A 136,713-nucleotide genomic window follows, 5' to 3' on the forward strand; every position below is an offset into this window, starting at 1 on the left:
ACTGCGAATGAGAGTTGGTGGTGGAAGTTTAAATTTGTGAATCTGGAAGGGATATTTAGAAAGTAGGGGAATGAATGACAAATAGAGAGCAGAATGTTTTGAGCTGTCGAGAAGTGAAGTCGAGTAGTAGACGGTAGTGTACGGAGAGTGAGAAAGCCGGTAGTTCCGTGAGTGTGGAGTATCTATCGTGGAACGAGAAGTAGGCCAGGTCGAGAGTAAAAGAACCTCCTTGAGCCAAGAGTGTCCCGGTAGCTGATAGCAGTTTCGAAAAAGGTAGAACACAGCATCACGACAAAAGCAGGAACGAGAGCTATTCGAGCTAGTTTTTCAAAGGAGAACATTACTGGAAGCCAGGACGAGGTTTGATCGCAGCCAAGGATAGCAGGAAACGGGTCTTGTGTGAGGACATTTTCAGTTCACCAGGAAAAGGTCAGTCTCATTTGTTTGGACATGAATGTATGGGTTTTTCGTATTAAATTCCACATAAAAAATTGAATAACATAATCAATAATATCAGAAAAGCTTCATCAAAGTTAAATAGAGTTGTTCCTAATAACTCCTAATAGTTAAATGTTAATAAAAACTTTCAATTGAAAACCAAAAGGAAATAAGATTCCCATTTGTAAATGTTATGTTTAAGAATAATAAGAAATAGCAAATATTAAGCATTGATTGCCTTTTAAATAAAATAAAAAATATTTTGATTATAATTGTAACCCATATGTGTATTTTTTTTACTCTTTTCTTTTCTATCCCGATTAGGAACCATTAAGAAATATTTGAAGCCACGAAAGTAAGTAATTAATTTATAATTCGCCCTGAGATTGAAAACATATTGATATGTGATCTGGTTAATTAATTAGATTAGTATTAATACATTGATTAAATTAAGTGACATATAAGAATATTATCTCATATCAATAATAAAGATCACATCAACTGTCGTCCAACGTGGAGGGCATTGTAAAGTATTTCTAGTGGCAAATTTGAAGGATAGAAAGAGTAAAGCCGGTATTTGAAAATTTATATGCCTGTGGTAAAAAGTGAGATACTTACATTTGATAACATAAAATTTTAGATCTCTTTAGGTACAAATTTTACATAACTGATTTAATATTTTATTTTACGATATTTACATTTGATATATTTATTGACAATTTATAATATTTGGGTGAGAAAAAGTCGTCTTGGTAACATACTAGTAAAATTTCATATTTGGCGGGGACAGTACTTCTTGAAAACAAATGTCTGTGACAAGAAGCCAAAGCAAAGACAACAAAAAACAAAAAGAACATTCAAATCAAGAGAATAATTCAGACCAAGAAGATATTTTAGACAAGACAATCATGGCATCAGAACAGCAAGAATTATCAGGAATAGATAAACTATTACAACTGATGCAACTCCAGTCACAAAAACTGGATGACAATCAAAGAGAAACAAAACAAGCAATGGATGAAGCAAAAAGGACAATGGATAAAAATCAGGAGGAAACAAAACAAGCAATGGATAAAAATCAGGAAGAAACATCAAAGAAAATGGATGAATCACAACAAAAAATGGATCAAAAAATGGAGGAAACACAACGAAAAATGGATGAAACACAACAAAAATTGGATCAAAAAATGGATGAAACACAACAAAAATTGGATAAAAAAATGGATGAAACACAACAAAAAATGAAACAAGCAATAGAAGAGAACAACAAGAAAATGGAGGAACGCATAGAAAAGGAAGTAAGAGGATGTTTAACAACAATGAAAAACGAGATGAAAGAACAAGAAATAAAAATTCAAAATAAAATAAAGGAGATAACGAATTGCCAGAAAAAAGAAATAGAAAATGTGGAAAACAAGTTTGAAAACGCTATTCAAGCAATCAGAGAAGAAATGGAAAGAAAGATTGCGGAAATCAATATTCAACAAAATGTAGGAGAAAGAAGAGAAAATGTTATACATAGCACAGATGACGTGAAGATAAGGTTTGGCGGGGATGTAAGAAGATTACACCCAGTGCCGTTCATAAATAGCCTGAAAAAGAAAATACAGCACATCGGAAATTTCGAAACAGCAAAAGAAACTATCAGAAACCATCTAAAATATGAAGCAAGCCTATGGTTCGATTGCAAAGAAGAAGAATTTGACAGTTGGCAACAATTTGAACAAAAATTTTTGAATTATTTCTGGGGAAAAGTCCAACAATTGGAAATTAACAAGGAATTGCAAAATGGGAAATACAATGATAGGATGGGTATATCAGAAAGGACATATGCATTACAAATTTACTATAACGCAAAACATTTACAATATAATTACTCATCGGAACAATTAGTCGAACTGATTGCAAGACATTTCGAAGAAACGCTGGAAGACCATATCACATTGCAAAACTACAAAGACATAGATAGTTTATGCCAATTCCTACAAATAAGAGAATTGCGTTTAAGAGAAAGAAAATCAAGAAGGTCGCGAGAAGATTACAGGCCCCGAGAAACACAGGAGTACAGAGATAGAAATGAAAATAGGAGGGACTATACAAGACGAGATTTTAATCCCAGAAGGGAAAACGAAAATAGAGACAACGGAAAAGGAAATTATGAACAAAGAAATAGGCAATGGAATGAGGACAGAAATCGAGAATACCAGAACAGAAACACCACACGCGCAAATCAAGAAAACAGAAATAATGGTAGACAAAATGAACAGGGATATCGAGAAAACCGAAACAGATCCGACAGACCAAGAGAAAATAGAAGAGAGGTAAATAATACCCAGACAGAAGAATATGACGGAGAGAGACATTATGACGAAAATATAAACAACGATGAACAATCGGCGTTTTTTCACGACGGCGCTCACTAAAAACAAAAAATCAAACAGGAATCTTTTGTCAACCCAAGGAGTTTATTAAATTGGCAGGAAACAACGAAAAGAAAAATGGAGTTAATTTAAAATTTGTGGATGGATTTATCAACGAGAAACCAATTAAAATTATGATAGACACTGGATCTGAAATAACATTGGTCAACAGAAAACTAATAGAGGAAGTTAACTTAACAAATTTAATTTACAAAATACCTAGGGTAAATTTAGTGGGCGCAAACAAACGGACATTGGCAACTATAAATGAAGGCATACGAGTAATAGTACGACTGGGTAAGAAGATGTATGTACTACAATGTGTAATAATGCCAAACATGTCACATGACATGATAGTAGGAGTTGACGAATTGGCAGAAAAACATGTAGTGATAGATTTTAAAAATAATACGATGAATCTAACAGAAGAAAAAGAAGAAGAACAGGACAAGGAACAGGAGAAACAAAATACGGACGAATCAGGTAAAGAACAAACAGTGGAAATGAATTTGGCAACGAAGCAAGGACAAAGAAGAAAAGGGAGAAAAAGTCAGAAAAAGACAAAAGAAAATGAAACCTGTGGCTCCGCAAAAGAAGAGTTGAGCCCAGAAGAAGAAAAATTGAGAGTATCAAAAGCAAAAGAAAACTGGGATTCCTCAAAAGAAGAGATGAGCTCAGGAGAAGAAGAAATAAAGCTAACAAATGAAAGCGAAAAAGATATGATCGAAACAGTGGCATTTGAAGAGGAGGCATATGAAAACGAGGATGCAGAATACACGGTAAAAGTATGTGAAAAATCTGAGGAAAAAGACAGAAGATTGATATGGGAAAAAGGGAAAGACAACATAATAGCCGACACTCTAACACAGGATGAGGACATTGACAATAAGGAAACAATTACTCTACAGGTGGGACTAATTAGAGTAATACAAGAAGAAGGGGTATAAGACGTAGATTAAAGTAAGGAAATATACAGGGAGTTGATTTTGCCTCGAGAAAATTTATTTAAAAATGCAGATAAATTTTATCGAATACAAGGCGGGGATTTGTTATATTTCTATTTGATATGAAAATTAAAATTTGATAATTATAGACAAAATTCAATTTAATATAAAATATTTTCAATTTTCTCAACCACGGGCATATAAATTTAGAACAACCTGTATACAACAAATTGTTATATTTAATTTTAAGAAGTGATTAAATAAGACTCAAGTGAAATCGTTAATAGGTCATTATCGTTGTTCGCCGAAGGATCGGTCATTAGCCGATGCTAAATAAGACTAAGTGGAAATAGAGAATAGGTCATTAAAATTTGTATATAGTAGAAAGTAATTTTAGAATGGGAATTAACTATTTTCTTTGAAATCCATTAAGCATATTTAGAAAGTTTAAAAATTGGTTTTTAGGAATACTGCGAATGAGAGTTGGTGGTGGAAGTTTAAATTTGTGAATCTGGAAGGGATATTTAGAAAGTAGGGGAATGAATGACAAATAGAGAGCAGAATGTTTTGAGCTGTCGAGAAGTGAAGTCGAGTAGTAGACGGTAGTGTACGGAGAGTGAGAAAGCCGGTAGTTCCGTGAGTGTGGAGTATCTATCGTGGAACGAGAAGTAGGCCAGGTCGAGAGTAAAAGAACCTCCTTGAGCCAAGAGTGTCCCGGTAGCTGATAGCAGTTTCGAAAAAGGTAGAACACAGCATCACGACAAAAGCAGGAACGAGAGCTATTCGAGCTAGTTTTTCAAAGGAGAACATTACTGGAAGCCAGGACGAGGTTTGATCGCAGCCAAGGATAGCAGGAAACGGGTCTTGTGTGAGGACATTTTCAGTTCACCAGGAAAAGGTCAGTCTCATTTGTTTGGACATGAATGTATGGGTTTTTCGTATTAAATTCCACATAAAAAATTGAATAACATAATCAATAATATCAGAAAAGCTTCATCAAAGTTAAATAGAGTTGTTCCTAATAACTCCTAATAGTTAAATGTTAATAAAAACTTTCAATTGAAAACCAAAAGGAAATAAGATTCCCATTTGTAAATGTTATGTTTAAGAATAATAAGAAATGGCAAATATTAAGCATTGATTGCCTTTTAAATAAAATAAAAAATATTTTGATTATAATTGTAACCCATATGTGTATTTTTTTTACTCTTTTCTTTTCTATCCCGATTAGGAACCATTAAGAAATATTTGAAGCCACGAAAGTAAGTAATTAATTTATAATTCGCCCTGAGATTGAAAACATATTGATATGTGATCTGGTTAATTAATTAGATTAGTATTAATACATTGATTAAATTAAGTGACATATAAGAATATTATCTCATATCAATAATAAAGATCACATCAATATATATATATATATATATATATATATATATATATATATATATATATATATCTATATATATATATCAATCGGTTTTAAAACGTCTTACGACGTTGTACGATGCCTAGTTTCCATGACACTCTTCTATCATCCCATTGGCCCTCTCTAAGATCTCTTGCGCTCATCGCCTTCGTTACTCCCTCTCTCCAAGATTTCTTGGGTCTTGCTCTCTTTCTGCGGTTTGGTGGTACCCATTGCATAATTATTTTAGGGAGTCTTGAGTTATCCATCCTCTGGACGTGTCCGTACCATATCAGCTGTTTTCTTTCTATGTCTGTTGTTAGAGAGCCGTCAACCCCCATTCGCTGTCTTATCTCATCATTACGTATTCTCTCTCTGCGTGACACTCCTACTGATCTTCTAAAAGCGTCCATTTCTACTGCCTCCAGTTTTCTTCTGTTGTTTTCGGTTATCCGCCAAGTTTCTGCTCCGTACAATAGACTGCTTTTAATAAGAGATTCGTAGATATTGTGTTTTCTTCTTTTCCTATTTCATGACTCCACAGTACGCTGTTTAGATAACCTATTGTTTTTCTGGATTGTGTTATTCTTCTCTTTATTTCTTCATCATCTTTCCCCGTTGTGTCAAAAACGATTCCTAGGTATGTGTACCTAATGGTCGCAGGGCATGATGATTTCATTATTTTCTAATGTGATGTTCGATAGTTCGGTACCTATTGGCATGTATTTTGTTTTTTCTGTATTAATTTCTAGTCCAGCTTTGTATTCCTTACAAAAAAAAAACGCGAACACGTAGCATCTTAAGGATCTTATCCTCAGCTCCAAAGGAAGGTCTTGATTAACAAACGTTTTTTTTTATTTTAAAAATGCTTGTCTTGCAATTTCAATGCTTATCAATATCATATCACATTGAATAGGTTCCCAGATATTTGTAGTTATTCACTCTTTCTACTTGTTTTCCATCGATATCTAGCCTTCCTACTGTATGTGGCTTAGAAATAATCATGAACTTAGTTTTGTTAATATTCATTTGTATTCTATATTTTATACTGACTTAATATAATCTATTTATTAATCATTGCAGTGCTTCTAGACTCCAGACTGTCTGCAAAAATAGCGGTGTCATCTGCGAATCTTTTGTTGTTCAAGATTGTTCCGTTTATTTATATACCCTGTACTTCCTCTGATATTGCTTCCTTAAAAATAGCTTCGTGTACAGATTGAATAACAATGGGTACAACACGCAACCCTGTCTAACACCTCTTTTGTTTATATAGTTTCTGATTCGAAATTTTCAATTCATATCGTTTCTGTTTCGACATATTATATAAATTATCCCTAATACGGTACTGTAGTCTCTGATTAAAGCGAGCGACGTATTATTATCAGTTTCAGTTGTGTATACTTCTTAATCTATTGTTTATAATCGATATTTTTCTGTTTTTAATAAACAAGTTTAAAAAATATAAGCACGATCAATTATTTAATTGGTTAAACTGCTACATCCGCCTTTATCTTTAACTTGTTTTGGCATCCATTTTTTAATATATATATATAATTGCAATCTGTTTTACACAAAACAATAATAGTCCAGTCGGGTTAGACGAATAACAGGCCTAACCTTGCATTAGGAGCTGCCCCAAATTTTATTTTTCTAATCTTTAGGGAGGGTCAATATTAGTATAAATTTAAAATCTCGACTGAATTCCACCGTTGCGTTAGCCGCCATCTTGATTTTAAACGAGAACCGTTTTTGCTCAATATCTCCGCCATTTTCAATTTTTTGACAAAAAGTGTAGAAACTGAAATTGTTCAAAAGACGATTTTCTATAATTTCATTTATTATAATTTTTTTCGTGCGGTCGATATTTTCCGAGTTATGAGGGGAAAATAGTGACAGTTGGAGCATAATTATTGAATCATTGAATTATCTCGTTTATTATTAGTTTTACAACAAATATGTACCTGTACAAAAATGAAGAGAATTAAATTCTACACAGTTTTGATCTCTTTCATTTTTTGCTAAAATTAATATTTAAGGTAGTACGTATGCGGTAATGGCGCGGGCGTAAGACCGGATTGATTTTATAGCAATTGTTTTTGTTCAATATCTACGCCATTTTCAACTAAAATTTTATATAATTTCCTACAATTTCTTTTTAACAATTTTTTTCATGCGGTTGATATTTTCCGAGTTACATGGGAAAATAGTAAAAAGTGGTGGGGGGAGCATAATTATTGAATTGAATTTTGTATCCGAGCTGCCCCAAATTTTATAATTATATCCTTTACCAGAACTCAATAGTAGTGTAAATTTAAAATCTCGACTGAATTCCGCAGTTGCATTAGCCGCCATATTCATTTTAAATGAGAACTGTTGTTGCTTAATATCTCCGCCATTTTCAACTTTTCGACATAAATGGTGGGAAAGAAAATTGTTGGAAATACAATTTCCTACAATTTCTTTGGCACAATTTTTTTATACGATCAATATTCTCCGAGTTAAGGGGGAAAATAATGGAAGCGGAGGGGAAGCATAATTATTGAATTGTCTCATTTATTATTAACTTTACGACATAATTGTACATAAACAAAAATAAAGAGAATTATATTTTATACAATTTTTGAAACTTCCAATGAAACATCAACCAAACTAAGTATATAAAAGACATAAAAAGACATTATATACATTAAGTTCACTTAATTTTATTAACTAGCGGGTTTTATTGGTTGAATTTGTCTGTCGATATTTTAAGTTTTATGTCAGCTAAAATATCGTGATGTTCCAACAATTTTTTTTTAAATTTTGGACCCTGTTGGGGGGAATTTTCCCATTTCCCCCCCTTGTAGACCCGCCACTGGTTCTCTCGAAAAATTGTAGTAAATCGTAATTGCAACAAATTCAGTTGTTACACTTTTTGTCGAAAAGTTGAAAATGGCGGAGATATTGAACAAAAACAATTGCTACAAAATCAATCAGGTCTTACGCTCGCACCTTTACCACATACGTACTACCTTAAATATTGATTTTATCAAAAAAATGAACGGCATCAAAACTGTACAAAATTTAATTATCTTCATTTTTGTATAGGTAAATATTTGTTGTAAAACTAATAATAAACGAGATAATTCAATAATTCAATAATTATGCTACAACTGTCACTATTTTCCTCTCATAACTCGGAAAATATCGACCGCACGAAAAAAATTATAATAAATGAAATTATAGAAAATCGTATTTTCAACAATTTCAGTTTCCACACTTTTTGTCGAAAAATTGAAAATGGCGGAGATATTGAGCAAAAACGGTTCTCGTTTAAAATCAAGATGGCGGCTAACTCAACGGTGGAATTCAGTCGAGATTTTAAATTTATACTAATATTGACCCTCCCTAAAGATTAGAAAAATAAAATTTGGGGCATCTCCTAATGCAAGGTCAAATGCTATCCCGACTGGACTATAAACAATACCTACATGTGAATGTTACGAAATTGACAGTCAGTAGGTATTCACCCAGTGGTGAATGCCGAAAAGCCTACAATGATAATTTTTATCGCTAAGCGTCACTAAAGTCATTCATTATTGTACTCATTTGCCCTCATTTGCGGCAGTAAAGTAACACTTTATTGTACTGAAAGAAGAATTTTACTTTACCTACCGCGATTAATCAAATTAACTAAAATTGAATGTAAGCGGTCGATGGCAGTAATCGATTATTTATTTGAGTGAACTAAAAATTTATTTACTTTTATTAAAATTATTTTATATAAAATTTACTAATTATTAAAAATATTGCACAAAATTTACGTTATTATTAATTAAATTTATGTCAGAAAGTAAAATTCTGTAGTATTTTGCAATTATATTCATAAAACATAAATCGAAACTTCACATATTTAGTAATTAGGTACTTATTCAATATTGATTACTTGAACAACTATCGATTAAACATCGAAATCGGCCATCATGCAAAAGCATGACATCGTCATTACTGTCATACGAAATTTTTATTTCGTCTAAAATTAATAAAATTCTTAAATCTTTTAAGTTTTGTATTAATGCAAATATATTATGAAATGGTGTTTTTGTTAATTCGATTATACAGTGAGCACGTAAAGGTTGGAATAAATTCATTTTCTCGAGAATGGACGATTTTGGAAAAAAAATCCCAAGAGGTCAATTTTTATTTTTAAATTACGGCTTTTGGCATATATATCAAACTAGTGACATCATCAATTTGGGCGCGATGACGTCATCGATGATTTTTTTAAATGAGAATAGGGGTCGTGTGATAGCTCATTTGAAAGGAAATTCAATTCTCTATTCAGTAATATAAACATAATTATTTATACAGGGTGTCGAAAAAAAATTTTTTTTAATTAAATTTATTGACATAAAAAGAAGAATACGAGTATGTGTAATTTATTTAATTCAAAATACATTTTACTGCTCTCAGAAAACAGAAAATAGTTATTTATGTACCAAGTCAGTAAAGTTACCCTTTATCGAAAGAGTCTGATATTACGAGCAGAGCGAGCATAGCGAGCGAGGCGAATAAGAGACGAGTTCGATAAAGAATCTTTACTGACGTGGTGCATACAAAATTTTATCGCATTTGATATTGGTTTTAACACCTACTTACAATTTACAATTTAAGAACTTTTTAAATTTTAAACGCCATAATAATTCCATGACAGTGATGACAGATAACTTTTGCAAGATGGCTGCTTTCGATTTTTAATCGATAGTTATCAATATTGAGTAATCACTAAATCGGTAAAGTTTTAATTATTTATTTTATATGAATATAACTCAGTTGCGTAGCAGGCCCCGGGCGGCACTTTTTAGGGGGCGGAAAAATTTAACAATAAATAATAAAAATATTTTGTAAATATTTGAACCATTTTATATTTTTATCGTAACTACAAATTGGGACCGATTGAAAGGAGTACGGAATTTTTCATTACATACTTATTTTGTGACGAATTCGGAGAATTCCTTTTCTTTGAATGATATTTTGTAGCGACTGGCAACAACGTCTATACTGACTTGTTTGAATTCCTCGTTTATGACTAACAATCAGTACAACTTTTTTCGGCACTTTAGAACGTTGCCTATTCTTTTTTTGTTTCTCATCGACACATCGTTGGGAAGTTCTGATAGCAGCTACACGCAAAAGAAGGATTCAAGACACGCGGTGGAGTGCAAGAGGCGATGCCGTAAATGTGACATGGCATAATTACAAAGACATTCTAGTCACTTTGGAAAAACTGACAGGGGCAGGTGAAAGCTTAAACACTAGGACAGATGCAGGTGCTTTACTAGTTTCGATGCAATCATTTTCCTTTCTTTGTTTTTTGGGCCTGTGGCAACCGGTGCTACATGAAGTGAATGATGCACAAACAGACAAACAAGGGGACTTGACATAAGATTGTGCGCTGAGAAAGTAAATGCTTTGCAGATGATATTGACAGAGAAAAGAGAGGAATGGGCAAATGGCGCTGTAGGTTATGCAAAAATATGTGTGAAGAACTTGGAATTTCCATAAAACCTCGGAGGCGCATAACAAGAAAGCATATTTTCGATGACGGAAAAATGAGTTGAGACGAAAGCTGTTTTCTTCGTTAGATAGAGTTATTGTAGAAATTCGTGAGCATTTTCAACAGCAACAGAATTTGACGGATAAGTTTGTTTATCTAACGCCGGCTATATTATTAGATCCTGATCTAGATTACTGAATCAAGTATATTCAAATGGGAAATAAGCCACAATTTTACCTAAAAATGATTTTATTAACGTTTCGACGCCCAAGTCGGATGTCGTTGTCAAAATACAAAATAACACTAAATAAACAAAAATGTTGTTGCTTAGTAAAAAATTCTTCTAATAATTTATTTAATCTGACTCATTTATATCGGCAATTCAGACACGTATTATACATTTTATACAGTGGAGAGATTCAAGTATAGTCCTAAAAGAAGCAGATAGTAAAAAGAGAAAAATCAAAGAAGCGGCTCTAATTATGCTAAATGAAACCAATTGTGTCGCAAATTCCTCGGTAGAATGCAGTAAGATGTGGTTACCCATATTAAAGGAGGAAGTCAATAGAAAGAAAATACCACAATTAGTAAATCAGTAATATCGAGTTAGTACATTTAGTATTTTAGTATTATTTAAAATATCAAGTCAGAATTTGGTATTAGTTTTGAGAGTAAACTAAATGTAAACCCAAATACTTACGATGTCGGGATAGTATCACGAGGTTTTTCCTGGTTTTCCCTCGTGATTTACTATGGAATCTCTAACGCGAGAATTTCAGTGCCACCGTTGCATTTGGTTGTCTTTTTAAAGACAGATCACATGCTATGATTTTTTGTGGCGGATATTCTTGAGTTGGGATTGATTTCATGTAATCGAATGAACTATCTTTTAGTAAAGTCGTCCCAGGAACGCAACTCATCAATATTGGCAATATCATTTTAAAGTCGTCTACTTTAAAATGTATAATACGTGTCTGAATTGCCGATATAAATGAGTCAGATTAAATAAATTATTAGAAGAATTTTTTACTAAGCAACAACATTTTTGTTTATTTAGTATTATTTTGTATTTTGACAACGACACCCGACTTGGGCGTCGAAACGTTAATAAAATCATTTTTAGGTAAAATTGTGGCTTATTTCCCATTTGAATATACTTGATTATAAAAATGCCACAAGAAAATAGCTTCAGAACAACATTAGATTACTGAATGTAATCTAGACTACGCATCTGACGAAATTGACGAGCAGGGTTTCAAGCTGGAAAAACTTCGACTGCGGACTTTCGTTGCTGCTACAGGCAACGAAATTGATTAATGCAGACACTTGAATTATTTAAATTTATTGTTAAATCCAAGCTGAAAGATACTCTGCCCAATGTTTTAATAATGTTCCGAATATTTTTCACAGTTGCTATAAGCAATGCCAGCTGTGAGAAGAGTTTTTCAAAATTGAAAATGATTAAAAATATTTAAGATCGACAATCTATTGTCTATTTTGTCTATTGAACAAGAGGTGTGTGACGCGATAGACATTGATGGTGTAATAAAAAAAGTAGACGTATAAATTTTTAATTGAAGACGGAAGTTTTGTTTTTAATTCTAACAAATACTCATATTACTTTTCAATAAAAATAAAAATATAACATTATAGTATCGTTCTAGTTCTAATTAAAAATTGATTTTAAATTTTGTCGATCGTCATGGTGTACCTAATCTTAAGTGATAGGTACCTAAGTTATATCAATGTATCTAATTGGTTAAAATAAAAGAATTTTTGTATTAATAAACGTGATTGTAAAACTTAGATAAACTTTTTTATTTAAAATCCAACCTGTATAATGCAAAATAATGATGACTGTTCTCGCCGAAAAGTTCTCTATAATTAATGTATGTAATGTTATACAATAAATTGAAACACCTAAATAATAGGGCGGCAAAATTGTCTTCCGCCCCGGGCGGCCGACACTCACGCTACGCCACTGATATAACTGCAAAATACTACATAATTTCACTTTTTGACATAAATTTAATTGATAATATCGCAAATTGTGTACAATATTTTTTAATAACTAAAGTAAATAAATTGTAAGTTACTCAAATAAATAATCGATTACTGCCATCGACCACTTACATTCCTTACAACCTCGATTAATCGCGGCAGGTAAAGTAAAATTCTTCTTTCAGTACACTAAAGTGTTACTTTACTGCCGCAAATGAGGGCAAATGAGTACAATATAATGAACAACTTTAGTGACGGTTGGCGATAAAAATGTTTATTTAAAAAAAAGATTGCTTTTCGTTTAAATTAAATGCTCAAATTGTCAAGAGGCAGGTGGGTGGCTGCTTTAATATTGAATTTGCAAAAAACAATATTTATTTGTCAAATAAACATTTTTTTCCTGTTTTCTGATAGCAGTAAAATGTATTTTGAATTAAATAAATTACACAGATTCTTCTTTTTATGTCAATAAATTTAATTCAATAACAATTTTTTTGGACACCCTGTATAAATAATTATGTTGTTGTTTATATTACTGAATAGAGAATTAAATTACCTTCGAATGAGCTATGACACGACACCTATTCTCATTTAAAAAAAATCATCGATGACGTCATCGCGCCCAAATGGGTGATGTCACTAGTTTGATATATATGCCAAAAAGTCGTAATTTAAAAATAAAAATCGACCTGTTTCGGGATTTTTTTCCAAAATTGTACATTCTCGAGAAAATGAATTTATTCCAACCTTTACGTGCTCACTGTATATAGGACGGTCACAGATATTAATGTTAATTTGTTAGCAAATATATTTATTTAGATTTTCTACTATTCATCAAGGGAAAAGCAACTGCGCTGCGGAAGGCTACACTTCATAAACAATAACGTAACTATTAACGGTATTTTTAATTTTTGATATTTTATTTTAAGTGCTAAAATTGGTTTAATATTTAAATACAAATACGATTAAAAAGTTGGATTTATAGTTAGACGTAGCGTAGACGTATACGCAACGGAGACGCACTGGAAAAGATCAACACCGAATTTTGTGTACTCGTGTTTATAAATGAACGCCAGCGCTTGACGGAACATAAAGGCCGCGTCTCACCATCAAATAATTTGATCAAACAGTTTGAGCAAACTCCGGAAGTACGTCAAAGTGACGTCACAATTGCAGTTTTTTTGAAATTCTAAAAATCTGTGCTCTCACTATCAGTCTAGTTTGATCAAATTTCTTATATTGAGTTGTCTAACTTGTTTGTAATTTATTTAAAATTAAAATTTTTCATTATTATCCACAATGAACACTCAGGATGTGACGTCACTTTCAGTTTGCTCAAACCAGTTTGATCAAATTATTTGATGGTGGTGTATTAAATAGTGTGATGTTAATGTCTTTTTGGTCCCAATTAATTAAAACTCTATTGTTTGGATAACTTTATATTTACATCGTATAAACGGTGATTCAACCATAGTTGTTTACAAATACAAATCATTACCTATACCACACATTTGTACTTATCAAGTATCTAATTATAACAACTCTTGAATTTACCTATGCTGCATTTTTATACACGACATAATATGTAAACCTCACGTATTAATTCACGGTCAGGAGTCATTGTCTTCGAGCATGGCTAATACACTACATTATATTTTGATAAAGATATTTACAACTTAATTTATATAGGTTGTCCCAACTATATTACAGTGGGACGCGGCCTTAAGAGAAACGTAACGGAACGGAAGAGTTGGCCAAGTTTCATCTTTTACAGTGCGTTTCTTACGTCTGGCCAATCATAACGAAGAATTTTGTTCTGTCACTCAAAGTGGGCCCTCCCCCTCCGCCTCATCTCTTTTGTAAAAAGTTGTTTGTCAGCATATTCGAATTTTATTAATTATTTGTTACAATAGTGGAGTCAATGAAGGTTTTCACCTCCGATTTCGTTGAACCTCCATCGATTTTCATGAAAATTGGTAAGTATGTAGAGGATACCTCAAGAAACAAAGGTGACGTGGTGCCAACTTGCGCTTTTACCCTGGGGGGGATGCCTCCCCTTCTCGGGGGTGGAAATTATTTTATTAAAAATAATACCACTTATCGATAGAGGGACAAATTATAAGTAAAATTTGTTATATAGTTATTTCAACAAATCAATAGTTTTTGAGTTATTAAAGATCAAAAGTTTTGATTTTTCCTGAAAAAAATCCATGTTTTAAAGCAGTTTTTCATAAATAACTCAAAAACCATAAGTTTCTTCAAAAAAGTTGTTATTACCAAAATCGAAGATAATATAAAAATAAATAAGCTCCTTATTCGAAAAATCCTTTATTACATATACAAAGTGAGTTATATGCAATTGAATGTATATTTTTTTTCCGCGAGTACTCAAATCTTAGTATTCAAGCTTAAATAACAGGAAAACGATGCACTTTGTTAAATATAGATATTAAACATTTTAATAAAGTACTTAAAGGTAACTATCAAAAAGCTATATAAGAAGTCGATAGCATCAAAATTAAGCAAGTTATGATGGAAATAAGAGGACCCTTTCAGATTTTTTAGGGAAGAATGAAAAATTAAACATACGTCATTTCCACAAAAATTAAAATTTATAGTAACCCATTTAAAACTTTATTTATTTTAACATGAGTGATAACTTCAACAATTTTGACCGGTTTAGAATGCATATTTTTGAAAGAAAATACGATTAAAAAAATTAGAATTTTTAAAATTTTCGTGATATTCATTTTTTTTTGATAATAACTCCAAAAATACTCGATATACTTAAAAAATGGTAGAGAACAAAATTTTAGTTTTAACTTTATTTAAGCTTTTTCTTTTTTAGTATTTTTTTACGACAAAAAATAACCGAGATAGAAACATTTAAAGCTTAAATTTTACTGCGAGAACCATGTAACCGGGGCCCTTTCACCTTGTATTTAAAAAAAATAAAGGATTTAGAAAATTATGTTTAACACAGTGTTATAGAACTTCTACTTAGATTTGTAATAGAAGTGTGTATTTGGATTCCGAGCAGTAAAGACGTATCATATCGCTCTCGAGATCCAAGTTCCAAGTTTTTGTGCCGGTCTCGGCTATCGACCGGGACTAGTTTATGGTAATTAGTGAAATAATAATTAAAAAACGATTTGAGTGATTAATTCTAAATTACTATTTATGTGATTAATTTTTAACTCAGTGGCGTACTATATTAAGGAAATGTACCACCAAAATCAAGTGCCAAATGGGGGGTTGTATAATGTGCCCCAAATATATACACAGCCTCAACAACCTCCAGTACTATCGCCCCCATTTTATGGATTCCCGAGCAGCCAACAGACAACAAACCAATATATCCCGCCTACTCCATTCCCAAACAATAATCACCAATATAACCAAAACCTCCCTGCACCTCAAATGGATCAACCAAATACATCAAATGCTTCCCAATACATCCTCAGTGGAGAGGAACTTGTCATGGAAAACTCAAGCGATGAAGACGACGAAACCATAGAAAATGTCCATGATTGGCAAACAGTCAAAAAAAAAACAAAAAAAAGAAAAGCAAACCCCAAAGATGATAACACAACAACAATGCAAGTGAGTACAAACAACAGATTTGAACCATTAGAAAACCTAACTGATAATAATAACACACCAGTAACACCTAAACCTCCACCTATATTTATCTATGGGGTAAATGATATCAAAAAGATGACTGAAAACCTATCGACAGTCATTAAAGCAGAAGACTACCAGTCGAAAGCTCTCCCAAATGACACAATAAAAATAAACACAAAAACTATTGAGTCATACAGAAAACTTATACAGCATTTAAATAGTAGCAAAATAGTTCACCACACATACCAAGCAAAACAAGATAGAGCTTATAGGGTAGTTATAAGAAATTTACACCACTCGATGCCAGTTGAAGCAATAAAAAGTGAACTAGCTAAATCAGAGCATACTGTCCGTAATATCATTAACGTATTACACAGAGTCAATAAATCACCACTGTCAATGTTCTATGTGGACCTAGAACCGAAAGAAAACAACAAACACATCTATACACTGGATTCTATCGGCAATATGAAAGTCAGCTTTGAACCTCCTCACAGAAAGAAAAATATAACACAGTGTCAGCGCTGTCAACGTTATGGACACACAAAAGCGTATTGTACAAGACCTTACGCATGCGTGAAATGTGGAGGAAGTCATCCAACGCCAGAATGTACAAAACCCAGAAATACACCAGCAAAATGTGCCCTGTGTAACGGAGAACACACTGCAAACTATAAAGGCTGCGTAATTTACAAGGACTTGCAAAATGTAAGAAATAATAGACAACGCGGAAATCAGTCAACCCATAATAATCAGAACCCACATCAAAATGTTAACCCAGCACCAACTTCACAGTATCAGAGTCAACAATCACAGTACCAACAACAGAATGGAACCCAATCCTATGCCCAAGCAGTAAGAGCAGGAAATCAAGTAGCTGACATAGGGTCTCAGATGAACTTATTCTTAAACGAATTTAAAGCAATGTTCACCCAACTAATGAATCAAAACAGCATGATCCTTACCACGCTAACAACATTAATTAATAAAATTCATTAGATCTGTTCGAATAGCCGAATGGAACGCAAATGGTTTAGCAAACCATAAAGCAGAAATAATCCAATTCCTAGAGGACAACATAATAGACATCCTCTTTGTATCCGAAACGCATTTCACAGAAAGAAGCGTAATTAAAATACCTCAATACTCAGTCTACCACACTAGTCACCCAGATGGAACAGCCCATGGAGGATCTGCAATAATTATAAGGAACAATATACAACATCATCAAATGCCGGAACATAAAACAGATAAGCTACAAGCAACAATACTTAATATAAATGCCAGGCCTTGGAACTTCGAAATTGCTGCAATATATAGCCCTCCTAGACATAGAATCACAACTGAAGAATACGAAGAACTATTCAACAAGCTAGGTAACAAATTCATTGTTGGAGGTGATTGGAATGCTAAGCATACGAATTGGGGTTCACGACTCATTACACCAAAAGGCAGAAGCCTACTAGATGCCATCAACAACACAAACTGCACCTACTTATCGACGGGACAACCAACGTACTGGCCGTCCGATACAAATAGACTACCAGATCTACTCGACTTCTTTATCCTAAAAGGAATTGCAGCAAACTACACAAACATAGAAGCAAGTTGGGATCTCTCGTCTGACCACACACCAATCATAGCAACAATCAGCACCCACATAATCAAACGACCTGAAATACCCAAGTTGACTTCCCCTAAAACTAATTGGTGTGAATTCAAGTACCAGCTTGACACGAATATAAATCTTGGAATCAGACTCAAAGAAAAAGATGACATAGATAAGGCTATAAACCACTTCACCTGTCAAATTCAGCAAGCTGCATATCGAGCTACACCATCAACTCCAAAGCAAGAAAACAAAAATACCACTTCGAATTATATTAGACAACTAATAGTCGAAAAGCGAAGAGCAAGAGGTAGGTGGCAAAGAAGCCGCAACATTAATGAAAAACACGAATATAATCGATTAACCAGACAATTAAAAACAGCGCTAAATGAAGCACGCAATGCCACATTTGAACACTAAATTAGTACCTTGTCTAAAGAAGATCACTCAATATGGAAGGCAACAAAACACTTAAAGAGACCTACAGAACACAACTCGCCAATTAAGAAAGATGATGGTACTTGGGGAAGATCAGACGAGGAAAAAGCTTCAGCATTTGCAGAATACTTAGCTGGTATTTTTAAAGAACACCAAGTAGAGAATAATGATGATGGAAACTTAATAAGAGACTTCCTGGATAGTGCTTGCCCTATGACGCTTCCAATAACACCATTCAATACATCAGAAGTTAAACTAGAAATAGAAAAATGCAATAACCACAAAGCACCTGGATTTGACCTAATAACAGGATTAATACTGAAACATCTTCCGAGAAGAGCATTGGTCATGCTAACTACAATATACAATAGTGCAATCAGACTGACATATTTCCCAATCACATGGAAATTTGCGCAAATAATAATGATTCACAAACCGGGTAAACCTCCAAATAAGACATCATCCTATCGGCCAATCAGCTTGTTGCCGATAATGTCTAAGATCTTCGAAAGACTACTACTTGGTAGACTGAAGAATGACATTAACCTAGATGTAGAAATACCCACACACCAGTTTGGTTTTAGAGAGAGACACTCCACAACACAACAGACTCATAGAATTATAACAAAAATCCTTACTGCTATTGAGGAAAAAAAATACTGCACAGCGGCATTCTTAGATGTAGAAAAGGCATTTGATAGAGTATGGCATACTGGACTTTTATACAAACTCAAATGTATTCTTCCAACCCCCTACTACCTAATCATGAAATCCTACATTGAAGATCGTTACTTCCAAGTAAAATATAACACAGCAACTTCCACATATTTTCCCATTAAATCAGGTGTACCACAGGGTAGTGTCCTGGGCCCTCTCCTTTACCTATTATTTACCGCAGATATCCCAACCACTGAAACAACCCAAATCTCAACATTCGCTGATGACACCACCATAATCGCTGTCAATGAGGACCCTATTATCGCGTCTGCACAACTGCAAAACCACCTTGACCAATTGGGAACATGGCTCAACAAATGGAAGGTGAAAGTAAATGAAACGAAGTCAACCCAAGTTACATTTACAAACCGAAGAGATGTATGCCCAACAATAACACTAAATGATACACAATTACCAGTCGGCACACAAGTCAAATATTTGGGACTAACCCTTGACAAAAGATTAACATGGAAGCCGCACATCCAAGCCAAGAAAACCCAGATCAACATCAAAATACGACAAATGAGCTGGCTTATTGGTCGAAAATCAAAACTCAATATTGAAAATAAACTGCTCCTGTATAAAACGATGATAAAACCAATTTGGACCTATGGTGTTCAACTCTGGGGATGCTCAAAGCCATCAAATATCAAGATAATACAAAGAGTCCAATCAAAAATATTGAGGATGATATTCAACGCACCCTGGTATGTAAGCAATAAAACCCTACACGAGGACTCAGCTACACCCTTGGTAGAGGAAGAAATTCCAAGGATCACAAAGAGCTACCTTGATGGACTGAGAAGTCATCCAAATGATGAAGCAAGACTGCTGAACACTCCTCCCGAATTCGCAAGACGACTGAAGAAACTATGGCCAACAGATTTAATAAATTAAATATATACATATTGTGATCAAATGTAAAAAATTATAATAGGAGGGTTGCCACAGGGCAGCTTCTCCCTCATGTATTTAACATTCAAACTATTTGCTTATAGCTTCGATGAAGCAGATTGTAAATGAAAATATGTAATAAAAAAAATAAAAAAAAAAAAAAGATTTGTAATGGTTTTTGGATAAATCTTATATTTCAAAATTTAACGGAGTTATTTTAAAAAAACCAATAACATTTTCTTTGAAAAAATTTTATAGCGGAGATTTTGTATGTATACAGGTTGTGGGAAGTCCAATTAGTCGTTTGTTGTAGGAGATACAGGTGAGATTGGGGCATAGATAATATAAGAATTTAAATACATTTCCAAATATACAGGGTCACCCATATTGACAGGGTGAAACAAAATTATCTTTTGTTTAATGGAACACCCTGTATATTTTTACATTTTTGGATTCTCCTCTATGTTTTATTTCTTAAAATATCAGGTTTTGTGATGTTATACGAAGTAGTTTAAAAGATTATTACGTTTTTATTTTCAAATTTCATAGCAATATTCACCCCCTGACATCAGAAAATCAATTTATGTTCAAGTGATTTTTAATAAAATCTATTATTGTTAAAAATTATTAATCTAGGAAAACGTTTAATTTTAGCTAATACAGAGTTGGTCGAAACTGAATGAGTGTTTTCTCAAAGTTTGAGAGTATGAGTTTTCTCAAACGAAGCAGCCTGTATTGCCTGTAATGAGCATTGTAATGAAATGCTATTGTATGGCACTTTATTATTTCCCACCCTGCCAGTGAGAACTGAATTTATTTTTGAAATCCCTAACTTTATATCTTTAATTATTTTAAATGTTGTAAACGATTAAAAAACAATCAAATTAAATTGAAATGAATAACCAGTGTATATCTTCCACATTTACTTCATATTTAATGTAGCCTGTACCATAACATTGCACAGATTATTATCCCTGTATGGCAACGATATACTATGAATGTGAATTCATACTTGAGAAAAATGTCCTATATCCAGTCTCGCAAAAAAAAGGGATTCCTCAAACATAATATATATGCAGACAAAATCAGTCAAAGTGATTTGCAATATCTAATTAAAGGCCCTACCAAGTTGGTTTTTTTTTAATATAGCATGAAAGCACGACGATACTTTAGTGATAAGCGTATTTTTCGTAGTAGTTATAGTATGTTGTTTTATATTATGTATTACCTATATTAAATTAGTTTTAGTATGTTTCGTTTATCTAAAAAAATGTAAAACAAACAAAAATTCTGTTTTTCTTGTAGTTGTTTTTTCGTATAGATATTGTTTTATATTGTAGTAAATTGAATTTAGTTTTAGTATGTTCCGTTTGTTTGTAGAATTATATTTAATTAGATTTGCTTTAATTACTAAAATAAATAAATTTTCAATTATATTTTATGTATTTGTGGAAAAGGAAACCTAGCATTAGCGGCCACATTTCTATAACAGCCAATTGTTTTCTATTTTTAGTGGCCGTTATTGTCAGGTTTTATTGTACCAATAATATTTTATTAAATTATGAAATATTATTTAAATACAAAATTTATAAACTTGATAAAAGAAAGTTTGCTTAGAATTTACTCCTCTATCTAATTATGGGTTTATTTTTAATAAAATATTGTTCACCCATGAGAAGGGGTAACATCCACCCCCAGGATAAAAGCGCAAGTTGGTACCACATCATTTTTATTTCTTGAGGTATCCTCTAACTACTTACCAATTTTCATGAAAATTGATGGAGGTTCAACGAAATCAGGGGTGAAAACCTTCAGTGACTGCCTTTTTGGGAATATAAAAGAATAATGTTTTTCGTGATTGTCGATTTGCTAATTTTCTGATTTTTGGTTGCTATAAGGTTTAAAAAATTACTGAAAATTATAAATCATGCACATAAATGTAAAAAAATATTTATTTTACTTAATTAAACGAGATTGCTTGAGCCAGAATGCTGACATCTGCATTTTTAACATTAAAAAAAAAAGATGGATTTCACCCCTAAAATGCAGAAAGCGCAACTTGGTGCCATATCACTTTTGTTTTTTGAAGTATCCTCTAACTAATCAACAATTTTCATGAAAATCGATGAAGTTTAAAAGAAATCGTGGGTGAAAACATTCAGTGACTACACTATCAGAAATATAGAAGAATAAGGTTTTCGTGACTTTCGACTTGTTAATTTTCGGATTTTTGGTTGCTATAAGGTTTGAAAAATTAAAAAAAGATGTAATTCATGCACATAATTATAAAAAAAATATTTATTTTTCTTAATTAAACGAAATTGCTTGGGCCATAATGCAGAAATCTGCATTTTTTACAATTTAAAAAGTAGGGGTGTATTACACCCCTAAAATGCAAAAGCGCAAGTTAATGCTATATATTTTTTATTGTTTGAGGTATCCACTAACTACTTACCGATTTTCATGAAAATCGATGAAGGCTCAACGAAATAGGAAGTGAAAACTTACAGTGACTGCACTTTAAGAAATCTAAAAAATAATTTTTAAAAAAGGGGTGTATTTCACCCCTAAAATGCAAAAAGCGCAAGTTGGCACTATGTCACCTTTGTTCCTTGAGATATCCTTTAACCACTCACCAATTTTTATGTAAATTGATGGAGGTTCAATGAAATCTGAGGTAATAACTCACATCCACCTTCTTTAACTCCACTACAATAAGTTATTCATTTAATAAAAATATATCATCGTGTAGTTTCAATATTTCAGATATTAAATATGAGTTGTTTATTATACATTATACGATAGGTAAATCCAATAAACATTAAACGTTTTAAGGACTAGGAAATGAAACAAAATAGTTGGAAATTCCACGGCACCAAGGAGCATACCTTCGTGTATTTCCTAATCCATGTAACACACTGTAACAAACAAAACGAATATTATAATAAATAATAGTATAAATAAATACACACAAAGTTCCACTTCCACTTCTTTTTTTTTTGGCTTGCATACAAGTGCATCTGCCAGCACATTAGGGAATCCATCGACCTGTCAAAGTTAAATCACGTGATCTTTGGTTGGCACACAAAACCGTTCTTAACCTAAACTCAATGTAATTTTTGATTTTTCGTATTTGTTTTTCGTCGTGATTTTTTAGCTAATTTAGTATTAAAAGACATTCATTAGATTAATTAGTTTATAAACTTTTCGTTTTTGGTGATTTTAAGTGCTGACAACATGCCTGTGACTTGTATAGTAGTGAACTGTGGAAGTCCAACTGATCGGGATAATGTTAATTTTAATTTGTTTTTGTCCTGATTTTGAGCTAATATAGTATTTAAAGACATTCATTAGATTAATTATTTTATAAACTTTACGTTTTTGGTGATTTTGAGTGCTGACAACATGCCTGTCACTTGTATAATAGTGAACTGTGGAAGTCCAACTGATCAGAATAATGTTAATTTTAATTTGTTTTTTGTGGTGATTTTGAGCTTAATATAGTATTTAAAGACATTCATTAGATTAATTATTTTATAAACTTTACGTTTTTGGTGATTTTGAGTGCTGACAACATGCCTGTGACTTGTGTAGTAGTGAACTGTGGAAGTCCAACTGATCAGAATAATGTTAATTTTAATTTGTTTTTTGTCGTGATTTTGAGCTTAATATAGTATTTAAAGACATTCATTAGATTGATTATTTTATAAACTTTTCGTTTTTGGTGATTTTAAGTGCTGAAAACATGCCTGTAACTTGTATAGTAGTGAACTGTGGAAGTCGAGCTGATCGGTTAATGTTAATTTTTTTCGTGTTCCCTCTATAGGGCTTTTCATTCACAGTCATTTGTTTTGAGCTTCTGTCATATGTCATATAATCCGTGTATAGTAATATTATACACGGATTATACAACATCTAACAGAAGCTCGAAACAAATGACAATCGATGAAAAGCCCTATTAGAAACTCATTTATGTTTCCTCGCCTAACTAAATTATCAAAAAACAGGACGCACTCATGCTAGGAATTATGGTTTTTATTAATATTATTACAATTATTTATATGTGACCCTAACGTAACTAGTGACATTAATTTTTAGGCCAACGTGACAAACTTTATTAATTCTAAATTTTAACATTTATCCCCTATTTTGTTAAAACAATATTATTTTGTTTTTCATTCTATTCAAAATAAATGCAGTTTTGACAGGGAATTTGTTTTGTTATTTATTTATTCGATATAGACCTGGATCCCGCGTACCAAAAAAAAGTTGATTAATAGCAAGCTGAAAATTTATTAATAGCTTAACAGTGTCTAGTCCGACAAACTTCGATGTACGGGAACACTGGAAGTTTTAACTGTGGAAAAGGTTAAAAATTTGGAACGTCAAACTACGAAAATGTTTATGTAATTTGTCAGATAAAACTTCCAATTGATTTGCTACCAATTCATTAAACTCTCATGCAAAAACCAGACTGGTGAAAAAATCACCAACTGGGCATTTTAATGAGTAGAACACGAAGACCATGTCAAACTACAGGAATCATGTTGGTTAGTAATAGCAGTCTGATTTTTGCATGAGAATTTAATGAAAGGATAACAAATCAATTGGATGTTCTGTCCGACAAAATATATGGGATGTTTTTGTAATCTGATGTTCCAAATCTGAGTTTCCAAACTGTTTCACAATTAAAACTATACCTGTTCCAGTGTCACAATACATCAAAGTTTGTCCAACTGGACACCGTTAAGCTACTAACAAATTTTCAGCTTGCTATTAATCAATTTTTTTGGTACATGGGATCCAGACCTAATAGGTTTGTTCGTAGTATGACACAAACGATTAGCAACTGCTGCCAACCATCAGATGCATGAGCAGTTAATAGTTAGCATTCATAGACTACGAATGCGCATGTGTCTGATGGTTGGCAAGAGTTGCTGATCATTCTACGAACAAACCTATCAGTAATCACTATTTGTGATATCCATGGGTAGTTACTAACAGAAAGAGGCAGTATTTTGTCGTGATTTTGAGCTTAATATAGTATTTAAAGACATTCATTAGATTGATTATTTTATAAACTTTTCGTTTTTGGTGATTTTAAGTGCTGAAAACATGCCTGTAACTTGTATAGTAGTGAACTGTGGAAGTCGAGCTGATCGGTTAATGTTAATTTTTTTCGTGTTCCCTCTATAGGGCTTTTCATTCACAGTCATTTGTTTTGAGCTTCTGTCATATGTCATATAATCCGTGTATAGTAATATTATACACGGATTATACAACATCTAACAGAAGCTCGAAACAAATGACAATCGATGAAAAGCCCTATTAGAAACTCATTTATGTTTCCTCGCCTAACTAAATTATCAAAAAACAGGACGCACTCATGCTAGGAATTATGGTTTTTATTAATATTATTACAATTATTTATATGTGACCCTAACGTAACTAGTGACATTAATTTTTAGGCCAACGTGACAAACTTTATTAATTCTAAATTTTAACATTTATCCCCTATTTTGTTAAAACAATATTATTTTGTTTTTCATTCTATTCAAAATAAATGCAGTTTTGACAGGGAATTTGTTTTGTTATTTATTTATTCGATATAGACCTGGATCCCGCGTACCAAAAAAAAGTTGATTAATAGCAAGCTGAAAATTTATTAATAGCTTAACAGTGTCTAGTCCGACAAACTTCGATGTACGGGAACACTGGAAGTTTTAACTGTGGAAAAGGTTAAAAATTTGGAACGTCAAACTACGAAAATGTTTATGTAATTTGTCAGATAAAACTTCCAATTGATTTGCTACCAATTCATTAAACTCTCATGCAAAAACCAGACTGGTGAAAAAATCACCAACTGGGCATTTTAATGAGTAGAACACGAAGACCATGTCAAACTACAGGAATCATGTTGGTTAGTAATAGCAGTCTGATTTTTGCATGAGAATTTAATGAAAGGATAACAAATCAATTGGATGTTCTGTCCGACAAAATATATGGGATGTTTTTGTAATCTGATGTTCCAAATCTGAGTTTCCAAACTGTTTCACAATTAAAACTATACCTGTTCCAGTGTCACAATACATCAAAGTTTGTCCAACTGGACACCGTTAAGCTACTAACAAATTTTCAGCTTGCTATTAATCAATTTTTTTGGTACATGGGATCCAGACCTAATAGGTTTGTTCGTAGTATGACACAAACGATTAGCAACTGCTGCCAACCATCAGATGCATGAGCAGTTAATAGTTAGCATTCATAGACTACGAATGCGCATGTGTCTGATGGTTGGCAAGAGTTGCTGATCATTCTACGAACAAACCTATCAGTAATCACTATTTGTGATATCCATGGGTAGTTACTAACAGAAAGAGGCAGTATTCGATTTTTAAATCATTTATTTTAGAGTCAAAACATAGTCATACCTTAAACGATAAATGTATATTATCATTACAAGTTGGTACTAATTACAAAAATAAATACACATTTAAAAGACCAATACATAATTACTCATGATGAAGAAGTACATTATAATTAAAAATGAATAACCATTTTCATATCGCTGCAACACAATGCCAAAGCCATCTTATATTTCAGTTCATTTAGTGAGCACAACAAGCTGTCTGACCGAACAGTTTCAAAACTCATTAGTTTTTCATCAGAGAATGCATATGTTGCTATTTCCAAACCATGTAGCAGTAACATATGTACATGCATTGGGTTCTTCTTCGTCTGTCTTGTCCTGGGCATACTCTGCTAAAAATAGGATTGCTGCAGACTTCACTATTACCGGCCATACGCATACAATCTGCATTTGCTATGTCATCAGAACTGGCTATCACCCCGCCCAAGCATTTAGTCGTTTAGCATTAGATTTTTGGAAATGCTTCACCTAAAAAAATATTTTATTTTTTTGGAAATTCTTCAACTACAAAAATTTATTTTTATTAGAGTATTTGCGTTCTTTACAATGATTGAGAATATTTTATTTAAAATCAGACATTCATATAATATAATTTTAGAACAATCATGACAGTAATTCAAATAGATGGCAGTAATAAATCATTTTCAGATAATTATGGAGTTCGCAGTTTACAGATTAGGACGACGATATGTCTGGTTTCATACAGATATATAAACGTAAATAAATCTAATATTTGGAACCAATTTATCCAAAAGACACTAATACTGTTATCCATATATTTCTTAATGGTGAATAAATAAAATAAAGGCATACCTTTCCAACAATAATATGGAAATCAGGAAATCATTAACAATTTTTACTCCATTCAAAACAAATCCAGCTGTAAAATATTTATGTGCCTGAAGGCTTTTGTATGCTTTCATCTGCTGCTTAGAGTAGCAACTGCGAGATTCCACCAGATATGTATAAATATCTAAAATGGTCTGCACTTTACTGTAAAATCCAAGTCTGACTGAATTGCGTATGGATCTAAATCCCCAATTATTTTCAGCTTCAATAAATATCTAAAACAATAAAAGAAATAATGTTATTGCTTGCAAAATTCATCATTATTGATAAATATCCGGGCAAAATGAACAGTAAATAAAATTTGTTTCGCCTACCTTTCTCACAACATCTGGAGTTTCCAATAATAATTTCCTTAAATAATCAGTTTGCATTGTGGTAAAGTTTATAAAGTTCACAAAAACAGGAAACTAAATCCAAATGAATCCAAAATACGACGATAAACAATGAAAAATCATTGAAAAATAGATACAAACATAACCTCTTTGTTAGTTTGTAGTTTGTGTGCCAACCAGAGGTCACGTGGTTTGGATTGCCTAATTTCTTTCGTGTTGCAGTTGTCTTGCTCTTAGCAATACTGCAGCACTCTAAAGACAAACAAGAAGATTCTACGCTTTTTTTTGACAATTACTTAATATGATAGGTTATGTTTCGGCTAACGGATTTTAGTATTTTATTTCCTGTTTCTTTATTCTTAAATATTAAAATCATTTCTTTAGACGTTCATAATATCTAACAAATTTATACGTATAGAAATATACCCTGTGATGAGAGATGTTAGTTTAGACAAATAGAACAACATAGGGATAAAACTCTTCTCGCTCCGGGGTAAGGGCAGAGCTTTCACAACCCGAAATGTTACCTCGGTTAGACTAGAACCCAGGAAAGGATAGGATAAAGAAATATGGGACAATTGAGTTTGTATTTCACAAATTGACCTTGTTAATATTTAAATGAGTAACAATTAATTTTAGTTGATCAAAAGTTAGATTGCAAAGAATATCTTGTATATTAAAACTAACTGGGACCCCTAGTTTTTTTAGTTCATCTCTAAGATCAAACTGTGTACCTTTTCTTATGGGACATTGCAAAAGAATATGGTCTATATTCTCCTCTCTTCCACATTCACAGAATGGATGATCTTTTATTTTTAGTCGATATAGATGTGATCCTGTGCAACAGTGCCCTGTCCTCATCCTTATTATATTAGTCAGGTGTCTTCGGTCTATATAGGGAAATTTTTTAAACCAGGGTTTATCTGGAAATGAGGGTTGAATTCCAGAATACCATCTCCCTTTAGTCTGTGTCTGTGATTTCCAGCATATGTCATGTTCCCTCCTTATTTTACTTTTCAATATTGGCCAAACATCTGTGTAGTTTATTTTCATACTTTGTGGGACATTAAGTACTCTCCCAATATTTGCCAACTTATCAGCATATTCGTTTCCCTCTATTCCTGAATGACCGGGGATCCAGCACAATTTATATTTTTTGTTATCTGAGTTTGCCTCTACTAATAGCTGTTTCGTTTCTAATGTGGTATGATCATTATTTGCATTTATGCCAACTTTTGTTAGTTTCTGTATAGCACTTCTGGAGTCGGTAAAGACAATACAATCAGTAATACCTCGATTCAGACATTCCTTTACCCCCTTGCCAATAGCCACTATTTCTGCTGTGCATATATTCAATGCTGATGGTAATCTAGATGAGTATGAATAGTTGATATTGGGAATGTATACACCGTAGCCTGTCTCTGCTTCCTTAGCATTCCCACTTTTTGATGCATCAGTATAGATAAATAGGTAGTTTTCACTTAATTTCTCTGTTGCTGCTTTGAATATCATATTTTGATGATGATCTGACTTGCTGATTTTTAATTGCACTGTGGGAAGTCGTGTGTATTGTATGTCCATGTTGAACGAGAAGCAGGGTATCACATTTGCTGTGTGAATTATACTTTTGTATGGTTCTAGTTGGTCAAGTGCCTCCACTAGGTATGGTCTCTCTCTTTGTTTCCAATATCCTATCTTATAAGTACACGCTTGTTTAATATCTTTGATTACCTTTAAAATCGGATTATCTTGAATGCTGTACATTTTTGTCATAAATTTCGTTGCCAACCATTTTCTTCGAAATTCTAGTGCCATCTCTGCAGTTTCTGCCAGCAATGCTGTTGTAGGAGTTGACTTCATGCATCCGAGGATAACCCTTAGGGCTTGAAATTGTACTGTATCTAGCTTACGCAAGGTGTTTTTGTTTGATGGTTTTATGAATATGCTGCCGAAGTCCAAATGGGATCTCACCAGACCATAATATACCAGTAGTAAAGTGGCAGGGTCCCCACCCCACCAAACTTTCCCTATTGCCCTCATTACGTTAATACCTTTAATAGCCTTACTTCTTATGTTTTCTATGTGGGGGTTCCAGTTAAGGTTTTCTGTGAGGGTGACTCCTAAATATTTAATTTCTTTTTTACGAGGGATGATCTGCTGATCCATAACGATTTCTGGATATATGTAGCTATTACTAGTTTTTGCAAACCATACTACTTCACTCTTGTTTACTGAAATAGAGAAGCTGTGTTTCTACTTGGTTTGAGTATTGCTGCTTGGATTGGGTTTTGATGTTTGTTTAGCAGTACTACAGTTGGAAAAATGAAAGAATACCCATGAACAGACATATAAAACACGCTGTATTTTCCTGTCACCCTGTTACAAAGAAAAGTGTCCAGTGCAAGTATATGTAACAATAATTATTACATGTACTTGCGCTTTCCAATTTTTTGTGTGACACGGTGACAGGAAAATACAGCGTGTTTTATATGTTCGTTCATGGGTATTCTTTCATTTTTCCGACTGTAGATCATCTGCATATGACAATAAAATGCATTCCTCTGGTATTATTTCATAAATCGAATGTATATAGATGTTAAATAGTAACGGACTGAGTGGTGATCCTTGTGCTAAACCTTGTGTTGTAAAGGTCGGACCTATGAGATTTTCTTCCTCATCTTTGACATATATTTTCCTGTTATGAAGAAGCTTGAATGTAAGGTTAGTTAGTTCTATTGGGAGATTTAAATCTAACATTTTTTTATAAAGTATATAAATGTTTACATGATCATAGGCGGCTTTTATATCTAGGAAAATTCCCAACACACTTTTATTCTCTGAAAATGCTGCCTGAATATAAGATGTAAGAAAAGCAATATTAGTCTGAATTCCCATACCTTTTCTAAACCCTGATTGGAAGCTGTTGAATGTATGGTTATTTTCCAATATCCATTCCAGTCTGTTTTTAATAAAGTGTTCCATTATTTTGCTTACACATGATGAGAGGGCTATGGCTCTATAACTATCTAGGAGTTGCGGATTTCTGGTAGGTTTGAGAAACGGGAGTATTATTTGTGTTTTCCAGCTCTCAGGAATCTCTTTTCCCTCTAGTGCCTTATTGTACATATGAAGTAAGCTTTTTAAGGCTGCCTCTGGTAAATATTTGATCATTGAATAAGTGATTCACACAAAGTTTTTTTAGGGTTCGTATAATTTATAGGCTATGTATGTTGGGGAGAGATTAAATGTCCAGCAAACGACGGCACTGTTGCCAGATTTACCTTTTTCCTTTTAGCGGGAATTTTAAAATTAGTCTAATGCCACTTTGGTTTTAAGAGAGAGTTCTGTATTCTTAATTTATAACCTTACTTTTACAAGTAATTAGGATTATTTTATTTACATGTAAATATTGAAACAAGTATTGTACTGTGTCATAATTTAAAAGTCATGTTGCAGTATTTTGAAAAAAAAAAAATGAAGCTCAAAAGAAATATACTTATACAGTACAAATTATTTTTTAATGGGAATGGAAATTTACGATTTCAAAGGTGAAAATGTGTTGGGATAGTATAGATGGACACTTTTTTTATTTTAGTATTAAGTGGTACATAATTATTCAGAATATTGATAAAATTACTAGTAATTTGAATTAGTTTTAATATGTATTATAATAGTATTAATTCTCATCATGTATCTGGCTAACTAGCTAAGTGCTAAAGCCGCAAAATAAAAAAAATTGAAAAAACATTCTTAGTGGCCTAGCACCTTTACTTTGCCTGGGGGCGAGGCGAGTTAATAAATTCTATTTTCTTATTGCAGTCATTTTGTGACGGCTTAAGAAGTTACATAAATGATGTCCTTAGGCTGTGAAATTTTAACCGTAGAAAGACATCTCTATGACTTGTATTTACATGATATAGGGCTTTTCACTCAGTCATTTGTTTCGAGCTTCTGTCATGTGTTGTCTAATATTAATATATCTATGTCATATGTTATTGATATTGCCAATGATACAAACTAAAGACGTATGACGTAGATATATTAATATTATGTGACGCTTGACCAAAGCTCGAAACAAATGACAATCGATGAAAAAGCCCTATTCAATAGGGCATTTCATTCACAGTCATTTGTTTCGAGCTTCTGTCATGTGTCACATAATATTAATATATCTACGTCGTACGTTATTGGTATATACCAATGATACAAACCAAAGATGTATGACGTAGATACATTAATATTATGTGACTCATGACAGAAGCTCGAAACAAATGACAATCGATGAAAAGCCCTATTGGCGTCTGCATATCAGGATCCGGTAATACTATATTATTTATCTATGATCAGGATATTGCTGGGTGTACACAAGTAAACAACACTTTTTTGATTAAAAGGTTTATTTCATTAAATCAAAACTTACATGGATACAATTTAAATAAGATATTTTTTCTATTTAAGGCAATATAATATAAGATATATATTTTAGTATAACTCTCCTACATTAACAAGCTTTAACACATTCAGTGGCCATGAAGTATGGGTAGCATCACGAAGGTTTTACGGAAGGTACTGACGACACATAAGTTATGTGAGTAGTACTGTGTAACTAAATAAATGATTTAAGTATGTGGTACCAGCCAAGTAGAGCTTGTTCGAGATGGGTACCAAACATGTTATTCTGGTCATGCACAGAGACTTATACTATATTATGTTATATCTCATATTGCTCACTCATTACTTCTGGAGTGAACAATATGAGATGTAATATTATGAGATATACCTATTATATATTATGGTATAGAGTATAGCTCTCCATGAGTGCCAAGTTTTAAACTTAACTGATAACAACTAATGGATACCCTTTTATCCAAAATTTTGAATGGTCATATTGGTATTAATTCCACAACCCCTTCCTATAACAATAGGCCCATTGTTGGATGTTATTGCAGTAGTTCTACTGGAAATACTTACTAAAATTGTATGTATCTGCATCACTTAGAAGTCTACCCAAAAAGCTATTAATACTCTCTAAACCATCATTAATACATCTTGTATATATTTTATAATAGGATTTTTTTCAGAATCAGATATTTTATTAAGATTTACTTACCATGCTCTATCTATGTGCCAGGCACTTAACAGTCTATTAGGAGCAATACCCATTACATTTTACGAGGCATTGTAAAAGGTGTCATATGAAAACATTTGACTATACATATAATACCAACACAGACATGTATTTAAAAAAATTGGTAAATTAAAGTAGGTATCTTTTCTATTTGAAAATAAGAAAGCAGTACAAAATCCATTCCCAAATTCATCTTTTACTAATACTGTCATAAGTTCAAAGTCATAGGAATTGAGCCCATGAGTTCCATCGATTGCGATAAAGGATTTGCCAAACTTAATTAACATTTCCTTTTGGCACAGTATTAAGGAAAATAAGACAAAAATCATAAATGTTAAATTCAGAATGAATATCCATTAGTATGCCCTGTTGTTTGTAAAATAATATTGGAAAAAATAAATAATCTGTAAGCATTTAACCCAAAAATAAACACTGGTTGCATCATCATTGTACATATACCCATCTTTCAAATCAATGCCATAAGAGAGTTTAATGTTTGTGATATCTCTTCTTGTAAGTAAATTAATTCTTTTTAATTTGCCTCCTATGCTATTATGCTATCCTGGACAGTCTGAAGTTTACTAAAAAAGTAAAATATAGGTATAGGAGAATCAAACACACTAGTTTGAAATTGTAAACTGTAGTAAATATTCATGAGTATAGGCGGGTTGACATTACTAGTGAATAACGAACGTGGCTCACGCTTACGTATTTTGCCCGTGCTATTGTTAGATATTTTATTATCTATTTTCAAACCCAAGCAGTACATTTGTATTTATGCAATGCATAGATACAAATGTACTGCTCGAGTTTGAAAATAGATAATAAAATATCTAACAATAGCAGGGGCAAAATATGTAAGCGTGAGCCACATTCGTTATTCACTAGTAATGTCAACCTGCCTTAATATTTAAAAAGTGGTTTAGTGGTAACATTCTTGTTTTAAATTATATTGTGTATATCGACGGCGGAAAGGCAGGACCTCATAACTGAAAAAATTGTATAAAATGAGTTACTTCGGTTTTCGCTTTAGAATAAGTGTATCAGCACCTATTAAACAGCTTTTAGAACTGGGAAAGCCTTTTGGAAGCCTTCCGGAAACTTTCCCAGCTGTAATCGCTGTTTAATAGCTGCCAATAAACTTATTCTAAAGCGAAAACTGAAGTAACTCATGTTATAAAAAATTTTCAGTTACGAAGTTTTGCCTTTCCGCTGTCGATATGCAAATATTTTACTTACATTTTTGAAGAAAGTCTCAAAATAAACTTTGAAGAGATATTTATCTGATTTTGGTATTTATGTAAGTGCTCTATATCATCCTCATGCCCATAATGTGTTTTAAAACAGTTTCATTATTTTTAGATACTATTATTCGACTAGTACACCAAATAGACATTTTGCAGGATCCTTGGGATTTTAAAGCTCATTCTCTATCTTGTTTTGAAAAATAATTTTTTGAGGATCACATACATATACATTCATAATAAGATGTTTCATGTTCTTGTACTCTTGTTCTCTGTTCTCTTCCTGTGCCATCCATACAGTACAAATCTAAAAAAAACAACATAACAGGTGATTACATGGGCAGTTATACTACTTACAGCTTACTTTGTATCTAATCTATTATCTAGTTTATTAGTATTTAGATTACTCTATTAGTATCTACCTACATAAAACTATCTTTGAAATCTAAATTTTTGATATCAACATCAACCTTAATACTTAAAAAATAAATAATAATGTGGAAGTTACACGTACCTACCTAAAAGTTTTTGAATTGCAATTTTATCAACTGGAAAAGACTTCAACATAATGAGTTTTAAATTATGACAAAGCACAATATTTATTGTTTCAATTTACATGTAAATAAAATAATCTTAATCACTTGTAAAAGTAAGGTTAAGATTTTTGACTTGAGAAAACAGAACTGTCAAATTTAAAACCAAACTGCTATAAAATTTTAAAATTCCCGCTAAAAGGAATCTGGCAACATTGCCGTCGTTTGCTGGACATTTAATCTCTCCCTGTATGTTGTTGAATTAGGGATTCCAATGAACTGTCAGTGGTGGTCGGTGGATGGCTAAAGCGACATGGCCATAGACATAGTTAAGGGGGGTGGTCATGTCGTATCTAATGTTTACATTGAATATTGACAAATTTGTAAAGAATATCCTGTTTGGTTTTGTTTTTTTGTTAATTGTGTAACGAAATTTGTGAAATTGTGATAGCAAAGTAAATATGAAGTGGTTTAAACATTGGATACGCCTATGGATGACAGTTTCGCCATCCAGCAGCCATATTATATCACGTGATTTGGAATGCCTAATTAAGTCAGTTTCTCTTCTACTCATGCGCAAAAATTCCGCTACGTCGAATTATAAATTGACATATTATTTTCTTCCGTCTCCACTCCGTTTCTTCCGTCTCTGTTGCGTCTACGTCTACGCTACGTCAAACTATAAATCCAACCTTAGACAACTCAATAGGGCTTTTCATCGATTGTCATTTGTTTCGAGCTTCTGTCATATGTTGTATAATCCGTGTATTGGTTCCGTGCGTCTCCCCTCTACGTACAGTCACGTGATACGCTGTCAGATTTTGTAAGGACGTTTTAACATTGAGTCTTATGGGATTATTTGAATATTTTATTTTGTAGTGATAATAACCGAATACAATTGTTAGAATTCATTAGTTATTAATTTATACTGTAATTTATAGTGCAACAAAATATTTTCTTTTTCGTTAATAAATATTTATTGACATAAACTGCGATAGTGAGGTTATGCATACAAAATCAAACTGATAATCAATATTGGAAAGTGAAGAATTTATAGTGCGTTTTTATTTTCTGTTTATATTAATACATAATATCACTAGCGTGACACGACATTTTTTTAAATGTCTCATTTAAACATACACAAAGCGTCCTTATAAAATTTCAAAAAACCGCCACCATGAGCAGGTCGGTCGATTTTGCTTTGACACTTTGTTAACGCTCGGAGCGAATAAAGGCTGTATGACACTATGCATTTTCTTGTATCATTTCTAATATCGTTTCTGATATGTCAAAAAAATGCATAGTGTCATACACAGATACAAGAAACGAATTTGTGTCAGGCACAGATTCTTATACAAGAACTGCGCCAATTTCTGCGCAAAGAGCAAAAACGTAAAACCAGCTGGCGGCTGCTGGTAAAACATCTAAATGTCATAATGGCGGCTGAAAATGAGATCATATGATTTATGTCTTGATGAATTTATTTGTGTTTTTGTAGGTATTATTTATAGATACTTAATATACCGTTTGGTATGGACTACTGTTCTACTAATAACCATATATTTAGCTCCTAGTAAAGTTCAAACTATGTATAACTTTGGGTTTCATGTTGCATAATTTTTTAATAGAGGAAAATACAATAGTTCCTAATTTGGATCAAACTGAAGATAATTATAATGCAAATATTTTAGCACAAATATCAAAACAAAATAAAAAACACAAATAATCAACAGTCAACGTAAAAATTCTGGTTAACATTAAAATGGTAAATTTATGTTTTTAAAAGTTTATAAATTTTATAAAATCCTTAAAATCAGCTGTAGACGCAGTACTACCAAATTACCATACCAATTGTAACGTGACAGGGTGACAAACAAAATTTCGACCAATCACGTGCCGAATTTCATAAGAGCGCTTTACAGCTTGCAATTCTACATGCAAGACGCAAGAAAGTTGCCTAAAGGCATGCGCAGTATGTCGTCAGTTGACTATTGCATGCAACTTCTTGCAATTGCGCGATAATCGGTTTGGTGCCATTTTTTCTGCAAGTTTTCATGCAAGTCTAGGGGAATTTGATTTTTCCACAATATCAAATGTCATTGACGACACGGATTCACGAATACATGCCGATCAGCTGTTTTCTGTTTGTGAAATATATCAACGATGGAAATGAATGAATAATGAAATGGCACTTTCTGAGATTCTATAATTATTGTAAATTGTATATTAAGCTACGGAAGCTCTCTCTCCTCTAGCTAAGTACCTTAGGATAATAATTAATTTGTGTTTCGCAGAAATAGTATTTCGAAATATAGATTTCTTTGTAATTGTTCAATTTTTCCCAAGGGTTTATTAAAATGTACATTCATTCCTAGAAAATTAGAGTAATTTTCATCATCTACTTGGATAAATTCTGTTGGAGATACATTATTACCCCTATTCTTGTTCAACTAAGATCTTACTCACCAGCTCCGATCTCGGTGTTCTAAATTAGTGACTAAAAGGCTGGCTGCAGTAATAATAATACTTAAAGTTGCTGCTACCGCCTTTTTCCTTTTATATTTGGTTATTTCTGATAGTCTTGGCATTTCGAAATTTACCAAGTTAAATAAACAGCAATAAAGTAATTAAAAAAAAACAAAAGTTTATAAGTTAGGTTAAGGGTAAAATTTCAAATTGCATGCAAGCCGGGTTGCAAGCTGTAAAAGACCATGCAATTGACTTGCATGAAAGTCTTGCATGCAAGAGTATTGCAGCAAGTTTTCTTGCAAGCTGTAAAGCGGTCTATACAATTTTCGATACAAGAACTTGCATAGTGTCATACAGGGCACAAATGTACGTACAAGAAACGATACAAGAAAATGTATATCAAAAACGATATCAGAAACGATATTAGAAATGATACAAGAAAAAAATGCATAGTGTCATACAGCCATAATATACACGGATTATACGAAATATGACAGAAGCTCGAAACAAATGACTGTGAATGAAAAGCCCTATTCGCTCCGAGCGTTAACAAAGTGTCAAAGCAAAATCGACCGACCTGCTCATGGTGGCGGTTTTTTGAAATTTTATAAGGACGCTTTGTGTATGTTTAAATGAGACATTTAAAAAAATGTCGTGTCACGCTAGTGATATTATGTATTAATATAAACAGAAAATAAAAACGCACTATAAATTCTTCACTTTCCAATATTGATTATCAGTTTGATTTTGTATGCATAACCTCACTATCGCAGTTTACGTCAATAAATATTTATTAACGAAAAAGAAAATATTTTGTTGCACTATAAATTACAGTATAAATTAATAACTAATGAATTCTAACAATTGTATTCGGTTATTATCACTACAAAATAAAATATTCAAGTTTAACAAAATAATCCCATAAGACTCAATGTTAAAACGTCCTTACAAAATCTGACAGCGTATCACGTGACTGTACGTAGAGGGGAGACGCACGGAGCCAATACCAAAGAATACATATCTCCCAAGAACCGACACAAACGGATTATCTATGAACTAAATTTTTATGCGCATGTGCCAGATCGGCCATTTCTCAATTTGTATGAATAGCAAATAATTTTGGTGACATTTGTCTTGTACAGGATCGGCGTTTGTTGTCACAGTTGTTTGTTTGACTTGGCTTGGCGTTAGTATCTTGTTTTTGTATCAGTTTGTAGCTGATAATATTTTGTATAGACTTATTTTCTATATATATTTTCTTATGTAGCCTACAACTATTAATTGTTATTTTCCAACATTTATACAATTTAATTCTTTTTGAGATATGTTGATTATGTGAATTAATTATATTAAGCTTTTTCATGAACTATAAACTATCGTATAAAAAATTAATTTTGTATTTATTGGGATTTCACAAAGAATTTGAATCTAAAATATCATACAAATTCTCTAACCTTTCTTTGACCTCTACTGTACCAAATGCATCTGCAGGAAGAGCACAAAGTCATATTTTATATGTGTTCATTCCACAAGCCACGTGCTGTGTTTAAAAAGTTGAGAATCCAATACTCACAAAAACTTCCATAAAGTACTTTTATCAGCAAACCTAAATTAAATTTAATAAACCATGTTTCATTAAATTGTTTCTGTAGTTTGTATAAAACAATAACTTAGGTCAAATATATAAAACAATTTATGACTGACTACTTGAAATTCAGGATTTTCAGGAGTAACATTATATAATTTAGCTAATTCAAAAAGTTTGATCCAATATCACTTGAAATTGTTTCAACATTCAAGTTAATGCTTGATAATTGACAATACACTCTTCATAATAGGTTTACATTCTCTTGATTATACTTGCGTTCCAACAAAAAAAGCTAAAGACTGCTTTCATATGGAATATAAGCTTCTGACCATAATGATCAAAACGTTTCCGTATATATATTAATTAATATATTAATTAAAAAAATTACTTTTTCTCTTTTCTCGATTGATTATTAGTTTTTATTGTATACTATATATATTTTTTCAGTTATTACATCTTTATATTTATAGAAATAAAATAGTACAATACTTATTGGTTTTTTTATTTATTTACCCCGATATTCGACTTTAAAGAATGTACTGGCTGGTTTTGGCTGGAATGTACGGAATGTTTTGGCTGGTTTCCAAGACAATAAAAATTGAAAATATTGACATTCGATTTTAACATACAGTTTCTTGTTGTTGATCACGAACACTTGTCATCCAAAAAGAATTGGATTCCGTGACGGTTACAACGGCTGTTATTTTTCGATTATTTTACGAAATAACGAATATAATGAATTAGGAAATACCTCGACAAACAAGTAATTGGTCCTAGGTTTTCACCCAAAGTAATCGAAAGTAGAACTGGAAGTCGATATTGGAACTCTTCGTGTAACTTTGCGTCGATTGATCTACGATTTTACTAAATTTGTCATCTTGTTTTACATTCATATCATATTTTGAGTGACTTTAAAGCAGTACCTACGGTTGTAACTCTAAAACCGAAGTCCGATGTCAAATTTCTCATCTTTAATACCATCCATGGGTTATAAGCTTTCATTCGACACCTCATTTGTCATTCTATCTGTATTAGTAACTGAGGAGTTGTATTCGCGGTCGGACGGACAGACAGTCATGAAACCAGAAGTATATATTTGTTCTCGTCTTGCGAATGCGCGTCGAATAATATATCACTTGTGCTATTGCGGTGACTTTAAAAGAGTACTTCCGGTCGCATTTCTAAAACCGGAAGTCCTAGGTCAAATTTCCCACCTTTAGTACCATCCATGTATTATGAGCTTTCATTCGACACCTCATTTGTGATTCTACCTGGTATAGTGACGGAGGAGTTACATTTCCGGTCGGACGGACAGACAGTCTAGGTCAAATGTCTCACCTTGAGTACCATCCATGAATTATAACCTTTCATTTGACACCTCATTTGTCATTCTACCTGGTATAGTGACTGAAGGAGTTATATTCGCGGTCGGACGGACAGACAGCCTATTAGGTCACACCAAGTCGTTCAAATTCTCAACAACTTGTTCACACTTTTTCAAAATTGGTGAAAACAACAAATTATATTTTGTATCGTTGTATCAATATAAGCCAAAAAGAATAATTAGTGAATGTCACGCCACTATAATATATTTTATTATTGGTCTTTCAATGCTAAAATCAGGATAAAAAAGGTATTTTATCCATGGTTTTAATCAATATAATTCTCACCATTACTTTGTGTTGTATTTGCAACCTTTTGTAAATAAAAAATAATTCCACCATATTAAGAATGTCAACAAAAGCCGGCCCTGCATGCAACCTTTCTCTCAGTGCAACTAAAATTTTATTGATACACGCCAGAAATGTGCGAGACTTTTCTCAGTGTACTCGCGTGTACACTTGCCAACTCAATACTAAAATTAAGTACATGCTAACAACAAAAGAATCGCCGTCCGTGTCGGTTCTTGTGAGAGATATGTATTCTTTGCCTATACCAAAGAATACATATCTCCCAAGAACCGACACAAACGGATTATCTATGAACTAAATTTTTATGCGCATGTGCCAGATCGGCCATTTCTCAATTTGTATGAATAGCAAATAATTTTGGTGACATTTGTGTTGTACAGTACAGGATCGGCGTTTGTTTTCACAGTTGTTTGTTTGGCTTGGCGTTAGTATTTTGTTTTTGTATCAGTTTGTAGCTCATAATATTTTGTATAGACTTATTTTCTATATATATTTTCTTATGGTAGGGGAGCAAAGTATGCTAAATGTGCAGTCACTCGAGCGCTTTGGGGACCTATTGGGTTATGATTATTAGGTCCTAAAACCAAAACAAGTTAAGTAAAATTTTCCATTTTAGCGGGCGCTTGCCATGTTTTAATTTAATTTTCCATTTCCATTAATCGTTTTTTCCGATTTTAGCGCCATCTATCCATAATTCGAAAAAATGTTTCGAATAAAAGTTGCTTATTTTTATGCAGATAATCCAAATCTGCAATAAAAAATGGGGGCTCCCATTTAAGATTTTAAAGTAACCCCCCACCCCACCTCCGTGGGGGGTCGTGTTTAGTACCATTGGATATATTTTTCAAAAATATTAAATAAGTGTGTTTTGCAATTTTTCGATCTGATGTTTATTTTGCTAAATATCGCGGGATTTGTATTTAAAATTTTAAATTTACCCCCCACCCCTCTCTGTGAGGGGTCATGTTTGATATCTTTCGATAAATTTTTGAAAAATATTGAAAGTGTAGTTTTTAGTTTTTCGATCTGACGTTCATTTCGCGAAATATTCGCTTTTTTCTTGTGAAACTTTGGGACTCACCCAGTTCCTTACGCCCGGCTCAAATCGTCAGATTTTTGAAATATACACTCTTTTGCATGTACTTAACTTACCTTATCTTAATCTGACAATTTCGAGTATTTTTAAGGATAGATTTTTTTTTTCGGGCTCCCCTAAACGAACTCCCCTGTGTTAAGAGCCAATATATGGCAGAGTTACATCTGCAGGGTACCACGTTTCTCCCCATATGATAATCTGACGCGCTCGAGTAACTGCAAAAATCCCCGCTTGGGCTCCCCTACGTTAATTCCATGACACTTCGAATATTCTCGTACGTGACTACTTCTTTTTATTTCGTCAATATGTACAGATAAGGAAAATGATAGGGTAATCAATTAAATTAGACATTTTTTTGTAAAAATTGCATATATTTCCAATATATTATGGGTTTTTTGTAAATAAAAAAAGCGTGCACTCTGACTGGGTTTTTTGGTACACGCTAATTTGAGCCGCGTGTATGCTGTGCGCTGTGGTAAGTATCTGTAAGTATCGCGAGTGTCAGAGTGTGGTTCGAATTTGTCTAATATTGCGTTGTGTTTACACTTTAATATTGATTAGTAAAGAGTTTTCTTATTTATTTGTTTAGTGTTTTTTAATTAACTATGGAGTGTGGACAATTATTTAGTTCCGTTAATGAGTTTAACAACATAAAATATAAAGGAAAAGATTCCTCTCATTGGCTGTACCTATACCATAATAAAAAACTTACTAAGGAAGTAAAACCTCACTTGTAGGTAAATGGTATATAAATTTATTAAAATTTTTATCTAAAATGATCCAAATTGGATTGAAGTGGGTACATCTATGGTACAAAAATCACACAAACGTTTTCGGACCAATCAGTCCATCATCAGGTAGAAAACCTAAAATAAGCAAACCACTGTATTAAGAGGATCGGAACGTATTTTCGGCTGCAATGCTATTCAAATGGGGATTCATTTTTTTCAAATCCTGAGAAAACTAATAAGTTTTTTGGAAAAATTTAAACGCAGAATGAAAGATTACGTTATTAGCGAGGGCCGAAAGTCCCTGAGAACTTCTACAATGTTTATTTTAATAAGTTACAGGGGTGAAAAAACTAAGAGAAAATTTAGTGTGATTTTTAAATTCAAATATCTCATTCAAAATAAACTTTTTATTTATTCTAAGGGACTTTCGGCCCTCGGTAATAATTTAGTCTTTCATTCTGCGTTTCAATTTTTCAAAAATATTTATTGGTTTTTTCAGGATTTGAAAAAAATGAACACAATGCCGTGGTAATATTTTCCAAATCTGTCTTTGTCTTACAACGCACTCAACCGAATATAATATTGTCAGCATATATTGTCAGTCAGACACTGACAATCAGTGACAATTTTAAATATTTGACATTGCATCGGGAATATTTTGAGAAATTGATTAAATATTATTGATATATAGTGTATTTGATAAATAATTGATTTAATACGTGAACTTAATAAAAAGTTATTTATTGTGTATTATTTGTGAAAGATCCAAGCAGAGAATACATCAGATATATCCTGTGATCCAAGTATTTTGTTGTTAGAGATGTTCAAAATTGTAAGCGTTCCAAAATAACAACATATTATTAAAAAATCACTTTAACACTTTTCCTCTTTTCTCGATTGATTATTAGTTTTTGTTGTACAAATAAATTATTACAATCACTGAAAACATAGTTAGTGAAAAAATTATCACATTTATTAACTGAATTAATAATTTGCAATTATAAAAATAACAGTTATCCTTCTTCTTCTTAAAGTTCCATCTCCTAGCGGAGGTTGGATATCATAATGGCTATGGTCACTTTGTTGGCTGCTGCTCTGAACAGTTGTAATGAACTACAGTTAAACCATTCTCTAAGGTTCCTTAGCCAGGAGATGCGTCTTCTTCCTATGCTTCTTTTTCCTTGGATCCTTCCTTGCATAATAACTCTCAGCAGCTCATATTTCTCTCCTCTGGTAATGTGACCCAAATATTCTAGTTTTCTTGTTTTTATACTGTTCATAATTTCTAACTCCTTATTTAAACGTCGTAGCACTTCAACATTGGTAATCCTTTGAACCCACTGAATTTTCAACATTCTTCTGTAACACCACATTTCGAACGCTACTATTTTTCTTATATGTTGCCTTTTCAATGTCCAAGCTTCCATTCCGTATAGTAAAATAGAAAATATGTAGCATCTTAGAGCCCTCAATCTGAGAGGCAACTGAAGATCTTTGTTTGTAAGCAGTGCCTTCATTTTTATAAATGCTTGCCTTGCAGTTTCAATTCGGACTTTAATTTCTTTGCTTTGGTCATTTTTGTCATCAACCCAGGTTCCCAGATATTTGTATGTCTTTACTTTTTCTATTTGGGTTTGCTCTAGTATTAACCTTTCATTTCCATGTTGTGTTTTTGAGACAATCATAAATTTAGTTTTTTTCTTGTTTATTTTGAGTCCATATCGAATGCAATAATCGTTAATTCTATTTAACAATTCTTGTAGCGACTCAAGGGTGTCTGCCATTATAACGGTGTCATCAGCGAATCTTATGTTATTTACTGTTCTTCCGTTTATAGAGATTCCATCACCTAGTTCCGCTATCGCTTCCTGAAATATGGCTTCACTGTACACGTTAAACAGTAGCGGCGACAGTACACAACCCTGTCTTACCCCTCTCTTTATATCAATATTCTCGGACTCTTGTTCGTCTATCTTTATATTGGCCTTTTGATTCCAATACAGATTGATGATAATTCTTAAGTCTCGTCTGTCTATATCTCTGTTTTTCAATAATTCTATTAGTTTTTCATGTCGGACTCTGTCGAACGCTTTTTCGAAGTCGATGAAACAGGAATAAATATCCAGGTTCATATCTAAGCATCTTTGAGAGAGGACATTAAATGCAAACAATGCCTCTCTTGTTCCAAGTCCTTTGCGGAACCCAAATTGGGTATCATCCATATCATTTTCTAGCTTTCTGTATAATCTTCCATGAATCACCTTTAGAAATATTTTGAGGGTATGGCTTATTAGTGATATTGTCCTATAGTCTGAACAATCTTTGGCATATATTGTTTTAGGTATTGGTACAAAGGTGGACACCAACCATTCCTGAGGTATTTTTCCGGTTTTATACACTTCATTAAACAGATCCAGTAGTACAGGTAGAGTTTCATCGTCTAGACATTTCAGTAATTCTGCAGGTATTTCGTCTGGACCTACAGTTTTTCCGTTTTTTGCGTTTCGTATTGCTTGTTCGATTTCCTCCATTATGATCTCTGGTCCCGTTTCGCTATCCATTTCTTCCGGTTTTTGTCTATTATCCTCAAACAGATCTGTTATGTACGCCTTCCACTTTTTTAATTTCTCTTTGACTTCTATAATAATTTTTCCATTTATGTCTTTAAGAAGGCCATCTTTCTTTTTTCGCTGTGTATTTGTGATTTCCTTTATTTTCTTATGCATATTAAAGCTATCATGTTTTTTAGAATATTCCTCTATTTCACTGCATTGATTTGTCAGCCAGGTGGATTTGGCCTCTTTTATTTTCTTTATTATTAACCTCTGTATTTCTTTGTATTTTTCCTTATTCCTGCCTTTATGTTTTCTTCTTTCCTCTATTAACTCTAGGATTTCTGAAGTCATCCATATCTGTTTTTTTCTTATTTTTGTCTGTAATATTTTCTTTCCTGCATCTACTAACGTTTCTTGTATCATGTTCCATTTGTCATTAACATCTGTTGTCTTTATCACGTCTTGTTTGATTTTCTTTAAGTTATCATTTATTTCTTGTTTTAAACTCTGACGTATAGGTTCTTCTTTTATCTTTGAGACATCGAATCGTGGTATATTTGTTTGTTTTTGGATCTTTTTTAATTTTATCTTTATTACGCCTACTAGTGGATTATGGTCTGAATTTATGTCAGCTCCGGGGTATGTTCTCACAGACTTTATAGTGTTTTTATATCTGGATTTGATTAAAATGTAATCTATCTGGTTTCTTACAATGTGATCTTCCGAATCCGCCGGTGATTTCCAGGTATAAAGTCTTCTTTTAGGTAGTTTAAATAATGTATTCATTACTACCAGCTCCTCGCTTTGGCAGAATTCGACAAGTCTGTCCCCCCTTTCATTTCTTTCTCCCAAGCCAAATTCTCCCACACATCCATCCACTTTTCCTTTTCCAATCTTGGCGTTGAAATCTCCCATCACCAACAATATGTCATCTTTTTTTGTGGATCTTATGATTTCGTTCAATTGCATGTAGAACAAGTTATCCAAGAACATTCAAAAGCCATATCTTTAATAATTATGACATTTTCAAGTAGAATGACATTCTAGTAATGTTTACATATCCACACCAGTGTAAATTTTACTACACGTAATTTGCCGTGTAAAGACAGAAAAAGTAGGGATACACGTAAAATATTTGCGAATTATGTACCCATAGCCTTAAGAGGCCAAGATGAAATTTTTGACTATTTGAAAGTTAGGAAAATTAAAACATGTGGTTACTTACTTTAGATCCAAAGTATAGTTGAAACTAGCTACATAGTTAGGTCAAAAGACCTTAAAATTGCAATAATCAGGCCATTTCGGCTACAACAATGTCGACAATAAGTCGATGTTTAAAGAATTTATAAATTTAGTGGTACTATAATGTGGTCTTCATCTTGGCTTCAAACTGACAGACTGAAATATGACATTGAACAAATATTGACAAGACTATGGAGACCTACACAGAGGAGAGGAATCGAGATAGGACGACCTTGAAATTTTTGTACACAATTTTGCCTGTTTGCTTGGTTTCTCGCTAGGGCGGCGGTGGCGTAGAAATAGATGCTACTTTTGCATTGGAGTGAATGTGAAAATTTCGAAAATAATTAATTATTCGTAGTTAATATAAGATTATTGGTTTTGGTGGTTAATATTATTTAAATATGAGTGCCAAGAAAGCTTACACTAAAAGAACTTGCTTCGTACCGGGATTTATATCGAGTTATCGTTCCGATAAAAAATTCAAAAGGGAACTTAACGAAGTTAATAAAGACTTTTTATAAAGATTTGTCTTTATGTTATTTATAACGTTCGTGGATTAAACCTATTCGTTTGTATGTTATTTCCTTCGGTGTAAATAAAATTTGTGCCTATTATTGGTTTTTATTTTAACCTGAAAATTATAGTGATAATAGTAGGACGATCTTGAAAGTTTTTCTGTCGAAACAATGCATTTTTTGAGACAAAATATTTCACAAAAATTAACATTAATTTTATAAAAGTCAGACTATCGTCTGCGTAGGTTATAGACATATATTTTTATTAACTAAATTTAAACATCTGATAGGTAAGCTTTCAGAATATAGATAAATGAAGTATTCAAAAAAAAGCAGTTTAAATTTTGATAAAAAGAATAATTAAAAAAAATTGATCAATATACTTCAAATTATTTAAATAACTTTTTAAAAACAATTACGTACAGTTAAGTCAATTTTTTCAACTAACAAACTTTTTGATATCAGTTACAAAGATATTAAAAAATTAATTTGCAGTTGAAATACCATTGGTATATAAATGTGGCAGTTAGATAATGTGACAAAATATTTCCGCTTCAAAATAAGCTGTCCTACATATTAAAGTAATGACAAATTTAAATTTGATGTCACATCTCCATCTACAATGGTATATAAAGAATACACTTTTTACCACACGTCGATATGTTATAAGGTTAAAATAATTTATTTTTGGCATAAAACATATTCAGCTACAATCCACCAATAAATTAATGTCTAATTACGCTAAAAACAAAAATAAAATGAGTTAAATATTAAAAAGTCCATAAGAGCTAATGTATTTGTAGCACCTATTCGAACACTTGCGCCTCTAGCGGCGATTGCTGAAAGTTGAATTAGAGGTTGAAAAGTTAGCCCACAAACGATGCATTGCGTTTCCACTCCTTCTTACAGGTCTCCATAGACAAGACCTTCTAGGTAGGGAATTTTATGTGTATGCAGTTATTTTGTATTTTAAAAATGCAAAAAAAATATATTTTTGACTTAAATAAATGAATTTAATTAGCTATTAAATAAATGAGTGAGAATAAACAATTTGAATTAATAGTAACTTGTTTGTACTTTATTTAAAATTAAAATTTTTCATTATTATCCACAATGAACACTCAGGATGTGACGTCACTAACTGTTACTTTCTTGTCACTTTCAGTTTACTCAAACCAGTTCATAGAAAAAAGTGTTGTATGATTTGGTAGAATGCGATGTTACTCTTTAAAAAACATGTCACGTATTTCAGCGCCATCTCAGCACCTGGTTAAATGGAAGGATACTACAAATCTGGCCTCCACATAAGTGGTCTGTAGCTTTGACATGATAGGTGTGAAATTTTAAACGTTCTTGTTGTTGATTGGATAGGAAGGGTGCCATAATCTAGCCTCCATGCTAGGTACATAGCCTCCATACGGTACTTCCAATATTTTATTCAAGTGGACAATAAAGGTAAAACACAAACAACTTTTGTTTCTTACTTATTTATTTATAAAATAATGTGACATTTTACATAGAAATATGAGTATTTAATTTGGATTAAATAAATGTTTACTTGTTGAACTTTTTCACCGTGTCTGCACACAACAGCTGAACAGAGCCATTAGATCTAACAACAAAACGCGAAATAAAGTGTGTATTTTAAAACTGTTGGATAAACAGTACCTACAATCAGAAAATCTCTACCTTACAATCAGAAAAACTTACCTTTAAAAAGGTACTCGATTACAAAATATCAAAAAACACGACTGAATATCAGCTTTTTATGGTGACACAAACACATCACATAACCGACCATATAAAATAACTGAACGACAACGAACGAACGAACACGAACACTGAGCACACATTCACAGATAGCGCAGGATTTGTCAAAAGTCATGTTCCACCAATCACAATGCAGACATCAGCGCCTCTGACAAAATGGAAGGAAAATAAATACGATTACATGTTTTTTATTAGAGTGCGCGGGGCATGAACCAGTTTGATCAAATTATTTGATGGTGGGACGCGGCCTTGATATTTAATTTGAAATATTTCATTCAATAGAATCTGCTTGTTTATTCTAAGGGGCTTTCCGCCCTCGGTAATAATGTAATCTTGCATCCTGCGTTTAAATTTTTCTAAAATACTTGGTTTTCTCAGGATTCGAAAAAAATCATATTAGGATTCAAATGACAGTAAACTCTCGTGACGTAATCTCACCCTTAATGTTCATTGGTTGGTCGATTTAGGCCCGGTCTTTTCACCTCCGAATAAACGTTATTCGGAGGTTTATTTGACAGATTTACATGTAATCTGCCGGATAAACTTCCTAATAAATATTTATTCGGAGGTGAAAAGACCGGGCCTTAGGCAACCGTAGTAATGTTAAGAACCGTGATGACAACATAAGGTTTGTTCCAACACGACCGAGAACCGTCAAGGCCCCGTCTCACCATCAAATAATTGACAGTTATTTGATCAAACTTGACAGTTAGTGACACAAAGTGACAGTTAGTATGTATAGTTCGTGTCACTAGTCAAGTTTGACTGTCAAGTTTGATCAAATAACTGTCAATTATTTGATGGTGAGACGGGGCCTTCACGAAACGGTAACGCTTCTGCGCAGTAAACAAAATCCGTTCCAACAAAAATATGATCGTCATCGGATCGTCCTTCCCACTGTACCAACAAGAATTGTGATCTTTCGGTGACGGTTTCGTGATGATCATTTCAGTAATCGGGCAAATGCATAATGTGCTGGTTGGACTGACTTGCGCACTAGGATTTAATTCTTTAAAGTTTTTGAGCCTTTTGATCGACTAAAAGCACACAAGCTGTCACCAACAAAAATGACAAATATATGATTACCGTCATGGGACGATAACTGGGCGATACAATTACGAACATGCGCACAACAAACGGTACAAGTAGTTTCGTGACGGTTTCTGGACCGTCCAAAAGTTCATGTTGGAACAAACCTATAGATTATCTATGGATGACAACCAGTGATAAGTGATATCTGACAACTGACAAAAGATTCTATGACACATGGCAGAAATGCAAATTCCGATTTCCGATTTTATTTTGCAATTTAGAATTTAGTTCAAGATAAGAAAATAACAGAATAAAAAAAGGATTAAGTTGACGCTAAGATTTTGTTAACTAAATTTTACATCAAGTGAAGTTTGTCGTTTTTAAACCACATTATAATTTAGTGTAATAAAATTAATAACCGGTATAATTTATCATGGTAGACTACAGTAAATGGAAAAACATTGAGGTATTTATGGAATTGTATAGAGTATAGAATATTCCAGTAGTCTATTGTTAATTTAAATGAAGAGTATAGGGGAAAAGCCATCTAAGTCATATTTAAATAGTTTTGAGATAGGTACTCATAATTACTAGTGTTTCTGAAAGATATACTCTCTAGTATTTTTTAGATTCTAATGTGGCTTTCGCACTGTAAAGCTGGAGATCTGACTATGGATTTTGCCCAAAATTTCTTGAATAACATTGTGAGGATGGTTTGTCCTTTTATCCCTTTAATGCTTTTATCATGACATAGATCTCCTTTATCTTTGAGATATTTCTTAAAGGTGAATAGTCTTTAATTTGTAATTCCATGTAAATTAATAAAAGCTGCTTGACATTATTTCATCTCCTTAAACTGCAGTTCTTTTTTGTCAGAAAGCCTTACTTTGTAAGTCAAGTTTCAGTAAATATGTCAAAACTCTTGAATTTTTTTACAGTTACATGATTAACCAAGTTCATAAGTGTGGTTCCTTATTTTCTTAGCTGCATCGTTAATGTGACCACAAGATTTTGGAGAGAAAATACCAACACTAACATCACTCATATTAGCAGAGCATATGTAGCGACATAACACTAACTACAAAATCTGTTTTACAAATCTAACAAACATCAGAACCTGCTTGTGAGTTATTGGGGCCTTGATCGGTTTTTCATAGAATGCACAGAGTTCAATTACTTTTCCATACAATACTTATTTTTATTCAACATTGTTAGTGACCTAGATCGATTATTTATGAAGAGCGTAGGCACAAATATTGTACAGCTATCTTTACTTTTTCTTTCTTTACATGGCAAATTACGAAGATTTCTCACTGGTATAGAGATTTAACCTTTTAACTGCCACCCACAACAAGAGGTTATTCTCCAAATGCCAGCCAAATTTTAGACCCATAAACATTGCGTTGCCGACACATAAACAAAGTGTGTCAAAACGCGAGAGGCACGTTGCTGGCAGTTAATAGGTTAAACATTAGTTGACAATGACATTGTCATCATAAACATAGAGATGGCTATTTCATTCAGTTTTTTAATGTTTTTGGATAACTGTTACTTGTATAATCCTTAGAATATAAAATAAATCAGGAAGGAGTACAATGCGAAATGACTACGAACCAGGAAGGAGGTTGCAAATGGCGATCAGCTGTCAGATTTGCTTTCTATCTCCAGTGACGTACCTTTGAAAGAGGGAAGAAAAGAAATTTGATGTTAAACAAACAGCTACAGATCAAGAGAAAATACGTATTAATATAATATTTTGTTGAAAAGTCAGTTAACTAACATTTTATTATACTAATAACTTCAGTTAATTGATTGCATATACAGGAGCTTTACCAGATGGTACGCCTATGCACACAGCTGATCCAATACACAAACACCTTCTACCTCGTTGTCAAAAACTTATGAGTCATCCACAGACGTTCAAGATGGCCGGTTCCGCTAGAAATTTAAGGTGTTGTTGATATATGAAAGACTCCTTCCTGTTTTTTTATATTCTAAGGTATAATCGCTTAAATTATCAATTCAGTTAGGATTATTTTTTCATTATGCATTCAGTGATTACAATAATTTATATACTATACAATAAAAACTAATATTCGAGAAACGTGTTAAATTGTTTTTTAATATGTTGTTAATATGGAAAGCTTAGATAAATTTGGTACATCTTTAACAACAAAATACTTGTATCACAGAATATACCCTGGTGTATTCTGTGCTTGGATCTTCCATAAGTAATAAACAATAAATAACTTTTTATTAATTTCACGTCTGAAATCAATTATTTATCAAAAACACGTATCAATATTATTTTAATAAACAACTCAAAATATTCCTTGTCATAGTAGCCTTGTTTGTCACTGTATTGTCCAGTCCCGGATTAAGAATCTTGAGGCCCTAATCAGCCCAAGCTATGAGGCCCCTTAACAAACCTCAGCCTTCTCCCTCCAGAACCTCGGATAACCCCTCCATCACCGAGCGGTATTCCTTAGATGCATATTATATATTTTATAGACCTAAACTTCCTAAATTTTAGTTTAATTTTGTAAAACGTGTGGCTTGTAGAAATAACCCAAAGGAATAATCAAGGGTTGTCTACAGCTAGTGCCGTTTCCTTTCCGTCAGCCAGAACAACCATTTTTTACGATCTTCCCAGTCTCTGTCTTCCAATCATTTCTTTGACATGGCTTCGTCAACTTCATTCTTCCATGATTTTCCAGATCGTGCTCTCCTTCTTGTTCCTCTTGGGCTCCGTTCTGCAACCTTGTTTTTTGTTTATCCATGTACTTTATACGAACATGGCCGTACCATTTTAGTCTTATCTCTTCTATATTATACAGCAGGACATTTTTTCCACTTTCATTCTTCTCCTTATCTATTCATTTGACATTATGTCTCTTCTGGCCAGACCACAGCATTCCATTTCGGTCGCCAGAATGCTCTTTTGTTTTTTTTTTGTTTATGGCCCAAATTTCTGCTGAATAGGTCCTGATACTGCTTGCTATTGTTTGGTATATCATTTTTTGTTTATTCTTTGATGTTTTTATTCCAGATTACACCATGGAGTAATTGTTCCATTTTCCGACATTATAAAATTCAATCCAAATATTTAAAAGTCTTCCTTCCTTTTTTTTATACGTGTTCATCTATTTCCAAAATTTTTGAGGTCTTCTTCCGATATTGCTAAGTATTATGTTTTCTTCATATTTATTTCCAGGCCCAGCTCTTTGTATTCCTCTTTTAGTTTTCTTACCATGTAACTGATATCTTCCTCATCTTGAACCATCACCACTTGCTCGTCTGCGAAACACAATGTGTAGAGATCGATAAAGGACCACGCAACACTCCTTATGGAAAAATGGTCCCGGTCAAATTTGATGAAAGTTTGGTCAATGATACGTGTTGATGTGTTGATTAAAAAAGTCCATGGCACCTGGGTCTGAATAACTACTATTCTCGAGTTACAGCCTTCTGAAGTTATTGGATTCGAGTGCTTGGTTTACGTTAAGTGCACTAATTTACGGTCAAGTGAACGAAAATATTTATTAATAGAAGAAGAAAAACTCATGTTCTTCATACATACTTGCGTGTTGTATATGAATTCATGGCCAAAAATAGTTGGATCGTATTTTAGTCTTTAGAAAACCTCCGAAAAGTCCTCAGAAAACTAAAGAAGTGCAGTATAAAATGTGCTGCTAGATCGATATAAGCATTATCATGTTTTCATGAATGCTTCTGAGTTATGCAATACCAGCAAAACTGCAGTTTCGCCTTATCTTTAGAAAACTACTGAACAGTGGCGGATCTAAGGGGGATAGGGGTAATTCCACCGGTAACATGTTCCAGAATTAATGAAAAAACTTTATTTAACGAAAATGAACGAGATGGAGCCATGACGATGCCAACATTCTTCAACATGAATTTAACAGAGATGGAAATTATTTAAGAGATTGGTTCCAAAATGGAAACATACTACTGGTAGACAGAGCATATCGAGATTTTATACCATTTTTACAATTACTAGGTATCAAACATAAGATGCCAGCCCTTTTGCAACGTGGACAAAAGCAACTTTCAACTGAAGATGCTAATAACTCACGCATTATTACGAAAAATCGATGGATTGTAGAAGGAAGAAATGGTCATTTACGCTCTATCTTTAAATTCTTTGCCAATCCTATAAACATGCACCATGCAAAAAAAACTAAATGATTTTTACTGTATTGCTGGTGCACTATTAAATAAGTATCATCAATCATCCACCGATCCGCATGCAAGGTGCTACAGCTGAAGCAGCTGAACAGTTATTACAGAGGTTACTAATTCCCAATGTTGTACAAGCTAGAGTTGAGACTGATAATCTGATTAGAAGAAATGGTCAATGGAGAAGGCTTCATAATCATGATTTTGCTAACTTTCCTGTTTTCCACTTAGACTAACCTAAGAGACCTTACGATTGGGATATATCAAATTAAACTGACACCATCTTACATACAAGATAAAATAATAAGAGAAAATGACGAAGAGTTTCAAATTGATGGGAATATGGATGAACCGGGATTCATAAGAGTTAGAATATTTTCTAGGTTTCGGCAAGCTACAAAACACCAAGTATTCATTTCCTATACGGTTGATGAAGATAATGATGAAGATGAGCCTGCAGAAGAACCGATTAACGGGTACTACTGTACCTGTCAATCTTGTGCGAGAACCGTAGGTACTTGTGCTCATATCACCAGTGTGTTATGGTTTTTAGGCTTTGCAGGACATCAACCCAATGTTAAGTATCCTGATAGGTCGTAAGTTAACACGACATATGATGCATCTAACCAACCGAAATCAGCAAAATGTTAACGTACAAATAGTCGAAGATGATTGAAACCCGATTTTTCCATAGATTGTAATTAATATTTACCATTTACAGACTACCAGGTATTTTGTTTTTTTTTTGTATTGAAATCAAGTCCATGTTCTCTACCTGTCTTATATCTGATATGCGGCACAAGTTTCATGTCAGCTAATGTATATTTTTGTTTCAACAATTTTTTCTTTAATTATTCTGGAACATGTTACGAGTGGAATTACCCCCATCCCCCTAGATTAGATCCGCCACTGTTCAGTAGTTTTCTAAAGATAAGGCGGAATTGCAGTTTTGCTGGTATTCCATAACTGAGAAGCATTCATGAAAACATGATAAGGCTTATATCGATCTAGCAGCACATTTTATACCGCACTTCTTTAGTTTTCTGAGGACTTTTCGGAGGTTTTCTGAAGACTAAAATACAATCCAACTATTTTTGACCAAGAATTCATATACAACACGCAAGTATGTATGAAGAACATGAGTTTCTCTTCTTCTAATAATAAATATTTTCGTTCACTTGCTGTAAATTAGTGCACTAACATAAACTGAGCACTCGAATCCAATAACTTCAGAAGGCTGTAACTCGAGAATAGTAGTTATTCAGACCCAGGTGCCATGGACTTTTTTAATCTACACATCAAGAAGTATCATTGACCAAACTTTCATCAAATTTGATCGGGACCACTTTTCCGTAAGGAGTGTTGCGTGGTCCTTTTTATTTGAACTAGAATAAATTTAAGTCCCTTATCGGTATTCCGATACCCCTACGTTTTGACTTCCAAGTTGTTAGTGATGTTCTAAAAATATTTTGAATAGAGTTGGTGAGGTTGGGCATCCCTGCATCCCTTTTGTTGTTTTGAAGTTGGCAACTATCTTGTTTCCGATTTTTATATATATTTCATTTCCCCTGTATATGTTCTTGATTGCTTCTCTTAGGTTAGCTGGTATCCCTATTTTTGTGATTGCTTTGTATAGAAGTTCTTTCCTTGGTATGGTGCCGTATGTCTTCCTAAGGTCTACAAACGCCATGTGTACATATCTGTTCTTATGTGTGTGTATGTGTGTGAAAAAATGGCTTGGATGCGAGTCCGTTAGCCACAGATTTTTATTTTATTTTTACCTCAATTTATTAGTTTTGTTATATTTATACGTATTTCACTTAAATGATTATATTTGTTTCTTTCAAGTAGTTTATGATAGTCGAGGAAATGAAGCTGAAAAAATGGCAAAACCTCGCAATTTTTTCGTCCAGCATAGATTTGTACAAAAATTTGGGAATAGGCTTATTACACCCTCTAGTTCATTTTCTATATTGAGCCGTTGTACGCTTTTGGTTTTGTAAGGGTGAAAACTACCCCTAGTTGTAAAAAATTATAAAATAACATTTTAAACTTTAATATTGTCAACATTTCATTCTTATTGGTTACATAATGAATGTTGTATGCTTTAAGATATACTATCATAATATTTCAACCCTTAAAACCACCCTTGTTGGAGCTATATATAAAAAATTTACTTATCCTAATAGAATAATTTCGGTTTGCATCAATTTACATAAAAATTTGGGATTAGGATCATCTCACACTGTACTTCATATTCTATATCATGCTTAAGGACGTTGATTATTTTTAGGGGTGTAAACAACCCCTTATTTTCAAAAATTATATAAAAACATTGTAAACTTTAATATGGGTAAAATTTGGTTTTAATTGGTTAAATAATGATTGTTTTATACTTTAGGATATAATATCATAATATTTCAACCCTCAAAAACCACCCTTAATAACATTATAGTTTTTATAAGTAGATATTTTAAGAGGTCTATACAGAAAAAAAAGTAGAATTAAAGAATTACAAAAACATTTATTTACACAAAAATACGAATTTACAAATATGTACAAATACAAATACAAATAGTTTTTTAGTCATCTTCCAGTATACGAACCGGTTCTGTGGTATTATACATACATTGAAAATTATCCATAAGCGGACTATCCGAATTTTTCGAAAAAAAAAATAGTTTTATAAACATAGCTCCTTCATTTTTGGCGGTGAAAAGTTTTTTCAAAAATGACTTTGTAGGATTTTTGAAGAGTTATAAGACTGTGAGCTAAATTCCATAAGATCCCTCAGTTTTTAATTAGGGTGGGTTTAAAAGGCTCGAATAAGGGGGTGTTAGCTCGTAAATAGAGGTTTTAAACAGCTATATCTCGCTAACTGTTCACTGTAATGACAATCTATGCACAAGGTAATTTTAGCTATTAAAGAAGCTACAATTTAGTAATCTATCATTTTGTTCGTATCTCCAGTATTTTCGGAGATATTTTGAAGTAAAAGGTGAAAAATGGGAAATTCCAAAAAATTAATTTTTCTTTAAACTCCAATTATTCTAAAATTAGGCCCTTTAAATAAGTTCAACTTCTTGGGTGTATTGATAATACAAATATAAAAGGAATTACAGAAAGTTGAAGACCAATTTTTAATCAGGAGGGTAGTTAGGGGGTTGTTTTCACTGATTTTTTGCATAGAGAAAAGCAGGTACCGACTTTTTTTTGATCATAAGTCGCTTACTTTTCAGACTAGAAACTTTTTATTATTATTTTTTTAAAGGCTAACTGTATACTTGAAAAAAGATGATTTAAGTTTTCTTCGAAAAATGCAAAGTTTTTCCGTTATTTTACTTTGAATATTTCAAATTATGCATTTGACGAAAAAAGCTAACTTTTAACATGCCGTATCTCGGTTTGTATTGGTCTTAGCGATATTACAGAAAAATAATTTGGTTTGTGTTACTAAAAGATACAATTTTGATATCTGCAGTTTTTTTGATTATATCCATATTTTTCGAGGTATTCTCAAAAAACCCTCTAAAAAAGTCGATTTTTTCATCGAAAAACTGTTACTTTCAAGCGCGAATAACTCGAAAGATATAAGTTTTACGGAGAAAATGTAAATAACATTTTTTTCTTATAATTACTTTTTACATCGATTTACATAGTTAAAATGTAATAAAAAATTCCCGCCCCCGAGATGGGGTGGCAACCACCCCCAAGGTTTTAGCGTACAGCGGCATGATATAGAAAATTATCCTTGGACTATTCCCTACCTTCTGTAAAAATTTCAAGTTAATCCATGCTGGACGAAAAAATTGCGAGCCAAAATGCTTCATTTCCTCGACTATGAGTAATTTAAATATTTCCATTTTATGACAACTTAGTAGCTATTCTATACTAATTGGAAAATGAACTTGTGTTTGTCGTAAATTGTAATATAATTGATTTATATATCTCTCGTTAATTTTGCATTCCAAGAAAATATGGTTTAAATCTCTAATCGAAACATTATCACAAAAACAGACTGATGAATTAATTATTCCTAATTTGTGCAGATGTGAATCATATTTCCCGTGTCGAGTTTTTAATCTGACGATAGTAGAAATATCTTGCTTTGGCAGGTTATATTTAAATATGTATTCAGGTGGCGGAGGAAGTTCTTGATGTAAAGAAAAATATAAATTTTTTGACATGCTTGTAATAGTTTTCCATTCTTTTTTCCATATTTTATTTATTCTAACTTTGACGTCATTTATTGCATCTGTCGATAAGATGTGAGTTAGTATCTCACCTTTTTTTATTGCATCTTTGGCCAACTCATCCACTTTCTCATTACCCAGTAGATCTGTTCTTAGCTCTTTTCTTCTCTGTTGTCCCTTGTATTGTATAGATATGATCTAGACATAATTTCCTTGCTGTGAATCCTGCTTGCTCTTCACCGATTTTACCTTCTATACTTTTCTCTATTTTGTTCCTGAGGCTGAGGATCCTGCCATACAGTCTTCCCATGATAGCGATGACACTTATTCCCCTGTAGTTTTCGCATTCTTTTCATTTCCTTTTTTATGTATGGATGTTATGTAGGCTTCCTGCGATTGTTTAGGAATGTCCTCTCCGTTTATTGCTCTTCCCATGATTCGGCATATCATTTTGCATTTCTCTGTTCCGTATTTGATTAGCTCCGCCACAATTCCTCCTGGTCCTCCAGCTTTACTATTCTTTATGGAATTTATTGCTTGTTTAATCTCTTTGTCTGTTATGACTATTTTTCTTTCTACGTGATCATCGTTTTTTGTTCGTCTCGACCAATTCTGAATTCTGGTCTTTGTTCTATCAGTAGAATTTTATAGTGGTTCTCATCGTCCTGTAGGTATGTATTGTATAAAAATTTTTGTCTTTTGTGTTGGTTTGTAATGATTTCACAATTTTCCAGGCTTCTGAGCTTCTTGTTCCTCCTATGTTCTGTTCTATACTTTTACATGACCTTTTTCATCATTCATTTTTTTCTTTTATTGTAATAGCCCTAACTTCTCTGTTCTTCTCTCTATATTTCCGGAGATCTTGTGGATCCTTTGTACTTAGGTATTTGTGGTACACTGGCTTTTTTTCTTAGTATGTACCTATTGTATTGCAGTTTTATACTTTCACCTTTATGGTATTGCGCGATATTTTTCAACATAATATGATTTATAGTTTTTATTTAATTCTAATTACTATTTTTTCGTTTTGGGCCCTGCAAGGCCCCCTTTGGGGCCGAGGCCCCTAGGCAACTGCCTACTTTGCCTAAAGGTTAATCCGGCACTGGTATTGTCACCACATTTTGTTTGACTGAGTGTGTTGTGTGACAAAGGTAGCGAATGTTTGATTTGCAAAATATCACCACGGACATGGTGTTCAGAGAGAGAGAGAGAGAGATACTTTATTGATACAATGTACCAAAAGGCCATCGACCGAAGTCTTTCAGCCAATTTACACAATTAATATACATTAAGGCTATGGGTACATAATTCGCAAATATTTTACGTGTATCCCTACTTTTTCTGTCTTTACACGGCAAATTATGTGTAGTAAAATTCACACTGGTGTGGATATGTAAACATTACTAGAATGTCATTCTACTTGAAAATGTCATAATTAATTTAAAGAGATGGCTTTTGAATGTTCTTGGATAACTGTTATTTTTATAATTGCAAATTATTAATTCAGTTAATAAATGTGATAATTTTTTCACTAACTATGTTTTCAGTGATTGTAATAATTTATTTGTACAACAAAAACTAATAATCAATCGAGAAAAGAGGAAAAGTGTTAAAGTGATTTTTTAATAATATGTTGTTATTTTGGAACGCTTACAATTTTGAACATCTCTAACAACAAAATACTTGGATCACAGGATATATTCTTTTTCTCATGATCATCTTTCAGTGCGTCACAGTTTTTCGATTTCTCTCTAACGCATTAAATTGTATGTGACAGAAAAAAAGGCACGTCTTTGAATACTTTGGTAATTATTCTAGTTCTGTGATTATTCTAGTTGTCGATAGATGGCGCCATAATCAAAAAATAATTATTTATTAAATAAAATAATAATATTATCAATATAATCTGTACAATTTATAAGACTATACAAATGAAAGAAAATACCATTTTATAAATGCAATAGACACAATTGATTTGGTTTTATTCCAAATTGAAAATAAAATTTGACAACTGTCAGATTTAACAAAAATGTCACGTTAGAATAAATGTCATAAATGTGTATTATCACGGACTTACCTTTTTTTCTATAATTTGTGACGCACTGAAAAATGTTCATGAAAAGGAGAATATCTGATGTATTCTCTGCTTGGATCTTCCACAAATAATACACAATAAATAACTTTTTATTAAGTTCACGTCTTAAATCAATTATTTATCAAATACACTATATATCAATAATATTTAATCAATTTCTCAAAATATTCCCGATGCAATGTCAAATATTTAAAATTGTCACTGATTGTCAGTGTCTGACTGACAATATAATGCTGACAATATTATATTCGGTTGCATAGAGGTATATATTAACATAGAGGGAGCCTACCTTCCGCGCTTCCTGACGACAAGATCTCAGGGGACTGGTTTGCTGCATCTCCTTCTAACACATTGTATCGAGAATCTATAATGACATTCAGTGTGAATATAGGCACGGAGGAGGAGGATAACTGTAGCAGCTTTACTATGCGTAAGAGTGAAACAGCACTAATCCAAATAAAAAAGATGGTGTCGTCACTTCGCTCTGAATGACACTCTCTCTATGCTAATATTTAACTCTATGTTCGGTTGAGTGCGTTGTAAGACAAAGACAGATTTGGAAAATATTACCACGGCATTGTGTTCATTTTTTTCAAATCCTGAAAAAACCAAACAATATTTTTGAAAAATTTAAACGCAGAATGAAAGACTAAATTATTACCGAGGGCCGAAAGTCCCTTAGAATAAATAAAAAGTTTATTTTGAATGAGATATTTGAAATTAAAAATCACACTAAATTTTCTCTTAGTTTTTTCACCCCTGTAACTTATTAAAATAAACATTATAGAAGTTCTCACGGACTTTCGGCCCTCGCTAATAACGTAATCTTTCATTCTGCGTTTAAATTTTTCAAAAATACTTATTAGTTTTCTCAGGATTCGAAAAAAATGAATCCCCATTTGAATAGCATTGCAGCCGAAAATACGTACCGATCCTCTTAATACAGTATATGTTTTTTGTTAATATTAATGCAATACAATAATTAAAAAAAAATATTTGTATGTGTCGGTAATCACAATATCACTGACAATTAGTTACAACACAGATGATGATTTAAATAGAGTTGTTTATTGTCTTGATGTGTAGCAGATTTCTTCAAAAAGAGTTCTTCCTGGACATCTACGGGCACTGTCCTCTGGTATCTTCACAATGTGGGGCTCAATCAAATTTTTGTTATTGTCATTAATAAAGAGATATTTAAACAGCTTATTGAGTCTCTCATTAATAGGTTCAATTCCAGTTTCATCGTACAGCATTCTGTTTGATGGATTATGAAGTGGATTATCAGGATGACGCATTCTAGTAATTTGTCGAAGGCTAGTTGTTTCAGCCACTTTTATATTATTTTTGGCAGGACCTTTAGAATTATAGAAAATTGCAGAACCATACTCCAGCATGGGCCTGCAAATCATTTTATAAATATTGGCTGCTGTTTCAATCGTAATTCCCTCATTCTTGTATGTTAAACTTCTGAAGTGTTTTGCTCTAGTTATAATTTTCCTTTTTATAACTGCTGTGTGGTGGTTGAACTTCAATTTGTTATCTATTTCTATTCCCAAATACTTAACAGTTTGGGAGGGTGTAATAATATTGTCGCATATGTTTATAGTAGGTGAGTGATCTTGGATTCTATGGTTAAATATTATTAGTTTTGTTTTAGAAGGATTTATTGTTAATCTCCATTTATTCATCCAAGATATTGTGTCATCCACCTGCCTCTGCAATAAGTCCATTGTCTTTATTAAATTTTTTCCATATGATATCACTGCAGTGTCATCAGCAAATTGTAGCAAATTGGTATTGGTTAGTCTATTGTCGCATATGTCACTGCAATAGAGATTATACAATAGAGGAGAGAGTGGTGAACCTTGTGGAACTCCTTGTTGCACTGAAAATGAATGGGAATATGTTTCATTGATCTTAACTATACACCTGCGTCTTCTAAGAAATTCGTCAATAATCCATATTAGAGCATGGTGTTCATTTTTTTCGAATCCTAGAAAAACTAATAAATATTTTTGAAAGTTTTAAATGCAGAATGAAAGATTACATCATTACTGAGATTGGGAAATCTCTTAGAATAAACAAAAAGTTTTTATTGAATGAGATATTTGAAATTAAAAATCACACTCAATTTTTTTTGCCCCTGTAACTTATTAAAATAAATATTATAAAAGTTTTAAGGGACTCTCTACCCTCGGTAATGAAGTACTCTTTCATTCTGCGTTTAAATTTTTCAAAAATACTTATTAGTTTTTGCATACTTATTAATGCATAAAAACATTGAAACAAAATTTTGTGCCCACGCTCTTTAAGTTGAAGTGCCTAGGGTAAAAGGACAGACACAAAACTATAAGAAATAATTTATAACTTAAATTCAGGTATAATGTGACTTGGATCGTTTTTCCCTTGTATTCTTCAAATATAGGTAGTGATGTAAGAAGAGAATATTCTTGACCAGAAAATTCTCGGCGAGAATTTTCTATATTTACAAAAACCGAAATAAAATAAAAACTAGATATGGGTCAAATTATTATAGTTTAAAATAGTCCATGTGGTGAGACCGCTCCCGTCTGAAAAACATTTCTAATTCGGTTTCTCTGCGAATTCATATTCAAAAATGTCCCCTTTAAACAAATCTGAAGGGTGCCGAACGGAATTTTTGGGCAGAAATTGTTTAAACAAATACATAAGATCACCTTTTATTGCTCCAAAAAATATATTTTTAGGTTTATTGGGTCATTCTAAACAAGAAAGGTATCTTGTGATTTCAAAAATTGATATTTTCAATGACAAAAAAAACACATTTTCGCATTTTAAATCGCTTATAACTTTAAAACTAGTAACTTTTGAGCAAAATGTCAAGAAACTTATTTTATTTAGAATGGCCCAAAGAATCTAGAAAAAATATTTTCTGACGAAAATAGGAAATTTTTGAAACGAGTGTGTGCCGCACTGGCAAAAAACGGATGGACACGCATAATTAGCAATTAAAAAACTACGGTCTAAATTGAAGTTAGACCCGATCACTCTTCGGAATCTTGAAAAGGAATGTTTAAACTTTAATCCAAGTTATTGGCACCCTTAAAAATACTAATTTAAATATGAGTTTTTAAGCCTCGAAAATGCGTATTTTCTCATTTTTTAGATTTTAAATCGCCTATAACTCGAAAACTGTCAATTTTTGAGAAAAATCACAAGATATCTTTCTTGTTTAGAATGACCCAAAAAACCTAAAAATATACTTTTTGGAGCAATAAAAGGTGATCTTATGTATTTGTTTAAAAAAATTGTTTAAACAATTTCTGCCCAAAAATTCGGCAAAGGGGACATTTTTGAATATGAATCCGCAGAGAAACCGAATTAGAAATAATTTTCAGACGGGAGCGGTCTCACCACATGGACTAAAAAAGATGTATGTGTATTGTTTTTCACCTAGTATATTTTTGCATCCCAAACATTATTGTTCTTGAAGGCCAAACACCTACTTGCCGCTCCGCTCATGAAATGCCTTTTCGCTTTGGTCGGCCGGGGAATCACGCGAGTTTAGATAAAATCCCCAAAAATCTAAGTAGCCGGGGCTGGGAATCCCCTCAGGCCCGGATGTTCCTAAAAACGAGTTTTCGTCTGCCAAGCGCATGACGTCACTCACAGAGTAATCGCTGGCGATATAAGGAAACCAATATAAATAACGTCAAACTTCTCTTATTTTATTCCGCTGGGATATAAGGAAACCAATATAAATAACGTCAAGTATGCTAATAAAAACGTATGAAATATGCGCATATGCAGTAGTTTAAATAAAATATGCATGTTGTTTTCACCCAATTTTGAAAAAATGTGAAAACGTTGAATTATTTACGTATGTCTGTCCGTACGTCCGTCCGTAGACAACTCTTCCGTTGTTATACACAAGAATCTACAGGTCGAGCAAGTCTCGTAAATTTCACGATTGCGAGCCACGCTTCACGCAACCGTGTTTGCGTACTTGTGTTTCGAGTTGCGTGGTCGTGCGGAGTTATATTTACCAAATTTAAATCGTTTCTACTGATTCATAATGCTGTCAAAATTAAATCAATATGTCAATATGGCTACTGGGTCTGGGTGTAAAAGATAAATCTTATTCTATCTGTTCTTAATGAGTTTTAGATAATTTTAGTTGTATTTCTTTGTAATTTTGTGTTGTACAAAGATTAATTTAACATTTTCTCTGGAAGTATTAATTTAGAAAGATAATATGCTTCATTGGTGTTGTGTTTTGAAGTGTGAAATGCAAAGTAATTGTGATAAAGTCAAGATAAAGTTCACTTTTAAACTGAACTAAATAAGGTATCTGAGAGACAACAATGGTTAAATGCAATACAATGTACAGGTTTTACTAGCGAAATGAAAATTTTCCTGTCCTGTCTGCTGTAATCATTTTATATCTGGTAAGTTACAATTACAACAGTAACGATTTTTGAAGATGTTAACATTTTAATCTTATAGGAAAACCAGCCAACTTAATCGATAATAACAATCTCCAGATTGGGTTCCTTCAATAAATATGGGCTATTAACACAATGAAATAAGTTCCAGAAAATCTAAAATGGAGTGGTATCAAAGGAGAATTAAAGGAAAAAATATTCATATTGAAATTATTTATAAGGCACTGGACTGTCTTAAATTCTACAATAATACTAGGTGGGTAAATGATTTTAGACATTTTTCATTAAGAGTAGATTAAGATTAAGTAGATTTTCATTCAGTAGATTTAAGACTTGTTTACACGGGTAGAGTAATGATGCAAGTACTTGATAGAGTAGAGTAACTCTACCTGTAAAAATGCTCAGCACAGTAGAATAGCTGGTAGAGTGTATAGTTGGAGTTAAAGTAGAGTGACTAGCAACCTATGGCAAAGTAACTACTCTATGACCACCACTACTGCCAAAATGTCTACTCGGCTGCACACTCTACCCATGGAACACGCTCAATTATGGCAGAATAGAGTAGGTAGGAGAGTACATGGGGGCGCTGTCATTCTGGCTGGAATTGTGTTTTGTGTAAATAGTGAAAATGAAGTTCACCGAAGATGAAACTTTAAAACTTGTAGAGCTATAATACGGCGAATACCAGTGTTTAGGGAATTTAGGTAGTGTATACTACAGAAATAAAAGTTTGCAGCAAGCTGCGGAGGATGAAATCGTCGAAAGAATGGCAAAGGGGGCTTTGGAGTAAACGAGCTTAAGCAAAAAATTAAGAATTTAAGGTGCACTTATAATCAAGAGTGTTTAAAAATACAAAAATCGGTTTCACTATACTAGCATCAGTACTATACTTGTACTCTCCTCATGTGAATGGTATCAAGCCATTTTTGGTAGAGTACTACTGCTACTCTACTCTCCTCAAAACTCTACCCATGTAAACAAGTCTTTAGAAACAGTGGAAAATGAGGTAGCTAGTAGAGTAGTAGTAGAGTAAAATATACTGGTTTAGCAAATTACAATGTTTTAAGGTAATACAGTAGCGATAAACAGGTAGCCAAAACGTGTTCCAAGATTGTCACTGTAATTTTGAATATTTTTTCAAGGCATTTGGCACACTTATTCGTAAAATAATAAAGAATGGCGGTACAGAGCCCAATTTGAAAAATATATTAATATGTGGAAATTACTCTGTAATTATACAATATTTAAAAAACGAGCCTGTACCGCCATTAAGAAGAACAAAAAAATACACTTTCTTCAAATAAACTTTTTTATCCGATGCCTAGATTTTGTGTAATTTTGGAACTACTAATGAAATAAAGAATTTTAGTAGTTCCAAAATAACACAAAATCGGATAAAAAAGTTGTATTTGAAGAAAGTGTATTTTTTTGTTCTTCTTAATGGCGGTACAAGCTCGTTTTTTTATATTGTATTTAATTAAAGAGTAATTTCCACATATTAATATATTTTTCAAATTGGGCTCTGTACCGCCATTCTTTATTATATTACGAATATGTGTGCCAAATATCTCGAAAAAATATTCAAAATTACAGCCGCAATCTTGGAACACATTTTCACTACCTGTTGATCGATACTGTTTCCTCTTAAGATAGTTTTAATAGTTATTTATGATATAAGTATTAAAAGTACAATTTTAAGACGCGCATGTGAAAGTTAACTTGAAAAAATAATTTTATTAATGTTTTGACTTCCACATCAGATGTCATTGTCAAAATACAAAATATTCATTATTATTAGGTTTGTTCTAGCAAACAGTCAAACTAGTCAAAAACCATCAGCAAACAGTTGGTCAGTAAAAGAACATGATACAGTCACCAGTGCGATCCCCTCTACTCGCGCTGATCCACTATTCGCTGATGGTTTCAAACTGATGCTAGAACAAACCTATTATTATTATGCATATCTGTAAATAATATTTCTTCTGATTGTTAATTGTAAAGGATAGAAAAATTACCATTTATTTTATTTTTTTTAGAATCAGCTGAGAGAAGTGGTCTACAAAAAACCAGGAAGGAAACGGAATATGTGGCTACGAAAGGCAAAAGAAAGGTTTACAAAGCAAATGTGACACATTTTTTGAAATATTTAGGAATATCAGTAAATTGCATTAAAAAAATGTATGAAAAGATTTTGTTCAATAAAAATGTTTATATTTATCAAGGATGTATTATTTGGTATGGCCACATATCGTCAGTGATGTAATAATACATCCTATCTGTTTTTTCATGAGTTTTGTAAGAGAGACTAAAAACTTGTCTTAGGGTCACCTCCTGTTTTCATATGATATTTTTTGACTTGTTTTGTAGTAAATTAAACTACCTATGAACTACAAAACAAGTCAAAACTTACATATGAACACAGGAGGTGACCTTAAAACATGTTTTTCCATCTCTCATACAAAACTCATGAAAAAACAGATAGGAGGTATTGTCACATCAGCAAGGATGTACAGTGATGAGTGCCCTAATAACCGGCAAAATATGGGCAACATATTTAGTTGTGAGATAAAAAGAAATGAAACTAGTCGAGCTGGGAAATTTAGCGAAATTAACCTTTAAATTTACGTTATATTGATCCCACCTTTACACATATCGGAGGAGTATGTCAACTAAAACTGTCACTGTGACAGTGGTAGTTTCCAAACTCGTCTGATACATCTGAAGGTGGTACAAAATCAATACAATCTAAATGTATAAGTTAATATCGCTAAATTTCCCAGCTCGACTAGTTTCATGTCTTTTTATCTCACTACTTAATACATCTTTTGTGCTATTTTGCCGGTTATTAGAGCGCTCATCACTATATTTCTGGTATATCCAGGGAATGTCTACAAAATATATTTTGAATGTCCAGAGAACATTCGTGGACATTCATGGAATGTTCCAATAAGACATTCAGGTAATGTTTAAAATGCTGACACAGGATTTTCCTGGGATGTTCAGGGAACATGTTTTCGGGGATATTCCAGGAATTTTTCAATGTCTGTGTACCTTCTATGGAATATTTTGGTGTTATTACCGCCGCACTCCACTTGCGATTTGTAATCAGGAAGATTGAACACATTGTTTCAAATACAAGTCAATCCATTTGTGACTAAATAATCATGGATTGACTTCTATTTGAAAGAATGTGTTCAATCTTCACAACTACAAATCGCAAGTGGAGTCCGGTGCTTAGGGCTACTTCCTCTTCGGTATTATGTATTATACTACAGAAATCAGGAACTTTCCTTCTAAATATATGTATGCATCTTGGCCATCAAACATATTCTTCCAAACATTTTTTTAAGGGGTTACATAGGTCTTGTGGGTAAAAAAGTGACTTTTTAAAAAAATTATATCTCGAAAACTAAAATTTATTTTTATTTATAATTGGAACATGTAAAAGTATAGTACTTAAGGTAGTCTCAAAAAAAGTTTCAGCCAAAAATATTTTTTGTAGAGTTTAAGTTTTTTTGCGTTGGCAGCATAATTAAGTCCAGTCTCATCTGAAATCAAAAAGTTTCTTGTAGTTTATACCTCTGGCTAGAATATGAACGAAGGAATTAAAAAAAATGAAATTTGAAGATTTTACATAAGTTTAAACACATTTTTGACCCCAATTTTTCTCATTTTTAAAGTAGTTTTTTTTATAAAACAAAAATGACCTCATCTAATAAAAAATCCTTTGTTCATTCACTAGCCAGAGGTATAAACTACAAGAAACTTTGATTTCAGATGAGACTGGACTTGTTATGCTGCTCACTGCAAAAAAGGGCTGTTGTCGAAAAATTGCAGTCAACTCTACAAAAATGAATATTTTTGGCTAAAATTTTTTTGAGAGTACTATACTTTTACATGTTTCAATTATAAATAAAAATAATTTTTAGTTTCCAAGATATAATTTTTTTAAAAAGTCACTTTTTTTACCTGCAAGACAACAACTTAACAAATTGTTGATTTCAAATTGTAACAGTTGTTTTGCAAAGTATGCTGCCCTCTTGTATTTTCTGTGTTATCTTCAAAAAACACAAAACAAAAAAAATAAAACAAAAGTTTAACCACCTTCACACCACAGAATCAAGCAATCAAGTTACACAAATTTTCAAACACCTCACCTGACACAGCGTCTCAAGTACGATTGCGCGAATTGGTAAATATAACTCCGCACGACCACGCAACTCGAAACACAAGTACGCAAACACGGTTGCGTGAAGCGTGGCTCGCAATCGTGAAATTTACGAGACTTGCTCGACCTGTAGATTCTTGTTCATTATACCAGGTAGAATGACAAGTGAGGTGTCGAATGAAAGCTTATATTTCAAGGATGGTACTAAAGGTGAGAAATTTGACATAGGACTTCCGGTTTTAGAGTTGCAACCGGAAGTACTGTTTTAAAGTCACCGGAATAGTACAAGCGATATATTATTCGATGCGTCTTAGCAAGACGAGAACAAATATATACTTCCGGTTTCATGACTGTCTGTCCGTCCATCCGTGAATATAACTCCTCCGTTACTAATACAGATAGAATGACAAATGAGGTGTCGAATGAAAGCTTATAACCCAGGGATGGTGGCAAAGATCAGACATTTGACATCGGACTTCCGGTTTTAGAGTTGCAACCGGAAGTACCTACCGTTTTAAAGCGATATATTATTTGACGTACCTTAGCAAGATGAGAATAAATGTAGAGATACTTTTGGTTCTTATATAATTTTCGGTTAAAAAGTTCTAACCGGAAGTGCCATATAATCGCAGAAATAGTACCTGTGACATAACAATCGATTCTGTATCTTTTACAGTTAGAGCTCTATTTTCCCGCCTCCTATGATTTCCCGGAAATCGGTAAATTTAAAAATGAAGAGAAGTAATTGGTTTTTAATTATTTTTCACTCTCTTTTTTATTTTTCTATTTTATCTTCATTATTTTTCGATGCAATTAGTATTAAAACGTATACATTTGATTAAATATTGAACATATTTTAGAAACATTCAATAATTTAAAAGAAAATTTTAAAAACAGGAAAATTATAATTTGTGTTTAATCTGAATTTTCGTTGTTTTTATTATTGAAATAAGTTTTAGGAAAACAATTTGAAAACTGATTCCATGTTTGTACAGAAATTTGCTGAAATTATAAACACACGTTCCCTTTCTGTTGATGAAGGTCAGAAGGTCTGATGTTTTTAGTGCAGTGGGTAATTTTGTAAATGTCCGGTCAGCTGATTTGAATTGTCGTACACGTGACCTCTTTTTTAATGACCGTTTATAATTTTTCATCGCATTCTTCATAAAAAAATTTAATTAAAAATTAATACATATTTACGATATCCTGGACCTTTCAAAATGAATCAGATCTTTTGCATAAACAATAGAATGTTTATGCTTTAAAAATGTAATTAAAAAATGAAATATTTTAAGTGGAATTTGTTTCAAGCTTCTGTCATGTCGCATAATCCGTGTATAATATTAATATACTACATAATATGACGGAAGGTCACAACAAATAAGAAGTGTGGAAAAGTCCTATTTAAAATGAAATATTTAAAAAGATCCCTGGAAATCTGTAAAGGCCGCGTCTCACCATCAAATAATTTGATCAAACAGTTTGAACAAACTCCGGAAGTACGTCAAAGTGACGTCACAATTGCAGTTTTTTTGAAATTCTAAAAATCTGTGCTTTCACTATCAGTCTAGTTTGATCAAATTTTTTGTATTGAGTAGTCTAACTTGTTTGTACTTTATTTAAAATTAAAATTTTTCATTATTATCCACAATGAACACTCAGGATGTGACGTCACTAACTGTCACTTTCAGTTTGCTCAAACCAGTTTGATCAAATTATTTGATGGTGGGACGCGGCCTTTAGAATACCCGGGTATCAGGATTTCCATTTATTTACTGATTTCCCGGGAATGGACCTCTACGTACAATTTATGAGATTTCTATATAGGCATTTTAAATACGGGACACCTTGTAACATTTTTAGTAACTTACGTTTCTCTTGAGGTTGAGGGCGTTGAGGCTAGTAATTCACTCATGAGTTGTGACGTTTGCCTCTTTTTGGCAAGAAGTTTTCGATTCAGTTTAGATTATCAAAACAAACTTGGGATATATTAGATAGGGGTAGATTTTGGGTAGGAACTGCATCGTCTTTCAGACCACGATAATTTTTGGGATTGTAACTAAGAAGTTTATGTCTTAAATTGGGGTCATAATCATTCTCCAGAAAATGTTTGGAACAAATAACAGCGGTTTTAACGTTCACTTTGTCTCTTCTTTTTGTAGCATGTAACCACTGCTTGCACAAACTAGAGTCTTTGGGAAATCGGTAAAACTTGACGCTTTTATCACACGGATTTTTCTTTGACTGATTGTCAGAATTACACGTACACACAGCACACCTCATTTTAATAAAAAAAAGAAGCCAAAAAACCTCAAAAAAACACATTTAAACGAATTTATAAGCGAAAACGTATGTCAACTGTATGTGTACTGCACGCTAACTTTTAAAACAACTCTGTGAGTGACGTAGTTCGCGCCAAGGAGGATCCGCCCACAAATGTGTACCATCCTATCTCTGGTTGAGTGTATCGTGGAATCCCCTGAACCACTAGCTAGGGTGTTTACAGCATAGATATATAATACTCTAGATTGCGCCCTGTCATCTTAAAATGGGTGACGGTTGCGACAGAGATAAATGAGCCTATTTGGTCGGTAGTCTCTTTTTAATTTAAGGGGAATATCGACGACGTGACTATCCCACTTTATCGAGTTATATGTGTTGACAGTTGGGGCGGGTGGTGACGAGAAATGGTCTTTGGTCTTCGGACGTGGATAATCGTGGTTCGAATCCCATACCAACTTTACCTTTTTTATTTTTATTTAATCAATATTGCGTTTATTAGATATTTTTACATCTGAAAAATGGACCTAAGTAAATCTAGCAGATAATAAATGTATGTATAGTAAGTTAATATTGGAATACAGTATTTCTCATGATCATCTTTCAGTGCGTCACAGTTTTTCTATTTCTTTCTAACGCATTAAATTGTATGTGACAGAAAAAAGGCACGTCGGTGATTACATTTCGTCTGTGTCATTTTTATAACATTTATTCTAGTTATTCTAGTTGTCGATAGATGGCGCCATAATAAAAAAATATTTTTTTTTAATTAGATAATAATATTACAAATATAATCTGTATAATTTATAAGACTATACAAATCAAAGAAAATACCATTTTATAAATGCAAGAAACACATTTGATTTGTTTTTATTCCAAATTGAAAATAAAATGTGACAACTGTCAGATTTAACTAAAATGTCATGTTAGAATAAATGTGTATTATCACGGACTTACCCTTTTTCCTATCATTTGTTACGCACTGAAAAATGATCATGAAAAGGACAATACATAATTTGTGAACTGCATAGTAAAATAAAAGTCATTCGTTATTAATATAAATTCGTCCTTATTCGAATGATGTGAATGTTTGTTTTGCTTCTACTTTTTTAAAAAATTGTAACAATAGTTTCATAAATAAAAATAATGTCTAATTACTTATAATTGAATCGGTCATTTCAAAAACAGCAAAGTCCACAATTTTCAGAAACTAACTTTTTAAGAGGAATAGACTCCTTTAAAATAAACGTTGTGTGCAAAAACGACACCAGTCCAGTAAAAACATTAGGAACAAAACTACAATATAACTCTGAATTTTGATGTCATCCATTTCATCCATCTTTCGACTATATAGTTAGTTTTCTTTGCTCTTCTGTAAAATTAGGAATATGTGACTCGTGTTGTTTTTGAAATGGCCGATTCAATTAATAAATCGATGGTAAATTATGTTGATATTACCTAATTATTGGTAATTTTTTACGAATATTTTTAACAATTACTTTATAATCCATAAGGAAAAATTTCCCGTAACTGGCTGTATACCATTAATTACAAAAATTGAATTTTTTAAATTACTTTATACTATTCTACCATTAACTTATTAAAAAAAAATAACATTGGCTTTTATATTTTTAAAAATCTATAGGTACCTACACAGTTTTTCTTATTTGTTATATATTTCTTTGCATAGATTTATTTTAGAGATGTAATAATATCTAATAAACGCAATATTAAATTAAAAATAAAAAAAGTAAAGATTGGTATGGGATTCGAACCACGATTATCCACGTCCGAAGACCAAAGACCAGTTCTCGTCGCCATCCGCTCGAACTGTCAAAAAATTTAAATAAGACTCGATATAGTAGGATAGTGACGTCGTCGATACTCCCCTTGAATTAGAAAGAGACTACCGACCTAATAGGCTCATTTATCTGTCGCAACCGTCACCCATTTTAAGATCGCAGGGCGCAATCTAGAGTATTATATATCTATGGTTTACAGTGTCAGTATTTATTGTTTTGGTGCTATATTAACCCTATTAACGTGCAAATATTTAGAATGGTGTTCATTTAAGCAGAGAGGAACAAGTTGCGATAACTGAGTTTATATGTAGATAATTTTAGCAACTTTAAAATATGGTGATGACTCGGCTGAAATAGGGCTTTTCATTGATTGTCATTTGTTTCGAGCTTCTGTCATGTGTCACATAATATTAATATATCTACGTCATACGTCTTTGGTTTGTATCATTGATATATACCAATAACGTATGACGTAGATCTATTAATATTATGTGATACATGACATAAGCTCGAAAAAAATGACTGAATGAGAAGCCCTATAATGGCAGATTTGGCACTTTATTGATCTAAGGAGGAATTTTTTTGGAAAACCATACGTTGTAAAATCAATTGAAAAACTAGACCCAATCAAATCATATGATAAACAGGTACTTACATGTTTCGGAACAAAATTAACCAAAATAGCAGTTGATATATTAAATATGCCTTCATCCAGTGCAGCAACTAAAAGAAGTTTCAGTACTTATGGTTTTATCCACTCCTCTAAAAGAAACCGGCTTACTGCTAAACAGGCTGGTAAGGAAACTTTTATTGCTCACAATTTTAAATGGTTAGACGTAGACCAAGCCATGACTGAGCTGGTGTCTCGTGAAAAACAAAATCCCACAACTTCTCATCGGTACATTGAAATGCAGAATGTAAATGACCAGGATGAGCTAATGATAGAAACAGATTCTGAATCTGAGGCTAATCTTTTTCAGATTAGATCCACCACATCCATTATTTGCTGTTAAAAAAAAATTAAATAAAATTTGTGTTTTCTCTTGTTTTTATATTTTTTTATATATAAAGAACACTGTTGTTTCGTCTCATATAATTTCATGATTCTTAATACACTATTTCATCTTTAACAATATCCCTAAGCGCGTCATAGGGTTCATTCTCAGAAAATTCTCCATATCGAGAATATTCTCCGATTTTTCATTCTCGAGAATTTTCCAACACTAAATATAGGTAAAGGAAATTTTTTTAGAATAGAAAATAACATGACTTCTTATGCCTAGAGAAACAAATCAAAATAATTTATTTAACATTTTTTTGTGTTACAGATCTCTGACGATGAAGATGAGACTCATCCAAACATTGATACACCGTCCTTATTTCGGTGGAGACATCAAGCAAGAGTTGAACGAATGGAAGAAAGAAAACATGAATTCGAAAATTTAGATAAAAGAAAGACTGAACACTCTAAAAAAGCTAATGAACTCAAGGAAAAGCTAAAAGAGGCTGAAAAAACAAATGCTGCAAATTTAGCAGAGCTAAAAAAATCCTTTCAGGAATTAGAAATCCAGGGTGAAAGTCTAAAAAAAGAAGAAGAGGAGATGAGAAAAAAAGATAAGGTGAACTTTTAAAAATAATAATATTTAAATATTGTGAAAAATGCAATATTGAATATAATACCGGGTGTCCACTTATATTTTCCCCCATTTTAACTGCCTATAACTTCTAAATGGCTTAAGATAGAAATATGCGGTTTTCGATGAAATGTTTTATTTTAGTAAAAGTTTTGTCTGGATGGATTGAATTTTTTATATCGCTTTCAAATACGAAAAGAAAAATGGCGGATTTTTGAAAAAAACGTTGACTTTTTTTTAATGGAACACCCAGTATATTTTTTTGTAAATTGAAAGAAAGGTCATTCACCTATCCAGCGATATAAAGTTTTTCAAAATCGGTTGTCAAATCACTGAGTAATTAGTTTTTAAAATGAGCGGTGCAACGTGGATATGTGTGTGTGTTCACAAAGAGGGGATGGCATTAGATAAACTTTTTGCCACAGATATTTGAAAGTTGAAGATTGAAGATGTCATATTAAATTTTTATTTTAGAATCTTTAAGAAATTGTATGATAATATCATTAATAGTTTTGGTATTGAAGCTTAGTAGATGTGAAATATTCAGCGGTAAACTTACATTCCGCTCCTGAAGTCTAGCAATTAGTGCTTTCGTATGGTTTTTATTAAGTTCACAATTAAAGATTATATGATTTAAATCTGCAGTAGAGTAGTTATCACATGAACAGAGAGAGTTGATACGCATTCCTATTTTAGCTAAATGTGCAGGAAAATTGCCATGGTTTAATCTTAAGCGACTTAGGGATGTGGAATAAAACCGAGTAACGTGATAATCAAATATATGTGGGATATTTTGCGGAAGTTGTGGGTATATGTAAGTGTATGGATTCCTCGAAGTTTGTACAAACTTAAGCCAAATAGTTTCCCATTTCTTTCTTAATTTTTTATGCAATTCTGGAATGTAATCGCTGGAGATTGTTAAATCTACTATTTCATTTAAAGTTGCCGAATTCTTTGCCATTTCATCCACTATCTCATTTTCTTTAATTCCAGCATGTCCTTTTACCCAGATAAAGACCAAGTCACTACTATTATTTTTAAATCGAGCGATTGTCTTTCTAATATGGCATAACAACTCATTGTTGTGTTTTTTGGTTATTGGTTGTGATATTGCCTCAAGAGCAGATAAAGAATCTGATAGTATAACCGTGTCTCCAAAGTTCTGTTCAACCGCGTAAGTTAGGGCTCTTTCAATAGCATAAAGTTCGGCAGTGAAGATAGATGTACATTTAGGCAGTCTAAAAGAATTACCACTTTTTATATTAGAAACATAATAAGCGCTACCTACACTATTACATGTTTTTGAACCATCTGTATAGATGTATTTATAATTAGAAAATTCAGATAAGATTAATTTTATAATTTTATTGTTTTGGCATGGTAAGTTTCTATATGTAGGTTTTATGATCTTTGGAAAGATTGCGATTTCCTCAATAGAAAGGTTATATATGGGTAATATTTGTTTAGTGTTAATGCTAAAGTTGTTAGTTTCTAGATAAGCATCTGTAAGAGGGGTAGAAGTTTTAATTCTCCAATAAGAATTTGTTAAGTTATATTCAGTGAGACTGTTAATTTTACTTAATAATTTATGTGAATCTAAAGTCCTGGTCTTTAATAGAAACTTATTAGACAAGAATTCTCTTCTAAGGTTTAGAGGAGGTTCCTGCGCTTCTGCTAGAATTGCAGCACATGGCGTTGACTTAAACGCACTAATACATATACGTATTGCCTTATACTGAATATGATCGATTTTTGATAAATTAGATTTTGACGATGAACCATATAAAAAGCATCCATAATCAATGATTGACCGAATATACGATTTATAGAACATTAATGCTATCTTTGGGTCGGCACCCCATCTAGCTTTACATATGCAACGAAGCATGTTTAAACCTTTCTCGCATTTGTTGATAATGTGATTCACATGGAGTGTCCAGGTTAGTTTTTTGTCCAAAACCACGCCCAGATACTTATGGTGAGAGGATACATTAATATCAACATTACTTAAATTTATACTGGCAGGGGAACTTAACCTATGTCTAGTGAAAAAGGTGATACTAGATTTTTCAGCGGATAACGTGAAATTAAAAGCCATAGACCATCTTTTTACACATTGCATTATCAGTTCCAAATCGCATAAACACTCATTATATGATTTACGGCTGCTGTATATACAGAAATCGTCTGCATACTGAATAATTTTAATTGTATTATTTGTTTCATTTAACATGTCATGCAATTCTGCAGTATAGATATTAAAAAGTACTGGACTTAGGACTGAACCTTGCGGAATTCCGACTGATAATAATCGAGGGCCGTAAATGTGATTTTCTGAATCTCGAATGAAAACTTCTCTGTCCCTATACAAATCTGTGATTCTTTGTGCGAATTTATAATTTAGACCGTATTTTATGAGCTGAACAGTTAAAATATCAATATCCAGAGTATCATAAGCCCCTTTAATATCTAAAAACAAGCATGCCGTTATAAGATTAACGGAAAGTGCATTCTGAATGTCGGAAACTAATTGAGCTAATGCTTCAGAGGTGCCTTTGCCTCTGCGATATCCAAACTGATTAATAGGTAATAAACAATTACTTTCAAAATGCAATTCAATTCTTAATTTGATAATTCTCTCAAATGTTTTTGTAATGCATGATATTAATGAAATTGGTCTGTAAGAGTTAGGTAGACTTAAATTTTTGTTGGGTTTAGCAAGTAAGCAAATTACAGTTTTTTTTTAAACTTTGGTCATATAATCCTTGCAACCACCAACTATTAAAAATATTTAAAAGAATTCCTTTAGCAATTTCAGGCAAGTATTCAATCATTTTATATGTAATGCTATCAAATCCCGGTGCTGTACTTTTAGATTGTTTGATTGCTAATCGTAATTCCTCCAAACTGATAGGCATATAAAATGATTCATTGCATGCTACATTACTATTGAATTTACTGAAGTCGATTTTATTTGATGCAAATTTGGGAATAAAAAACACAAAAAAATCGTCCACCATATCAGCTGATATACTGCCCGATCCCGTTGAGTCTTTGTTTGATATTTTTTTTATAAATTGCCAAATTTTAGTAGGGTGCGTGTTTTTATTAATATTGCTTATGAAAGATATCCAGCTATCTCGAGCTTTTTTAGAAAATAGTAATTTAGTTTGACTAGCTACATTTTGATATTGACAATAGTTTGTATAGTTTGAGACACGTTTATACTGGTTCAGGGCTTCTTTTCTGCGACGAAACATATCATAGCATTCGGTATCCCACCATATTGGACGTTGAGTTACTTGTTGTCTTGCTCTTTTTAGGGGAATAGTTGCGGATGCTGCATCTGAGACCTTTTCCATAAAAATAGAGAAGCTTAGTAGATTGGAGTTTAGATTTTGGTTTGTCCTAATTAACGAATTTTCCAGTATAGTGGAGTATGCAGACCAATCAGCTAATTTATCATTCCATTTAGATGCTGGATTTTTATTTATTATAACTCTATCCCTAATAATTTCAAATTTGATTAAGCAATGATCTGAACCTAACGCATCTGGTACGACATCCCATACACAACAATCACTAGCCAAACCAGCAGAGCAAAATGTAATGTCTACCGCCGAAGGTAGCTCTTCTGGACGAGAAATTCTAGTTGGTTTACCATTATTGAGAACAACATAGTTATTGTCATCTAAGGCTTCTACTAATTGATTACCACAAGCTTTATTAATATGAGATCCCCAAAGTGTATGATGGCTGTTAAAATCGCCACAGAAGATAACAGGAGAATTAAATTGCCGAAAGATATTTGACCAATCTGATTTAGAAACATTTAATTTAGGTGGTTTATACACCGATACTAGTATGATATTTAAGGACGGAAATTTAACTGCGCAAAGTTCTAAATCTTTTTTATATGCAAAAGTAATAGGAAAATTTATAAATTTAATGTCTTGGCGAACTGCAATGGCAACACCGCCAAAGCCATTTGCACGATCCTGTCGGATAATCTTATACCCTTTTAGTTTAAAAGAATGGTTTGGTTTTTTGAAGGTTTCTGATAAAGCTATAATATCTACAGGATTATCGTGTAAAAAATTTAATAAACTTGGATGGTTTTTAGAGAAAGAACGAATATTCCATTGGATAACTTTAATGTTTTTACTATTGGGTTTACTTATCTTATTAGTGGATTGAATCATCAGAACAAGATTCAATATCGATTTCTGGAATTAGATTTGAAGGACTTAATATAGAGGAGATCATATTTCTAATATTTTCTTCTAAATTGTAATTTGTTTCGGATGAATCTGAATTAACTACTTGTTTAACTACGGTTATTATCTGACTTGTTAGTTTTTCCTTATATTGGATAAAGTCATCTCTGTGAGGATTTGGTATGATGGGATTATGTGAAGATTTGGTTTTTTTTGATTGAAAATGGGAAAAAGTAGGCAGAGACGGAGAAATAGGTGGAGACTCCGGAGCAGATGGCTTACGTTTTTTCACTTGTCTTTTGGGTGAAGTATTTCGAACAATGGGTTTACGTAGCAAAAAGCTAGAATTTGGAGTTTGGGACGTACTGGGGAGTGGCAGACAGGGAAAATTAGTGGAATTATTAAGAACTGAAAATCTATTATTTGTAGAAATCTTGGCATAAGATGGATTATCATGCAATCTTTCAGCTTCTTTAAATGTAATATTTTCCCTGGCCATGAGTTGTTTGATATTTTTTTGTTTCTTATATACTGGACAATCTCTGGATGTAGAGCAGTGTTCATTATTTTGGCAATAAATGCAGAATTTTTCGCAAGAGTCTGACGTATGATTTAGGCTAGAACAGTTTCGACAGTGAGAAGATTTGGTTTTACATTGCTTGGCAGAATGCCCATATCGCAAGCAATTAAAACATTGAACAACGGGGAATATATATGGTTCTACAGAGAAATTGCATAAATTAATTGTTATATTTTGAGGAAGTTCATTTCCTACAAATTGAACAATAACCATTTGTCTGTTTACATATGAAATATTACCGTCTTTATCTGTTACCTTTCGTTTCATGCGTTGGACTTGAACCACCTCTTTATGAGATATTATGGCATTTTTTAAATATTCCTCAGAAAAGTATGTGTCAATATTCCTCAACACACCCTTCTTGTGTGTAAAAAATTTGGGTATATACGCTACTAAGTTATTATTAGACATAATTTTATTATTAACTAGATAATTAGCTTTTTCATAAGACTTAAAAATAACTTTAACGCGATTAAGACCAATCGATTTGATATCAAGAACATCGGATTTTATATAATTGTCAGTCAACAAAACGTGACCAATCCGGATTGGGAAAATTCTTCCCAAATGCTTATCAGTACTCTCAATATATACAAAATATGGACCTTTATCCTCAGTTCTATATCTATTATTTAAATCTATAAAATTATTTACATACCTATCCTCCTCTGCGTCCTTATTTTCGGGTGGCGAAGTGCCACCCGAGGTCTCATCCATTATATATTTTTTTAATCACTTACCTAACCTACCTATTATAAACAATAAAGAAAATTAACAAAAGGAACACTAATTAACACAATAACACACAATACACCGAGAACTGCTCGTTTGTATCGTTAAAATCAAACTATTAAAATGCGGAGAATAAAAATTCGTGTCCACACTTTGACAATTATTTGACGTTCTTCTAACGTGGATATCACATACCTAAATAACATAACTAAGCAAAATGATATTATGTTATGTGATTTCCACATTGCATCTTCCATTTTAAAAATTATTTGCTCAGTCATTTGACAACAGATTTTAAAAAATTTAATATCGCTGGATAGGTAAATGACCGTTTTTTCAAGCTACAAAAAATATACTGGGTGTTTCAATGAAAAAAGTCAACAACGCATTTTTTTTTCCAAAAATCCGCCACTTTTTATTTAAAAGCGACATAAAAAATGGTCAGTTACCTAAAAACTTGAAAAAACGGTCATTTCCCTATCCAACAATATAAATTTTTTTAAAATCGGTGGTCAAATGACTGAGCAATTAATTTTTAAAATGAGAGATGCAATGTGGAAATCACATATTATGTTATTTAGGTATGTGATATCCACGTTGCACCTCTCATTTTAAAAATTAATTACTCAGTGATTTGACAACCGATTTTGAAAAACTTTTTATCACTGGATAGGTGAATGACCTTTCTTTCAATTTACAAAAAAATATACTGGGTGTTCCATTAAAAAAAAGTAAACAACGTTTTTTTCAAAAATCGGCCATTTTTCTTTTCGTATTTGAAAGCGATATAAAAAATTCAGTCCATTCAGACAAAACTTTTACTAAAATAAAACATTTCAGCGAAAACGCATATTTCTATCTTGAGCCGTTTAGAAGTTATAGGCAGTTAAAATGGGGGGAAATATAAGTGGATACCCGGTATATGTAGCTTATTCCCTTTTACATTTTAACTGCTGATCAAGTTGATAGAAATATCTGAAACAACGAAGTTTAGACCAATTAAAAACTTTGGCTACACAACATTATCAGTTCAATCAGGTTGAATTTTAGTATACAGGGTTGGTCGAAACTCGGAATGAGTATTTTTTGAGTTTTCTTAACCCCTTCGGTACGGTGATGCACCCGTGTGCATCATGCTTGACTGTCCGCTCAATACGGTGATGCACACGGGTGCATCATGAGTTTTCGTTCGCCATATACGGCGGGCCACCAACTGAATCATATTTCAGGTATTTTTGTTCCGTCCGAATTACCTTATTCAAATCTAAAAGTGGGGAAACCACGCCCAAAAGTGGGTGATGTCCAGAAGGAGATTAGATATTTAGTTAATTTGATAGGTGATAAAGTGATAAGGTTGTTTGGATGTTTACAACTTGGGATTGTGTGGGAGGTGAAGTTACTGTGCTGCTGTTTACAACTTACCTTACTATCACTTGCAAGATAATTCGGATGTAATTTCCCAGATTAGGAGACTGGGGCAATATCAAGCACAAAATAATCTGGGGAATTCCATCCGAATTATCTTATTTATGACGAAGTAGTTTTTAATCCTAATAGTAAATTATTAATATCGAAAATATTAAAAATATTACTAAAAGATTTTTAAATTGAAAACTTATTGGTACACTTTCCTGGTGACACCTCCAAGACTTCTACAATTTGCAAGTCAAATGGATGCTGCAGTGAAGACGAGAGGGAAAGAATTCTACACTATGCAATTCACATCCCCCGTCTGCAGCTGGTAAAGTTCCAACGGAAAAATGCACCTAGTTACTCTACGGAGTAATACGACTATAAAATAAAAATGTATATAGTTCAAGCAATCTATATAGTGTAATAGGTAAGATTTGTAGCTTTCTTTGGGTTGTTCTTCTTTAATATTAGGCCGGCAGCTGGTGTTTTCTGGTAATTAAATATGTAGTTAAAAATATTTATTTATACTTAGGTAAATACCGTTAAAGCAGGACATAATATTGTATGTATTAAAATTAATTTTATCAATTTTTTAATAACATTTAACCTCACAGGGACCTCCCTCTTACCGCATGCTTGCATTAATAACTGATGTAGAATAGCTTTTATAATTAATCTGGTTATTGTTAGAATTACTGATACTAAAAGAACTTTATAAAAACACAGTTAGATCTAAAATTACTTTAGGTATACAGTTCAAAACTTTTAAAATTCAGCGCAAAATGCAAGCATGTCCCCGCTCTTTTTTTTTATTAAAAATACAAAATCTAAAAATATTTTTTTAACCGAGTCTTTTCATTAGTACACTTATGCTTGGAAAATGAATTGCACAACACAACAATTAAAATACTGATACACTTAACTCATTTTCTCCTTCTTCCGTATTTTCTTCGTCACTATCATCGCCCAATTCAATAATAAATTTATTTCCACCATTAATGTGGAAGTGCCCAATCTTCTTATAATATTCTTCCACTTTGATCACTTTGGCGATTGTTTTCTGCCAGTCTACTTTGGTAATATTGGCTACTTCTTTTTTAATTATCTCAATTACCTTTTTGTCAAATTTAGGAAATTTATTTGAACGCCTTATACTTGGTTTTAATTGTCCCCAAATTAACTCAATAGGATTGAAAACACAAAAGTAGGGGGGAAGTCTCAATATAGTGTGTCCATGCTTTTCGGCAATACTCTCTAGAGCGTATAATTTTCTAAATTGCTTCGTGTGTAGAACTTCAATAAGTTGTTTTTTTGTGTAAAAATCTTCGAAATACAAATCATTTTCCATTAAAAAATTTTGCAGGTCAGCTTTGTTTGAAGATATATTTGGTATTTTAGTGAGTTGTCGGAAATGATAGGAAGCATTGTCAAGCACTATTACGCTGTTTTTCTCCAAGTTTGGGATCAGCGAGTTTTCAAACCAATCTTCAAAAATGTCAGCTTCCATATTCTTGTGGTAGTCAACGTTACAATCTTCCATTTTCTTCCCACATAATTTTAAAGCATTCGGAACCCATCCCTCACTTCCTCCGCAATGCACAATAATTAGTCGCGAGCCTTTATTTGCAGGCATTTCTGGTATGCACATGCTTGAACCATCTGTCCATCCTTTCTTTACTGTATCGTGGGTATCATACCAAGTTTCATCTAAATAATAAATTCTCCTATTTTCTTGTCTATATTTAGTAATTTCTTCTAGGTACATATTACGTCTGTTGACTATTCTTTGGCTTTCCATAATTGCTTGACGTTTATTTATTTTTTGAACTTAAAGCCCATTTTTTTTATCCAATTTTGAAGAGTTTTCTCACAGCAGTTCATATTTTGACCGGTTGTTTCCAATTTCTTTCTTATTATTTCTATTGTAGCTATTTCATTGCTTTTGTAGCAGTCGTATATTGTGGTTTTCAATAGTTTTACAAGTGAAGGATTTAAAGGTCTTGAAAATTTGTAGTCACATCGTTTCTTGCGATGATAGGGTTCATTTTTAACTATTTTATATACAGTAGAAAGTGGAATTTCTGTTAAATCAGAGGTGGCTTGTGCCAATAGCGAAGCCGAATTTCGTACGTAGATTTTTGTATACATTCAAACATACTTGCTGTGTTTCTGCATTTAAATGCATTCGAATCTTCTTTACGATCTCTTTTTTTTTTAGTAATTACATTCACACTAGCACTGGCAATTTCTACAATATCAGCGTTATCGTACGCGATATTTACATTATCCCACGGGCGCCACATCACTATTCACATTAATTAAATTACAATAATCAACACTTGACACTCTCCAAACGAAATACTAAACCAATATTCAAAATAATTACAGCAAACAAAACACTCGTATCACTTAACACACGTACACTCCAGTACTAATACACTGCTAGGCTACCGAACTAAAACTAATGTTTTGCACGAAACTTGTGAAATGCGGGAGGTCTGGCCGTAAAAACACAGATGCTTTCACAAAGGGCCGCTTCTTAAACGTTTGACCTAATATCTATATTTGAAGAATATCATATTTCACCGGCTTAAAGCTATTCTACAGTATTTTTTACTTGGACAATACCATTTTTATTCAGTTGCAATGCGAAGGCAAAACAATCTTACTTTTCAATTAGAATACATTTTTATTTTATAGTCGTATTACTCCGTAGAGTAACTAGGTGCATTTTTCCGTTGGAACTTTACCAGCTGCAGACGGGGGATGTGAATTGCATAGTGTAGAATTCCTTCCCTCTCGTCTTCACTGCAGCATCCATTTGACTTGCAAATTGTAGAAGTCTTGGAGGTGTCACCAGGAAAGTGTACCAATAAGTTTTCAATTTAAAAATCTTTTAGTAATATTTTTAATATTTTCAATATTAATAATTTACTATTAGGATTAAAAACTACTTCGTCTTTCAATGCCAGATGGCGCTAGCCACCTACTATCATCACTTCAGTTGCAATGGGTGGGAAAACCTCTCGATGCGAATCAGTTAAAATATGGAGAACAGTGCCTACGTTCTTTCCGATGAAGGCTCCAATAAGAGCCGAAAATCGCGATTCAAGGGACTGGACTGCACTCCGTATTCTAATTGAAAAGTAAGATTGTTTTGCCTTCGCATTGCAACTGAATAAAAATGGTATACATTTTTATTTTATCTTATTTATCTTTTTTAATAATTTTTGTTTAAAATGGCATTTTATGGATAAAATTTAATTTAACTCGCATACTATGTAGAATAATAAATTTAATAAAAATAGTTTTATTTCTAAAATTAGTGTTATTATTACATTAGCTTTAATTATAGACTAAGAGCCGCTATAGGTGAAAATTCTTAATCATTTTAGGCACGACGGGACCCTATAACTTAAATAGTAGAACCTAACAGAAAACGTTTGAACACTGTGCCGTCACTTTTCAGTGGCACATGCGTCTACAGTGGCGCATCAAACTTTCCACTTATGGACGGGATACATAAATTAAAAAATACCCTCCCTAATTACCAGAATTTAATTTTTTTAAGTTTTATGTGATTAAGACATAAGATTCATCGTAATTTTAACCCACCACCCCCTTCTCCCTGCCCCCACCATCAAAAATGTTATTTTTCGATTTTATTTTTTTTGGTGGGATGCAATCAATTTTAAAATTTCAAAAAATTCACACGCATAGTTAAGGCTTTTATTAAACACGTCTATTTTTTATAGACCTGTAGGTTGAGTGTACATAACCTCAAAAAAATTTTAATTTTTTTTTGAAAAAAAGTATATAACTTTTTTTTGGGGATAGCTGCAGATCTAATTTTTTCTTAGTCTTGTGTATTTTATCAAACACTATATTTCTAATTTTTTTCAGATTTTTCTGTAACGTTGGTCACCTTCAAAAATCCAAAAAACTGTTTTTTAAGGGGGTTTTGGGTGGTTTGAACATGTTTTTCTGATTTTTAAATATTCTAAAGAACTCAGTTACTTCAAGTTACATATAACCTATAAAAACAAAATTGATTTGATATATTATGAAGTCTATAAAATAGGGAAAATCCCCCAAAACCCCCCAAAAAACAGTTTTTCGGATTTTTGAAGGTGGGGAGACTTACGGAAAAATCTGAAAAAAATTTAAAGTATAGTGTTTGATAAAACACATAAGATTAAGAAAAAATTAGACCGGTAGCTATTCCTCAAAAAAAGTTATACGCTTTTTTGAAAAAAAAAATTTCTTTTAATTTTTTGAGGTTATGTACACTCTACCTATGGGTCTATAAAAAATAGGCATGTTTTATAAAAGCCTCAACTATGCGTGTGAATTTTTTGAAATTTTAAAATTGATCGCATCCCACAAAAAAAATAAAAACGAAAAATGAAGTTTTTGATTGTTGGGGCAGGGGGAAGGGGGTGGTGGATTAAAATCACGATGAATCCTATGTGTTAATCACATAGAACTTAAAAAAATAAAAAAAATTTAATTCTGTTAGTAAGTTCTGTTAACTTTTAATTTATTTATCCCGTCCATAAGTGGAAAGTTTGATGCGCCACTGTCGACGCATGTGCCACTGAAAAGTGACGGCACAGTGTTCAAACGTTTTCTTTTAGGTTCTACTATTTAAGTTATAGGGTCCCATCGTGCCTAAAATGATTAAGAAATTTCACCTATAGCGGCTCTTAGTCTATTATAGGTCTGGATCCCGCGTATGAAAAAAAAGTTGATTAATAGCAAGCTGAAAATTTGTTAATCGCTTAAGGGTGTCTAGTCGGACAAACTTTGATATATGGAAACACTGGAACAGGGGAAGTTTTAATTGTGGAACAGGCTAAAAATTTGGAACGGGCAGACCACGAAAACGGCACATGTATTTTGTCCGACAGAACAGACTTAAACTCTCCGAACAGAGATTAAACTCTCGTGCAAAAATCAGACTGCTATTTATCACCAAATGGGCGTTTTAATGAGTGGAACATGTAGAATATGTCAAATGACAGGAATTATGACAGGTGATAAATAGCAGTCTGATTTTTGCATGAGAGTTTAATCACTGTTCGGAGAGTTTAAGTCTATTCTGTCGGACAAAATAAATGTGCCGTTTTCGTGGTCTGAACGTTCCAAATTTTTAACCTGTTCCACAATTAAAACTTCCCCTGTTTCAGTGTTCCCATACATCAAAGTTTATCCGACTAGACACCCTTAAGCTATTAACAAATTTTCAGCTTGCTATTAATCAATTTTTTTTTTTCATACGCGGGATGCAGACCTATTAGTTGTAGTGTGATTGTGTGATACTGTATTTTAACCGACCGCGCGAAGCCGCCCGGTAAGCGCTCGAATCCGTATATAGGAGCCGACTTACCGAATGACGATCCGGCACGAAGGGGTTAAATGGAACACCCTGCATTTTAGTATTGTATGTAATTAAATTAGTTTTTATCATAGTTTTTTATTTCTTAAGCATTCCCTATTAGGCTATTGATTATGTTCAAAATAAGAGAGCTAAAAGGAACTACAACGTTAACGGAATTTTATTATCTCATATGGTCAATGGACCTCTAAATTTGAAAAAACCGTGGAGTGCTACCATTTAGGTGGGTGCGTTTTTGAGAAAGGGGTGAATTAGTCCCTAGGCACAGGGTGAATTAGGGTGAGTTATATGCACTTTTGGTACAAACAAGTCTACAGTAAAATAATTCCAGGTTATATTTACTATCAAAATATCACATTTTAAAGTCGAAAATATTTTCTTTTACAAAAATATACTCAAAAGAAAAGCAAGAAAAAAACACGAAAGAAAGCAATTTTGTTTTTTGCCCCATAACTTTTTTCCACAGGGATATTCGCGGTGTGCAAGTACTTGGAAAGGGAAACGAGAAACGACCGTGCGCGAGTCGCGGAGAAATATTGCATCTATCTTAAATAATTCATATTGTCAATTGAAATTGTCAAATTGACGTATATTTCATACCTTCTGTCATTGACGCAGAAAAATTATATATTGCTCCACAATATTGATATGATATGCAATTATTATATAAAGGTAAATTTAATTAATTGTATTTTGCTTGCAGTACTGCATTTTAATAACTTATTTTATTTACTACATACAATTGTTTACGTTTGCTAAACATAACCTGCATCTTATTTTTTCTTCTTATTATTGTTTTGGACTATGGTCTTGACAATTATCCAGCAACCGGGACTAATATAATTGGCCAATATAATTAAAAGTGCGAATAAAAGTACAGAGCGTAGAAATAGAGGTCGCTTTGTCGAACTTGCACGGTCCCAATAGGTATAGGCATTGCTTCAGCGAAAAATAACATTTATCCTTCCTCTTTGAAATGACTTTTAGTAAAAGTCTCTAGAATTTGCAGTTACTGAAATATGATTTTTCAAAGTTCGGCGCTCACAACATTTTTGAGCCATTTTCCCCATTATTTCGCAAACATTGTTCCGTAACTTTTTTCTACGCATTTCTAGGTATATATAATGGTACATTTAGTAGAAAGAGAAGTCAATTACCTTTAAAATGGTCTATTGTATAAGGTTGTATGACTATTTTTAAGCAAGTTATGGTTTTTCAAGGTTTTATACTTTTAATGATTTTTTATATTGTTTATGATTATTTTTTAAATTTCTCATTATGACTATTTTTCTTGTACATTTAGGTATACACATTGTGAAACAAAAAAAGCATATTTTCTTTACTTTAAAATGGGGTATTGCAAAAAAATTTAAGGACTATTTGAGACAATATATCCCTAGAATATCCAAGAGTATCCGTAATTTGAGACAAATTTTAAAATATTTTATTTTTTCAATTAGAAAAGTATGATTGCATATTGTAACGTAATTTTTAATTCCAAATAACTTTTCCTAATAACACTTTTCGATATTGTGAAATATAAAGGTACTTTACTCCTGAGTCAAATTCATATTTTTTAACATACCTCGTACTCTATTGATAAAATTTTATACCTGATGATTGAATCTTAGGTATTAGACTATGCAGAGCATTTTATAAGGAATAACTTTTCTTCATAAAGTTGATAATAAAAAAGTTTTCCATATGGTTCCAACTTAGTGGGAGGACCTATTGCATGTGTATATGTCACATTTTGAAAAAGCATATCTCGTTTAAAAATAGTCCTAGAATTTTTTACAATACACCATTTTAAAATAAATAAAATAAGCTTTCTTTTGTATTTAGCAATGTATATATCTAAATATACAATAAAAAAAGTTATAATGAGAAATTTAAAAATAATCGTAAAATATATCAAAAATCATTAAAAGCATAAAAGTTTGAAAAACCATATCTTGCTTAAAAATAGCCATACCGCCTTCTACAATAGACCATTTTAAGGGTAATCGACTTTTCTTCCTATTAAATGTAACATTGCATATACCAAAAGCTACGTAGAAAAAAGTTACAGAACAATCTTTGCAAAATAACAAGGAAAATTGCCCAAAATTGCTGTAAGTGGTGAAATTTGAAAAATCATATTTCGAAAACTGTAAATCCTAATGACCTCTACCAAACACCATTTTAAAGACAAAATTTGTAAGTTTTTTTTTCTTTGAAGCAATGTCTATACCTATATCCCCGTGGACAAAAGTTATGGGACAAAAAACAAAATTTCTTTCTTTTGGGTTTCTTTGTGCTTTTTCTTTTGAATATATTTTTGTAAAAAAAAGTATCTTTGACTTTAAAAAGTTATATTTAGATAGGAAATTTAACCAGGAATAATTCTTATGTACACGTGTTTGTACCAAAAGTGCATAGAACTCACCCTAATGTAACCTGTGCCCAGGGACTAATTCACCCATTGCTCAAAAACGCACCCCTTTAAATGGTAGCACTCCGCGGTTTTTTTCATATATAGAGATTCATTGACCATATGAAATAGTAAAACCCCGTTAACGTTGTAGTTCCTTTCTATAGTACATAATCAATAGCCTATATACATAACTGCTTTAATTTGTGCTTACTTGTTAATCGCAACCAACTTAATTATTGGTAATTTAAATGATCAGTCTAGAATCCAGATTAATATGTATTTTTTATTTCCGAAAAATTATTTGTGATTGAATAGTTTTACTTCCAACCTAATAAAATTTTACGGATTTTTAATATTTGGCTTGAATCACCAATAACTCACAAATTAAAGCAGTTAGGAATAGGAAATGCTTAAAAAATAAAAAAAGTAAGTACCATAAAATATCATTTTACTAAAATACAGGGTGTTCCATTTCAGAAAACTCGTTACGAGTTTCGACCAACCCTGTATACTAAAATTAAAAATTTATCTATACTAACAATTCTTAACAATAGTAGACTATATTAAAAATCATTTGAACATAAATAGAGTTTTTGATGTCAAACTACTACAATTCTACAGGGTGTGAATGTTGCTACGAAATTATAAACAAAAACGTAATTATATTTTAAACCTAATATTAAAAAACCTCATATTTTAAGAAAGAAGACATCAGGGAGAATCCAAAAATGTAAAAATATACAGGGTGTCCCGTTAAAAAAGACGAAGTTATAAGCAACTTCCGGTATAACCGGAAGCATCAAATAGATGAAAATATTTTCATTAAATAGATCACTCTTCAAAACTCCTTCATTCCAATGTTCATGATTCTGTTGCCTTTAGTTCTCGAGATATTTCTAATAGACCGTTTATCTGCCTCACCCTGTATATGTGTGTGTGGAAGTGTAAAATCTAGCTACATCCAAATTACTTAAGAATTTCACATTAATTAAAAATAAAAAAAATTGTTCTGGGAAATCCCATCGTTGTGTACCTATATGCAACATTTTGTTTTATTTTTAAAGCAAGGACCTTAATTAAACTAAGGACTTTTATTTTTTTTTAACTTGATAGATGAGTATTAAGTATATTTTTGTGAATAATAAGCATAATCATAGGCTGACTCATACACAAGCAATCATAAAAAAGTAAATTTATTTAAATATTTTTCATACCTTACATTTATGTTTTAGCTTACCCCTTGGAATGTAGACACAATAAGCAAACCTGGCTTTGCAAAGACAGTTATTAACACTAAACCTGCTCGTGCAAAAGAAGAAAATCTGACTGAAGCTGAGAAAGAAGCCAGATTGAACAAATTTATTAAGGAACACGAAAAAGATCTTAAGCACTATGGTATGTTAAGGAAATACGACGATTCGAGAGCTTATCTCAAAAGCCATAATGAATTAGTTTGTGAAGACACTGCAAATTACCTAGTTGTATGGTGTATCAACTTAGAAATGGATAAGGTATGATACTTTTAATGCAATATTATTGTCTCACTTATAATTCAACAGTCACTTTTCTAACTTATCAAATCAGCTAAAACGGCCCACGATCAAAATTGTCTGCGAAGCTCTAAAAGTGTTCCAAAAGAAACTTGGTCCATAATAAACAATCTTCGAAATAAACACACAAAGCTCAATCTTTTTCCCTTCCTGACCCTGAAAATCTAAATGAATGCTTTTTTAATGTGACTAAAAATATAACATCAACTATTATGCCACAACAATATCCCATTTCCTTTCTCCCTAATTCAAGAAAGGTCTCGAATTCATTCTGTATAAGACCAGTTGATTAATCTGAACTGATCCAAACAATTATTAATAGTATCAAAAGCAAATCTTCCTGTAGTAGTGATGGACTATCCATAAAAATTTTCTTAAATCTCCCAGAAAATGTGTTAGAAGTCCTCATCTAACTTGTTAATGATTCTTTTGAGAATTAAAGAGAGTTAAATTTCCACAGTGCCTAAAGACGGCCATCATTATTCCTCTTCATACGGGTGGTGAAAAATCTAATGCCTGCAATTATAGACATATTGCATTACTACCGGTACTCTCCAAAATTATTGAGAGACTCATAAAAGCCCAACTAATGTCCTTTCTAGTTGAAAATAATATTTTATCACAAAATCAGTTCTGCTTTTTAAATAATAAATGTGCCACTGATGCCAGGTTTTCTCTACTACATGAGGTTTATCAAGCACTGAACAATAATCTTCACACTGCCACTGTTTTTTGTGACTGTGCCAAAGCTTTTGATTGTGTAAATCACGATATTTTGAAAAAAAAAAAAAAAATTTCCATGGAATTCGAGGTATTTCTTTGAATTGGTTTCGATCTTACTTGGATAATAGGAAACAGCTGGTTAGAGCCAATGATACAGACTCTAATCTCAAAAACATTTTATGTGGAGTACCACATGGTTCAGTATTGGGTCCTCTACTTTTTCTCATCTTTATCAATGACATCACTAGTTTAAAAATCGATGGAAAAATTTTTCTTTTTGCTGATGATATCAGTACTTGGAGCAACTCAAATATGGCAACCCTTCATGCTACTATAACTTCTGATCTACTCACAATAAAAACCTGGTCCGATTCTAATTTACTTTCTTTTAATGCACATTAGCATTTTAAACCAGTACTTCAAATTTCTCACGTTTGGTACCATCCTTGGATTACAAGCTTTAATTCGACACCACATTTGTCATTCTATCTGGTATAGTGACGGAGGAATTATATTCGCGGACGGACGGACAGGCAGTAATGAAACCGGAAGTATATATTTATTCTCGTCTTGCTAAAGCGCGTCGAATAATAAATCACTTATACTATTCCGGTCATTTTAAAACAGTACGTCCGGTTGCATTTCTAAAACCGGAAGTCCTAGGTCAAATTTCTCACCTTTGGTACCAAAAAACAGTAAAATCCTCTATAAAAGGTATATTTAAAAACCCTCAAAAGGGCCACATTAAAATCACATAACTAGTTTTCGACTGGTTTATCAGTCATCATCAGTGCTTACCTAAAATGAATATAACCTGATAAAATAATACAAAGATATTGAAATTTTGACTACGGTTAAAAAATTATCAGTTATACTCACGTGCAATGTACATGCTAACCACCAAGATAGTATTTAACAAAAATATGTGGGTCAAAGCCCAGTAAAAGAAGTCCGTCAAGGAAACATTGGTTTAAAAAGCTACATTAAGTATGAATGTTTAAAATATTTAGCTAATCTGGCCCAGGTAACATCTGAGCTGTGGGTTTGACTTGTTTACATGTTGAAAGTATGACGGCAAGTGACAAGTATGACTTCCGATCGATGACAAGACAGAAATGACAGTTCCACAGGAAGTTAAAAATTAACCTGTCATATTTAAAGACTAAGGTGTACAGCATGTTAAAATTAGAAATGATGTAACAACACACTCCATTGTCAAAATTATCATTTAAAATTCATTAAGCTAGTTGTTATAATTAAAAATGTATTCACGTATACTGTAAGTGCAGTTAGGCAAACCACATTACACAAAAGTTTCGTACTCAATAACTAAATTCAGTAAACAAATCGTATTATCAAGAGATATAAGATTTAAAAAGCAATTTTGTGTTGATTTAAAGTTATCGAATTTATTTAACTTATTGGTAGCTGTTAGCTGTTGGAATTTGTGTAGGTAAGTGTGTAAGAAATCACAATGGGGGTGACAGGTATAAAAATGTCTTAAATAATCTAGGGGATGTATCATTAAGAAAGCACAAGCTCAAACTTAGGCGACTAATTCTTAAAGACCTCGCAGGCTGCCCGGCTCCCTAAGGGTCCAAAAAACAAAAACCGTAATAAGATAATGACAGTAGGGGCTGGGGGTATGAGATGTCTGTGAGGGAATTAGTGGAAAAGGAACATGAACGAGACCCAGAAAGAAAATTAGACTTTTGAATTGGTTTTACTAAAGATGAGTGTTATGTTTGGTAATGACAGATTGAATAGGTACGGTGAGCATAGCCATATGTAGAAATATGATGATGGGTTGTATGTAGATGAAAATTTGTATAATGTGGATGTCTGTGGATGATGATATCAGTAATTTATATGTAGCTATGAATAGATAAAAGTGGTTAGCTGGCTGAAGATGACAAAAGGATTATTGTGGCTAGTACCAGATAAATTAATAAGTGTGAATGTGAACAAAGCAGTTACCATCTTTGGATTATATTACTTTGGTACCATCCTTGGATTACAAGCTTGAATTAGACACCACATTTTTTGTCATTCTATCTGGTATAGTGACGGAGGAATTTTATTCTCGTCTTGCGAAGACGCGTCGAATAATATATCACTTGTACTATCTCTTGATTTCAGAAACATGATTTGATGAACCATGTAGCTCATCAGATCATTTGTATGCAATATATCTTAGAACTTGCCAAACAACTTGATTGCGACCCAAGAGCTTGTGTAGATGCGTTCTTTGCTAAAATTCAAGTGGCTGAAGTAGAATACAAACAATCTTTTGACGATGAACTCAGACAATTCAAAGAAAGGATTCGAAAAAGGGCTGCCGAAAAATTGGAAGAAGCTATAAAGGTAAGTAATTTTTATATAGTAATAATCAATTATATCTTTAGGTGTATTATATGTCACTATATCGCACCTCCGCTCAAAGAGTCTTCTTCTTTACGTGCCATCTCCGCGACGAAGGGTGGCAATCATCATTGCTATTCTCACTTTTGATACTACAGCCCGAAAGACTTCAGTTGAGCTGCATCCAAACCATTCTCTGAGATTTCTGTCAGGATATTTTTCTTCTACCTATGCTGCGCCTTCCTTGAATCTTTCCCCGCATAATTAATTTTAGGAGTTCATATCTGTCACCACGTGTTATATGACCCAAGTATTGCAAGTTTTCTTATTTTGATGGAATCCAGTATCCCCTGCTGTTCTGTATTCTCCTTAGTACTCCTCATTGGTTATTCTGTCTGTCCAGGAGATTCTCAACATTCTTCGATACGTCCACATCTCAAATGCTTCCAATCTATTGAGGCATTGTTTATTGAGAGTCCATGTCTCCACACCATACAAAAGAACAGAAAATACATAACATTTTAGTACGCGCTTTCTAAGATTTAGGCTGAGGTCTCTACTACATAATATTTGTTTCATATTAGTGAATGCACTTCTAGCCTTTTCTATTCTAATTCGGATTTCTTTCGTATAATCGTTTGTTTCGCTAATGTTTGTCCCTAAATAGTTATAATTCTGAACTCGTTCTATCGTCTTATTATTTACGTGTAGATGGATGTTTCTAATATTTTTCTTTGATATAACCATTAATTTCCTTTTCTTTATGTTTAGTGACAGACCAAATTCTTCACTCGTTGCAACAACCTTATCTAAAATTTTTTGTAGATCTGTAATAGTTTCTGCTATTAGTATTGTGTCATCGGCGTATTTAATTTCTAATGCTTTTTTGAATATTTCTTCTGAGTATGCATTAAACAGTGATGGCGACAAGACACAGCCCTGTCTAACGCATCTTTTGATTTTTATTTTATTGGTGTTTAAATTATTTATTCTTATGACAGCTTCTAGTTCATAATACAGATTATTTATTATTCGTATATCCCTTGTGTCGATGTTCTTTGTTATCAGTAGTTTTATTAACGGATTATGTTTCACCGTATCGAATGTCTTGTTATAATCTAGGTAGCAGACATAGGTGTCCTGGTTTACATATAAACATCTCTGTATTAGCACATTTACTGCAATTAATGCTTCTCTGGTTCCTTGAGCATTTCTAAATCCGAACTGAGTTTGTCCAATGTCTTGTTCTAACTTTTTGTATATTCTACGATGAATAATCTTTAGAACTACTTTGAGTATGTGCCACATTAGACTGATGGTACGGTGTTCGCAACATTGTCTGGAGTTTCTCTTTTTCGGTATAAGAGTGTCATAACTCAAAAAAATCTCAGTCGGTTTTATTGCACCAACAGTTTAATGAAACTATAAACTCCTGTCAAGTATTTATCGTTAGATGACACTACATAGTGTCATTATACGATTATCCAAAATCAACAACGCACCGAACACAAACACTGTCACATATCGACTTATGCAAAGCATTTGTCCATCTAAGATGTGTATAAAGCGTCGTTTGTCGAGTTAAGACAGTATATGTGATACACTACAGACAGTACTTTATTCAAAACAATCTGCGTATGTGCTCAAGAAAAGTGACACATTTATCATTTATTTATCTTTCTTTTTGCAGTATTTTGTGTTTAATGTTACTTGTGTATTTAAAGTTACATCATTAAAAAGTATAAGTCTGTTAACCAGATAATAATAGTACATTCTTTCACGGTTTTTGCTGTAAATTTTAAAGAACCGCTTGGATTGACATGAAATTTGGCATACGCATAGCTAACATGTCAAAGAAAAAAAGTGATATGGTGCCGATGTGTGCTTTTGCCCTGGGGGTGACTTTCACCCCATCTCGGGGGTGAAAAAATATATGTCCAAGATAAGTCCCGAAATGGATAAACTGACTAATTTTAAGCAACTTTTGTTCTATAGAGATTTTTCACCAAATCAATACTTTTCGAGTTATTTGCAAGTGAATATGTTCATTTTTCAACAAAATAACCACGTTTTTAGACGGTTTTTCGCAAATAACTCAAAACGTAAGCATTTTGTCGAAAAAAATATTCTTAACAAAACTATTATAGTCTATCAAAAAGTGAAAAGAACGGTGTATATATTAGGTCTCTATACCTAGCAAAGGCAGAGATATAGCTAATGAAAAATAGGTTCATATTCGAAAAATTCCAAATAGAATAATTCAATGTGAAATATCCAAATAATGAAGCATTCTTGGGGAAAACACATTACAACTTTTTTAAAGTGTTTAAAAAAAGCTTTATTTCTGTTTTTATAAAAAAAAATTCTAGCATCAAATATAAGCAAGTTACGCTCAAAATAAAGTTGGTCCCTTTTGTTTTGGCAAAAAAAAATCAGGAAGATCACCCCCCAATTAGCAACTTGAATGAAATTAATCGTTACCGCTGCACAAGTTACTTTGCTTATGTTGTGTTTATATGATCTGTAAGTTTCATCGATTTAAAGTGCTTATTTTTGAAAAAATTTGGTTTTGAAATAAAATTTTTAAAAAGTTTAATTTTGAAAAAAATGCTTTTTGTCAAAATAACTTAAAAATTGTTCGAGATACCAAAAATCTTAAACAAAGAAAAAAGTCAGCTTTACTTTTCTGAATATTTTGTATTTTTTTGTTTTTCTGTAAGACAAAAATTGGTTAAGATTCGGTGTTTCTAAATTTGCATACACTCGTGATAAGTGAATCGTTCAAGCCCTTTTAGCTACAGCTCTTTCAAAAATAAGGACTTTGAACCTATGAAACTTACAGATCATATGATCAATACGTACGCGAGTAAAAAACTTGTGAAGTGGTAACAATTAAGTTCATTTGAAATGCTAATTAGGGGGTGATTTTTCCGATTTCTTACCAAAAAAAAAGGGCCAACTTTATTTTGAGCGTAACTTGTTTACTTTTGATGCAATTTTTTTTTAAACAAAGATAAGCATTTTTTAAACATTTTAAAAAAGTTAAAATGTGTTTTCCCCAAAAAAGTGCTTCGTTTTTTGGTTATGGTACGTTAAAATATTCGCTTTGGAATTTGACGAATATGAACCTATTTTTTATTAGCTATAACTCTGCTTCTACTAGGTATAGTGAACTAATGTATACACCATGTTTTTGATAAAAAATTTTTTCTCGCGCAAATACTTACTTTTTGAGTTATTTGCGAAAAACCGTCTGAAAACGTGGTTATTTTGTAGAAAAATTAACATATTCACTCGCAAATAACTCGAAAAGTATTATTTTGGTGAAAGAACTTTATAGAACGAAAGCTGCTTAGAATTAGTCATTTTATCCATTTCCGGACTTATTTCGAACATATATTTTTCACCCCCAAAAGGGGCTGAAACTCACCCCTAGGGCAAAAGCACACATCCGCACAGTATCACTTTTTTTCTTTGACTTGTTAGCTATGTCTCTGCCAAATTTCATGTCAATCCAAGCGGTTCTTTAAAATTTAGAGGTTTTGCAATATTTTACCTTTAAAGAACGTACTATAATAACGATATTATATTCTGTACTACAAGTGTCACTTTTGATAAATAATATTTCGTAAATTTTTCGTTATTTTATCTCTATAGTGCCACAACTCAAAAAAAAATGTTTTTAATATACCTAATACGCTATTTTAAAATCCATTGTAACTGACTAAAATAGTTATTCTAATTTTAATAGTTTTTGAATTACATCCGAAAATGTTGTAGGACAAACTTTAAATTTTCTCGAAACTTTGCTTTTTTTACGTATGATACTCTTTGAGCGGTGGTGCTATATTATCTACATATACTTTACCTTATCGTGTCTAGAAATGTCACTCATATAAGTTCGGTCCTGTATTGAGCTACGGCGGTTCCATCTTCGTTGGCAAGCCACAAATAATCGAAGGTACACCGATGAGGACAGTTTCTGCATGTAAGAAGAAATTCCATATTCTGTGTTTCTCCACAGTCACAGTTCACATCATCTTGGTCTATTTTCCCCCATTTTACCATGTTTGATTTTACTGGAACAACCTCCGTCTTTATCATATTCATAGTTTTCCACGTTTTAAAGTCTAGAGATTGGCCGGTCCATTGAAACTGAGGAAGAGGAAAATGCTTAGGCGGTTCATCCTGCTCTGTTCCAAGTAAGCTTTTCCTGGATTTTAGTCACTTTCGTGGTGTTCGAGCTTTGTAAAGGGATGCCGCTCTTCCGCGATCTGTTTAACTTTCTCTATGTGCTCTGCAACGCCTCTGAATGTTGAGGGCTCTTCAAAACCCGCGGCTTTATATAGATTTGAGAGTGGCGTTGGTTTCATGCATCCCGTTACTATCCTGCTTGTCTAATTTAGCACAGTATCAACTTGTTTGGTGTGGGCAGATCTGCAGTGAGGTTATCGGTCAAGGAGAAAGAAAAAATGAAAATACGAAATCTTTTAATAAAAAACGTTTCATGCTGTATTTTCGCTGGACTACCATTTGTTGAACAATGTTAGCAAGAAAGATATTACTTATCATCTACCTCAGATCGATATAATACATCGGATACGTAGGCTAGAAGTAATTTGTTTTCTACTTTAGATTTGCAGTATGAATACCTACTGGCAGGTTAAAATGAACCCAGTAGATAAAGAGAAGACAGCCTTCACCACAGGATTCGGATTTTGGCAATTCAATGTTGTGTCATTTGAACTCTGTAATGATCCTGCAACATTTAAGAGGCTTATGGAAAATGTATTGAAAGGGTTATCCTGGAAAAGGTGCCTGGTGTATTTAGGTCTTGTGGGAGACATTTGAAGACCATCTGAAGAATTTTAGAAGTTTTTAATCAACTTAAATCGGCCCGATTGATGTTAAACACGACTTACAGAGGAAGCAAGAGATTACTACTGTGATAGAGGCCGTCAAACTGCCTTTGAAACCTTGAAGAATTTAATCAAAGCATCAATATTAGGATATCCATTGCCAAAAGGAGAGTTTATCTTAGATACAGATGCAAGTAATGTGGGGATTGGAGCAGTGCTATCTCAGATTCAAGGACAGGAATGTTAGTCCGTTCTTTAACGGTAAAATATTGAAAAACCTCTAAATTTTAAAGAACCGCTTGGATTGACATGAAATTTGGCATACACATAGCTAACAAGTCTAAGAAAAAAAGTGAAATTGTGCCGATATGTGCTTTTGCCCTGGGGGTGATTTTCATCCCCTCTTGGGGGTGAAAAAATATTCGTCCAAAGTAAGTCAGGAAATGGATAAACTGGCTAATTTTAAGTAACTTTTGTTCTATAGAGTTTTTTCACTAAGTCAATACTTTTCGAGGTATTTGGCAGTGAATATGTTCATTTTTTCAACAAAATAACCACGCTTTTAGACGGTTTTTCGCAAATAACTCAAATAGTAAGTATTTTGTCGAAAAAAACATTCTTAGCAAAAATATAGCCTGTAAAAAATTTAAAAAAAAATGGTGTATATATCACGTCTCTGTACCTAGTAGAAGCAGAGTTATAGCTAATGAAAAATAGGTTCATATTCGTCAAATTCCAAATGGAATATTTTAACGTGAAATAGCCAAAAATGAAGCACATTTCGGGGAAAACTCATGACAACTTATTTAAAGTGTTTAAAAAAAGCTTCATTTTTGTTTTATAAAAAAAAATTTTTAGCATCAAAAGTAAACAAGTTACGCTCAAAATAAAGTTAGTCGCTTTTTGTTTTGGTAAAAAAATCGAGAAAATCACCCCCTAATTAGTATCTTAAATGAACTTAATCGTTACGACTTCACAAGTTTCTTGACTCATGTATGTATTGTTTATATGATCTGTAAGTTTCATCGGTTCAAAGTCCTTATTATTGAAAGGGCTGTAGTTAAAACGGGTTGAACGAGTCACTGATCACGAATGTATGCAAATTTAGAAACACCAAATCTCAATCAATGTTTGTCTAACAGAAAAACAGAAAATACATGATATTCAGAAAAGCAATGCTAGCTTTTTTTGGTTTTCGAGACTTTTGGTATCTTTAACAATTATTAAGTTATTTCAAAAAAAAGCATATTTTTCAAAATTAAAATTTTTAAAAATTTTACTTTGAAACCAAATTTTATCAAAAATAAGCACTTTGAATCGATGAAACTTACAGATTATATAAACACAACATAAGTAAAATAATTTGTGGAGCGGTAACGATTAATTTTATTTGAGTTGCTAATTAAGGGGTGGTTTTCCCGATTTTTTTTTGCCAAAACAAAAGAGACCAACTTTATTTTGAGCGTAACTTGCTTAAATTTAATGCTAGAAACTTTTTGTAAAAACAGAAATAAAGCTTTTTTTAAACAGATGAAGTTTGTTTTCAATCCTACTAGTAAAATTAATAATATTGAAAATATTAAAAATATTACTAAAAGATTTTTAAATTCAAAACTTATTGGTACACTTTCCTGGTGACAACCTCCAAGGCTTCTACAATTTGCAAGCACATGGATGCTGCAGTGAAGACAAAGGGAAGGAATTCTACACTATGCAATTCACATCCCCCGTCTGCAGCTTGGTAAAGTTCCAACGGACAATGCACCTGGTCACTCTACGGAGTAATACGACTATAAAATAAAAATGTATACCATTTTTATTCAGTTGCAATGCGAAGGCAAAACAATCTTACTTTTTAATTAGAATAAGGAGCGCAGTCCAGTCCCCTGAATCCCGATTTTCGGCTCTTATTGGAGCCTCATCGGAGAGAACGTTCTCCATACCCCAATTGACCAGCACCGAGAGCTTTTCCCACCCATTGCAACTGAAGTGAAGGTACTAGGTGACTAGCGTCATCTGGCAGTTGAAAGATGAAGTTTGTTTTCAATCCTAATAGTAAAATTAATAATATTGAAAATATTAAAAATATTACTAAAAGATTTTTAAATTGAAAACTTATTGGTACACTTTCCTGGTGACAACCTCCAAGGCTTCTACAATTTGCAAGCACATGGATGCTGCAGTGAAGACAAAGGGAAGGAATTCTACACTATGCAATTCACATCCCCCGTCTGCAGCTTGGTAAAGTCAATTCACATCCCCCGTCTACAGCTTTCAACTGCCAGATGACGCTAGTCACCCAATATTATTAATTTTACTCTTAGGATTGAAAACAAACTTCATCTGTCAACTGCCAGATGACGCTAGTCACCTAGTACCTTCACTTCAGTTGCAATGGGTGGGAAAAGCTCTCGGTGCTGGTCAATTGGGGTATGGAGAACAGTGCCTACGTTCTCTCCGATGAGGCTCCAATAAGAGCCGAAAATCGCGATTCAGGGGACTGGACTGCGCTCCTTATTCTAATTGAAAAGTAAGATTGTTTTGCCTTCGCATTGCAACTGAATAAAAATGGTATACATTTTTATTTTTTTAAACACTTTAAAAAAGTTATAATGGGTTTTCCCCAAAAAGTGCTTAATTTTTTGTATATTTCACGTCGAAATATTCTATTTGAAATTTGGTGAATGTGAATCTGTTTTTCATTGGCTATAAATCTGGTTCTACGAGATCTAGAGACCTAACGCGTAAACCATTTTTTTTACTTTTATATAGGCTATATTTTTGCTAAGAACGTTTTTTTCGACAAAATACTTACTTTTTGAGTTATTTGCGAAAATCCGTCTAAAAATGTGGTTATTTTGTTGAAAAATGAACATATTCACTCGCAAATAACTCAAACATTGTTGACTTGGGGAAAAAGCTCTATAGAAAAAAAGTTACTTAAAATTAGTCAGTTTACCCATTTCCGGACTTATTTTGGACATATATTTTTTTACCCCCAAGAGGGGGTGAAAGTCACCCCCAGGGCAAAAGCACAAATCGGCACACTATCACTTTTTTCCTTGACATATAAGCTCTACGTATGTCAAATTTCATGTCAATCCAAGCGGTTCTTTAAAATTTAGAGCAAAAACCGAGAAAGAATGTACTATGTGTCATTGGATATTTTAGTAAAGTGCTTTCAATTCTTCTTCTTAACGTGCCCTATCAAGTCCCCTTGACGTTGGCGATTAACATGGCGAAACTGTCTCTGTCTCGAGCTATTCTAAATAGGTGTTCTGCTTTCTTTATTCTTGTCCACTCCCGGATATTCTTCAACCAAGAGGCCTGCTTTCTACCAATTCCTCTGCGTCATTCGATTTTACCCATCATAAGTTGAAGAATATTATACCGGTCTCCCCTTACTACGTGTCCAAAATAGGCCATCTTTCTATATTTGATGTTATCAAGCAGCTCGCGGGTAGCATTTGCTCTCTTAAGGACTGCCACATTTGTCGGCATAGCCGTCCATGGTATTTTCAGTATATGTCTGTGCAGCCACATTTCAAAGGCCTCCAAACGGTTAATGGTGGATATTTTTAATGTCCATGCTTCGACACCATACAAGAGGACTGACCAAATGTAGCATTTAATTATGCGCTTTCGAAGTTGAACTTGCAAGGTATCATTACAAGAATGACCTCATTTTTAAAAATGTCGTGCGTTCTATCTCGATTCTACATTTTATCTCTTTATCTGGATCTAGTTGTTCAGTAATATGACAACCAAGATATTTAAAACTGGGTACTCTTTGAATTACTGGGTGCTTTCAATACCTGAACTAAATTATTGCGTCACGAGGTGAGAACTTCTAGCAGTAGTGAAATCAGTAGAACACACTTTTTTTAAGTGTGGTTGTAGAAAAAGTATAGTGTGTAAGACGTGTAGAAAAGTAATTTCTCACTCGTTTGAATTGCGCAAGTCAAACCGTAATACAACCGTTTTTTTTTTCATGTAGTATACTTATGCTGCCAGTAATTGTTATTGTAAAAACTATTTCATATTCATAAAAAAAATTACAGGAAGTTGAAGAAGAAGAAAGACAAAAACGATTAGGACCAGGTGGTTTAGATCCATTGGAAGTTTTCGAAACCCTTCCAGACGAACTAAAAGCTTGCTTCGAAAGCCAAGATATACAATTACTTCAAGATACGATCGCTAAAATGGACGAAGATCAAGCAAAGTACCACATGAAACGATGTGTAGACTCTGGTCTTTGGGTACCGGATGCCGGTAAGAAAAGTGCTGAAGAGAAAGGTGCTGAAGAAGGAGACGCTGCGCAGGAAAAGGAAGTTGATGAACCTGCGTCTTAGATAGAAACTGTTTATAAATGTTAATCCCATTTTTATATTGTGAAATTAAAGTTTGTATATACTGCTGACCAATGATATCGGGATGTACATTGTGTTTTGAATCAAATGGTAGAGTACAAATCTACAAGTTTTCTTTATAGCTAAATTATATATTATGTTTCAAACGATTCCTAAAAACGCAAATTATGATGATGTTTTTCCAAGCAAGTTTTGAATAAATAATATGCTGTTGAAAGTTCAAACCAAACCTTTCTTTCAGTGCGTCATTAATTTTTACGTCATACGATGAAATTTTTCCCTATACAATATGCCAGAAAATACTAACCTATAATAACAATTTGCCATTTACCCGTTGACATTGTAAAAGTTCTGTCACGATCGTGTACTTTTGCGTCAAATTATCTTTATTCGCATCATTGACTGTGTATCTTTTCAGCGTTTGTTAAACGTCACCAATTATACATCCACGAGTAAAAGTCGCTTTGATATGCAACTACCCTTTCTATTTTCTAGGTTCTATGTTTAATAATCACAGACGTACCTTTTTTTCTGTCACTTCCAACTCAATTTGTTGGAGAGAATTCGATAAACTATGGCGCATTGAAAGAAGGGTTTGGTTTGAACTATATCACGGAATTGTTTAAGTAAATCGTGGCAATTAAACAGTGGCGGGTGAAACTAATTAATAATTTGGTTAAATACGTTGTAAAAACATACGCACTTGTTTGTATGCAGAACAGTGTTATCATACACGATACATCTTTAAGTCCTTTTCTATTATTTTGGATGCTTCTCCATCTGAAACCCATCGCAGTAAGTATATTCTTTTTAAAATTTCTAATGGACTGAAATCTAACTTATTCTGAATTTTTTTGCACCTTTTTTATTGTAACCTCATCATAATTTGTGTTTGCATTATATATCATGTTTGAATTCAGATTTTTGGTTAGCCAGTATTTTTTGTAATAGGGAACCTTCAAAATATACGTTATTTCCTTTTGCATCCGTTGCATTTCAATCAATGACATGTCTACGTGGTTGCAGTACAACCAGCTGTTTAAAAAATTTGTACGTGTATGCAACATCTTCTGAGTTAAATCAAATTTATAGAAATAATTGGTACTTAAAAATTAATAACTTAGTTTAAACAACGTTGAAAAAATATGAAGTCAATTTATCTTTAATTTATGAGTGCAAAAAATTACAGGAAATTCTAGTACTCTTTCCATGTGTATTTTTAAATATCACAACTCTGTAATATAAAGGAATCTAAAATACTGTAACTAAGCTAATCTACACTCAGGTGCAAAAAAAACGATCCACTTAAAAATTTCTTCATTTTTGATGTCTCGAATTTCCTAAACCTGTCGTCCGATTTAAGTGATTTTTTACCATGATATAGCCCTATTCAGGTAAACTGTCATTGTATACCGGGTGTACTAATCAAACTGTGTTTTTTTCTCAGTTCGCATCACCCTGTGGAATATTCTAGCATTTATAAAATACTCATTAAAAACCAACTATAGCATCAGGTTTTCTTAACATTATGTCTTTAGATTCATTCGCTTATGTTGGATAATAAAAAAATTAGGTACTTTAACAACTGGCCATGTTCGCCATCAGTACAGGGTGCTTCTAAATAAGTGCGACAAATTTTAAGGGGTAATTTTACATGAGAAAATAATGACAGTTTGCTTTATAATCATATGTCCGCAAACGCTTCGTTTCCGGGATACGGCAATTGTTTTTACAAACTGAAGATTTATTTATTGCTTTAAAACCAGTTGAGATAGGCAAATCAAATTTGGTGGGTTTTAAGACATATTTATTGCACATTTTTTGACATACAATTAAGAATTTAATATTCACCATTGGCGTGCATACAGGTAATATGATCGGTCATAATACCCGTTTCCGCGCCAATGGTGAATATTAAATTCTTAATTGTATGTCAAAAAATGGGCAATAACTACGTCTTAAAACCCACCAAATTTGATTTGCATATCTCAACTGGTTTTAAAGCAATAAATAATCGTCAGTTTGAAAAAAAAAATTGAACATCCCGTATTTCGGAAACGAAGCGTTTGCGGACATATGATTATAAACCAAACTGTCATTATTTTCTCATGTAAAATTACCCCTTTAAAATAAGTTTGTCGCACTTATTTAGAAACATCCTGTACTGATGACGAACATGGCCAGTTGTTAAAATACCTAACTTTTTTATTATCCAACACAAGCGAATGAATCTAAAAACAGAATGTTAAGAAAACCTGAGGCTATAGTTGGGTTTTAATTTCAGTATTTTATAAATGCTAGATTGGTCCACAGGGTGATCCGAACTTTGAGAAAAAAACAGTTTGATTCGTACACCCGGTATACAATGACAGTTTACCTGTCTAGCAACAATATTATTACAGCGATATTTTTAATGAATAAGGCTATAACATAGTAAAAAAATCACTTAAATCGGACAACAACAGGTTTAGGAAATTCGAGACATCAAAAATGACCAAATTTTTAAGTGGATCGATTTTTTTGCACCTGAGTGTATTAACAAAATGCGAAAACAACTCAATGACCATCATCTACACCTGAACAGATGAATTAATAATAAAACTAACTCTACATTTATCCATCAACATATAATACATATACTGCGCGCTGCCATTTAAAGCTAAGTGACGATTGCGACAGAGAAAACTGATGATATTCGGTGGGAAGTCTCTTTCTAATAGACTGGGTTTATTCAATGACGTTGGGTTAAAATGAATTTGTATTAGCTTTAATAGTTTGTTTTTTGTATTAGTATTAATTATTATTATCAACATGATTGTATCTGGCTAAATAGCTAATTTCTAAAGCCATAAATAAAAAAAATGATTTTTGTACATTGTATCTAGCTAAATAGCTAATTGCTAAAGCCATAAATAAAAAAAATGACGTTGGGTTTATCGATAACGTCACTTTCCCACTGTCTCCGATTTCATGGACTCATCCAATTAGAAAGAGACTATTCCCACCTAATAGCCTCAGTTTTCTCTGTCGCAATCGTCACTTAGTTTTAGATGGCAGCGCGCAGTCTATGTATTATATGTCTATGCATTTATCTTATCTCATAAATCGCTGCATTCTCTACTAACAATGTAAAAATTAAATAACGTGCAACAGATTACTAAGGAAATACCGACTATTTTAATTTAACTGTAAATACAATACTGTGTTTATTTAAATTGTAAATTCACATATTATAACACTTTGTGTGTGGAATATATGAAGATTTAAAGGTTCCTTCCTTTCCATCACTTCCATTTTCAGGAGTTATGTTGAAACTCTTTTCCGATTCTTATAAATGTTAAAACTCTTATATGGTTGAAAAAAGTACATATACACAGTTTGTCAGACTAGGAACGACTTTTAAAATCGTACAATCGGCACCTGCACTTGATGTGCAGTAAAATACCAGAAATTATCTTAAACTAAAAGTCAAACAGTTCGGCATGCACGTCATAGATTTATAAACAGTACAGTCATGACATTATAATCAGTACAAACTTGACGGCAAACAAATTCAAGAAATTTTTTCTCATAAGTATATTAGTTTTTTCGCTACCGTCAAGTTTAGCAGCAATGCGCTGTTGCCAAACAGCGTTACATAGCAACGTATACAGGGTGAGGCAAATAAAGGGCCTATTAGAAATATCTCGAGAACTAAAGGCAACAGAGTCATGAAATTTGGAATGAAGGGTTTTTGAAGGATGATCTATTAAATGAAAATATTTTCATCTATTTGCTACTTCCGGTTATACCGGAAGTTGCTTATAACTTCGTTTTTTTAAATGGGACACCCTGTATATTTTTACATTTTTGGATTCTCTTCGATGTCTTCTTTCTTAAATATGAGGTTGTGTAATGTTATACAGGGTATTTTAAAAGATAATTACGTTTTTTTATTAATTTTGTAGAAACATTCACACCCTGTAGAATTGTAGTAGTTTGACATCTAAAACTCTACTTACGTTCAAATGACTTTTAATATAGTCTACTATTGTTAAGAATGATTAGTATAGCTAAATTTTTAATTTTAGTATACAGGGTTTTCTTAAATGGAACACCATGTATTTTAGTATTGTAATGCAATTATATTTTATGGTACTTTTTTTATTTCTTAAGCATTCCCTATACCTAACTGCTTTAATTTGTGCTTAATCGTTAATGGCACCAACAATCTTAACTACGTAGGTATTTTGATAGCTAAACCATTATTGGTAATTTTAAGGATCAGTCTGGATTAATATGTATTTATTTCTGAAAAATTATTTGTGATTGAATTTTTTCACGGCCAACCTAATAAAATTTTACATATTTTTTGTTGCAATTAATGTTTAGCTTGAATCACCAATAACTCACAAATTAAACAATTAGGTATAGGGAATACTTATAAAATAAAAAAGTACCATGAAATATAATTTTATTACAATACTAAAATACCGGGTGTTCCATTTAAGAAAACTCAGAAAATATTCATTCCGAGTTTCGACTAACCCTGTATACTAAAATTTCAAAATTAGCTATTCTAATGATTCTTAACAATAGTAGAGTATATTAAAAATCACTTAAACGTAAGCACAGTTTTTAATGTCAAACTATTACAATTCTACAGGGTGTGAATGTTGCTACGAAATTAATAAAAAAGCGTAAATATCTTTTAAAATACCCTGTATAATATTACAAAACCTCATATTTTAAGAAAAAGGACATCGAAGAGAATCCAAAAATGTAAAAATATACAGGGTGTCTCATTTAAAAAACGAAGTTATCAGCAATTTCCGGTTATCAGCAACTTCCGGTATAACCGGAAGTTGCAAAGAGATGAAAATATTTTCATTTAATAGATCATCCTTCAAAACCCCTTCAGTCCAATTTTCATGATTCTGTTGCCTTTAGTTCTCGAGATATTTCTAATAAGCCAGTTATGTGCCTCACCCTATATAGTTGTTAGAGTTGTTTTGTTATAAAATTATTGCCCATATTATAGATACGAAGCAATTAATGTTCACATAAGCTGAAACGGAGTCTTTAATGGAAGTCAACACGAACACGGCTAAATTAGTATTAGGATATTTAAAGAACCAAAAACTAAAACCGCGTACAAGGAGTTCCTAAAAACATCTTCGACTTTAAGAAAGTTAAAGGAGAAATCAGGAGGAAAGAGATATTACCTACCAGATTTCTGGGACTAACGCTACAGGAAATGGTAGCTGAACATTTTGAAATGTCCCAACTAATCGAAGGAAGATTGGAAAATACCAACTATTATAATGAACATCACTCAAACTTTCGGAAAAACTCATGTACATATTGACAACCAAATTTCCTTAGAGTAGGGCTTTCACACCTAGCATCAGCTACCATGGTTCCCAAGTAGATTACATGAGTCCTGCTCATATTGATGTAGAAGCTACCCCAGTGGATACTCTTCCAGGGAATAGTGATCATGATCATACTTTCATACAATCGCCCAGAAGGAAGAAAGTTTTAAATGGAAGCAGTAGAAGTTCTTCAGAAGATTCACCAAACGCCAAAAGAGGCGTTGATATAATTGATACTGCAGCGCTGGCACAGAACCTAATGGATAATACAGTGTTCCAAGAGAAAATAGCTTCTATCTGATAATACAGTAGTTAGCTGTTCAAAATAACCTAATCGGCCAATGACGCCATATACACTCGTCACTACTTCTAGTCAAAGAAATGATCGCTGTAATAGGAATGGCATGTCAAGAAAATCTGATTATTCCCTATATATTTTTTCAAATTTAAAATATGGCAACAAGGGGAAAATTGCGTGTGAGCCTTATTGTTTGACTTGGACTCTGATAAGAGAAGTATAGATCGGCAGAAATATCGGAGACCGCAAAGATCAGACCGATCGAAAACTTTGGTGACGCTACGTTGTCAGACAATCGGGTTTCAACGGTTTTTCGGGTTTGTATTTTTTGCTACCTGAGTGATCTTCGCGGTGTCAGATATGTCTGTACAATTGTAAACTCGAGTTGTTAGGTACCTTTAAAATTCAGATAGGCAAGTCCTGGCATTCGTCCATTCCTTTCTACCCGAATACGTTCTCTCTCTGCGCAAATGGGCAAAATTTTGGAAGTCGTTCGTAGCCTTGACGAATAATACCTATCTCTTTTATAGGCAACACTTTTAGGATATTGAAGAAAACTGTTGTGAACACGGTTTAATTTCTATGTATGATGTTACATTTTTGTACATCCAATTTAGCTTTATCTCAAACCAAATTACGTTGATTGGAGATTGTTATTTAAAGGAGAGAAATTTTGTTTTATGTGTTAAGAGAGATTAATTTGTTCGTGGAGCTGATCGTGATTGGTTAGGATTTCAGTAGAACCCGGATTATCCGTGCTTACAGGACTGGACGTGGCACGGATACTCCGAACATGTATTTCTTATATTAGACCAGGGCGCACATGTATTTCTTATATTAGTACATTTGGATGTTGAGAGGTGACTCATATTTTTTGCAGAAATTGCTTGGAATTAACTCATATAACAATAATTGAGTTATCCTCCCACTCAAAAAGGTCCGGAATATTGTTTAAATAATCAAAATGTCAAAAAGTGAAAGAAAAATTCTATTTTTTTCTTCGTTTTTTGATTATAACTTTAAAAGTATTCATTTCCCAGAAAAGTTGCACTAACATAAAAGTTGCTTAATTAAATTTCCATAGGATTAGTTAGAAATTTTAAAAATTGTCAACCTTGTTGCAAAATAGCAATAATTGCGAAAAAGACATAAAAAAACAAGTATTCGCATTTTACGTTTTTCAACCATTTATGGTACACTTAGAACCTTCATATTTCACCCAGAAAAACTTTGTGATATAATAAAACAATACTGTAAATTTCATTAAAATCGGTTTAATAGATTTTGCAAAACAAATTTTGCAATCCAGCTTTCGCAAAAAAATTCATTTTTTCAAAATATTGCAGGATTGAAAATAAAGCAGACAGCAAGTTGAATTTTTTTACATATACAGTGAGCACGTAAAGGTTGGAATAAATTCATTTTCTCGACAATGAATGATTTTGGAAAAAAATCCCGAAACAGGTCAATTTTTCTTTTTAAATTACGACTTTTTGGCATATATATCATACTAGTGACGTCACCCATTTGGGCGTGATGACGTTATCGATGATTTTTTTAAATGAGAATAGGGATCGTGTGACAGCTCATTTGAAAGGTAATTCAATTCTCTATTCAGTAATATAAACATTAACATAATTATTTATACAGAGTGTCCAAAAATTTTTTTTTTGGATTAAATGTATTGACATAAAAAGAAGAATGTATGTAATTTATTTAGTTTAAAATACATTTTACTGCTCTCAGAAAACTGAAAAAAATGTTTATATGAAAAATAATCATTGCTTTTCGCTTAAATTAAATGTTCAAACTGTCATAAGGCTGGTGGGTGGCGGCTTTAATATTGCATTTAAGCAAAAAACAATATTTATTTGCCAAATAAACATTTTTTACTGTTTTCTGATAGCAGTAAAATGTATTTTGAATTGAATAAATTACACACATTCTTCTTTTTATGTCAATAAATTCAATTAAAAAAAATTTTTTTTTGGCACCCTGTATAAATACTTATGTTAATGTTTATATTACTGAATAGATAATTGAATTACCTTTCAAATGAGCTATCACACGACCCCTATTCTTATTTAAAAAAATCATCGATGACGTCATCACGCCCAAATGGGTGACGTCACTAGTATGATATATATGCCAATAAGTCGTTATTTTAAAATAAAATTTGACCTATTTTGGGATTTTTTTCCAAAATTGTCCATTCTCGAGAAAATGAATTTATTCCAACCTTTACGTGCTCACTGTATAAGAATACTGTACCTTTCATTTGCAAGTTTCAAAATTAAAATCGGTTAACTACCACGACGTCAGGATTTTTTTTAAATAAACATTAATTTTTGATGCTACGCGCAGGAAAGCGGATACGTTTGCTCTGATTGGGCATTCCAATGGCCTTTGATAATGATTGATAAATTTTAATTTTTAGTATATTTCGATATAAATAAATAAATTTGTTTATTGCAAAATAAAAACACATACTCTGTCTTTTAAAGCAAAAACTTTTTTAGCAAAACTTTCTTTGTTCATATATTTTAACTTAGAGAATGAAAATTTATTATTTTTAAACATATGCAATTATTTCAACAGTAATCAAATTAAGTTGATTTTTGTGGAATAAAAATATTAAAATACAACAAAATAAAGAGTAAGAAAACAATATATATTAAATAAAGATTGGAAGAAATTTTGGTGGAAATCAACTTGTGTGAATCGAACACCGCTGTCCTGCGCGTAGCATCAAAAATTAATGTTTATTTAAAAAAATTCCTGACGCCGTGGTAGTTAACCGATATTAATTTTGCAAATTGCAAATGAAAGTTACGGTAATCTTCTATATGCAAAAACAATTTCAACTTTCTACCTGCTTTATTTTTAGTCCTTTCAACATTTTGAAAAAAAATGAATTTTTTTGCGAAAGCTGGATTGCAAAATTTATTTTGCAAAATCTATTGAACCGATCTTAACGAAATTTACAGTATTGTTTTATTATACCATAAAGTTTTTCTGGGTAAAATATGAAGTACTTAAGTGTAGCACAAATGGTTGAAAAACGTAAAATGCGAATACTTGTTTTTTATGTTTTTTTCGCAATTATTGCTAGTTTGCAACAAGCGTGACCATTTTTTTAAATTTTAACCAATTCTATATTGTAGCAAATTTAATTACGCAACTTTTATGTCAGTGCTACTTTTCTCGGAAGCGAATACTTTTTAAAGTTATAATCAAAAAACGAAGAAAAAATCGAATTTTTCCTTCATTTTTTGACATTTTGATTATTTAAACAATGTTCCGGACCTTTTTGAGTGAGAGGATAGCTCAATTATTATTATATGAGTTAATTCCAAGCAATTTCTGCAAAAAAATATGAGTCACCTCTCAACGTCCATCTCAAAACAGATGCGCCCTGGACTATATATGATACTTATGTACACTCATACATATTATGTACCTACTATAAAAAGATAATAAAAAAAAATAAATCTCATGAGTTTAATCCAACTCATAGGTCAATCTTTTGACGTATTCTGCACAACTTCAATATGGTTCCTAGGTTCTCGTTGCTCAAGTATAGTGGAATATTGGCAGATTGCTCAGCCACCTGATCAGTTACTCTTGTGATTGATACCGTCCCATCATTTTCTTCGTCGGGATCTGATGAATCAGTTTAAAAAGTTCTTTTATTTTCAAGTTTCGTGAAAATCTTCGCTTGTTTAGGACACATTGGCCCAGAGATTGTAACGCCCTCTGATCTGTTCTACAAAAACCACTTGGTTGGAAAATGATTTATCGAGTTGTTGAAAGGTCGATACTTTCAATTATTTCCTTGGATATGTTTTTAAATAAGTCTGACTTAGATATGAAATTTCCTAGAATTTTGTGTGGTCTGCTTAATACTATCTTCATATATTCATGATAACGATGTGACATTTTCACCTTTCCACTTCTGTTTAAAATCGCTAATGTTTGTTTAATCGGTAAAATATTCTTCTTGCGTTTTCCACTGGTTATTGCCATTTTGAAAATCAAGCGGCAGATGATAAGCGAATGTCCAGGGATACCCTGAGTATTATTCATGGGCGCCCCAGGGGGGCCGTGCTCCCCCCCTAGCTTTTCGGGTGCTTTAAACTACATATATATGGTTATCAAAAGTATACAAAATGTAATGTGCAACAACATCACGTCTGCCCCCCTCTAAAAGTTTTTATATGGGCACCCGTGGTATTGTTGTAATCGATATTGCATTATGCATCTCCTTCAGGCCGTATAGTGTTTTTGTCGAGTAATTTATGGTTATGCTATTTCAATAAAGCCTCGAAATGCAATTTGAGTAATGGAAAATCATAGCACGGATAATAATTTACAGCCCTGATACTCCGCGCACGGATAACAGCTTGTTTACATGGGCGGTTTGCCAACGTTTGACGCCGCGGTTTACCTGAAAAACCCAACCGCCGCGGTTCGTACACATGAGAGCGATTGACTGGCGGTCTCATTCCTCCCCTAGTAAACTTACAACCGCCGCGATTTGACGACGGAAAAGTTGCATGTGTACGATGTTGAGCGGTTGCATTTGTTTCTATGTTAAACTTGAACCGCGGCGGTTGGGTTTTTCAGGTAAACCGCGGCGTCAAATGTTGGCAAACCGCCCATGTAAACAAAGCGTAACTGGGATTCTACTGTATTTAAAACACCTTTAATTGGCATCTGTTCAGTTGTAACGAGAGAAATACTTTATTTATATGAGTAATCTTTTTATTCTTTGTATTTTTAAGTAATTATTTGTATCAATAATGCGGTTAATTTCCTTTATGTTCAGTTAGAGAAACTCCGAAATGAGAGAAATACTTTATTGACATTATTAATCTTTTTATTCTTTGTATTTTAATTAATGAATTATTTCTATAACGAATGTGATTAATAACATTGTAAATATATTCATTCAGATATTCATTGTGAAAGAATATAATAATAATAATTTTTTATGTTACTTGCTGAGTTTTTCTTAAACTACCTTGACACATTGACTGTTTTGTGACGAGGTCTTTAAAGTCTGTTTTAGACTATAACATAAAATGATATATAAGAAAATGGTACACTAAGTTTTGTCACAATGTAAAACAGGAAACAAAATCTGTTAACAGAAAATGTTATACAAATTGGAACATGTCCTATTTGATAACAATTTTTAGTACAAAGGCATGCGCAGTTAGGTTATTTTCGTTATACTGTTCTTTTGTACTTTTATACTGTTGGTTCTTTTAAGGTTAACTTTTCTTTTAAGAAATGTTGCAATGGAAGCAGCTAAAATTAATAGAGTTTTCTTATCCATCATATGTAATATAAAATATCAAAGATAAAACTAACTAGGTTAAATGTTGAGGAAAATAAGGTTAAAATATTCTTAAAAGAAAATAAGAAGAAAATTGAGGTTAACAGTGCATGTACCATCACAAAAATATAAAAAAGTGTTTTTTTAGCATGTAATGCGCAGAATCACATAACATATTCTAATAGAAAAAAGTGAAATGTGATGGTGGTAATACACAAAACTTCTTGTCTTAATATTGTACACAATAATTTCATGTAATTTTTGTTAAGTATCATTTTCTGTTAACAAAAAAAAGTATAGTCTAAAACAGTCTTTAAGAGCTCGTTCCGCCAAATAAGAAGTTGGTCAAACCAGCAAACACGTGTATGTTCTCAAAAAAATTGATAGTGTGTAAAAAAAATATTTATCAGCTAAGTACTTTCAACACATTACGTGCCATCATCAGAGCTTCGTCCTATTATAAATCCTTCATAGAAGAGCAATTGCCAAACAACACATTAAAAAACATAGATACTGGGCAAATCCACAGATCTCGGGTATAAAAACCCCTTAAAATTAATAAATTCACATCTAAATTCTTTCTATTTTGAAAAAGACAACATGGCTGCGTCAAACCATTTTTATACCCGAGGTCTATGGCTTTGCCTAGTATCTATGTTTTTTAATGTGTTGTTTGGCAATAGGGAACTTACATAACATTTTACATTCGAAAAAAATGTTATAAATCACAACAGAACATAATTTAAAACATGTATCAAAGATAAAATAGTTTTGTTTGGCTTTCGTTTGGCCCCTAAAGACGATTAAAAATTCAAATTATTCCAGCCAGGCCAAAACGCGTCGTGACGTCATCCGTTTATATGTTTACATTCTTCCAACAAAGTAAACAGAATTTTAAATTAGACGTTATAAACGTCAGTAGAAAATACAGTTATGTGACGTTACAAGTGTTTTTGATCGTTTGAACTATTCATAGAAAACTTGTACTTTTACAAAATGGTTTTATTTTCCGTAGTAAACCTTCTTTCCTTTCCTTCAATAACTATATCAAACTCCAATGTCAACAAACTGGTATATATTATTACAATGACATACGATAAATGTTGATAGAATATAAATATTTTTCCTTTATTCCGCGACGAGGTATACCCAAGTAGGTGGAGGCCAATAAACTAAAGAAGAAGAAGAAGAATATACCTAATTATAACCATAAACGGAACCATATAATTAAACTGTGTGACGTCACGGGTCATTTGAACTATTTTAAAATACAGAAGACTTTAAATTTGTACTTCTAAGTTATTATGAGTTTTTGAAGCGTAAAATTTTGGAACTGTCATTTTTATAGAAAACTGAACATTATTATGTAATAAAAAAATGTGCAAGTTCCCTATTGCTCTTCTATGAAGGATTTATAATAGGACGAAGCTCTGATGATGGCACGTAATGTGTTGAAAGTACTTAGCTGATTAATAAAAAAAATTTTACACACTATCAATTTTTTGGAGAACATACACCTGTTTGCCGGTTTGACCTACTTAGAAGTGTGTACAAGTCATACAGTATTTTTCAATTAAATAAGAAGTTGTTTAAAAACTGTTCCCGCAGGTAACGTATTAACAATATGTTTGTGCTAAAGTCAATGGGTTCTTCTGATCATGATACGTCAGCTCCGCGGATAAACTAGTATTAATTTTGTTTTGGTCAGCATGTTGGGTATAGAAGAGTAAAAGCTCACGTAAAACCAAGTTGCACGTTTCAGTACATTAACTGTTGTAATATTGTGATTCAAGCTGTAATTACTGATCTATTCGAAAAACATTGAATTATTTAGTAATGAATTCTTTTTATTATTAAGTAATTTTCTTTTATATTAATGAATTCTTACTCTTCTGGCTGGATTAAAAATAGAAAATTTTTTATACGTATGTTATACTTAAAAAAATATTTGCTTTGTATTTTTCAGTGCCGTCATAATAAAAGTTAAGCGTTGTATGTTGTTGTTAATAAAATCCTAAACTGTCCTTTCTGTTTACAGCCATGGGCGCCCATATAAAAATTTTCAGAGGGGGCAGACCTGAAGATTTTGCACGTTATATTTTGTATAGTATGAATAACAATATATAGTTTACAGCACCCGAAAAGCTAGGGGGGGCACGGCTCCCCCTGTCCATGGGTATGGGCGTCTATGCCTACAGCCCAAACCGGACCTTAGCCTCCTTCAGCAAGCTTCTCCAATAATTTCCATTAACTGCTGTTCTAACTCTAAGAACTGGAGACTTTAGATGAAGGTGAAGGACCAGAAATACTAAAATAGGAAATACTACATGCTATAAAATTGTCAAAAAACAAAAAAGCCGTTGGCCCTGACAACATACCGACAGGGATGTTAAAGCTCATAAATGAGGAAAACATTGGAATACTGGTCAAACTTTTCAATCATGTTCATTCGACTAGTGATATCCCTGAAGATTGGTTAAAGTCCGAATTCATAACCCTACCAAAAAACAACGCCCGATAAACTGTAGTGATTATAGAATGATAAGCATTATGAGCCACACTTTGAAAATATTTCTACGTATCATCCACAGCAAAATCAGAGATAAATGTTGAAGAAGACCAGGATGAAACACAATTTGGCTCCAGAAATGGACTTTGAACCCGGGACGCACTCTTTGCAATAAATGTATTATTGCAGAAATGCCGAGATCAAAGGAAAGACGTCTTTGCTGTATTTATTGACTATGAAAAGGTCTTTGGTCGAGTCCAGCATCACAAATTTATAAAGGATATACACAATAAAATATTAACGCATAAAGGAGTTGATAGCCAAAACGTACTAATCATTGAAAAAATATACTGGCGTCAAACAGCGACAGCTTGCATAAATGGAAAATCAACAGAAATGTGTAACATACAAAGAGGTGTCACACAGGGTTGTATAATGTTCCCACTGTTATTCAATTTATATTTAGATAGAATATTTAAAGGAGCGCTGCATAATTTGGAATGGGGCGTGAAAGTTAACGAATTCTGATAAATACAATCAGTGATGCAGACGATACAGTTATTTTAAGTGATAACATGAGTGGATTACAATGCCTTTTAAATGCCATTGACAATGGGAAGAGAATTTGGCCTAAACATAAACTGTTCAAAAACAAAATACATGGTGTTTGCCACATCCAGATTCACAGTTATATACGGTTATATGTTGATGGTCATATAATTCAAAGAGTACCCAGTTTTCAATATCTTGGTTGCCATATTACTGAACAACTAGATCCAGATAAATGTAGAATCGAGATAGTCCGCACAACCATGGGCGCCCATATAAAAATTTTCAAGGGGGGGGGGCAGACGTGAAAATTTTGCACATTACATTTTGTACACTATGGATAACAATATATAGTTTAAAGCACCCGAAAAGCTAGGGGGCACGGCCCCCCTGCCCATGGGTATGAGCGCCTATGCGCACAACCTTTTTAAAAATGAAGTCATTCTTCTGTATTGATAACTTCAACTTCGAAAGCGCATGATTAAATGTTACATCTGGTCAGTCCTCTTGTATGGTGTCGAAGCATGGACATTAAAAATATCCACCATTAATCGTTTGGAGGCCTTTGAAATGTGGCTGCACAGACGTACACTGAAAATACCATGGACGGCTATGCTGACAAATGTAGCAGTCCTTAAGAGAGCAAATGCTGCTCGCGAGCTGCTTGATAACGTCCAATGTAGATGGCTATTTTGGGCATGTAGTAAGGGGAGAACGATATAATATTCTTCAACTTATTATGATGGGTAAAATCGAAGGACGCAGAGGAATTGGTAGAAAACAGGCCTCTTGATTGAAGAATGTCAGGGAGTGGACGCAGGAAAAAAGAAAGCAGAACAACTATTTAGAATAGCTCGAGAGAGAGACAGTTTCGCCATATTAATCGCCAACGTCAAGGGGACTTGATAGGGCACGTTAAGAAGAAGCTGTTTTTTTCTGTGAACGCGTTTTTATGAGGTTTTTGACATCCTCATCTATCTCGCCTTCCCATCTCTTTTTCTTCCAACAGGTCTTTTTCCTTGAATTTAGCAATTTTCTGGGGATTTCATTCTCATGCATGCGGACCACGTGCCCTGCCCACCGTAATCTCTGCTGTTTAGTGTAGGTTCAGTATATTGTTCGTATATTTCTTTATTATACCTAATTCGCTAGTTGTTATTGTCACTTATTGGGCCCAGTATTTATACTACGTAATATTTTTCTTTCAAACACGTCTAGTGAATTGACAGATTTCTGTGTCATAGCCCATGTTGCACACCCATAACTTGCTATGGGCCTGATTATCGTCTTATAAACCCGGAGCTTTGTTTTCATGTGTATGTCTCGCAATTTGAATATGTGGCTCATCGAGAAATAGGCTTTATTTGTCAGTATAAGCCTTCTATTTATTTCCGGTTCTTCTTTATTGTTTGCGACCTGATTCATTCCTAAGAGCGTGAATCGATTCACGTGTTCTACATTGTCTAAATCTATAGTCTTGTTGTTGCCCTAGTCTATTTGATCTTGGCTTTTCTGTTTCAATTTACAATTGTCTCTAACGGACGGAGTATTTACAACGAATATAGACGCTTATAGAAGGACACTTCACAATCATTTTTTAGTAAAGAAAGTCGGGAACATATGGGGAACTAACACTACAGAGTATAGAGTGGGCACGTGATCTCCCCTTCACCACCGCGACCGCAACATCTCTCGTCTACAAACGAGTGTTGTTAAACAATTGTTCCAGACTTTCTTTACTAAAAAATGACAGTGAAGTATCTTTCTATATTCGTTGGTATTTATCAAAATTATCATTTGAGAAGGATATGGCAATATCGTTTTATTTTCCGTCTATAAACAATTCCGAAAACAGGGACTTACAACGGAAACGGATAATATTTCGGCAGAAGTTATATTAAATTAAATGGACAACAGTGATGGTGAAACGACAAAATAAATTATAAAATTGGTGAATGCCATGTGCCTATGTGTACAGTAAGGCGGAAAAAATAGAATAGATTTAGACAAAATAAATTTTAACGGCTAATTAATTTAAAGGTACATATTGAACCTAAGACTAAGATTCACGAAATGCTATATATAGTCGGTGCTCCTATATGGCATGGAAGAATGGACTTTAAAAATAAACAATGAATAAGCTAGAGGCATTTGAGATGTGGATTTATCGACGAATCCTTAAAGATCCCTGGACCGCACGAACAAATGAAGAAATACTGAGAAGAATTGGTACAGAACGACAACTGCTATGCACAATTGAACAGAGAAAAACGACATACCTGGGGCACCTAATTAGAAACGAAAGATACCAGTTTCTGCAAACCTTAATTGAAGGAAAGATCGCAGGAAGAAGGGGAGTGGGCAGGAAGAAAATGTCATGGCTCCGTAATGTCAAACAATGGACAGGGCTAAGAAACGTAGGAGACCTAATACATACTGCAAGGGATAGAGAAAAATGGTCAACCGTGATCGCGAACATCCATTAGTGGATTGCATAAGAAGAAGAAGATTGAAATTATTGATAGAAGTGATTTCTCTGATCCATTGAGGTGGAGATAACTCCTTCCGCAGTACTGCTTACAAAAGACGAAAACAACCGGCGAAGGAAGTACGTCTGATTGTGGGAAAATGAAAGAAAGGGATTCTCTATATCCTTTTATCAAGAGTGAGAGAACAATAATAAGATACCCTGCTAGCCGAAAGAGCAAAGAAGAATCTGAGAGTTAGACGTAGGTGATGCATACATAGCAAGAGAAATCTACAAAGAGTTAAGATAAAAAGGAATCTAACTGCAAATCTCACATTCTCCACTTTTTCAAATTTTACAGGAACTAAAAAAAAACTTATAAAATTCAAAAAATTGACTATTCTTCATATGTTATTTCCTTTTTGTAAATAGTGTAACATTAGCAACATCTTTAATAGCTTAAAAAATCAATAACTGGGCTAATAAATCAGAAAATCCACATTAAATATGTTGGAGAATGTGAGTTTGGTTTGTCATTGGAGTGTTTTCGAGTTCCTTCAAAAACTTCTCTTTGTTTTTTTATGTAATTTTGTTTCTTTACAATCTACATCATTAAAAGAGTATTAAATAAATTTGTTCCATGTTTTTCGGCATGAAGAAGAGACTTCCAATGATGTCTCATCTTATTATATTTATGTTTAAGTTTTAAAATAGGTCCTGAGGCCAGGTTCTATCTAGTCTCCTTGTGGCAGGGCCATTACTAACTCATTGTCATGGTGAATGGTACGCTCATTTTGTGACTCCGTGGCTCGATGGATTTCTTCTCTGATGAAAGGTATATTTAAGTCTTCGCAGTGGCGTGCTGGCAAATGAATCGGGGCAATCACCGAGAGGCTGCGGCCTCTTGAGGCCGGTCAAATAAGAATTTCCCAAAAACATAGATATAACAAACATTTTTTTTTAATTTCTAATCGAATGATATTAAGAAAATATTTCAAAAACATTTTGTTTTTTGAATATCACTGATATCTTTAGAAACAAGGAACATAGACGGTATTATTCTTTAACATGTGTTTTAACTGAAACAAAAGTTTGAGACACCCTGTAGGAAGGAAAACGTACAAAATACATCGAAGTTAAGTTGTACTCCCATATTTTGTGAACATTGTTTTTAGTTTCTCTGATATCTTTAATAACAAAGAAATTAGACGGTTTTACTCTTTAATATGTATTTTAACTGATGACATGCGATACGTGAGGAGGTTATGTCTTATCATACACTAAGATGAAATTATTTTCTATATATAGTGCGAAAGGAACAAAGTGTTCAAATAAAGAAAATCTGTGCAATGTACCTCTCGCTATTTAAAGAGCCTCCACGTAGTAACCAAATCCGTACTCACTCTCAAAGAAAGTCCACCCCAAAACATCACAGAGCCTCTATTAAACAATCTCGTCTCTCTTATGTTGCGCTGTGAATACCGCTTACTTGGTCGACAAATATATCTTAAGGTTTCGACCAGAATTGTTAACGTTATATGCCTCTCTGTTTTTAAAGGTTTGTTAGCTCTTATTTTTTATTGTTAATTTAGTTTTGTTTCAGCTAAAACATGTCATGCTAAAGAAATAAACCGTCCATTTTTTTGTTTCTAAAGATATCAGGGACATTCAAAAAACAAAATGTTCACAAAATAAGACTACAATACGATTTCGATGTATATCAACATTTATACCTTGTCCTCCCTACAGGGTGTCTCAAACTTAACATAAGAAAAGCATTTCTTTTCTTCCACCCGGTATAGGTACAAAAAAGAAGTTTGAGTAAACCTTTGCCCAACTGGGTAAATACCAAAGAAAAATCTAAAATAGTAAAAAACATAACGGAATCCGCTAATCTGTTCACGAAAAAATCAACTATGAAAATGAGCATAATTTTAAGTAATGCATAACTTTTGAAACTATGTATATTTTATTATGTGATATGTGATGATAGGTGATAATATTTATTATTTGTAAGATTGCTTATTCCTAAATAAAAAATATAGCAAATTTAAAAAAAATTTCATTGAATTCAAAGTCTTATGTTTGATTTAAAAATAATTTATATTTTTGTATTTTTGTTTTATAAATAACGAATAAAAAATCCTGATAATAGAAGGTAAGATGAGGATGGGAGGCCGCTTTTCTATAAAATCACCGGGCCGCTCGAAAAGTTCCAGCACGCCACTGAGTCTTCGTAAAGTGTTTGATTAGTTACGTACCATGGTGCGTCCACTATTGATCTTAGAACTTTAGACTGAAATCTTTGGATGATATTCAGTGATGTTGACTTTGCACAGCCCCAGAGGTGTAGTCCGTAGTACCAAATAGGTTTGAGTATTGCTTTGTACAGAAGAATTTTGTTTTGGATGTTGAGTTTTGATCTGCGTCCAAGGAGCCAATACACTTGCCGGAATTTCAAGTCTAGTTGTCTTCTTTTGGTCTGGATATGTTTCTTCCAAGTAAGACGTTGGTCAAGATGGAGGCCAAGGTATTTAGCGTCTGTTACTGTTGGTATTCGTTCATTTTCCATTCTTACAGGTGGGCATGTGTGGTGGCGGTTGGTAAACGTTATTTGAGATGATTTTGTTTTGTTTACTTTTGTTCGCCATTTTGTGTACCATTCACTGAGTATGTCCAGATGGTGTTACAGGTCTTGTGAGGCTTGTATGTGATCTTCATTTACAGCTAGTATTGCTACGTCATCAGCAAAGGAAGCGATCGTAGTATTATGAGACTCTGGTATATCGGCTGTGTAGAGTGAGAACAGCAGCGGCCCGAGAACACTACCTTGCGGAACTCCGGAGTTAATAGGACAGAGGCTGGATTGTTGGTCTTTGAATTTTACTGAGAAATATCTATTTGATAAGTAGGATTTGATTAGGAGGAAATAGTTACTAGATAGTGCTGATTTTACTTTGTAAAGCAGACCTCTGTGCCAAACTTTGTCAAACGCTTGTGAGATATCTAGGAATACAGCGTTGCAGTATTTCTTTTCTTCGAGAGTTTTTGATATTTCATTTACTATTCGATGGACTTGTTGTATAGTAGAGTGATTTTCCCGAAAACCAAACTGATGTTCTGGTAGTAATGTTAGGAATTCATGATCTGCGTATATTCTTTGTAGCAGCAACTTTCAAAAACTTTGCTAACGATTGGGAGTAGGCTGATAGGTCGATAAGATGTTACTTCATTGGGCGCTTTGCTTGGCTTAAGGATCATTATGATTTCTGCAAATTTCCATATTTTTGGAAAGTATGATAAACTTAGCATGCGATTAAATATTACTGTTAGCATAATAATGGCCTTACGAGGAAGTTGTTTTAGTACTTGTGCCGAGATTAAGTCATAACCTGGAGCCTTTCGTGAGTTGAATTTGGTTATTTCTTTCTTGACTTCTATAGGAGTAAAACTTTTGATTGGAAGGGACATTTGACATGCTGCGCTAATTAGTTCTTCCACTTCTTCATCAGGGTCTGGTGGTTCGGTTTGAAATACACTCGTAAGATGTTCAGCAAAGACGTCCGCTTTTTCTTTGTTGGAACGAGCCCATTCACCATTTGGTTTATGGAGGGGAGAAATAGTTATGTATGGTTTTTTGAACTTCTTAGTCGCCTTCCATAGCGTCTGATCATTTGCTGTAAGGTTTGTAATGTAATGTTCGAAGGTTTCGTTGTTTGCAGCTTTGATGGCTACTTCAAGTTGTCTACGTAGTATATTGTATATATGTTGGAAGTATTAACTAGATTTACATTTAATTCTATTAGCTGGCACTGCATTGTTTGTTATTAATTTATTGTTTATTAATATATTAGGGTGTTGTTAAAATAAATAAATTATATTTATTACTTCGCCTCCTGTTACCAGATCTACAAAAAATCAACCAGGTCTGTTGTTCTTGGTGGACGCTGACATTTGTGTCAAATATATAAAAGAATATTCCCATAAAAAATATACTTGGAATGGATAAGGGAATATGTTATAAAGAAATGAAACAGCAGTTACGTATTATATAAATATTTATATACAAATTAGTTAATCTCAACAAATTGATTGAATATGAATATTTAGATCAATATGACATGTTCCACGTTAAGCAAAAATTGTCCAACCTTGTTTTGTACGTTTTATTTAAAGAAGTACACTTCTTAACGAGTGTTCGTCCAAAAAAATATTTTAAATATATAATACAGGGTGTCGGCGTAACTTGGAACCATATGGGAAACTTTTTTAATATCAATTTTACGAAAAAAAGTTATTCTTTATAAAGTGCTCCGCATAGTCTAAAACCTAAGATGCAATCATCAGATATCAAATTTTGTCAACAGTATACGAGGTATGTCAAAAAATATGAATTTCGCTCAAGAGCAAACTACCTTTATATTTCAAAATATCAAAAAATTTTATTAGGAAAAGTTATTTGTAATTAAAAACCATATTCAAATATGCAAGAACAGCCTTCTACTTGAAAAAAAATTTCTGAAATTTTACTAAATTACCGATTCCGAACATCATTTTTATTTATTAGACATGTAATAACTCTTTTATTAATAATTTTAGGAAAAAAAGTTATTCTTCATAAAAATCTGTGCATGGTCTAAACCTCAAGATTCAACCATCAGTTATCCAAGTTTGTTAATTTTATACGAGGTGTGTCAAATAATATGAATTTAGAAAGAATTTAGAAAGAACTTTCTTGACACACCTCGTATAAAATTAACAAACTTGGATAACTGATGGTTGCATCTTGAGCTTTAGACCATGCACAGATTTTTATGAAGAATAACTTTTTTTCCTAAAATTATTAATAAAAGAGTTATTACATGTCTAATAAATAAAAATGATGTTCGGAATCGGTAATTTAGGAAACTTTCAGATTTTTTTTTTCAAGTAGAAGACTGTTATTGCATATTTGAATATAGTTTTTAATTACAAATAACATTTTATTATAAAATTTTTTGATATTTTGAAATATAGAGGTAGTTTGCTCTTGAGCGAAATTCATATTATTTGACATACCTCGTATACTGTTGACAAAATTTGATATCTGATGATTGCATCTTAGGTTTTAGACTATGCAGAGCACTTTATAAAGAATAACTTTTTTTCGTAAAATTGATATTAAAAGAGTTTCCCATATGGTTCCAAGTTACGCAGACACCCTGTATAATTAATATTCTAATTATTAATAAATCGGTCATTCGGTTCAGTACGGGAAAAATATTACATACTTAAAGTACTCGTACAGTACTCTTTAATAAAATTTTCTATACTAATGTAAAGATTAATTATTTATCAGACACATGTTTTAATCGATGGATGCCAATATGGTACGTTTAAAAAAATTACAGAAAATTGTCCATGGTAACGTATTTATTCAGGTACCAATTTTTAAACCAAAATTCCTTTTTTCGCTTCAAAACCACTTTTTTAATAATTTTGGTTATCTTAAGAGGAAACAGTAGCGATCAACAGGTAGCGAAAACGCGTTCCAAGATTGCGGCTGTAATTTTGAATATTTTTTCGAGATATTTGGCACACCTATTCGTAATATAATAAAGACTGGCGGTACAGAGCCCAATTTGAAAAATATATTAATATGTGGAAATTACTCTGTAATTAAATACAATATTAAAAAAACGAGCCTGTACCGCCATTAAGAAGAACAAAAAATACACTTTCTTCAAATAAACTTTTTTATCCGATGCCTAGATTTTGTGTCATTTTGGAACTACTAATGAAATAAAAAATTTTAGTAGTTCCAAAATGACACAAAATCTAGGCATCGGATAAAAAAGTTTATTCGAAGAAAGTGTATTTTTTTGTTCTTCTTAATGGCGGTACAGGCTCGTTTTTTCAATATTGTATTTAATTACACAGAGTAATTTCCACATATTAATATATTTTTCAAATTGGGCTGTGTACCGCCATTCTTTATTACATTACGAATACGTGTGCCAAATATCTCGAAAAAATATTCCAAATTACAGCCGCAATCTTGGAACGCGTTTTTGCTACCTGTTGATCGCTACTGTATCACCTTAAGATGGAAAGTTATTCTTGTGATTTATTTGTGAATTGCTTACTTTATACGTAAAATGCAAATACACAGTTAAAAATGCCGAAAAAAAGCCAATTTTAGCGTTTGAGACACATTCTAACATATTTCTCAAATTGGCTCTGTACCGCCATTCTTTACTATATTACGAATATGTGTGCCAAATATCTCGACAAAATATTCAAAATTAAAGCCGCAATCTTGGACCGCGTTTTCCATTTTTGATGACGCGCTACTAAGTTATTTTTTGTTTTTTTTTTAAATTCGGTGTCGCACCTATTAAAAAATGGCATCGAAATTAGCGGTTTTTTTTTTCAGAATGTTTAATGGTTCATTTGAATTTTATGCTTAAAGTAAGCGCTTAACGAAAAATTACAAGAATAGCTTTTGTCTTAGAATAACCCAAATTATAGACTAAAAGCTAGCAACGTTTTCGAGAAAGTATTTTAAGACAGCTGATTCCTTGATGCTGCTGATACAGGCTGCGTTCATTAATGCGCAGCACACCTGTACAGGTAAATACAAAATCAGGGTGATTGATTAGTGTGATAAAGCTTAGTAGATCCGCTATAGTAATAGATAGCAATAAAAGTTAATAACAAAAATTGTAGCCAACTTTGAGCTTCACATTACAAAATTAGTTAGAATGTTACAGGGTGTTCGATAACATAGTGGCAGACCAAACTTATGTTTTTTTAAATGGAACACCCTATATTTTATTTTATACTCGAAATCCTCTTAACTTCCTTATCACAAAAATATGAAGGTTCGTTATGTTATATTGCTTTTACAAAGTTATAACCAATTTTGTAAGAAAATCGTAACAAGTTCAGCTTCCTGTATAAATAAAAATAAGCACAAGAGCAATGGATTATTGGTGCCATATATTTTTGTTGATTGACAAAATTTATAGAAATGGTTGATATTGCTAATTTTCTTTATATCGAATACAGGGTGAGCCAAAACGCAAGTACATTATTTTCTCAGTAATTTTAAATAGAACAGCCTAATTAATAACTTGCTCTGAAAAATGAAAATATCTCGAAAACTAACAAATTTAGACATAGGGAATATACAAAAATTAAAGTACGGTACTACTTTTCGATAGTGATATAAAATACAGGGTGGTCCATTTAAAATTTTTGAGAAAAGAACGTACTTGCGTTTTGACTCACCCTGTATTCGATATAAAGAAAATTAGCAATATCAACAATTCTTAAAAATTTTCACAATCAACAAAAATATATGGCACCAATAATCCATTGCTCTTGTGCTTATTTTTATTTATACAGGGAGCTGAACTTTTTACGATTTTCTTACAAAATTGGTTATAACTTTGTAAAAGCCCTATATAACATAACAAACCTTTATATTTTTGTGATAAGGAAGTTAAGGGGATTTCGAATATAAAATAAAATATAGGGTGTTCCATTTAAAAAACATAAGTTTGGTCTGTCACTATCTTTTGGTACACCCTGTAACATTCTAACTAATTTTGTAATGCGACGCTCAAAGTTGGCTACAATTTTTTTATTAACTTTTATTGTTATTTATTACTATAACGGATCTACTGAGCTTTATCACAGTAATCAATCACCCTGTATATCGAATTTAAAATTATTTTAAGATGAAAAATTTTTTGTCATTTTTTTTTAAACCACAGAAATGTCTGGCAATTATAATCCATATTTCTAATAATGTTTAAAAAGTAAAGACAAAAAAAATGTTTCGTTTTAAAATAATTTTAAATTCGATATATTTAACTGTACACGTGTGCTGCGCAGTAATGAACTCAACCTGTATCAGTAGCAAGATGGCCGGTATGGTGTTCGAGGAAGCATAGAGGGAATAATATATTAAAGAACCAGTTGTCTTAAAATACTTGTTTTTTCGACGTTGCTCTTGGTCTATTATTAAAAAAACGTGGTTTCGAAGCGAAAAAAGCATTTTTATTTATAATGTGTTTAAAAATTGTTAGAAATAAATAGGTGTGGAAATAGACCAGTAAGGATCTGCGAAAAAACGTCTATTTTTGGATGTGAGAGGTGGCATTCGGATTTTTGCAGATAAAGTTAGGTGACACCTTCAGTAATAATAATTGACTTATGCTCCTTCTCAAATATGCCCGGAACATTAATAAAAAAATTAAAATATTTAAAAATTTCGAAAAACATCGATTTTTTTCTGCTTTCTTTGCTTATAACTTTAAATCGATTCGTTTTGGAACAAAGTCGTAGAGAAATAAAATAAAGATAATTGAATTTTGTGTGATACATATACGACTGGTAAAAAATGTCTTAAGGTATTACCTTTTCTGCAATATAGCAATAAATACAAAATAAGGGGGCAAAATAAGTCTGTTGTTATTCAATATTTTTTAACCACTTTGGTGGCACTTAGTACCTTAGTAATTCGCTTTGGAAATTATTTGTAACATACTTAAATCGTGTACCAAATTTCATTAAAATCGACCTAATAAATTTTGCATAATAAATTCGCAATCTAAATGTTTTTAAAAAAGTTCAATTTTTTTAAAATCTTTCTGAACAAAAAGTAGACCATTTAGAAGTTGGCTAATTTTTTTACATATAAAGAGGTGCTCTACCTATCTAATACACTTTACAGAATTAAAATCCTATTATTTACGGGGCCTCAGCAATGTTTTAAATTTATAAACAATTTTTTGGCTTATAAACAGATAGCTTTGTTTAATAATAAAAAAATTAATTTTTAGCAATGCAAATAATTAAAACCGGTATAATTTGACTTAAACTTTCAAGTGCTGTCAGCAGAATTGCTATTTTATTTTTTAATCAAACGTTATTCGCGTTCAAAAATTGCAATTTCTCGATTTTTTGAAAGTTCCACCGCGTTTATCTCGAAAACTATGCATCCTACGAAAAATCTTATTCCCTTAATCCCTCATGCAAAATCTAGTAAGTCAATTTTAATGAAATTTGGTGTACGGTTTTAGCACATTACAAAAATTTTCTAAGCGAATTAGGAAGGTTCCAAGTGTAACCTAAGTGATCGAAACACATTAAATAAGGACAGACTTGTTTTGCCCCCTTATTTTATATTGATTGCTATTTTGAAGCAAGGGTGATAAATTAAGACATTTTTAACCAATCGCATCTGATAGAAAATTTAATTATCTTTGGTTTAATCCTATACGACTTTGTTCTAAAGTGAATAGTTTTTAAGTTATAAGCAAAAAAAGTAGAAAAAAAAACGAAATTTTTTGAAATTTTTAAATATTTTATTTTTTTTTATTAATGTTCCGGGCATATTTGAGAAGGAGCATAAATCAATTATTATTAACGAAGTTATCACCTAACTTTATCCGCAAAAATCTGTATGCCACCTCTCACATCCACCTAAAAACAGATCCTTACTGGTCTAAAATGGTAAGGAAGTGAATAACGAAAAATTTTCAGTAAACTTTTAAAGATAGCATATTAGCATCATAATCTATCGATTAAAAAAGTTTCTCTTTATGGGTATGAAATCATGTTTTTTCGACAAAAGGCACCCGCCTATTGAATTATGCACTTCAACCAGCCAAATAAATGTTATATAATATATATTTTTTATTTTTTAAATATTCATTCTAATTATTTCGGTCTTTTTGTCTAGTACGGAAATTATGATATCCATCAATAAATAAATAAATTAAGAAATAAATAAATTAAAACTATCTTTTTTGAATGTCAGTGTAGTTATCTACACATAACATTCTACGCTACAGTGTGGTTCCTTGATGAGGTACGAGTGTCATTCGTAAAATAAGATTGCCTACGCCGCTGTGAAAGTATGCGAGAAATCTGACAACCCTGCCTTACACATCAACTCTCCCTCTTTTTTACCCCACCAGTTTCTCATCGTTGCATCAAGTTGCTTTGATCCATAGATAAATATAGTATTACTACAGGCTGTGGGTGAAAAATAGGTCGATTTCAGGATATAATTCAGGAATTTTTGAAACCTATCAGGTCTTGTAAAGGACAATGCCAGGAATAACTTCTACTAAAATGTAACCAAAAATATTGTGCGCTTTTTTTTATTGCGATTTTCATTTGTTAAATTTGCAATTTTTAAAGATTTTTAATTTTGCAGCTTAGGATATTGATTTTAGAGAAAAACTTTTCAATAGAAAGTTGTAGTAAATTAAAAAACCTACAATTTGAGCTATGGTAAGTTTAATTTCGTTAATTAGTTATTGCGAAAAGTCCAAAATGGCCGTTTTTTACAATTGCAATATTTATTGTACAAATAATTTTTTTTATTTTTTAAAGCTTTAAAATGAAGATCTTTCAATTCCAAACATAAAAAAAATTGTAAAGCCAGATTAACGAATTTGTTGCTTAGATATTATAATTTGTTTATCCCAAGAGGTCAAATGTCGAAGGCTATAACTTTTTGAAAAAAAAAATCGTAGAGAGTTGGTAAAACATTAAATCTCCTTCTAAAGAGTTATATTTTCATATTCTGATGTAAATAAATGCGTAAAATATTTTTAAACCTCTAATTTTTGGGTTTGAAAATAAGGGGGCAAATTTCGTTATAAACATTTAGAGCTGAAGCGGCCCTGTACATCCTATGAGTTTTAACTTACAGATTATTGTTGCTGAAGATGAAACGAAAATTTATAAAAAAATAAAAAATTTCTACGACCAACTGAAGCCGAGATAATTTTTGGGTTTTAAAATAAGGGGGCAAATTTCGTTATAAACATTTAGAGCTGAAGCGGCCCTGTACATCCTATGAGTTTCTAACTTACAGATTATTGTTGCTGAAGACAAAACGAAGATTTATAAAAAAAATAAAAATTTTCTACAACCAACTGAAGCCGAGATAATTGTTTTTTTTTTCTTAAGCCGTAGTGCCTTTATTTATAACAATTAAGAAATTATTTTACAGTCATTGACTAAAGAAAGTCTTATATTATCTTAAAATAAAAATTATTATAAAATATAATTACATTTAATTATTAAAAATTATTTTTAAAATCGGTGCTTTTGCGAGCGGCCGAATTTTGCAAATCGCCCGTCTCGCTTCAAATCCGCGCGCTCGGAAAATGTTTACGTAACTTGTATTACATTTTGACAGAAAACAAATTAATAATACATATTACCATTATAATATACAGTCTATTTACCACTGTATTTGTTTTTCTTGATAAACTTTTATATGTGAAATTTCATTTCTGAAGAAATAATATTACAAAAATGATACATATATATGAAATATATAACTATATTTTTAATTTTTTCATTGTTATATAAATATAATAATAATAATGTTACTTCTTACTATAATATACAATATAAAACTTTTTCTTCTTGTAGTGACTATTCTTTTTGGATTTCACATATAAAAGTTTATCAAGAAAAACAAATACAGTGGTAAATAGACTGTATATTATAATGGTAATATTATTAAATTGTTTTCTGACAAAATTTAATACAAGTTACGTAAAAATTTTCCGAGCTCGCAGATTTGAAGCGAGACGGGCGATTTGCAAAATTCGGCCGCTCGCAAAAGCACCGATTTTAAAAATAATTTTTAATAAAATGTAATTATATTTTATAATAATTTTTATTTTAAGATAATATAAGTCTTTCTTTAGTCAATGACTGTAAAATAATTTCTTAATTGTTATAAATAAAGGCATTACGATTTAAGAAAAAAAAAACAATTATCTCGGCTTCAGTTGGTTGTAGAAAATTTCAATTTTTTTATAAATCTTCGTTTCGTCTTCAGCAACCATAATCTGTAAGTTAGAAACTCATAGGATATACAGGGCCGCTTCAGCTCTAAATGTTTATAACGAAATTTGCCCCCTTATTTTCAATCCCAAAAATTATCTCGGCTTCAGTTGGTCGTAGAAATTTTTTATTTTTTTTTTATAAATCTTCGTTTCATCTTCAGCAACAATAATCTGTAAGTTAAAAACTCATAGGATGTACAGGGCCGCTTCAGCTCTAAATGTTAATAACGAGATTTGCCACCTTATTTTCAAACCCAAAAATTAGAGGTTTAAAAATATTTTACGCATTTATTTATATCAGAATATGAAAATATAACTCTTTAGAAGGAGATTTAATGTTTCACCAAGTCTCTACGATTTTTTTTTCTCAAAAAGTTATAGCCTTCGACATTTGACCTCTTGGGATAAACAAATTATAATATCTAAGCAACAAATTCGTTAATCTGGCTTTACAATTTTTTTTATGTTTGGAATTGAAAGATCTTCATTTTAAAGCTTTAAAAAATAAAAAAAAATTATTTGTACAATAAATATTGCAATTGTAAAAAACGGCCATTTTGGACTTTTCGCAGGCTGTTTTCCAATAACCAATTAACGAAATTAAACTTACCATAGCTCAAATTGTAGGTTTTTTAATTTACTACACCTTTCTATTGAAAAGTTTTTCTCTAAAATCAATATCCTAAGCTGCAAAATTAAAAATCTTTAAAAATTGCAAATTTAACAAATGAAAATCGCAATAAAAAAAAAGCTCACAATATTTTTGGTCACATTTTAGTAGAAGTTATTCGTGGCATCGTCCTTTACAACACCTGATAGGTTTCAAAAATTCCTAAATTATATCACGTTTTTTCACCCACAGCCTGGGGTATACCGGATTACCTGGCTTTGATCAGTGCTCAGTCAACTCAGTGTAGTGTGTAGGCCTAGCATTATTCGAAGATAGAAGATCCCAGTCGCTGTTACCGTCAATCTGTAATTCATGCAGTGATACGTTTTTTAAATGCAAAATGGATTTCACTTGTTGACATTCAGCGTCAGTTAATCGAAGTTTATGGGTAAAAGTGCATATCTGTTCAACATGTTCGCAAATGGTGTAAGAGATTTCAGTGAAGGCCGAACGGAAGGACTTCAGATTCATCGTGAATTTGCGTCCGGCCTTCATTGAATGCTGTACACTATTTGTGTTGAAGAGATATGCACTTTTACCCATAAACTTCGATTAATAGGGGAGTCAATAGAGTTTTTTACTTCGGAAAAAATCAAACAAGATAGAACTTTTAATAATTTGATTAAGAAATGTTTAAAAAAACAACATATCAAAAATTTCTACTACAGAAGTGGGTGCTTCATTTTTTATTAAACAAATGAACTGCGAAATTAGTTGTTTTTTTAAATACCTACGAAAATATAAATCTTAGAAAAAAACTGACTTGACCATTAAAAAATTCAGAAAATTTTACACAAAAAACCTTATATAAAGATTTTTCTAAAATTAAATCTAAAGCTTCTATAATTTTTCATTTATAACGCTAAAGTCACCTTCGCACAAACATTGGCGCACTGTATACTAGCGTCCGGTGAAGCGCATGGTTGAGTTATTTTAATATAATTCTTTAACTAATGAATCATATGAAATTTTACAAATTGGACATAAAAGAAGAACAATTAAGCTATCCTATAGTTATAATAAAAAGAAATAAAATGTATGGGCATAAGTACGGTGTGGGCGTAAAGTGAGACTTACATGAATTTTGTTTAAAAATGATTTAAAGATGTGTAACTAATACAATTTTACTGACATAACTCTCAAATTTGCACAACTTAGTTTTCTAACATTTTACTAAATGACGTTTCATTCAAAAAAATCTAAAAAATTAAATCAAATGATACGATGTCTTAAAAAATGTAATTTTTGAAAACTTCGTAGTTTTACAGAATTACTATCATTTTAAGAGGGTACCTATTACTCAAGTTTGAATAGATATATTACAATTTTATAGGTGTTTTTTAAAGCTCAAGATGTAATCTTTGAAATGCACTACATTATTTTACTTTAGACATAAAATACACAACTTCTTTTTGAGAAAATTGAGAAAGATCAAAAAATGTAATACAAAAACCGAAAAATATAAGTTAAAAAAATGTTTGTACAGTCATCAAAACTGTTTTCTGTACAACTTACCTAAAATACATTAAATAACAAGCTTAAAAAATAATAAACGTTAAAAAGATTTTTTGAGCTCATATAGTATGTCTGCGTAACTTGGACCTGTTGATAACTTTTTTATTATCAGTTTTACGAGAAAAAGTTATTCTTTATAAAATGCTTTGAATCGTATAGAATCTAAGATGCAATCATCAGATATTAAATTTTATTAATTTTATACGAGGTATGTCAAAAATATGAATTTCGCTCAAGAGTAAAGTACCTTTATTATTTCACAATATTGAAAATTTTTATTAAGAAAAGTTGTTTGGAATTAAAAACTGTGTTTAAATATTCAAATACATCCGTCTAATTGAAATATTGTGAAGTATAAAGGTTCTTAACTGTTTAGCGAAATTCATATTTTTTTACATACCTCGTATAAAATTGAAAAAGTTTGATATCTGATGGTTGCATCTTAGATTTTAGACCAGGTAGAGCATTTTATGAAGAATAACTTTTTTTCGTAAAATTGATAATAAAATAGTAGTTATCATAATTATTATGATTAAAATGATGTTGGCTATCCGTAATTTGAGAAAAATTTGCAAACTTTTCATAATAACAATTTTTTATATTCTGAAATATAAAGGTACTTTATTCTTTAACGAAATTCATATTTTTGACATACCTCTTATAAAATTGATAAAATTTAATATCTGATGGTTGAGTATTAGATTTTAGACTATGCAGAGCATATTTGAGAAATAACTTTTTTTCGTAGAATTGATAATTAAAAAGCTCCCCATATGGTTCCTATAGTCCGTCCCATCTTGACTTTACAGTATAGGGAACATATGCAATGAAGCCCTTATGAGAGTTTTTTGCGCGGTGATGCCGATTTTATCAAAAAGAATTTGTAATCGAACATTAGAGAGATGTTTTAGAAAGACAATCTACAATTTTAGTACATATTCGTATAAGTTAATTTGATATACCATAGTTATTATTACGCATACATATTATGAATAATAAAATTGTAGATTGCCTTTCTAAAGCAGTTTTAATTTAATCTCTCTAATGTTCGATTACAAATTATTTTTGATAAAATCAGCATCACCGCACTAAAAACTCTCAAAGGACTGCATTGTCTATGTTCTATATACTGTAAAGTCAATGTGGGACGGACTATAGTTACGCAAACATACTGTATAAGAGCTCAAATTTTCAAATTGTAATGCCATATTCGGATTCAGCATAATCAAAAACAAAAAAGGAACATATTTGATCAAAGTAAAATGATAAATTCAACGATATTTTTAAAATTATTTATACAAACAATTGTTATTGTTTAAACAATTAATACATACACATACATACACATAAACATTAATACATTAATACAAAGTTTTAGAAAAATATCAGCATGTATGAATTTTTCCGAAACAATGCATGTTTTCGTTCTCTATTGACTCCCCTATAACTCACGATGAATGTCAATAGGTGAAATCCTTGCATTTAAAAAACGTATCACGGTATGAATTTCACATTGGCGGTAACAGCGACCGTGACTTCCATCTTCGAAAGCTGTTAGGCCGACACTGAGCAGCACAGCGAGGCGAAGTTACCGTGTAAGGCAGTGTTGCCAGATTTCCCAAAGTATGTCGCACACTTTCTCAGCGATCTGAAATATTTCTTCTCGATTTTTCACATTCAACTATATAACTGCCGGTCACTGACGACTTTCCTCGAATATCTACGAAATTTATAGCCTTCGCATGTATCACGGGATTCGTCGGTTGGCCTGAATCGGTATTGGAACGGTATTTACGGCCTAGAAAAAGGTGAAAAGATGCAGAGGATCTGGAGAAAATAGGAGTGAGACAATGAAAAAAGTGGCACAGGACAGAAAACCATGGAAGGCAATAGTAAACGCGGCAAAGACTCACAAATAGTTGCAACGCCATTGATGATGATGATGATGATGATGATGATGATGCTTTGACAACTAAACACTAATTAGCATGAGCGGTCAAGCCTACACTCCTTGATTTGAAGAAACAATTTGAAATGTTAACTTTATAAAATGCATTTACATGAATAATTTCATTTCATCATAAAATTTTTTCTAAAAGTTTTACGTAGGTGTAATAATTATTAATAAATAAATAGATAAATAAATATCGATAAACGTAACTCAATAAATAAAGATAAAACAAAAAGGAGTTTAAATAAAATATGGTACTTATTTAAAACGTTTTTGCTGATGAAGTATTTACATTTTGTGGATTTTAAAGCCTTATCGGCTTAAGTTAAAGGATTTAATATCTATACACTGAATATAGACGAGGCAACGAAGCATTAAACCTAGGAATTTTATGCAGTAAGATGAATCGTCATGCAACTTTTTGCATTCGATTCGAGAGAGTCTCAGGCAATTTTGTGAACTAAACTGATCTCCGGTAAAAATGTTTGTACATGAGAAAATGCATTTTCAAAGTGCATCTCGAAGAGATGGAAAATGAAAAATTTAGAACTCAGGAAATATTAAAGAAAATGAGTTCAATTTTTATACTTGGGGTTTTGGAGGTCACTGAACACGAATTTCATGACTGCGATGGTCTACGATGTACCTGGTGCCCAGGGTGGAACTCGTTCCCTGGGACGATCGAGTAATTCGCGGGACGATCGAATAATGCGCGAAATGAAGACTGGATCGAAAAACTGAGAAATACGTCTTCAATATGTTTTAAAAATCTATCGAATGGCACTAAACACGACCCCCCACTCCACCAATCTTATGTGGAAACCCCCATTTGTTATTGCAGATTTGAATTGCCTACGTAAAAATAAGGAACTTTTATTCGAGACAATTTTTCGAATTGTGGATATATGGCGCTATAATCGGAAAAAACCATTTATCGTGATACCATATGTAAATTATAAAAACGGTCTAATATCTTGAGAAATACATTTCCAAATAAAAAAACAAAAAAAAATAAGTGTTTAATATTTTTTAAGAACCTATAGAATAACATCAATCACGACCCTCCACTCCACCCCCTGGAGGTGGGTGGGGGATAACTTTAAAATCAAATAGAAATCCCCATATTTTATTGCAGATTTGGATTCCTCATGAAAAACTAAGTAACATTTATTCGAAACATTTTTTAGAATTGTTGATAGATGGCGCTAATAAATAGTGTTTTTCCGATTATAGCGCCATCTATCCATAATTCGAAAAAATGTCTCGAATAAAAATTACCTATTGTTACGTAAGGAATCCAAATCTGCAATAAAAAATGGGGGCTCCTATTTAACATTTTAAAGTTGCCCCCACCCTCCAGGGGGTGGAGTGGAGAGTCGTGATATTTTTCCAACAATTATTGTTCAGAAATCATTTGTGGCATTTTTCAATGTGTTTGTGTGTGTTTTATTCTGTTATAAGTATAACTTCTTACGTGCGTACAAAGTACACACACATTCTTTTTTAATTTAGAGAACCTCATTTTAAACAACAA

General features: G+C 32.4%; 2 protein-coding genes and 3 long non-coding RNA genes across 6 annotated transcripts; 2 read left to right on the forward strand and 3 right to left on the reverse strand.

Moving 5' to 3' along the window:
- Positions 1-25,060: 25,060 nt before the first annotated feature.
- On the reverse strand, positions 25,061-28,124 carry LOC126889540 (uncharacterized). The gene is made up of 3 exons (XM_050657894.1): positions 27,626-28,124; positions 27,276-27,526; positions 25,061-26,930 (listed from the first exon to the last, which is right to left on the reverse strand). The coding sequence occupies exons 1-3, from the start codon at positions 27,680-27,682 to the stop codon at positions 26,927-26,929; spliced, it is 312 nt and encodes a 103-aa protein (XP_050513851.1). The 5' UTR covers positions 27,683-28,124; the 3' UTR covers positions 25,061-26,926.
- Positions 28,125-32,896: 4,772 nt separating this feature from the next.
- LOC126889541 (uncharacterized) lies at positions 32,897-34,794 on the reverse strand. Of its 2 annotated transcripts, none has more exons than XR_007700075.1 (3): positions 34,530-34,794; positions 34,011-34,322; positions 32,897-33,352 (listed from the first exon to the last, which is right to left on the reverse strand). It is a non-coding gene; the product is annotated as an uncharacterized LOC126889541 (long non-coding RNA). The 2 variants fall into 2 exon arrangements; XR_007700074.1 differs by having other exon boundaries at positions 34,534-34,793.
- Positions 34,795-47,909: 13,115 nt separating this feature from the next.
- On the reverse strand, positions 47,910-48,418 carry LOC126889542 (uncharacterized). Its single transcript, XR_007700076.1, has 2 exons — positions 48,149-48,418; positions 47,910-48,050 (listed from the first exon to the last, which is right to left on the reverse strand). It is a non-coding gene; the product is annotated as an uncharacterized LOC126889542 (long non-coding RNA).
- Positions 48,419-49,459: 1,041 nt separating this feature from the next.
- On the forward strand, positions 49,460-115,646 carry LOC126889543 (hsp90 co-chaperone Cdc37). The gene is made up of 5 exons (XM_050657895.1): positions 49,460-49,706; positions 73,734-74,024; positions 90,028-90,306; positions 93,208-93,432; positions 102,350-115,646. Exons 1-5 carry the CDS (start codon positions 49,674-49,676, stop codon positions 102,638-102,640), a joined length of 1,119 nt encoding a protein of 372 aa, XP_050513852.1. The 5' UTR covers positions 49,460-49,673; the 3' UTR covers positions 102,641-115,646.
- On the forward strand, positions 62,497-66,478 carry LOC126889544 (uncharacterized). Its single transcript, XR_007700077.1, has 3 exons — positions 62,497-64,158; positions 64,217-64,411; positions 66,192-66,478. It is a non-coding gene; the product is annotated as an uncharacterized LOC126889544 (long non-coding RNA).
- Positions 115,647-136,713: the final 21,067 nt, after the last annotated feature.

The sequence above is a fragment of the Diabrotica virgifera genome, chromosome 8, assembly GCF_917563875.1.
Source record: "Diabrotica virgifera virgifera chromosome 8, PGI_DIABVI_V3a".
Taxonomy (NCBI): Eukaryota; Metazoa; Arthropoda; class Insecta; order Coleoptera; family Chrysomelidae; genus Diabrotica; species Diabrotica virgifera.

Coding starts and splice junctions, on each gene's coding strand:
- LOC126889540 (XM_050657894.1), bottom strand. CDS start 27,682: ATGCAAACTGATTATTTAAGGAAATTATTATTGGAAACTCCAGATGTT. Junction 27,527..27,625: donor CTCCAGATGTTGTGAGAAAG/GTAGGCGAAACA, acceptor TTATTGTTTTAG/ATATTTATTGAAGCTGAAAA.
- LOC126889543 (XM_050657895.1), top strand. CDS start 49,674: ATGGTAGACTACAGTAAATGGAAAAACATTGAG. Junction 49,707..73,733: donor GTAAATGGAAAAACATTGAG/GTATTTATGGAA, acceptor TTTGTGTTACAG/ATCTCTGACGATGAAGATGA. Junction 90,307..93,207: donor TCAACTTAGAAATGGATAAG/GTATGATACTTT, acceptor TCTTGATTTCAG/AAACATGATTTGATGAACCA.